Below are 133,651 nucleotides of genomic sequence, written 5' to 3' on the forward strand. Positions count from 1 at the left end.
GCGAGAAGAGGCCATCCAGCCCAACAAAGCTCGCCAGTCCTGTCCACTCAGTTCTAAGATGACATCAAGTCGAGTTTTGAAAGTCCTCCACACTTCTTGGCCACTTACTCCAAGTGTCTATCGCTCTTTGTGTAAAGAAACACTTCCTAATGTTTGTGCGGAGTTTCCAGCCGTGTTCTTGATGAACTCGTTTTAAAGTCGCCGTCTCGATCCACTGCACAGTCAGGTCTCCTCTTCATCGCTATAAACGCTCGGCTCTTTTCATCTTTCCTCCTAACTCGTCCCCAGTAGCCCCCCATAATCAGCCTCGTCGCTCTTCTCCGGACCTCCTCCTGTGCTGCTGTGTCCTTATGGAGGCCCAAACTGCCCCCAGGACTCCAGATGAGGCCTCACCAGTGAGTTATAGAGCAGGGGTCACCAAGTCCGGTCCTGGAGGACCACCATGGCTGCAGGTTTTCATTCGGACCCTTTTTCTTAATTAGTGACCTGATTTTTCTGCTACGTAACTTCTTTTGAATTCATTTTAATGGATTTGTTTTTTAAGATGTGTTCCCCAGAATTGATTCATCGTTCCTCTCAGTTGCTTCGCAAACAGAAATGAAATGTGAAGTGAGGGAGCCAAGAGAAGACCACCAAAGTCGGGGCCTCCAACTCCAACCAGCTGCTCAATTAGTCGCCGAGTCCCGTCGTTCATGAAACCCGTTCTCTAATTCCATGGCTTGTTGCTGCTCTCGTTGTGCAATGGCAGACATTTCAGAAATTGTGGATTTGCTCGTTTCTAAGAGCACTGGGGACCTGAGCAGATCGACACTCCTGAGACCTTCACCTTTCTGTATTTTCAGATCTTGTGTGATGGACGCCAGTTGTTTTGGCTCATTTTGTATCTCTTTATTGTTTGGCTGCTAATTAAGGGGTTTGAGTCTTCAAGAGCAAGTCAATGAAAACGAATCCAGAAGAAGTGAATTAGCAGCTAAACCAGGTCACTCATTCAGAAAAAGGGTTGGAGTGAAAACCTGCGGCCCACCAGGACTGGAGTTTGAGACCCCTGTCATAAAGTACACACAGTGGCTTGCACAAGTCGGTGTCCCCTTGCCTAAAATGTCTGCCGCCGTGAGTCGTTCAGCGAGTAGAAGATGACCTGATCACATCGAGTTAAAGAGGACAGCGAATGGACTTCTAGAAACATCTCGAGGAGGACGAAAGCAAGCGGGACGGACCTGAGCCCAGAAGAAGGGGGTCTGAAGGCGTCTATGAAGGAGAGATTTCGGCTTTTGTAAACCTTTCTGAAAACGTGTTGTCATGAGGGGTTATTGAGTGTCAGTCAGTCATCGGTGGTTAAAAAAAAGGCCAATTTACGCATTTCAAGTGAAATCCACAGCCCCGAAAGGGAAGGGGGTCTCGATACTCTGAGGACGGTGGTCTCGTAGAGCCCTTCGGGTCGTCCTGCTTTGCGCTTTTTACGTCCCTGGATTGTAATTTTGTCACAATGAGAGTGGGACAGGAGATGACGTGACGAGGACCGGGCCCACTCGGGATTACTGACCGTTCCGTATGTCATATGGGCTGGCGATGGTGGCACAGGAGACAGAGCTGGAGGTGGCAGAGTTAAAGATGCTAAGATTTGCATGGGGTGTGACGAGGGTGGACAGGATTAGAAATGAGGACATTAGAGGGTCCGCTCAGGTGGGACAGTTGGGAGACAAAGTCAGAGAAGCGAGATTACGTTGGTTTGGAGATGTGGAGAGGAGAGATGAGGGGTATACTGGGAGAAGGATGGCAAGGATAGAGCTGCCAGGGAAGAGGAAGGCCAGAGAGAAGGTTTATGGATGTGGTGAGAGGGGACATGCAGGTGATGGGGGTGACAGAACAAGATGACGAGGACAGGAAGATGATCCGCTGTGTCGATCCCAAACGGGAGCAGCCAAAAGAAGAAGAAGAAGACGACGACGACGTCAGCCAGGCCAGCCGGCCATCCATCAGTCTGAACCGCAGAACAGTGAGACCCGACACTCGGCTGCCTTCCCGTTCAAGTGAGCCTCCCGTGGCGTGTGACGTGGCCGGCTGCCATTCTGCTCGCTTCACTGCCCACACACTTGGATATGCAGATCCTGTCTTGCCCACTGACTGTTGGCGCTAATTAAAATCACACCCACCCGCCATGGAAAGGAAAATCAGAAATGTACGGCCAGGATGTTCTCCATTGTCATGTGGCACTGAGCAACCATCTTGTGAAGTCAGACCCCCTTACAGTACTGTGCAATCGGCCTAAATAAGACCCCAAACCGGACTCTACTTCTACATCTCCTTATAGAACACGCTAGCGTTGCTGTCTGTTTGTCTGTCCAGGATTTTAAATCCCCTGTCGCTCACAAACCGATTGACCTAAAATTTGGTGCTCATGCGCTACGTGACGTCTACTGTCCGCTTTCGGGGTGACGATGGACCTCCAAGGTTATTTGATTTTATACTCTGGGCAGTGGCCAGCAGGGTGGCGCATGCATACGGGCACCGTTCTCATTCTGTACCACCTTTGCCGTCACTTCCCCTACCTCTTCACATCTTAACTCATTCTTGAGGCAGATTGAAGACTTAAATGCCAGCTTCAGTGAAAAATTCAAGAAAACGTACTCGGTAATTCCAACACAAACACGGACTTAATCAGTTTTAACGCGAAAAGCTGCCAACGAAAAAGAGAAGAAGCAGCCGCTAGGGTGGAGAGAAGAAGAGCTGCTCAGGAAGGAAGAAGGGCGTCAAACGAATGGTAAGCGGACACAGGATGAGGAGGATGAGGATGAGGAGGAGAACAAGGAAGGGTCAAGTCAAGTGGATTAGAGTATTAGTGTTGTCAGGGATGCCTTGGAGGAGGGCCACATGGGGGCCGCCACCCTGCCTTCCCACGATGCCTTGGGAACCCTGGACCTCAGCACTTCCGCCACACCAGGAAGTGCTGGGGGGAAGAGAAGCAGAAACACCCGGAGTGCTTCCTGGAGTACGGGGGGGCGTGTCGGTGGGAGATTGCCAGGAAGCGCCTGGAGCACATCCGGGTGTGGATAAAAGGGGGCCGCCTCCCTTCATTCGAGGCCGGAGTCGGGAGAGGAGGAAGGACTGAGCTTGCTGGAGGAGGCAAGGAGGCGACCCGAAGAGCATGAGGCGTTGTGTGGCCAGGACTTTGTGTGCACTTTAATGACTTGTAGATATTAGAACCAAACGTGTGGTGTCTGTGCCCGGGTCCCGTTGACAATGTGTTTGAGTATTATCGGTGATTAGATAACGTATCAGCACGTCATCGCTCAGTGCGACGCTACTGGTTATTAAAAATGACCAGCCCAACTTTTATTCCTGACTTGACAGACGTCTTTAAGTTACAGAAATGGATATACAGGGTCGCGGTGGGCTGGGGTTTGTTTCCTGCCTTGCACCCTGTGTTGGCTGGGATTGGCTCCAGCAGACCCCCGTGACCCTGTGTTCGGGTTCAACGGGTTGGATAATGGATGGATGGATCTACAGGGTGGTCCTGATCTAATTCTGCAGACCCAGATCGTCAGGATGACTTTGATTGATGCAGGGACGATTCCAGTTCGGCGCGAAGGCGATTCTTCATGTCGTCAGTTCGCACACTTCTCGATGGTCCGGGTGATTTTCTATGTAAGAAACCTAAGTTATAATAGATTATAAGCTAGAATTAGATCTGGACCACCCCGTACAAGACAGAGGAAAAGTTCAACAGCACAACATGGAGATGCGTTTGCGGACCTCGCTGTTTAATCCGTCGTGTTTGCTTATCAGACGTTGGCAGCGATGAGTCGGAGTGATGATCGGCGTTTTTGATGATCTCTGCACAGTCCCAGCTGTGGTGCGGCGGCTCAAGTAGAATCCGCCATCTGTGACGAGGGACTCGAGGGACACAGAAATGACACCCAGGTGTGGCTGGCGGGTTGGTGGCTAATTGCAGTGCTGCATATTGCGTAGCGATTAAGGGGTCCGAGTCTTAAACGGCAAGACAATTCAAAATGGAGGTCAACGAGTTCATTAGCAGTGAAAACTGCAGCGGGTACCAGAGTTGGAGACCCCCGGCCTAAATGCTCCTGAGCTTACTCGCCTTGTCCCCGACTAGAGAGCTGAAGCCCACCCGCCCACACAAGCAAGCAGCTAAGGCGCTTCAGTAACTTGTAATGGAGGTCTGTTTTGCAGTCGGGTTCAGCTCTCAGAGGTATAAGAAACGCACGTTGAAGCCCCCTTTGTGAAGGTAAGCCAGCCGGAGTGAATTAAGGAGTGACGGGGGGGTCACACAACACGTTTCTCTGCCCTCTCAAGAAAGTTTGGAAATTGGAGATGCAGCAACCTCAATAAAAATGAGGCTTCCTTAAGAAATAATCCTCGAAGAATAAGCATAGCAAACGTCGGCCCACCGGGGGCCAAGTGGTCTCGTGCGGACGGACAGCTGAGGCAACGACAATGGGTGCTTTCACAATCGCCATTTTAGCCTCCTAAGGGTCTTCTGTGTTGGTGGAGATCGTCTGGGGGGTCCCGCTCCGGTCCTGGGGGGCCGCTGGTTTCACTCTAACCCTTCTCCTTATTCCGTGCTGCTAATTCTCTTCTTTTCCCTCCATTTGAATGGACTTCTTTATTAAGATGACGTCCTCCGAGTTCTTTTGAGTCACTGAGCCAACAGATGACCACCTGAGTTGCAGCCCCCCAACTCAATCCGTTTCCTGATCAGAGTTCAGTAAGTTTTAGGGCTTTCGTTTTTCCACTGGTGCTTCCTGCTCTGTTACTTCTAACGTTAAACGCCAGTGCAGGCAACAAAAACAATAGAAAATGCTGGACTTTGGAGCACAATTGTTTGTAGCAAATGCATAGAATGCCATGTTTGTGAAGAAATAACTGACTGGAAAAACACCAAACGTCTCCTTTAGTGATCTGAGGAGCTGCCTGCTCGATTACACGACGTCGGCTTTCTCGTTTGAGCTCTGGGACCGCAGGCTCGGTGCCATTGTCTAAATAATCCTAACATGAAGCACACAAATTCAATATTGCGAGTCGTATTTAGCACGCGAGTGACACTGCGACAGTGACACTGGGACTCGTACTGTGACAGCATCCACGTGTTATTCTGGAGAAATCAGGTGAGCAGGATAGGCGAGCTCCCTGGGCTGAAGGGCCAAAACTGCTGCAAACGGCGCAAAGAATATGGGAGTAGTTACTGGGAGTTCACGGAGGGGCACTGGGAGGCAGTAAGGCCAACATTACGGTCATCAAAATAATTTCTCAACTGAGACCCTCCACCTGCGTCCTTGACCCGATACCGACAAGGCTTTTCAAGGAAGTATCAGGCGTGCTAATTGATAATATTCTTGACATAGTTAATTCATCATTAGATACGGGGGTCTTCCCAGACTGTCTTAAGACTGCTGTAGTTAAACCCCTACTTAAGAAACATAATCTCGACCCCTCAGCTCTTGAAAATTTTAGACCCATCTCAAGTAAAATTCTAGAGAAGGCCGTCATTATGCAGTTAAATGACCACCTCAATAAACCTGCTATTCTTGATAAATTTCAGTCGGGTTTTAGAACAAATCACAGCACAGAAACTGCACTCGTTAAAGTAGTAAATGACTTGTGGGTAAATGAAGACAGAGGCCATTTATCTGTTCTCATCCTCCTCGATCTGAGTGCTGCATTTGACACCATTGATCACAACATTCTTAGAAATCGCCTCGGTCAATGGGTGGGCCTCTCTGGCAGGGTCTTAAATTGGTTTGAATCCTACCTGACAGGGAGAAAATTCTTTGTTAGTTGTGGTGATTATACTTCAAAGACACGTGATATCCTATATGGTGGTCCACAAGGCTCTATCCTGGGTCCGCTGCTCTTCTCAATCTACATGCTTCCGTTAGGTCAGATTATCTCAGGTTACAACGTGAGCTACCACAGCTATGCTGACGACACACAGCTGTACTTATCAATAGCACCTGATGACCCCGACTCTCTCGATTCACTAACACAATGTCTGACTGGTATTTCTGAATGGATGAATAGTAATTTTCTCAAGTTAAATAAAGAGAAAACTGAAATTTTAGTGATTGGCAATAATGGATACAATGAGGTTATCAGAAATAAACTGGATACATTAGGATTAAAAGTCAAGGTGGAAGTAAAAAACTTAGGGGTGATTGTTGACTGTAATCCGAATTTTAAATCGCATATTCATCAGATCATTAGGACAGCATTTTTTCACTTAAGAAACATAAGTAAAGTTAGACCTCTTATATCACTGAAAGATGCTGAGAAATTAATTCACGCTTTTGTTTTCAGTCGACTAGATTACTGTAACGCACTCCTCTCAGGACCACCAAGAAAAGACATAAATCACTTGCAACGAGTGCAGAATGCAGCTGCTAGAATCCTAACTAGGAAAAGAAAATCTGAACACATCTCTCCAGTTTTGATGTCACTACACTGGTCACCTGTGTCTTTCAGGATTGACTTTAAAATTCTGCTTATGGTTTATAAAGCCTTAAATAATCTGCTCCATCTTATATATCGGAATGTCTGACATCTTATATTCCAAATCGTAACCTCAGATCCTCAAATGAGTGTCTCCTTAGAATTCCAAGAACAAAACTTAAAAGAAGTGGTGAGGCGGCCTTCTGCTGTTATGCACCTAAAATCTGGAATAGCCTGCCAATAGGAATCCACCAGGCTGATACAGTAGAGCACTTTAAAACACGGCTGAAAACACATTACTTTAACATGGCCTTCTCATAACTTAATCCGATACTCTATATATTCAATTCATTATCATAACTATTCATGGTGGCTCTAAAATCCGTACTGACCCCTGCTCTCTCTTCTGTTTCTTTTTCCGTTTTTTTTGTGGTGGTGGCCTGTGCCACCATCACCTACTCAAAGCATCATGATACTCCAACAATGATGGACTAAAAGCCAGAAGTCTACGTGACCATCATCATCAAGTCCTTCTGTGAGAACCCTAAATCCAAAGAGGACTGTTTCATTTATGTGAGGTAGAGGGGACTGGGTGGTCTCATGTTCTGGAATCCCTACAGATTTTATTTTTTCTGGAGTTTTATTTTATTTTTATTTTTTTTCTGTCCCCCCTGGCCATCAGACCTTACTCTTATTCGATGTTAATTAATGTTGACTTATTTTATTTTCTTACTGTGTCTTTTATTTTTCTGATCTTCATCATGTAAAGCACTTTAAGCTCCATTTTTTTGTATGAAAATGTGCTATAGAAATAAATGTTGTTGTTGTTATCAATGCGAACAGAACTCAGTGCCGCTGCATCCTGCTTATTGCGAGATACAAATCCTCATCAGGCTTTCTTAAAACCTTAATTGACGGAGCACCAAGATTACCGTATTTACTCGCAGACAAGTTGGGCCTTGATTTTACCGTATGATGTCCGGTATTTTAAAATGTCACTCGTATAAGGCTGCATAGACATATATAGACAGACGCCGCATTCACTGTGTTGTCCGATACGATACGTCAGCGCGTCCGCCATATTGCGAAAGGCAAAAGTGCCATTTAAGTTTTCTGATGAATAAACAATAACGTTTAAAACAGTATCGCTTACATATAACAGGTGTTGGCGATTTGTTTAAATGCAATTATTTATATCCATTTATACACTAATAATGGCAATTATTAATTAAGAATAATAATTATCTGTTAAATATGCCTTTCACGTCTATCTATCTATTGTGACAGATAGGGGGCGCTGTCGGCCCCTTCATCCCTCTGATCAGACACCAGGTAGAAGTCCAATAGTTGACTTTATTATAATTATCCAGTGCACAAAGCACCCTCCTCTCCACAATACTCATAAACCAATACACTACAATCAATCATCAATAAATCCTCCATTCCCAGATGCGTTGCCACCCAGCTCAGCTCATCGTCTGGTATCTTTCCCAGTCTTTTATAGTCCATGACCCAGAAGTGCTTCTGAACCCCTGTCCATGTGACTTCCTAGCACTTCCGGCTCCGATAAAAACTCTTCTTCTTTAACCCAGAAGCACGTCATTCCCTTTGTCATGTGACTAGGACACGCACTGCTGGGATGTATGCAAAATACTCGTTGCTCCTCCCTGCAGCGCCTTCTAGTGGCTCCTGTGGTATCCAGCAGGGCTGTGGATGAAAACTCCATTGTCCATAATTCCCTGCTAGCATTCGGGGCTCCACCTGGCAGCCTGGGGGGTATTGGCTGGGATGACTGGCCGGCCATAGTTCGTTCATTCGTTCTATCTATCTATCTATGACAGCTGGGAGTCTCTCACCTAAAAGCTAGAAGTGTCTGAATTTCTGCTGTACTTGGCCTTGTACCAACCCTAACCCTCTTCAGGGTCCACCAGTGGTCCACAAGCACCTTAGGACTCCACTTCTCATGGTATCGCTGCTCAATTTCAGAAATGCCCTGATGAAACCGTTCATCGTGCTTGTCTCTAGTCACTCGGAGAAATCCAGGGAAAAGTCTGGGAAGTTAGCAAATGTTCACAAACAACAATAAAAACACGATGGCGCAGTGGGTAACAGATATTTATTTATCCTTGGCATGTTTCCAACAATCACCTTTCCAAAGACCATTCACAATATACAAAAATAAATATTTGTTCCTCCTTCCATCCTCTGTTGAGTGTTGCCCACTGCCCCCCAACTCTGACTCACTGATATGAGGCAGCAGGCTACCTTTTAAGCCGGACCTGGGAATGTTTCCAGTGCTATGCTGTGTCTTTCCAGAAACAATTCCGGGGCATAAAGAAAGTATGGAGGTCCTCCCCCAATAGCGCCCTCTATTGGAACCCAGGTCCCCTGACAGGGCCGCACTTCCGGACTCCAACTCCCAAGCACCCCTGTGGGTGTCCCGATTGGCTTGCCATATAAGGATCACTGCCACCTGACATATGGGGGATGAGAGAGCTCCTGACTCTTGATCCATCCATTATATCATGTTGGCTGGACACAGTTATTTTTCCATCCCACACGGCACTCCATCTGTTGTTTGACTCTGGCCGCCCGTCTAGATAGTAAGCCATCGTCCCTCCTGGCTGGGACACCCATTCTCCTCCTACAGTGTGTGTGTGTGTGTATGTATGTATGTGTATATATATATATATATATATAAATAGATAGATAGATAGATAGTGTGTTTTATTGTCCGAGGTTCGATCCCCGCGAGGGGATGCCGTGGAGTGTGTACACCTGATGAGCAAAAAATTAGGGCGTACTCTTTGCATTATTTGACAGTAAAACTATTAAACATTCTATGATCTGCTTCGGGCGGCACGGTGGCACAGTGGGTAGTGTTTCTGCCTCGCAGTTAGGAGACCCGGGTTCGCTTCCCAGGTCCTCCCTGTGTGGAGTTTGCATGTTCTCCCCATGTCTGCGTGGGTTTCCTCCCACAGTCCAAAGACATGCAGGTCGGGTGCATTGGCGGTCCTAAATTGTCCCTGGTGTGTGGGTGGGTGGGTGTGTGTGTGTGTGCACGCCCTGCGGTGGGAGGGCTGGCGCCCTGCCCAGGGTTTGTTTCCTGCCTTGCACCCTGTGCTGGCTGGTATTGGCTCCAGCAGACCCCCGTGACCCTGTAGTTAGGATATAGCAGGTTGGACAATGACTGACTGATAACAATAGAAACAGTGTAATCCTGAATTTAACTTGCAAAGATCTGTACATCTTAGATAGAGATAGATATGAAAGGCACTATATAATAGATAGATAGATGTGAAAGGCACTATATAATATAATAGATAGATAGATGTGAAAGGCACTATATAATAGATAGATAGATAGATGTGAAAGGCACTATATACAGTACAGGCCAAACGTTTGGACACACCTCCTCCTCATTCAATGTGTTTTCTTGATTTTCATTGGTAGATTCTCACTGAAGGCATCAAAACTATGAATGACCACATGTGGAGTTCTGTACTTAACAAAAAAAGGTGAAAGAACTGAAAACATGTTTTATATTCTAGTTTCTTCAAAACTCTGATTACTGCTTTGCACACTCTTGGCATTCTCTCGATGAGCTTCAACAGGTAGTCACCTGAAATGGTTTTCACTTCACAGGTGTGCCTTATCAGGTTATTTAGTGGAATTTCTTGCTTTATCAATGGGGTTGTGTTGTGCAGAAGTCAGGTTAGTTGGACGATCATTTATTTTTCAACAGGACAATGACACCAAACACACCTCCAGGCTGTGTAAGGGCTATTTGACCAAGAAGGAGAGTGATGGAGTGCTGGAAATGGTCATGAAAATCAAGAACACACCTTGAATGAGGAGGAGGTGTCCCCAAACTTTTGGCCTGTACTGTAATAGATAGATAGACAGATAAGATATGAAAGATGCTATAATAGATAGATGTGAAAGGCACTATATAATAGATAGATACTTTATTAATCCCAAGGGGAAATTCCCATACTGCAGCAGCAGCATACTGATAACAAACAATATTAACTTAAAGAGTGATAACAATGCAGGTATAACAGACAATAACTTTATAGAATGTTAACGTTTACCCCCCCCGGTGGAACTGAAGAGTCGCATAGTGTGGGGTCTCCTCAGTCTGTCAGCGGAGCAGGACGGTGACCGCCGTATCTTAATCTTAATAAGGCTTTGAATGCTATTTTAGATCCTAAAGAAAGACATAACATAAAAACCATGGATGATCGAACAATTCCAAGTGCGTTTCTGAAGTCAGCATGAAAACGTGCTCTTCAAACACACCAAGGAGCCGGGTGACAAAAGGCGTTTACAGCTCAGTACTGCGTTTCGGTTCTGCCACCTGGTGGACTAAATGTGCACTTCCATCTCTAGCAATAGTAAAGCTCAGAAGGAAAACAGTGACACGTCGTCACATAGGATACTCCGTAAGAAGTAACGACATTTTAAAAATTAAAATTTTGACCCGGTGTTCTAACGAAACATCCTACCCATCGAACTGATCTACTCATTGATACTACGCATGCGCTCACCAAAATTACGCAACTTAGCTTTACTACATTAATGCATTTATTACAGTTTACTGCATATGTATTTGTTGTCAACATTTTATAAGTTGTATATTTTGCATGTGTGACTTTTAATCTTGTACAGGCCATTGTATCCATGCACGAGTAATGGCCGTCTAGTGAAATCTTTGCATCAGGCTGTGTCTCTTTCGGGCATTAAATGATGCATATAGAATAAATTGAGAAATGTTAACAGTTCCATAAATTTGATAGACGACTTCTAAATACAACATGTTAAATGATGACATGGTATAACGTTATAAGTTTATTGTTACGACTTACAATAAACTACGGTAGGATACTTCGACAACGTAGGACAAATCGTCAGAACACCGGGTCCAGGTCAAAATGGTAAGGGGGCTTTTGAAATGCTGAGGGTGGGCATGGTGTGATAAAGTGCAAAAAATCCAACGTGTAAACCATAAAGCCGACAGCAAGGTTAACAAGTTAAATAATCCGAGAGTGAAACTAACAACAGTCAGCAACAGTAAAGGAGCGCAATGAGTAAATCTGCGAGAATTTAATAAAAATAATGTTAATTAACATACTGTACACCGGATTTTCTCATTGCAGTATTCAGCTTCAGACTTTATGAAAATATGATGATGTAATCTATTAAAAAAGACCATCCATCCATTATCCAACCCGCTATATCCTAACACAGGGTCACAGGGTACGCTGGAGCCAGTCCCAGCCAGCACAGGGCGCAAGGCAGGAAACAAACCCCGGGGCAGGGCGCCAGCCCACAGCAGCAATTCAAAAAGTGCAATTCATAATTCATGACAGTACCACGACAGTGCGAAATGCAATGCGGAAATTAGCTGAGCCTCTTCTTGAAATGTTTCCCAAATTGCAAGTATACTCTGAGTCTCGATATGCAGGATGTCCCAGTCATAACTCACGTTGATGTCATGTCAGCCGGTTATCTTGTTTCTGTGTATTAATATTCGGGCTATGGAATGTTTTCAAAGACGGACATGTCCGGAATTTGAGCTTGAAGATGGATTTTAAAAGGGTTCCTCTTAGAAGCATCTCCAATATACATTTGTGTACTAGCCATCCGCCGCGGCTTTGCCCGCGTATTAGTAAAACAGGACAGTGAGGAGGGCCCCGCCCCCGCACTTCTGACGTCACTCTTCCCCCTCCCTCCGTCTCTGATCGACGTGAATATCTCGCTCCTGTAAGCGAACTCTGATTCTTAGCGCAATGAGAGGAGTCACAAAAAATCAACAGGAATGTTCAAGCAAATTCTAGAAAAAAAAAAGATCTAAATCCGTGAAGTAATTCTCTCGTTCGCTAGCTAAACAGAGTTAAGGTTACGCCCTCAGGCAGACACGTGAGTGAGGAGGGCCCGCCCCCGATGAGTCTTTCTCTGGATTCGCGCTAATAAATCGGCACCGCAAGCGAACTCTGATACTTAGCGTGATGAGAGAAGTCGCAAAAATCAACGGAATGTTCAAGCAAATTGTAGAAGAAAAAACCCGATCTAATCTGTTAAGTAGTTCTCTAGTGAAAGGCGGACAGACATACAAACGGGTCCACAAAAACTATAGGAAGTTTTGCGCTTGGACCACGAAATTTTTAAAACCGTTTTTTAGCGAGCACCTATGGACCAACGGTAACCTACACTCCAAATTTCAAGTCCCAAGTCCTCATTGTTCGGAAGATTTTGCGATGAGTGAGTCAGTGGTATTTGGCTTTGATAGACAGATCGATACTTTATTAATCCCAAGGGGAAATTCACATAACCGAGCAGCAGCATACTGATAAAAAACAATATTAAATTAATGAGTGAGAACAATGCAGGTATAACAGACAATAACTTTGTATAATGTTAACGTTTACCAAAGGGTGGAATTGAAGAGTCGCATAGTGTGGGGTCTCCTCATCTGTCAGTGGAGCAGGACGGTGACTGCAGTCGGTCGCTGAAGCTGCTCCTCTGTCTGGAGATGATCCTGTTTTATAATAATAATAATACATTTTATTTATTTGTAGGCACCTTTCTAAACACTCAAGGACACCGAACAACAGACAAAACACAGATTATAACCAAAAGTAAAAAAGAGAAGTTAAAATCAGACAGAGCAATTGTAATCAAAGAGAAACAGCCGTCTTAAACAAACGAGTTTTAAGTTTAGATTTGAAAAGTGAAAATGATTCAATATTTCTAAGCTCAGGGGGGTAGTGAGTTCCAAAGCTGGGAAGCAGAGCAACTGAATTCTGTGCCCCCCATAGTGGTAAGGCGGACGAAGGGGACAGTCAAGTGGATGGAGGAAGAGGATCTGAGGGTGCGGGGGGGAATGGCAACATGGAGGAGGTCAGACAGAGATGGAGGAGCGAGGGTGTGGAGAGCCTTCAAAGTTAGTTGGAGACTGAACTGGAAGCCAATGAAGCTGCTGCAAGACGGGAGTGAAATGGTGAATAGAGGGGTTCGAGTAATGATGAGGGCGGGCAGCTGAATTCTGGACCAGTTGAAGCTTAGAAAGAGATTTGCGAGAAAGACCAAAGAAAAGGGAATCGCAATAATGGAGACGAGAAGTGACGAGGCTGTGAACAAGGAAAGCAGCGAATACGATGAACGTTACGCAAGTGGAAATACGCAGACCGGGAGATGTCATTGATGAGGGACTGAAAGGATAAATTACTGCCAAGGGTGACACCTGTGGGGAAGGGGAGACCGAGGAATTATCAATAACAGAGGAAAAACGATCAGTTTTGGATAATGTGGATATTGTACCAATGAGGAGAACCTCAGTTTTGTCACTTGGTATTTAATTTAAGAAAGTTTGAAGAAAACCAGGATTTGGTTTCTGCTATGCAATCGGTAAGGAAGGAGGGTGGAAAGGAAGCAGTAGGTTTGCTAGTGAGATAGAGCTGGGGATCAGCATACGTAACAGTGGAAGCTAATGTTAGATTTACAAAAGATATTACTGAGGGGAAGGAGGTAAATAATGAAAAGGAGGAGCCCCAGGACCGAGCCCACCTGAAGTGACAGCGGTGGGATGGGATGGGAAAGTTTTAAGCTGAACAAACTGAGTGCGGCCTGAGAGGTAGGATCTGATAGATAGATAGAAATGAAAGGCACCATATAGACAGATTGATAGATAGATAGATGTAAAGGCACTACATAATTGATAGATAAATATTAAAGGCACTATATAATAGATATATAGATAAAGGCGCTATATAATAGACAGATAGATAAGAAAGGCACTATATAATAGACAGATTGATAGATAGATGTAAAGGTACTATATAATAGATAGATAGAAATGAAAGGCATTATATAATAGATAGATAGATGTAAAGGAACTATATAATAGACAGATTGATAGATACTAGAGAATATAACTTGACAAATCTGCTCAAACAGGACACGCCAACCTCAAAAGCGGGCCCCCTTAGGCACGGGGATTGGGGCGGTCGCCCCCCTTGCCACCCCCAAATGCCACTCCTGTACTGGAGTATTGAGTGTTGGAAGAATTGAATCCAAAATCTCCGAGCACAAGGCTGCAGCATTGCAAGTGTGAAGAGTAAACGGTTCCTGAATATTTTCTGTATCCACTGTATATAAAAAAACGATTTAAAAAAACTTCATCAACCACACACAGCTCTAAGTTTCACCTGACAGGTCGACTGTTCAATCGATAGACTCTGAGCGCACTGAAAACGAGGATTACACCCGCTGCCAATGAAAGCGTGAGGCCTCCACAGACCATCAGAGGTGGAGAGGGGACCACTGGAACATTAAACCTTTAAAAAAACAAAAAAAAAAAACTAAATGCATTGCCTTTAATTACCTTTTATAAGCCCACAGTTTACGTATATTGATAAGAAAGAGGGTGGTTATAATAATAATGACGATGACGATGCGTAAACAGATTTCCATACGTTATCCTTTCGGGCATTCGGGGCGGGAAGCAAGAAACGAGTGTCCGCCCACGTCGAATTGTGCGCGCACTGACGCCTGGCGCGTCATCAGCCCCGCTAGGAACCTTTGTTAGCGCGGCCGTGCTGCCGGCGGGATCACGAAGGGAGACGGACTGTATACAGATCCCGGGAGCTGCAGCTCGGCGGCGTTTGCTTAGCTAGTTTGTTTTCGTCATGGCTTCTCGGTCACCGTCATCATCCCCAGATTCGGCCACAGGGTCTGGTACCGATCCGGCGCGACCTGACACCGGAGAACCGCTGGGCGGTTCGGATTCGGACTCGGACCCGAGCTGTGCAGCAGCGAACGAGGGAGCCCGACGGGAAAGCGCAGAACTGGAGGCGGAATTCGAAGCCGCGGCGGAACGGCTGCCCACACTTCTACAGAGCGCTAGCAGGGAGCAGCTGCTTTACTTGTACGCCAGGTACAAACAGGTGAGAGCCGCGGGCATGTGGGAGGTAGGGGGCTGGCCGAAGGAGGTGCAGGCGGCGACGGGAGCCAAGAGAAAGGGAGACTGTGTGTGTGACGATGAACTGCGAGGCATTAGTGCGGGGTGAGAGATGAGCAAAGCTGGGCAAAAATGAGCAGGCGGCGTGTAAGAATGACCAGGGTCCCTGTGTGGGGAAGCGGGCATTACATTTCTTTTAACCGACCTATTCGGTTGGCGGTGGTCGTTTGGCAATAACGGCGGCTGCCCACCTCAATTATCGTCTAGGGTAGTGCATATAAAACTGTGTGTTTTGTGTACCTTCTAGCAGTTCCGCGAGTCCTTATGCCCTGTGGCAGCTGGTAAAATAAGCGGCGATCTACGAAGATCCTGAATTAGACGCCCACCTGATTGCTTCTCTTGCCGCACTGATCTGAGCTCCCCAGCCCACAAAGCAGAGGTTCCGCTGTGTGTCAGATTAGGATAAACCGCTCTTGATCAGCCAGTGTCGGGACTGAAAAAATCTGAATTTTTTTTTTCATTGGTACATCAGATTATAAAATAAATTGTAATATTAAAATATATACAGCAGGGCGAAGCTACACGGGGTTTGTACCCCCAACCGAGGGCTTCAGTGTGATTTTTGTAAATCCGAAGGGTCCACTCAACCAAACCTTAGATGACTACTGGGCTGGATTAACCATTAAGCAAAATAATTGTGTGCTTAGGGCATCGTGGGAAAAGGGGGCACCTAAGTTTTCTGAAAAGCACACAAAGCTAAGACTTCCCACAGAAATAAACATCTGCCAGGTGGCAGCGCTGGCCACAGTCACAGTGCATCAGTCTGGTTTGTACTTCTTGCCAGGTGACCGTTGCCATAGTCGTGCCAGCTGCACGAGCCCATTCAGCACCATGATGAGCTGGGGACTGATGCTAGTGCTACAACGTTCAACCACTTGTGTCAAAACTGGAGTCCAATTCAGGAACAATATGCAAAATGCCGTCCACAGAGTATTTTGCTTTATGCATTCGTTTCAACCTCTCGCCATTTCTAGCATTGTTTGCTCCTTTCTGTTCACGTGAGCGCCGGGAATCTCAGTCTGACCAGTGAAGCTGACTTCCCTTCCAGCAGAGCGAGTCCTGTTTAGAGTTCATTACTACCGTCGGCCCTTACTTTTGAAAAAAGTCGACATCCACCCTAAAAGAGTTAAGGAAAAAAGAAACAATTAAGGGGTCGGAGTCATAATTAGCAAGTCAATTAAAATGAAGGCAAAAGAGTTATTTAGCAAAAAAATAAAAAAACGAATTAATGAAGGAAAGCTTTATCATGAAATCTTTGTCCAGGATTGGAAGTTGGAGACCCCTGCACTAGTGGAACATACAGCATTGATACAGTGCATCCTGAAAGTATTCACAGCACATCACTTTTTCCACATTTTGTTATCTTACAGCCTTATTCCACAATGGATTAAATTCATTTTTTTCCTCAGAATTCTACACACAACACCCCATAATGACAACGTGAAAAAAAGTTTACTTGAAGTTTTTGCAAATTTATTAAAAATAAAAAAACTGAGAAATCCCATGCACATAAGTATTCACAGCCTTTGCTCAATACTTTGTCGATGCCCCTTTGGCAGCAATTCCAGCCTCAAGTCTTTTTGAATCTGATGCCACAAGCTTGGCACACCTACAGTATCCTTGGCCAGTTTCGCCCATTCCTCTTTGCAGCACCTCTCAAGCTCCATCAGGTTGGATGGGAAGCGTCGGTGCACAGCCATTTTAAGATCTCCAGAGATGTTCAATCAGATTCAAGTCTGGTCTCTGGCTGGGCCACTCAAGGACATTCACAGAGTTGTCCTGAAGCCACTCCTTTGATATCTTGGCTGTGTGCTTAGGGTCGTTGTCCTGCTGAAAGATGAACCGTCGCCCCAGTCTGAGGTCAAGAGCTCTGGAGCAGGTTTTCATCCAGGATGTCTCTGTACATTGCTGCAGTCATCTTTCCCTTTATCCTGACTAGTCTCCCAGTTCCTGATGCTGCCACCACCATGCTTCACTGTAGGGATGGTATTGGCCTGGTGATGAGCGGTGCCTGGTTTCCTCCAAACGTGACGCCTGGCATTCACACCAAAGAGTTCAAACTTTGTCTCATCAGACCAGAGAATTTTGTTTCTCATGGTCTGAGAGTCCTTCAGGTGTCTTTTGGCAAACTGCAGGCGGGCTGCCATGTGCCTTTTACTAAGGAGTGGCTTCCGTCTGGCCACTCTACCATACAGGCCTGATTGGTGGATTGCTGCAGAGATGGTTGTCCTTCTGGAAGGTTCTCCTCTCTCCACAGAAGACCTCTGGAGCTCTGACAGAGAGACCATCGGGTTCTTGATTACCTCCCTGACTAAGGCCCTTCTCCCCCAATCGCTCAGTTTAGATGGCCGGCCAGCTCTAGGAAGAGTCCTGGTGATCTTGAACTTCTTCAACTTACGGATGATGGAGGCCACTGTGCCAATTGGGTCCTTCAAAGCACCAGCAATTTTTCTGTAACCTTCTCCAGATTTGTGCCTCGAGACAATCCTGTCCTGGAGGTCTACAGACAATTCCTTTGACTCCATGCTTGGTTTGTGCTCTGACATGAACTGTCAACTGTGGGACCTTCTATAGACAGGTGTGTGCCTTTCAAATCAGGTCCAGTCAACTGAATTTACCACAGGTGGACTCCAATGAAGCTGCAGAAACATCTCAAGGATGATCAGAGGACACAGGATGCACCGGAGCTCAGTTTGGAGCTTCATGGCAAAGCTGTGAATACTTATGGACATGTGCTTTCTCAGTGTTTTTATTTTTAATAAATTTGCAAAAACCTCAAGTAAACTTTTTTCATGTTGTCATTATGGGGTGTTGTGTGTAAAATTGTGAGGAAAAAAAATGAATTTAATCCATTTTGGAATAAGGCTGTGACACAACAAAATGTGGAAGAAGTGATGAAGCGCTGGGAATACTTTCTGGATGCACTGTAGATAGATATGAAAGGCACTATATAATAGATAGATATATAGATATGAAAGGCACTATATAACAGATACTGTAGATATAGATATAGTTCTAGATTAGATATGATATAAAATATTGGGCCCTGCAGTCACAAGAGTTTGAAAACCAAACCACTGGTCTGGGGGGTGTTCAGGTCTGGTGGTCCGGGTGGAATGTGGTGCAGTTCACAGACTGACTATGTCAAGTAGTTCACTGATTATTGGAGTCGATAAGAATGCGTTCAGCTTTGTCACTGGACACTGCACAAGTGACATGGCAACAAAATGCAGGTTTGCATTTAACCAGAAGTGCAAATGGAAGTTAATTGCAAGTAATCCGATAAGGATGAACGAATACAGCAGTGAGGGGCTGTAGAGACGAGTAAATCAAGCGTGTATGCTGAATAATTCCGTTATGAACATAGATGTATAGATTATGTTCAGAATGGATAGAATGATAAGAGTACCGTGTCGAAACCGTAACATGTAGACAGTTGTGTAGGCACAAGTACAGCAAAGCCCAGGGAGTTGTGGGGTATTCTTAGTTCAAGGCTGTAATGCCGGGGTTCTTAAACGGCGTAATAATAGTATCCAAAATTAGCAGATTGGTGCCACCCCTGGACTCAAGAAGAGAACTGTTATCATAATGGCAGCGGAGTCTGAAAGAGACAAATGACAATTAACATTTATCACAGTACGTGTCTCTGTTTCCTTTCAAGTGTATATCTCACATGAGAGAAACGTAAGGAGCCAACCAGTTGTTAAAACGATCCTCCTTCTGTCCATTTTCCAAACCTGCTTGTCCAGAACAGGCTGATGGCCGCAGGATAAAAGCTGTTCCAGAGCCTGCTGGTGCTGCCTGGATGTTAAAGGGTCAACCGACAATGGCTGGGGCGAGAGGGGTCCCTGACAATGCTGTGTGCCCGTGATCGTGATTACTTTCTTTCTTTTTTTTTTTCTTCAGGTCAAAGTTGGAAAATGCAACACAACAAAGCCGGGCTTCTTTGACTTTGAGGGGAAACAGAAGTGGTAGGTAAAGGTAATGTTTTTATATTGATCAGTCTCGAGGACTCAGGCAGCATTTCTGTAACATACAAAGACATTTTTAAAGTCTCCCCCTTTGAAAGATCCCAGAGTGCAGTGTAAAAAAAGCGAATATTGGAGAAACCGAGTCGGACTTTCTTGCCCCAACCAGAAAGCGAGCGGCAGATGATGGCTCTGACTTGCGCCATCCGGAGATCTGAGAGACTTCAATGCTTTGGCTTTGCTGCTCAACCCAAACTGAAACCTTTAAACAAAAACGTAGAAGAATTTCTTTATATCTTGTTCTCTTGGCTTTTCACCATGTGCTGCATGTGGCATTGAAATGTCAAGCCCTCCAGGAATCGCTTCATCAGCCAGCTCTAAACAGAGTGTATTTAAATAACGTGGAATCGTTTTGTCCGAATGCTCTGCAGGAATCTGTGGGTGAGAATAACTGCACCCTAATTTGCAGCTCATTCACGCTCACATAGTTTCAGGAGGGATCGGCCTGAGCTTTAGACATTCTTAACCGAACAAGAGCTCGATTGATTATACAGAGCACAGAGTCCTTCAGGTATGACGGAGTGCAAAATTCCATTTTTTTTTTTTATAAACGTACTCCATTTAAAGTGAAATGTTTTCATCTTGGCCCATTACTGGATGTGCCGCTGAGGTAATCCTGTCCGTTTTTTTGTTTCTTTCAGGGAGGCATGGAAGCAGCTGGGAGACATGAGCCCAAGGCAGGCCATGCAGGAATACGTGGCCACTGTGCAGCTGTTGGACCCCGACTGGAACCCCAAGGTAGGAATGGAAATGAAAAGCTTCTCGCATACACCTGTTAAGGGGGGCATCTCGGTCTGGTTAGGCTGAGGGTGTGCTGGCAAGACTGATGGAGGCTAACACTGCGAGAACGGCAGATTTGCTCTTTTTTTTTTTTAATTTTAAATTTTATTTAACCCTTTAACCACCACATACCTGGGGGGTTCGATAAATGCACCCTTGGACGCCAAATACATTTTTGCTGCACTTTTTAAGGAAATGCAACTAAGAAAAAGTAGTAGTAGGATGTTGTACCGTGTTGGCCATTATGAATGTAGAGAAAAGCCAAGCAAACTGCCCCCTTTTATTAGGTAACTAAAAAGATTACAATATGCAGGCTTTTGAGGCAACTCAGACTCCTTTTTCAGGCTAAATGGAATACAGAAGGGGCCCGAGTTGCCTCAAAAGCCTGCATATTGTAATCTTTTTAGTTAGCCAAGAAAAAGTGAAATTTTAATGGAACACACTTTTTTAATGCAAAGAGCATCACAAGTACTGCACCAATGATCATCAATGATGTATGTAAAAACTATAAAAAAAACAAACTACTGCAACAATCTATTGTTTTGTGTACGAGGGGCAACTGACACCACGGATGAAATCGAGCAAATCACCGAGCCAACTGCGCTTGAACTGGCTGCACGTGAGCACACCGAGGCCAACGCTGGCACTGGCTGGCAGGCTAGTCTGGTACAGTGGCTGAATCCCAGATGCTGATTCGCTAGGGGGCGCCAGTGGTCATGAGCTGGCTGCTTAACGAATGTACGGCACGGACTGATCGGCTTTGGCATGCTGGGAAACGACTCTAGCCGGCTGTGGCAGTTTAAGGGTTAAGATCATAGGGCTTGTAGCTGCGTTGGTTTTTCCCAAAGTTCAGCAACTCTGTCATAAAAAAAAATGGGATTCAGCAAAAGCCTGACGTGCTGAAATGATTCCACAGACAAAGTTCAAAATTCAAAGTAAAAAAGTTCACACAAAAAAGAGAAAATTGAAATGGCAAAAAAAAAAAAAAAAAGTTCTGTTCAAAGCTTAAATCTTGTTACATTTCAAATCGTTACAAGTCACTTCAAAACGGTCAGAAAACTGTATGCCTATCCCATTTCTAAGCTGAAAGTGGGCCTTTGGCGTCCCTGTGTACTGGGACCAGTTCTAAACAGCAACTGACTTAATGAACTCGCTGTATCTTAGTATCTCAGGTTCGAATCCCGTAAATGCCAAAAGTGACTGTGCTCTGTTGGGCCCTTGAGCAAGGCCCTTAACCTACAATTGCTCCATCCTGGGTATGACGTCAATCTGCATCCATCCCTGCATGTCGACCCTCCAACCTGCAGGGAAAAACCTGGGGGTTCGTAGCAGAACTGGCACTCGGACCACCATCAAAATGTCTCCCTCTGTTTGACTCCATCTGAAGTGGTGTGGTGCTGAGGTGTCACCCGTTACACGGCTGCACTCGGGTCCTAATCTGGGATCGTGAGTTGGTTTGTCGTGTGGTGGGTGCAGCAATGCGATCAATCAGCGTGTGCTCTTAACCTCTGCCTCTCTCTGTATCTTGGTTATAGCAGGAAAGTTCCATCTCATACTAACTTACAGGGAGAAGAGACTATACCATTGTCTAGGACTATGAAAGAGATGTATTCGACTGAAATTAAGCAAACACTAGTCCAAAAACATGGAGATTAGGAGGATTGGCGATTCTAAATTGTCCCTAGTGTTTGCTTTACAATACAATACAATGCAGTTTATTTTTGTATAGCCCAAAATCACACAGGAAGTGCCGCAATGGGCTTTAACAGGCCCTGCCTTTTGACAGCCCCCCAGCCTTGACTCTCTGAGAAGACAAGGAAAAACTCCCAATAAAAACCTTGTAGGGAAAAATGGAAGAAACCTCGGGAAAGGCAGTTCAAAGAGAGACCCCTTTCCAGGTAGGTTGGGCGTGCAGTGGGTGTCAAAAGTAGGGGGTCAATACAATACAATACACAGAACAGAACAATTCCTTAATACAGCATAATAATAAAAATTTTAGAAGTACGGTTTAACAGTAGATGATCTGACATAATTAGGTTTGGATTTTTTTAGAGTCCTGGAGACCTCATCCATCTAGCTGCCTCCCCATTTGGCCATGCCACGGCTGAAACGTTGCTCCGATGAAAGGACCCCTCTTTCCCATGATTCCTGTGATCCTCCATCAGGGATGACTTTACCATAGGCAGGCAAACAACTTGGCAGGTGGGCCGTGGCACCAAGTGCCACATTTGGGTACCGAGAAAAGAAACAGAATAGGTGAGGGTTAGTATTCAAATATAATTATCATGTTGCTTATGTTATGCTTTGTGTGTGGGGGTGTGTGTGCGCTCCCTGCAGTAGGCTGGCGCCCTGCCCAGGGTTTGTTTCCTGCCTTGCGCCCTGTGCTGGCTGGGATTGGCTCCAGCAGACCCATTAGTTAGGATATAGCGGGTTGGATACTGGATGGATGGATAATACGAGTTTAACTTTCTAAGACTGACTGTTAGAGGGCTTATTGCCAATTTCTGGTTTGTTCTTACCAAATGGAGAAGAAGCTGCACCCTTATTTATTTCATGGCATATCTGACTGTGTGGCTTTGGGTCTTTTTAAGAAATTGCAGATGGTACCCAATCATGGAGTCTCTAGATTTTCCCTCTCTTTCCGTCGGTAACATTGAATAGTTTAGTATAGTAGTGTTTACATTTTAATGCACACCTTGTTTTTTAATGGTAGGGTCCTAAGGTGACCATATTTTCCCCTTTAAATTCTTTGACGTAGACCTCAAATCTCATACCTTGACCACACTATCAGAACTGACTGCTATTGTAGTTCAGTACCCCCCTTTTTACATCTGTTACCTTCGCCAATTAGACTGAATAGCAGCACAGCCAACAGAGAAAGCTGCACGTTTATTTGTGCGTCACAGATAATACACCCAAAATAGCAATGAGTGTGGCAAAAATACCAATCCAACCTGGGACATAATTAACATCCATCATGTTCAGATTACCAGGTTGCTCGATGTCTTATGATGATTGGTCTTCAGTCTGCTGTCCTCTTATCTCCAGCATGCTGTCTGGATGGACCGAGGGAGAGAGACTGCAACGTAGTCTCTGGACAGATGGTACAGCAGAGAGACAGAGAGAGTGTCTTTGTCAGCCTGTGTACTTTTGGTCTCCATGATGTTCCTCCTGGACCTGTGGGATGTCACAGTGCGCGGCTGACTCCCGTGTTTTTTTTTAACATTCCTGTTTCAGCATAACTGAACTATCCTTTCAGGCCATATTTTCGTCCTGATGGAGAAATTGGTGCTTATACAGGGAGTCCCCAGGTTACGGACATCCGACCTCCGACATACGAACTGGGCCGCAGCTGCGACGCATGTGCCTCAGTAACTGCCGCTCTGTCATCTTCTGCCTGGGGACGCTGCAAGCGGTGTCTGGAGCGTGGTGATTTTTCTGCAAGCGGATTCACTGCCCGCCTACCACACGTGGCTGCCTGTTCATTCTAGGTGGGCGGCTGGTAATGCTGCAAGCGGTGACCTGGTGGTGGCGGGGGGTAGCATTCTAGTGTACCTCGGATGGCTGCGTGTTGAATGGGGCGGTGGGACGGCGGACATTGCAGGCAGCATACTGTAGTGGAGGTGACTGTGAGGTGGGCTGGTGAAGCGCCCCTCGCTTCCCCCATTCATTCACAATAGCGAGCCTGCTTGTACTGTTACGCGAATAGCTGGAAATCGTCTCTTGTCAGTACAGGGTGGTGCAGGTCTAATTATGCAGATCCAGATCGTCTGGATGACTTTGATTGGACAGCTTGGATTGCAGTTCGGCGCAAAGACGATTCTTCATGTCGTCAGTTCGCACACTTCTCGATGGTCTGGGATGTTTTGGGTGATTTTCTATGTAATAAACTGAATAAGTTATAGCGTAATGAAAATTGCATAATTAGATCTGGACCACCCTATACATCAGACGTGCTGACGACGGGTGCCTTCCTGCTGTGATAGCGTGGACAGTGCCGTGCAGAAGAGCTCATCTTAACCTTTAACAATGTCTCTGAAACACAAATCTGATGCAAGTGCTGGTGATACAGTAAAGAAGAGAAAAAACATCACCATTGAAAATAAAGTAGAAATAATAAGAAGGTCAGAGAGACGTGAAACTCCATCATTCATGCTTGGTTACAGTTGGTCAACGATAGCATTTATTAAAATAATGTACCTGTTCAGACTTGCATACAAATTCAACTTAAGTACAAACCTACAGTCCCTATCTCGTACCTAACCCGGGGGCTGCCTGTATTTCAAAATGCCACCCCAATTCCACAGGCTCATAAGCTCATCCAGCCCCTTCCACTCCAGGCTTTCTTCCTGTGGTAAGGACTCGTAAGGTCTAAATTGTTCCTGATATTGGAGCTTTTTAAATGAAAACCATTCTTCTGGCGTGTCCACGTAGGGTTATGGCCAAGCACCTTTGTGAAACTGGTTACAGTAATCCATGTAAAACGTTCAGACACACCGTCCATCTTGTGGCCTGTTAATATCAGCTGCCTGTTTTTCCCCAGGCTAGCTCGGAGGAATATAGCTTGGGGCTACATTCACATACAAGTTTTATCTGATAAATTACCTGATTTAAACATTACTAAAAAAAAATATATAAAATGAAATTAAAAATCAGCAGTGGTCTCCTCTCGACTTTCTCGTATACTCAGATATGAGGATGGATATTTGAGGAGTAAACCGCAAGACAAGAATTATATTTTTATATCATGTACATTTAAAGAGCTATCAACAACAAACCAAATTAATAATATACTGAAAAACTATTAGAAAAGTAAAGTTGAATAAATCGGACTCTGCAGCGGCATGAGTAAAAGGTAAAGTACCACTTCTGGTTAGCGGAAATACCCCAAAAGTTGATAGTAATCTACGTTTTGTACCTAATACTTGTGTGCAAAATTTGGTTGACCGAGGTGAAAGCGTACTCGGGTTATCGTGTTTATACACACACACACACACAATTCCAAAAGTGGTATTTTTGGACTCGGGGAGGTCTAAAATGGAAATCAAATCTTGAAATCAAATTTTAGCACGATTACAATACTTTCCTAATGAGAAAGTAAATTGGACTCAGGGATGACTAAAACGCTGAGATTCATCAAACTCTTGAGGTTGAATTTTTGGGCATTTACAATGCTTTACCTATACTTCGTATACAAGAAAGTAAAAATAAAAAAATGAAAAGATTAAAGACAATTTTACAAATAAAGATAATTTACAAAATTATTAATAAAGATATTAAGCTTTTTTTTACCTCTACAGCAACAAACACATTGAAGGAGGCGTGCTTAATAGTTTGACTGTTCTAGAGATTGCTGCCTCACGCTCATCATATTGAGGACTTTGATCTCCATGAATTCTGTTGTCCTGTAACTCTTTTTCTGAAAGTAGCCGTTCAGGCAGTGTGTTTCATACACAGCAGTGGTGGCTTCTTTTCATTTTGTTTACCTCAAGTCTAACATTCATGAAAGTCGTCGTCATCATCATCGTCAGAGAGCAGACCCCACTTTGATCCTGTTGTTCCTTGTTAACTCCACACCAATACCAGGCTTCTAACACACAGGTCAGTTTGCTTTACATATGGAGCCTATATTCCCCAAAACAAACCCATCGATGCTACATGGTCTATTGAGCAAAAACATTGTGTCGATCTGCCCTTCCTGTCGATCTTTTCTTATATGTTCAGTTTCCAAATTATTTGGAACTGCTGATCTGTTCTGCATGTTCATGTTGAGAGTCGCTGATTGCACCGTGTCGGCAGTCCTGCTTTGTTGTTGTCGTCGTCTTCATGTTTCGTTAGACGCTAACTCTGTAGCCTCTTTAATTTCTGCCTCCTCATGGGTATAGAAAAGTATATTCTCAGAATTGATGATTTGCATATATTTAAAGAGAATCATGAGCTTATATGAAAATAAGCATTGTGTCTTAGTGCACCCTAGTATAGTAAGAGTTAAATCATAAAAAAGCCTGTGCCTGCATATTTTATTTTTTTTCTCTGTGCAGCTGCAAACCACCAGTATCTTTCTGCAAAGTTTAAATTTTCACTTCAGGACACCTTGTACTTTGAGAGAGCTAAACAGGCCATTGTTTTAAGCAATGCAGCTACTGAGACTTTAACCATGAGAGAAAGCCAAAGAGGCCACTTGCTTTCACATACAGCAGCTCGGCCTCTGCCTCCCTGTCTGCCTGCTTGGACACAAACATGAGGCGATGATAAGCCAAGGAAAGGGTGTCCTATAAGAAACCGCGCCATTGTCTTAGAGATGCAGCTGCCTAGAGCTTTAGCCTTGAGGAATGTTTGTGCAACAAGAAACTATTCATTTGAGTGGCCCAGTATCTTATGTGAGGGACCGCCTGATTCCGACTTACAGGTGGGAATCGATCGATCGATAAACAGGTCTGAGGAATTTGCTAATTGCTCAAGTCATCTGAACTGAGGCCGTGTGTGCCTCCTGTAATAAAGCTTGATTCTGCCTGCCTGTCCTGAGACTCCGAGTGCCTTCTGTGGGGCTGAGGGGGCCCTAATAAAGAAGACCACCATGATCTCAAGAAGGATACATATGTTGGTCCAGTGGGTTGGTGCAGAGGAGAGGAGCCTTCATTAACTTAAAGGCTGAGAAGAAGTAAATAAAATACATTGTTGCTCTTAATTGTTTTCTTTTTCTACAAATATGTATATATAATACTAGCCAACCCGCGGTGTACCATACGCCGCATAATCAGGCCGATTTTTTTTTTTTTATGATTTTTAAGCACAGGGAGAAAATTAACATTTGAAAAATCGGTAATGTAATAAATCAGCCAGAAAAGCAACATTGTAACAATGCACAGAACGAACCAACACACAATCGTCCGTGACTGAAAACTGGCGGACCCTCATCGCGCCTTCTCCTGCCAAACGGAGGGATGCGAGTGCACTGCGCTCAGGTGCGGCGTGTGGAACGGCAGGAGAGGAGAAGGACGTCCACTCCGTTCCCTCCGTCATGCTAGTCTGCTGATTTCTTGTTCAGTATGCACTGCCCGCTCATGTGCCCACCTCCAACTCGTCACTGGAGTCGCTGTCGTCTTTACACAGTCCAGATGCATCTGTGACTCACGTAGACATTTCATTGCTCTGTGCGGTTTTGGCTGCTTTTCTATATATAATCCACCAAGACACCTGACCACGGTAGTAGCGAGGTGGGTATGTATAAAGGGTAGGGACGAAACCAGTGGGAGCGTATGAGTCGCACTTAGTGGGAATTCCATGGTTTGCAGCCCGAATGGGGTTCAACGGCTTACCCACACCTCTCTGCGCCGGGTAGACACACACTCAATCTCTTACATAATTATTAATTGAATGCTAAACACTTCTGGAGAGACATGGTTGTCTAAAACGGGTTGGTGTGAGAATACAACAGTAAATGAATGAAAAGATGGAACTCTGGAGAGAGCAAAATACAACACAATAGTGAAGCTGCGGCATAACAAACACTGCATAATTATTTATTGATGGTTGAACACTTCTGGAAAGACACAGTTGTCTAAAAAGGGAGGTTTTGAGGATACAACAGAAAGTGAATGAAAAGATGGAACTCTGGAGAGAGCAACATAGAATTGTCCGTGAGTGAATAAGACGCATGTTTGTCACGGATGCGAATAGCTGTATGTAGCGTGTAAAACCGTTGGCTATGGTGCACGCGGTCGTGCGTCGTAACCGAAAACTCATTTTTTAAAGACTGCTTACTTCATTGTGTTTTAACCTCAATTGTAAATTGGATTTTCTCTGAAATATTTTGATAGAGTGCCATCAAGACCTGCATGCCAAAAAACACCATTGTGCATAATATCGATGATTTCAGTCTTACTTTTTCTTAAGTCCTTTTTTACATGGAGCTTTTCTTCATTCTGCCTTTTAAGCTTCAGTTTATGTTCTACATTTATATTTCTCTCTCTTAGCCCTTCTTTAATTTAGGACGCTCATTTGTGCCTTTCATTTCTATCTCTCTATCAGTCTTAGTTATTTAGTGCTTTTCATATTTCTCTTGGCTCTTGTTTTTGTCTCAATTTTAATTTTATAAACAATTTTTTATGTATAGTCATTCCTGTTTCCTAATGGCCGTATGTTGCTTTCCATCCCTAAACCACACAGGATTCACTCAAGGCCTCCTTTAGTAGCTGGTACCCTTTATAGCAGGGGTCTTCAACTCCACTCCAGGGGCCTCCTGCATAACGTTGTGCGTAGAATTCACATTGTAACATGGCGTGCGGACAAAAGCGGAAATGTGCTTACGCACAAAATAATCCAGATACATAAATCTGTGCATTCGCCAACTTCCACGTTCTTCTGCTACATAAATCCCGGTCAGCGTGAAAAGTAACATGCGTGCACGCGCCTGCTGTCCCGCCCCGTCTCCTCCCAGAATTACGCCTCTTTGAATATGCAAATCAATATAAATATCCCTTAAGCTCCGTGTTCTGTGAAAAGGCAATGGTAAAAGCACCTGGGTAATAGAAGAATTTCAGCGAATACCAAGTGGAGACATGGAAAAAACATATTATTTGTTGGTTTAAACAGTGGTATAAAGAACAAAAGGAAGTTAATCGAGTGACATAAAGTGTCAGAGAAACTCGAAAGCTCAAATTCACAAAGTCGCACAGTGCCCGAAATAAAAAAAGACGACGTCACAAATTTCAAAGTCTCCAGGAAAAGGCGAGTCATAGCCCACCGTCTGAGTGTCATATGAAAGCTTATTAGGGTACAAAGAATAAAAAAATAGGCACACAGTGGGGAAAAAAGCAGGAAATGTCAACTTCAATCTCTAAATTTCCACTTTAATCATGTAGTTTATTTTGTCATTAAAGTAGAACATCATAAACTTCATCTTAAAATCGTTTAATTAACCAGTTTCTCAAATCTCATCGTAACTAAAGTAGCACGTTAAATGCTTTGTTTTGTATTTAATCTTCTATGTGCTCTATGTTTGTGAATCACTACGTGCTTCTTAAACGGGTTTTCTCTTCCTCCGACAGGACACAGAATCCATTATATTTGTGATATTACAGCTCTCTGAATAATTAAAATACTGAGATGCATCTGTGATATCATTTTTATGATGACAGGAGTTAAAGCACGTTATTAAACATGGGAACACGGTGGTGCAGTGATTGTTCATGTCTCACGCAAAATGCTTGCTTCGCTGTGCGTGACCTTCGATGAAATACTTTATTGTAGCAGTACTTTCTCTTTGAAATGTACTAACCCCCAATTCCTGTCCTTCCTTTTCTTTCTCCAAATACCCAATCGCCACACAATCAACTCTGAAATAGACGTTAAGCCATCTGTAAGCTTAGCGCCGATTCTTCAAAACTTTTAAGGAACAGTGAAATATCTTCGTAGTACATGTTTAACTACTCCATCTATCTGTCCTTCCAGTGTCGCGCCAGCCCCAGCAAGAATAGAGCGCGAGGCAGGAACAATCCATGAACGGAGCGCCAGCTCCTCGCTACCGCTGCGGCACCATGTCCTCACATGTTTAATTATTAACAATATATATTATTTAAATGAAGTTAAAGTTTTATCTGTATAATAAACATATTTTGCTGCATTTCATCTTATAAATGATATCGTCATCATATGTAAATACGCACTGTATAAAATGGCTCAGGTTGTGCAGTATTATAACTGTAGTTTCCAGTGAGGTGATTGCACTTAAAAGTCCAGATAGTTCTGCAAGGAGCACTTGATGGACTGATGGAGTGCGTTTAGCGTTCTTGGGATGAAACTGTTTCTGGACCGCGAGTTCTGTATAGGAAAGGCTTTGAAGCGTTTGTCATATGAGAGCAGTTCAATAGACAGCGTGGCTGAGGCAGCGTGTGCTTGATGCTGTATCCCGATAATTCTCTTTCTGATCAGCTGCTGCTGTGATTCCCCACTCAGATACAGTTATATAAAGACTCCGAGTGGTGCAGTGAGAGTAATATGGATGAAGATGATCCGCTGTGGCAACCCCTAACGGGAGGAGCTTGAAAAGAAGAATAAGAAGGTGCAGTGAGAGTAACAACGCTAAAGCAGCTGTGGTGTTTAGAATAGTTTGGCCATTCTGTGGACCATTATATTGTTACAGGTTAATCACAATCAATTGCGTTAAACTAATAAACAATATGCGGTTAATTTCAGTGTATTTATAAAGCTGCGTCAGGGATGTGGATCTAAAAAAGAAAGAAAAGGTAACCACACTGGAACAGTAGCACTGCTTTGATGCTGGGTGCCACCAGTCTGCAAAACCGAGTGGAGAACTTGCTTACGACAAGGTATGAGGTACTGTGGAAATGTGCGTGGCTTTACGCCAAGTTTAGGTTTTATACATCGCGATTTGAGACTCGGGCCCCATAATTATTTCTTTTTTCCTTAATTAGCAACCAAACAATATTCATCCATCCATTTTCTAACCTGCTGAATCTGAATACAGGGTCACGGGGGTCTGCTGGAGCCAATCCCAGTCAACACAGGGCACAAGGCAGGAACCAATCCTGGGCAGGGTGCCAACCCACCGCAGGACACACACAAACACACCCACACACCAAGCACACACTAGGGCCAATTTAGAATCACCAATCCACCTAACCTGCATGTCTTTGGATTGTGGGAGGAAACCGAGCACCGGAGGAAACCCACGCAGACACGGGAGAACATGCAAACTCCACGCAGGGAGGACCCGGGAAGCGAACCCGGGTCTCCTAACTGCGAGGCAGCAGCTCTACCACTGTGCCACCGTGCCGCCCCCAAACAATATTAAGACACAAAATATACCAACACATCAACAACAACAACCTGCGTCCATCACACAAAAACTAAAAATAAAGAGAGGTGAAGGTAATGTTGATGTGCTCAGGTTCACAAGACGTTTTGACAGCACTCTTGAAAAAGAAAAGCAACAGATTTGGAAATGCCTGCCTGCCAGATAATGGGTTTAATTAGCAACGAGAATTGGCTTCAAGTTAAGAAACTGAATGAAGGTTGGAGTTTGAGGCCCCAACATAGTTGCTCATCTGTTGGCTCACTTCACATCGAATTTATGTTTAGGTGCCGTTTAAGGAAAAAAGAAACAATTCAGCGGTCAGAGTCTCAGGAAAAGTCAATTAAAACAAAGGGAAATAGTTAAATAGCAGCAAAAACTGGTCACTAATTAAGAAAAGAGTTAGAATGGAAACTTGCAGGCACAGTAGCTCTCCAGGACTGGAGAAGGAGACCCCTGCATTATAGCTACTGGTGTTCTGTTATAATGCACTGCTGCTTTCTGACAGTAGGTGTCAGTGTGCTACAGGATATATTTGTTTGAACGATGACAGTTTGAATGGCACTCCCTCTGTGCCTGTGGATTTATTGTGTGTCTCTACTTCGAAGGATATTTTCACTATGCAGTTTATTTAGGGAGAAAATTCTTCGCTTTCATATTTTTAATTGCCATAATAGGTTTCACAGAGTTCAATTTGGTGAATCTCATGCACACAAAACAACACAAACAAGAAACATAAAGACGGGCAGTCGCCATCATCTTTCAGTAGCTTGTTGACATTCGGTTTAACACAGACACACTTGGACATACTGATGTAAGCTACTCCTGATTCAAAGATGTTAAGTCCATGCACCTCACAGCTTATAGACCTGGTCTTGATGGACGGTAAGCAGTTTATCAGATAGTTGGAGAGTGAACAGGGACTGGGCACAGTGTGATGGGTCTGCAGAGCTCATAATGGCTTTGTGTTTCAGCATGGAAAAGTACAAAGCATCCATAATGATCAGCCAGTGGTTTTAGAACCGCCACACACACACCACTCACTGTAGCTGCTTATTGTCATCCTGCTTACGTGAAGATTACAAGTTCACAGCCTGAACAAGACACTTGTGTCATGACACAGACAGCGAAGGAGGCAGTGAAATGGAGGGTTACTGTATTTGTATGGAAAAGTTAACTTTCTTGTTGCTTGGATGATCCGAGTTCCGACTTCTTGAGCCCGTAGCTTTTTTCCCGATTAATCTTCTGCAAAGCCAGGCGACGGCAAGTGCTTGGCACCAGGAAAGGCCCCTTTCCATTTTGAGAGCTGCTCTTTTTAACTAGGCAGGCATCAATTAGCAGCCCTCTCATCTCCAGTCATGCGGGTAATTGTGCATGTCAAATAAAATTAGTGTGTGCATGTGGCACCCTCCCTTGGGGAGACCTCTGCGCAGTGTACATGTGGGAGTCCGCCATTCAACAAAAGGCAGGGTTTTAGCTTGCGAGAAATCGTTACCACGTTCCTAGTTTTTGTGTGTTTAATTGAATTGTTGTAATAAACCCTTCTTACTGTCCAAAACTGGAAGGAACAAATAGGTGTCGTATAAAATGGCAGCTGTTTGACCAATCCTTGTTGGTGTAACGCTCCATTGCAGGGCACACTCACTCGCTCACGAGTCCGTGCTCACTTCTAATGGGTGAATTTGGAGACCCCCGGTTACCCTAACCTACAAGATTATAGAATGTGGGTAGAAAAAGTAGACACGTGTGAGCTCATCTCAACAAAGATGGTGGACAATGGCCCTGTCTGGTCGTAGTACAACTTGTTCTGCTACACCCTAAACCACCCCAAAAAAAAAATGAATATGGAAAAGGGTAAAAAAAAAAAGAAAAATGAAGAGTCATTTTGCAGAGTTAATCTTTGTCTTCCGTCTCTCCCCTCATCCCCCTGTCGGAGTTTGTTTCCTTCTGACACCCGGAGTCTCGCCGCCATGCATGCCTGGACTTGCTAAAGTCTGCAGAGGAGCTGTGGATTCGCTCATCTGGTAAATGATACCTCATTCTAATGAGGGCACCAGTCACCTGAGGCCATGAGATACAGTAGCATCTGACATTTTATACAGTTGCAGGTAAAGTGGTCCGTGGGGATTCTCTTATTCTTTGTCTTCATATGTGAGTGAAAGCTTTTGTAATCGTTTGGTGCTTTCTCTAAAGCGCTCGATTAGAGCACTAATGTTGGTGAAATATCAGTTTGGAAAATTTCTTTCTCATCCCCCTTGGGGTTAATAGTAATGTTTTGTCCGTATTAAGCATCTCTCTGGTTGGGTTTTGTAATTTTCATTTGTCTCTTGAGAAATATTTGTTAATATAACGTTTATTTGCCGCTTCACCATTCTGTGTTTCTTTCACTTATGCTGCTCCCAGTTGCAGGGTGGTGCTGCCCTACACTGCTCAATGATTGACGTCATTAGTCCATAAATACTAAAAGCTTCCGGTATCCATGATTCAATTCAGGTCTTTTAAATTGCTTCCGTTTTTTTCCTTCTGCTATTCTGAATCTTTGCGCGTTGCTATCGACTATGAGTTTGTTTTGCGTTTTGGTTCAGTCGTTCGGCTCCTCTTGTATTCCTGGTTACAAATCCCGTGACACTGATTCATTTCCCAATCCTGTTAAAGTGTCTGTTTCTCACCGTTCGCCTCAATTCTGTACTGCTAACAAGGACTGATTGGTGAATCAAACTGGGATCCATTAAGCTGTTTGCTCCAGAACTCCTGACCTCCGTCACGCTATGCCACATGTCCCTCTTTCCGCTTAAGGAGCCGTCAGTAGTTTCCCTTTTATTTTGCACCCTGTGAAACACTATCTCTATTTTGACTCAACCTTTACTCTCTCTGCAGCAGAGAGATGGGTCTTAGCTTTAGTGTTATTTGCGTTTATCTTATTTCCTTTCTTTTTGTGTTTTTCTTTCTTATTACTATTGTCTTGATTGTGTATTATGCTGTGTTAATTCTGTTTTCTGTTATCCTTGTCTTTTGAATGTTGAATCCAAGAGGGTAAGGTCCCCAAGCCGCAAGTTAGCTGCTGACACATTAGCTCCTGCTTATGTTTGCTTGACTTCCTTCTTTGTATTCTGTTTCAGATTTTTTTTTTTCCATTTTGATTTACTCTGCGTTTCGGACATCTTGCTGTTATTTAAAGTTTTACCGGTTTATATTTTAGGTTTTGGTTGTTTTTTCTGTTGCCTAGTTCTTGAAGCTTTTTTTTTTAGTGTGTATAGTGTGAAAAGCACCTATTGCCAATGGCATGTCTGTCTGTTCACATTTAACAACCTTGCTCCCAGTGGACTGATTTTGTTAACGCTTGGAACACGTAACCTTCAAGGAAATATTGTCAGAAAAACTCAACTTTTGTCGAGGGATCTCCAGTACTGTACAGCGGGCCACACAAAGTTTTGAAATTTCAAAAACATCTTTTGAAGGATAATGGCGAATTTTCATATTTGTGCTGAAACAGAAATATTCTGTGTGACTCAAATGACAGACTCATTTTACTGGTTCGGGTTTCTTTTGAGAAAGGTCACTTCTGCTTTTGTATTTTGCATATTTCTTCACTTTTTCGTCTCTTACTTTCGTCAGCAAATCCTGACAACAAATAGTGAAACCCCTCACTGAGTTGTCCACACTGATTTCTGTAGAAGCAGCTCCTGTGGTTGCACAAACTTCAGTCATACTTCAGTTCTTGAAATCGTTAAACAGTATGTTACAGTACATGATGCCTGTGAGCGTAAAAAACAAGAAACATAGAAAACAAGCCCCCCATGCCGTGGCTCAGAAACATGTTATACATATCTGCTATGTAATAAACTAAGTTCTTTGTGTCTGTGGTTGGTCAGTTTTGGCTTTCGTGATGCAACAAAAGAGGAAGTGCGAGTGTGCGACGCATGAGGAGGAGTAAAGGCGCATACTGAGAGAGTCGCCTTCAAGTATAAAACCAGACAGCTGGCTTTACAGGAACAGTCTCGAGAAAGGGAGCGCCAGCGAAGAAATATTCACACACGCAAATTCATACCAAAGACGCACGTATGGCAAGTCATAGCAAATATTTTTTTTTAATCACCTGTCTTTGATAGATACGGTGGGGTCCTAGTATATGAACATGTATTCGAGAGTAGGGTTGCGTGGTATGGTGAAAACCCAATTTTTAAAATAGTTCAGTACCAGAATTTGGATATTTTCAGTACCGGAATTAAGTAGTTTTCTACCCCAGCGCCCCATCATCAACTCAAGGCAGATTACACGGGGAAATGAGTTCTTCAGCACGCTTGTGCACCAACTCTCCCAGCTTCAACCCCCTTCAAACTTCCTGGCCTCCATGCTTCAGAGTGATGAAGACTTTATAAGGGACTGTTGTCATCCCTTCTTGTTTCCATGCTCCGTTGAAGCTCCAAGAGTGAAGTGGTGCAGTAGTACAGCACACCAGGGAGGCGCGTGATTGTTACAAAAGAAGATTAGAAGGAGAGTTTAAAATTTTAAAGGGGATCAGTCCAGTGGATCGAGACAGTTATTTTAAAATGAGCTCATCAAGAACACGGGGGCACAGCTGGAAACTTGCTAAGGGTAAATTTCACACAAACATTAGGGAGTTTTTCTTTACACCGAGAACCACAGACACATGGAATAAGCGAACAAGTAGCATGGTAGATGGTAGGACTTTAGGGACCTTGAAAACTCAACTTGATGTTATTTTTGGAAGAATTAAGAGGGTAGGAATGGCGAATGGCCTGTTCTTTTTGTTTGCTCTAATGATTTAACTGCAAATGTAGACAAAGTATATAATGTGTGAAGCCTGAATTCCAAACATCAACGAAACACTTTTACAAAAGGTACAAATATAACAGAACAAATGCGCTTTTATTCAAAAATATAACTGCAGAAAAACAACCTGCGTTTCCTGCGACATTGACATGCATTCGTTATCACAGCTTCGGTGGTGCAACGGTATCAGCCATTGACTGGTAATCGAAGCTTCACGGGTTTGATCCCGGACAAGTCCGTTTTGAGAACTGAGCTGTTCGTATTCTTACTATTTTAGAATAAAAACATACATTTGATTCCAGTCTGTAACAGCTGGTGTAATTTATGATACTTGTTAAGGTTTTAAAAATGTATTTATACAGATTACTGTAGAAACAAAACACACATGAAATGCGTGTGTTCCAAATAACAATCTATTATTTCCACTCTAAAACTCCACTTCACTCCCAGATAATCAATCAATTCATGAGCTGGGAGAAGTTTGTGCACGTTCTAAGTCAGTGGGGATGGAATAGCCGGCTGCTTGCAGCTTGTCTTTATCGGCACATTTACAGGACAAAAGATGCTGGCGGAGAGGTGCGAACGGATTTAAGAAACGATTTAAGGTGGGACGGATCTAAGAGTTTTTTCGTAGGCTCTGGTAATTCTAGTGTTAAGGGTTAAGACGTGTTGCATTTTGTTCAGCACAAAATTTCCATGAACTCTATACACATGACCCTAGAAAGCTACTGCCGTATAAAACCGTCCCAATTTCAAACTTCTCTTTTTGTTTTGCAATTTAACGCTTCTGTTTCCTGCTTGAACGCTTTACTGACCTGTTAGCTGTGGGCTTTGAGTGGAACTTAACGTTAAACTTCCTTTTAAGAAAAATGAGAATGTCTGACGTGTTCCTGAAACCCCTGCACTGTTACAAAGCACCCAGCAGTTGAAAACACTTACTGGGTACAGAGTGTCTTGGATAGCCAGGGACCCTTGCCTGGCCGGGCCGCCTCTTCCTTTGAAGGACCGGGAGAACAAATGTGGACAGAGAATTACCTCCCCCGGAGCTCTAGATGGCAACAGTGCCTCGGACTCCCACAAGGCCTCATGGGTGATGGAGTTGGATACAGCCCTGTTGAGATCCGGTGGGTGCTGCTGCTGTTCCTGAGCCCATGTGGGCTGTTCTTCTGCCACACCCGGAAGTGGGGCAACGAGCACCTGAAGCACTTCCGGGTGCCTCATATAAGACATTACTCGGTGAGGAGGGAGAGAAAGCTTGCCATGGAGGATAAAGAGAGAGAGAGAAGTAAAAGGATTGACTGCTATGCATTGTGTGATCTTGAGACTGTGTTGTGCCTGTGGGAAATGAGGAAGGCGTTTCCCACAAGATGAAGAAAAATAAAAGTTGTGCTTTAATAAGTGTTCCTCCTGCATCGGTCTGTGTCGGGTTGGGTGGCTGGCACGCCTCCGTAGAGTTGTCACAAGACATAGCAGGGTCAGACATCTGATTTGACCACAAAGGCAAGCATTTTCCCATTTTGGCTTCTTTCTTTTTCTGCCATGCCAAAGATGTCTGCTGTTGAGAAGAGCGCCTGATCCACTGCTTTAGAATTCCTTCTTGCTGTCATCTAGCCACCATTTCTGAGTTGGTAGCAGTGAATGGAGTGTCAATGTCACAGGATGATGACACTGTCACTTCTGCAGCTTGTGAGAGGTGCATAAACTGGCACCATTTGAGTGTGTCATGAGAACTGCTCACTGCAGTGTGATGATCCATTTAAAATGAGCCTGCGAATGCAGCGGTGCATCTGTGAAGCTATGTTTCGATATGCGATACTCGTCTGAGGATGCGACTTATTAAATAAAAATTGTTCTGCAAACGCTTGGCATCCCGTCCCAGCCCACTTTCACATTTAGTGGTCGTCTGCATTGTGCGCTGAAAACTTTCACCTATGCGTCATTAGACAGATGGCAAATAGCGAACCTGCCAAAGTGTACTCGGTTTGTCGTATTATACCTTAGTTTTAGTTTTAGTAAATTGCCTGCTTTAGATGAAAGGCGTTTTCCTTTGCCTGTATGTTTCATTGCAGTCACGATACAGGGCCACGTTTCCAATTGGCAGTATTTTTTATCACGAAATTTGACACGATGAGATTTTGCCTCATGCCTGCTTTTGGTGGAACATCTGTCCAGCCCACGGTGGGTTTATAGAGAGACATCTTGTGGAATTTGTGTTGTAACTGACGGCGGGGTTCAGTGCTTTTCACAAAAAGCAGAAGGTGTGCTGAGGCGAACGGGGTTTATTGCTAATTATTAGCACAATCCCAAAAGATGAGCATGGAGACCACGTTTACTGCTTCAAAAGCCGGACAATAGTACAGGGTGGTCCAGATCTAATTATGAAAAGGCGAACACATCGCACCCGCTGTTCGACTGACAACCCGCCATTTTAGAATGCAGGGCAGGTGCTGCCATCTGTCGGCAACAAAAATAATTTTTTGTGAATTCTCCATGTAATAGTCATAGCGTAATGAAAATTGCATAATTAGATCTGGACCACCCTATAGAAGGATCCCCACCACCACATGTACTGTATGTGAAGAACATCTTCTACCTCGTTTAGGCCCCAAGCCATAAGGCCTGATGGGCTGCTGAAAATAGAAAACAATTTTGCGAAGGTGGATGCTACAAAACACAGCATCAGAGAAGGGAGCCCCATTTGGGGCGAGGGATGTTCTTGGAAACTCTGAAGGACTTATTTAATTTCAAAGGGAAGCGATTCTTTGAGAGTTATTACAAATTATATGAAGCCCACCCCTTTTAACTCTGTAATATTGATGTTTAATTTAATCACACAAAATATAGCTAATGTACCCTGAGAGCCACGTAAGCAAATATTTTTTACATGACAACTGGGTCCTTTGTCTGCTCTGAAGACCCCAGAAAAGGGTGACACTTTAGGACACGACTCCAGCCTGCCGGATGAGTCTCCCCCGGATGCTAGATGTCAAGCTATTGAGCAGCAAGCCAAATTAAATCATTTTGGCCCTCGATTGGTGCCATGAGGCATTAACTGCAGCAGCCCACTAGCACTGGGGCGGGATGTGCTTAATTGTATTAGCGTTCACCTTAAAACGTCTCCTTTTTGTTTGTGTCTGACAAAGCGAGTTCGGAACGTGAAGCCTGTCGAGCGATCTCGGGGCAGCTCCACAATGTGTCTGTCATGGCACATTAATGGCGTGTGGGAACAGGTGGCGCCCAGTGTATTTTCTGCTGACGAGCGCTTCTGCTTTTAGAGCTGCATGTACAGTGACACAGCTGAAACGGCACAAAATACAAATAGGAGGCGGACAAAAGAGGGTTTTTATTCTTTTTCTTTCTTTCTTTAAGGTGATTGCGTTAGCGCATACAAAAGCCAGCGACTCCATTAGTGTCAGGGTCCTGTCCTGCCACTTTATTCTTCTGGACGAGTAATGACAGAGTTTGAACTTGAAATCCGTTTGGGTCACCAGCATTTAAAGATAGGAAACGTGGAAAGCTGGCCACACTGAGTTGTACAGGGAAGAGAAATCATAAGAGGGTGCCCTGGGCAGAAAGTAACCTCAGGCGCCAAGTGCTTGGGATCTCGATGGGTTGGATAGCACGGCCCATGGCACGTACAGTGCCTATTAAAAAGTATTCGCCTCCTTGGAAGTTTTCACATTTTGTTGTTATTCCACACTGACTCATAGTGGATTGCAATTTGCTTTTTTGGACGGTACTCAATAGAAAAAGACTCTTTAATGTCAAAGTGAAAGCAGTTTTCTGCAAAGTGGTCAAAAATGCTTACAATATAAAGCACAGAATCTCGTATTTACCCCCTTTATTGTGTCGCACCTAAATCGCCACTCAGGCAGCCAATTGGTTTTAGAAGTCCCATCATTAGTTCATTAGAGATCACCTGTCTGGGGTTTCAACTACCGTATATACTCGCGTATAAGTCTGGTCCTGAAACCTGAAAAATCGATCATAAGATCAGACCCCGACTTATATGAGGGGGGGACCCAAAAATAACCGGAAATATTTTTAAAATGTGTTTAATTTAATTTTCTTTACAAACTACAATTAGTCTCCTTCAAAGTACTGTCCATTGGCGGAAATACACTTATCTAACCGTTTGTTCCATTGTTTGAAACGTTTTTTAAATTCGTCTGACGTCAGCAAAACGCCTTCCTTTCAAGTCTTTTTTCATCCGAGGGAACATAAGAATCACACGGAGCTAAATCCGGTGAGTAGGATGGGTGGTCCAGGGTTGTCGTACCGTTTCAATAACGGTAGTTTCTGCAACACTTTTTTCAAGAAGAAAACAAAATTTCACTGCCGCACGTTGCTCATGATAATCGGCCATCGTAAAAAAACGACACTTGCACAAAACTACTTTTACAAAATTCACTGAACACAAGCACAACCTTCCAGACTGATGGCACTTGGCAGACTGACTTGTGAGGAGTGTAACTAGATTGCCCTAGCGGCCCAACCACGTACTACAAGTACCAACCTAACAACAACAAAATTCCGGTTATTTTTATGCTCATTCAAAAATATGACACTTAAATTTATTTATTTTAAATTTTTTTTTTTTACATCTTCTTGCCGCCTCTAATCTCGTACCAGTTTCTCAGACACATCGAATTTTGTTGCAGCAGTGTAGTTACCAATTTCTTTCGCCACTTTAACAACGTTTAATTTAAAACCAGCTTCATATTTTCTTCCAATCAAATGCTCCATCGTTGATAAGGGATGCTGTTTACGATAAATGTGTATGAGGGTGTGAGATACAAAAAACACAAAACGGTGCAAACGTCGCTTCGGAATAGTCCGGGTATTACGAGAGAGAGAGAGAGAGAGAGAGAGGTTAGGAGTGCACACTGATACACAAAAAAGCAGTGCGCTCCGTGGTTACTCTCTCAGGTGGCTGTTAGCATATCATAATCTCTTGGACAAATAGCGTGAGTTTTCCACATTCGACTTACACGACCGACATTATAAAATACCAGAAATTATACAGTAAAATCAAGCCCCGACTTATTCACGGGAGAACTTATCTGCAAGTATATATGGTAATTGTATCTGGAAAGTCCAGTTTATGGTGGCCTAACTTACAAAATAAAGACAATCACTCTAAACAACTATGAAAATGTAGCAGAAAAGCACAAGTCATGGGACAGAGAAAAGGAAATAACCAGCATATCCAGTTAAATCAGTCATGCAGAAATGCAAAGAGTGTGGCGCAGCTGTAAATCTGATAGAACAAGCCGTACACAAAAACCGAAGACGACCAGCTCTGTAGGCCAACAGGAGACCTTCAAGAGCTCTGATGCAATCACAAGTTACGGTGGATGAGACTGGAGAGACGGTACGGACATCATCTGTTCCAGGAGGCTTTACCAGTCGCACCTTTATGGGATGAGTGGCAAAGAGAACAGACCACTTGGCCCAACAAAGCCCACCAGTCCTATCCACTTACCTATTCTAAAATAGCATCAAGTCTAGATTTGAAAGTCGCTAATGTGCAACTGTAGACCACATCACTTGCTAGCTTATTCCATGTCTCTCTGGTTTTCTGTGTACAGTGGCTTGAAAGCAACAATGTTAATGTTTTGGAGTGGCTGATTCGGAGTCCCGTGGAGGACGTGTGGCCAAACCTGATAAAGACCGTTTAGTCACAGTGTGGCCTGAGAGATCTTTGAGCAGTTTTACAAAGAAGAATCGTAGGGAAAGATGGCAGAGCTGATAGAGCAAGACCTGCGCATATGTAGACTCCAGGCTGTCGTGACTTCCATCTAGTAAATACTGACTTAAGGGAGCTGAATACTTGTGTGATCAATTATTGTGTTCTATATTTGTAATTCATTCAGACTACTTGCAGAGATCTCGTTTCACTCTGACATTCAAAAGTCTTTTTAGATAAATTAGAATGGGGGATTTTTCCACAGTGGATCATCTTCTTCCATATCTTTCTGTCCTCATCATCTTGCTCTGTCATACCCATCGCCTGCATGTCTTCTCTCACCACATCCATAAACCTTCTCTTAGGCCTTCCTCCTCTCCCCTTCCCTGGCAGCTCTGTCCAGTATCCTTCTCTCAATATACTCGTCGTCTCTCCTCTGCATATCTCTAAACCAACGCAATCTCGCCTCGCTGACTTTGTCTCCCAATCGTCCATCCTGAGCTGACCCTCTAATGTCCTCATTTCTAATCCTGTCCATCCTCGTCACGCCTAATACAAATCTTAGCATCTTTAACTCTTTCACCTCCAGCTCTGCCTCCTGTGCCACCATCTCCTGCCCGTATAACATAGCTGGTCTCACTACCGTCCTGTAGACCTTCCCTTTCACTTTTGCTGATACCCGTCTGTCATAAATCACTCCTGATACTCTTCTCCACCCACTCCACCCTACCTGCACTCTCTTCTTCACCTTCTCTTCCACACTCCCCATTACTCTGTACTGTTGATCCCAAGTATTTAAACTCATCCATCTTCGCCAACTCTCCTCCCTTCACCCTCACTATTCCACTGACCTCCCTCTCATTCACACACTTGGATTCTGTCTTGGTGGTCCTACTGACCTTCATTCCTCTCCTCTCTAGAGCAGATCTCCACCTCTCCAGGGCCTCCTCAACCTGCTCACTACTTGATTTAGTGTTGTATATCAATACAATTGTGAAAACTTCCCAAGGGTGAATACTTTTTAATGGCAGAATGTAGAGGCTGTGAAGGAATTCAGTGCTGTTTGGACTTTTTCATGTGAGGGATGTTCAAATAGTTTCCACACTTTTCTATATTTTTGTTGGAAACGGTGAAGGTGGGAGGGAGGCATAGTAATTGGGTGTTAAAAATTTGGTACGTCGCTGGGAAAATTGTGGAGAAGGTCAAACAAATTGTGATTGCTTTTACTACACTATTGGCACGCAGACTTATCTTGCTCAGCTGAATGAATCCTAACTCTCCCCTCTTAAGTCAGTGGGTGACTGATGTTATATACTCGTTGAAACTGGAAAAAAATCTAATTCTCACTTAGAGGATCTGTGCAGACATTTTTCAAAACCTGGCGGGATCTGATCAATAACATTTTAGAATAAGCATTTAAAGCACTGAGGAAGCAGATTCCCTCCCTATTCCTTTTTTTATTTTTTCCTTCTTTCTTTTTCTTCTCCATTCATCTATATTCACTTATTAATTCATCAATTTATTTATTTTTACTAGGTTTAAGTTTTATTCTGCTGCCCATGCTCTCTTTCTCAAGGGTGTGGGTTGATTTGTTTACAATCGTATTCTTGTAAAATTAATCTATTTGTATGGAATGTTGTGTGATTTCAATAAAATTAAAAAAAAAAAAAAATTGATACGTCTCTGGGAAAATTGCATCGCAAATGAAGGTGACCATGTAGAAAAGTGATGTCCTTTGTTTTTGAAATTCTTAATCGAGTTAAAGTGCGGAAACATTTTGAACGTCCCTCGTATTATTCAGTGTTATAGTAACAACAACATTTATTTATATAGCACATTTTCTTACAAACGATGTAGCTCAAAGTGCTTATGGAATTTTAAATAACTGATCATTGCCTCATTGGTAAAACATACACACAAAAAATAAATTAATATCAAATTAAAAAACATTGTCTTTTGTTGCAAAATATCAAATTGTGTGTGATGCTCATAAAACGAACTCCATCTCCATAGTCACAGTGTTCCCCCTTACATTCAAATCCTAAACTTGGTTATTGCAGCCACCAGCAATCATAATGAAAAATAAAATTCAGAACAGATCTGGGTACGATAATTGAAAAACACCAATCAAATGAAGGGAGACCACCATTTATAGAAAGTTAAAAAAAAAAAAATCCCCATTTAGACCAGTGAAGTCCGTCATTAAGATGTAAAGAAAATATTGCACATGTACAAAACTTAATAATCTTGGCTAGTCACAAGGCCATTTTAATAATAATGCATTTTATTTATATAGCATCTTTCCCATACTTCAGGAACTTTTAAGACACCACTGAAGGACTAACAGGTGTCACAGACGGCTGGGACGCCGATTCACTGAGGGGACCGGGGGGGAGCAAGCATGGACAGAACAGTACCTTCCCCGGGACGCTAGATGGCAGCCCCCATGGAATTTCAGGGCTCCATGGGTTATGGAGTTCTCTACAACCCTGTTGGGATCCGGGGGTGCTGCCAGGGGGTGGTGCAGTTGTTCCTGAGCCTATGTGGGCAGTTCTTCTGCCACACTCGGAAGTGCAGCTGGAAATTGGTCATCAAACACCTGGAGCACTGAAAGCAGCCACCAATCTGGGATGCCATTGTGGAAAACCACCCGGAACACAGAGAGACAGACTCGGAATGTCCACAACACACAAGTTTATTATGTTCTGCTCCTTTACATTACAACGCAGCCACAATAAACTCACAAGGCTCAGTCCTTCTGTGCTTCTCTTTGACTTCACTGCCACTTCCACTCCTCTCTCGCAAGCTCCATCCTCTGCCACCTGAGTCCGGCTCTTTGAGTGGAGTGAAGTGACCCCTTTTATAGTCCCCTCGGATGTGCTCCAGGTGCTCCCTGTTGACCTTCCTGCAGCACCTCCTGGTGTGGCGGAAGTGCTGCAGTCCATGGCTCTGGTCCCCGGCTGTCTATCACACAAGTTACCATAGCTGATATGGCAACCTGTTCTTAAAGATGACAGTTTCCTTCATGCCAGACTGGCAAAATAAAAGCCATTGTTACAAAATGCTTGTATGGCATCTTTGGTACAGTTTGGCAAAACGTATCTGGGATTCTTTGGGAGCAGATGGGCAGGACGTCCTATAGTCTGATTAAATTAACATTGACCCTGGGTTAAGCACTAAAACCACACACCATTACTGGGGGTGATGATGGCAGCAGCATGCCCTGGTAATGCTTTTCTGTGGCTCATTTAAAAATTTAACAGCAAATTAAGGAAAAGCAATGCAGCTTTGTAGTTTGAATGGGACCCGGCACTGGTTGAGAAGGTTCCCCAATCAACAGGACAGTGACCCAAAGTATACACCTAAAGATTGCAGACCATGAAGTGTTTTGTTACAAAATGCAATGATTTGGCCACACATCTCCAGTCAGTGGAGAATAAGTGTCAGGATTTGCAAAGAGCTCATGATCAATGACCTCTGCGCGAAGGGAGCATCTGCATGCGCAGTGGGAATAAAAGATTCAGTTGACTTAAAGAAGAGACTCGCACCACAATGAGAACTTAAATAAAAGGATAGATAGGGTTTTCTTTCTCCTCAGAGGGAAATTTGCCTTTTACAGAAGCTCATTAAATAATATATATATTCAGAAATGGAAGAAATATAAAATGACCATCAATCCCCTCGGTCTGGAGCTCCATTCAAAATCTTGCCTCATGGGGTGAGAGGATGATCGTGAGAAAGGTAAGGTATCAGCCCAAAACTACACAGGAGGAGCTTGTTAATAATCTGAAGGCAGTTGCGAGACCAGCACAGTCACCAAGAACACCACTGGTAACACACTGCGCTGTAATGGATTGAAACCTTGTGGTACCCGCAAGTTCCTCCTGCTCAAGAAGGCACATGTACAGGCACGAATGTTCACTGGCAAACTTAAGAGGGCAAGCTGATTCCTCATCTTTCTCATGGTTATCCTCACCCCATGAGGCAAGATCTTGCATGGAGCTCCAGACCGAGGGCGATTGATGGTCATTTTCTATTTCTTCTAATTATGAATAATCACACCAACAACAGTTGTCACCTTCTCACCAAGCCTCTTGCCGATGGTCTGGTAGCCCATTCCAGCCATGTCCCTGACATCCTTTGACAGCTCTTTGGTGATGGAGAGGCTCGGAATGGAAGAAATTAATTCTGTGGATAGGTGGGCTTTATACCCATCATGAGTTGAGATCAGGAGTATCTGGAATTGAGTGATTGATTGATGGGCACACAGCCAATCTGTGGGAGCCAGAATTCTGGCTGGGTTGTAGGGGATCAAATCCTTATTTCACTCAACGACACGCAAATCAATTTATAACTTTGATGTGATGTGTTTTTTCTGGATTTTTAGTTGATATTCTGTCTCCCTCCATTAAAATGAAACTACCATAAAAATGAGAGACTGTTCATTTCTTTGTAAAGGAGCAAACTTACAAATTCAGCAGGGGATCAAATACTTATTTCCCCCACTGTATGTGTGTATATAACTATATATAGTGCTTTATTTGTCCTGGGGGAAAGAAATGCATGATAGGATTTGTTAGAAATGGAGTGTAACACCTGAAGATCCAGCTGAAAGATCCCAGAAAAAAATGAACCCATGTAGACGGAGAAGCTTCTGGTCTAGTTGACCTAAGCGGCTCTCCGCCTCCCTGGCTGTACACAGTGTGACATGGGGCTGGCTATTGTCTGTGATTGTGGTGCCATTATGTGTCTGTCTGACATTAGACCTATTGTCTCCTATTCTAATGTGTGGGGGGCCAACCTGGTCAGTTTAGGAATGGCTTCAAACAATACAGCTGAGTGCTAAGAAGAAGAGGAGAAGCAGAAGCAGGGTTAGTAATTTCAGTTTAGACCTGTAAATGTTAAGACTGTGTACACCATGAACTGCTGTATTAACAGAGGTCTGCTTTGGTATCGAGATGTGTCTGTACTCGTGGTCTGATGCTAAGCCTGATGGGACAGCCTTTCTGCTGGCTGAACGTTCATGTGAGAGTTTTGGTTTCTGCCTCCTTTGACAGTTTTATTTAAGCGTGTAATTGTAAGCAGACAGGGGTGTTGTGATCGTAGTGCAGGCAGAATGTTTTATAAGATATGGGGTAGGGGGGCTGAGCTATTTTTGACTATTTATTCTGCTACAAGAATTTCATGTTGCGTGATCCTGGTAAGAGCAGGCTTGGCACAGGACACCGACTAGGAGTATCGACCCAGACATTTCACGCATGTGCACTCCTGTTAAAAGCAGCGCTGAGCTGGTTTTCTGTCATATTTGGATTTCTGTTGCCTGTCATCCATGCAAAACATGTAAGTCTATTGAATGTATTATCTTCTTTATAAAAATACGGATTTTTAAATAAAGCTATACTTTGTATTATACACAGTATGTGGGAAGTGAACATCAATGTGTCAGACTTTTCTGTTTATTATTAAAAGAAAAAAAATCTTGGAAGGAGGCGAGACGGGATTGTCTTGGAGAAACATTAATTCGTCCCACAAGACAAGTCTACGCGCAGGACCAGAAATAAAGGACAAAGAGTAGATGACAAAGTAGAACGTTGTAAAGAATTCAAAAGTGTGGTACACATGCAGAGCAGGTTAGAGATAATTGAAATAGGACAGTTTGAAAATCCCAAAAAAAGGATAGGAAAGATTGCATTAGCGCTAACAAACGGAAATGATTACTCGGTGAAATAACAGAACAGCCAAAAGAGATCGAATATATTGTTCAGATTTAAACTTTATAAGTCGGAGAAATGCAGATCATCCAATTCGTGTTGCCTGAGAGAATTTAAAAGATTCCAAAAACGCTGGCGTGGTATGAAGTCCCGTGAGACGGTGACTTTTAACATGAGATTCTTTCAAGTCACGCCCTCCTTACAACTATTTTCAAACAAGACCACGGTCATCTAACCTCAGTCGTGTGAATGCTTTTGTCAGACACACTTCCTGCACTCTCAGCTCTTATAAATTTTATCAGGACAATAATTTTATATGTTGTAGATGACATGTCAACGACAAAGCGAAGAAGAAAGAGCATGGGCAAACATTTGAAACAGTCTTTTTTTTTTTTTATTTTTTTTAGAGAAAGAAACGATATTCACTCCCGGGCAGTTATACGTTGCATTGTCACGATGCAAGTCCAGACACGGAATCAAAATTCAATGCGATCTTGAAGAAAAGTTAATTCCAAATATTGTTTTTACGAAAGTTTTAAAGTAAAAGTGAAAATAATGGGTATGTAACAATTCCCATGAAAATAACAGTCTCCTAAAATTGTATATCTGGTAAACCAAACCTGGGGGTGGGCGAGCAGCGGGCAGAGCCCCCTAGTATTCTAAAAGGAGAACTATATAACTGGTATATCTAGAAGTCAGTGTAGCAGTATAGAAACTGGAGTCATATGGTCGTACCTCCAAGTTCTAGTTTTGATTTGAGAAGAAGCCCTTTGAATTGGGCGTATGCTGGAAATTCAATGATTTGACGCTAGCAACAGAAGTTAGCCAGTACACAAAAACAGCCTTACTGGAGCATCCAGCATTCCATAGCTCCTGTACTAGAGGTTAGAGGTCACGCATGAGTAGGTGTAGTAGGTATTGTAGGAAATGAAAAATTTGATACGTGTTGTGATCGTGTGTTCTCAGTGCCGGTGCTAATTTTTGGGTTTCAGTTTGCACTTTGCTACTTACTAGACCATGCTATGACGTCAAGTTGTAGACTAACAAAAATATGGTGCAAAGCAATGTATGGATCTATAGAAAGTGCAAGAGCAAGTTATATTAGAAGTAAACTTTTAATTGCTCGCATTATGTTATTGTACACCCAAGTACATTTAATCGTCTGCAAAGTGCTGACATTTCAAAACTCTGATTGAGGTGATTCACCTTCCCACTTTGTTGGTTAGATATTATGGAGAAACGTGAGGTCACTGTTGATTTGTTACTTGGTCTGTGAAATAAGGCATAAAGGAGTGAAGCTTGGCGGGGGTATTCCTGACCTGTCAGCCACTTCCCTCTTGAAAGGAAACTAAAACACAGTCTGTTACATTTATACTTATCACTTCTGAGGTGTGCTTTCAAGTCTACACACATTCTAGGAACAGCTCAGTGATTTGATTTATTATCGCGCGATGCATCCTTTGTCTGGTTTGCCTGCAGTTTCCAACTTGGCCCAAGGGTGTCGTCATTTCCCAGTTTCTCAGTAATGTCGCGTATGGATGTTCAGAGCTGAAGGAAGTATTCACCAGTTCTCCCATCAAGTTTTCTTTTATAAATCCCAGCATTTGCGTGGAAGGCTGCGTACACACATTTTGAGAATCTCTTTGTGCATATGCAAGTTGTTTAAATATGGCTGGAGGAAATATTTATTTTATACAGTTGACTAATACTTTATAAATAAAGGTCAGAGTTACATCACAACTCTGAGAATTCTGGTAGATTTGCTTTGTCGCAGCTCTGACTTTCACATGGGATTCCTGACTTGCATCTGTCCGATAGCTCGTGAACGCAGCACTAACATAACAATGTCATTTGTAATGACAGGCAGTTTAACACAACATCCCTGTCCTACTTACTTATGCACTAACCGTGTAGTCCAGGGTTTTATCATTATTTTTTTTTTTTTTTCTCGCAGCCAAATCTTGCACTTCTTAGAGTCTTTGGGTGCTTTCACACCTATAGTTCGATTGCTTTAGTCCGCACCAGTCAGAAAAATGTTACAATGTAGTAAACAGACGTGGGTACGGTTTTCTTTCACATATGCCAAGTTCTAAACGAACCAAAATAGACCGTGAAGCCCATCTGCACCAGGGAAACTTGTCTTTCTCTTTTCCAGAACTTCTCGTCTTGCTAAGTGCATCACGCACTTCTATATACTTTGCCCGAAGTTTTTTTTGTGTTAATACGGCATTGTTCAACTGTCCGAGGATAGCCTTTCTCCCTTAGCTGCTTACTGAACAGCGTTCAAATGCAGCTGTTTTTATGTGTCATGGACAGTTGCTTTTGGATATGCTCATCCGACCATATATCTATGAGGCACTTAATTTCTTCGGCACTCCACGTTTCTCCGCGGTTTGATTTCATCGCGAGTCGATAGCTTGGAAAATTTAATGGAGTCAACAGAAAGTGAAAAGAATTTTACCCACAACCCCGTATCTCTTATACCCAAAGTGCATTAAACTATACCATTTCGTCAGATTTGGTTTTGGTTGCTTTCACACCAGACGAACCGTACCAAAGTAGAGCGGATAAAGCGGTCCGAGACCACCCCTTCAGGCAGGTCTCGGATCGATTGATTTGGTGAGCACCAAAGTACCGAGATTGCATTCACATCAACGCAAACGAGCAAACGAACCAAGGGACCAAACACGTTTGGTGCGCACCAAATGCTGTAGGTGTGAAAGCACCCTTTGAGACCCAGAATTGCCATCACCAGTACAGACGACCCCCGAAGTTTGTGGGGGTTATGTTCCTAGAGCACCCGCAAAATTTGGATGTGGTCAAAAAACGCCTATAAATGCCTATTTGTATAGTTTAAACCCTAAATACGCCCCCAAAACACTTTAATTTTATTTCAAACTCAGCTTAATACATTACCCAACAAAAAAGAATGTAAAGGTAAACCCGTACACTGTACAGTACTGTACTGCTATGTCTCCCGCAGTGCTAGAATGTAAAATACCGATGTTACTCCTAGATATGCTGTCATTCATGCAAGCTCGTTTTCTTTGGTATGCGCAGTCGTTTTCTTTGGTATAAGTAGGGTAAATATGTAATAACTTAATAAAAATACTGTAAAGTGTACGGGTACCCACCAATAATGAATGATATTAATTGAAGATGATGGTGATGATGAATTAGCTGTCCAGAACGATGAAGGTATGTAATGAAGATAATGGCTGCACAGCAAAGCAGAGGATTTACACCTCCTCGGGTGGCTACTTGCGGTATAACTTTTTTTAGTTCCAGGAGCAAATCCAGTAGTTCCACCTTCTCTTGGAGTGTCTTAAACTTTTTCTGGCGCTTCGGTTCATTGCCTGAAGACTTAGAAGGTGCAGGGTGTTTGGGCGACATCTTAGGGCTTTAAGAAGAACAAAACGAAAAACACGAGAACGCTCCGCAAAACACGAGAGACAAACGCGGTAAACTGTTATGATGCGAGGATGCTGGGCTGCTTCTGCCAGAGGTGCGTCACAGAGCAGCAGCCAATCAGCAGCCAGGAGAAATGAATAACGCTCTTGGATTGGCTACTTTCACCATAACAAGCCGCCTTTTCCTCTACGGTTGCTTTGTGTCCTCTCTACAGTACAGCCTTGCCACGATATTTTTGGTTTTCCTTAACAATTATTAGTTAGGTTGTAAGGAAAAAAATCCGTGAACGACCAAGGCCGTGAACTCTGAACCGCGTCTTCGCGGGGGTCTACTGTAATCCCATTTCCCCCCCTTTGAAGAGTCGCCAGTGACAGTCATCCCGGGTCCCCTTGGAGAATCATTGGTGAGCTTCATAGCAAAGCAGTGTTGATTGGTCAAGCGACCTCATCGTAAGACTCTTTCCAAACCGTACGCGACTCTTTCCCATTGAATACAGTGGTAAGTTGCAACTCAAAAGCAGGCAACACCCAACTCAAAATGGGTCAAAACCCATAGTTTTTACTAAAAGTTATACCCTCTACTGGTGTTTGTCTGTGTGAAGAAATCCTTTCTAACATTTGTACGGTTATTCACCCTTGACGACCCCACATTCTGTATCTTGTTGGAAGAGCTGGGCCTTTAAGTAATGGCTGTCAGTTGTGTCACCTCTTAAATTCTGTTTACTTAATGAAACGCTTTCTCAAACACGGACTCTTTTAAAGCCTTTATGGTACTGAAAATGCAGACACAACCGTTATTGAAAACTAGCAAAATACCCGCGCTTCGCAACAGAGAAGTAGTGTGTTAAAGAAGTTATGAAAAGGAAAAGGGAACATTTTAAAAATAACGTAACATGATTGTCAATGTAATTGTTTTGTGAGTGTTATGAGTGTTGCTGTCATCAAGGATTTGATTATCATCATTTCTTTCAATCAGGTTCGTATTTGGAGGACGTGTTGTGTTACATTCCGTGTTTGTCAACCGTTGTAAAGATATCAGCTTTCATTCATTGATTCCTTTCTTACTACATCAATAAACAGCTCGTCTTCCTCTTTATTTAAGACATCACACACTGCATGCACGGGTTTTTTTTACACTGTCTTCCTTTAGCTGGACATTGACTTTTTCCACCATGTGCTTTGTTTCGGCAGCAGCTGCACTTATGAATATGCTTGTATGCGTCACTCGCTTCATATTCTTTTGCTGCTTTCTCAATTGTGTAATGCGTGTTTTCTTCAGCGCTCTTTGGAGCTCTTGCTTTTTGTCTGCGTACTGCGTTCACAGTCAGTTCATGTGAGCCGCTCGGTGTACATGCATCAAAGGTTCTCAGCTGTGCTTGTGCCATGTCATGCGATGTCCACGGCTTTATTTAATGTTAGCTAAGACCCGGCACTTAAGTTTCTCTCGCAGTTTCGTTGACCATCTATCTCATCTTTGTCAGCATAAGCACAGTTCTTCACCCGCAAATATTTAGAGGCAGACTGTGTCTATTGGATTGCCGCTGACGGATGGCCTTATATGGGCAGGCACTCAATTACGTGGGAGGTGTGACGATGAGGGACGCAACTCCGCCTCACACGGCGACCAAGCTGCAGGCTATGGCCGGTATATATGTACATAAGTAGGATTCAGTTATGAACGTCACGTGTAGAATTTCAAAATGAAACCTGCCTAACTTTTGTAAGTAAGCTGTAAGGAATGAGCCTGACAAATTTCAGCCTTCTACCTACACGGGAAGTTGGAGAATTAGTGATGAGTCAGTGAGTGAGTGAGTCAGTCAGTGAGGGCTTTGACTTTTATTAGTATAGATGAGCTCACAAGTTAAACTCCACTACTGCTAATATAGGATTCCTTTAGTTTAGCTGTTTGAAGTCACAGTACTTGTAGCCGTTCGCTGGGCAATATGCTTTGCTGTGACTTCACTCCCCCAGGAACAGAAAATAGTCTGCTTGAAAAAAGACCTGCGCCAGGTGTTCAAAGGTAGTACTTAGCCAAACCGGCAAGGACAGGATACTGAATCTGTCCAGCAGCTCCTTAGAGAGTGCTTCCCTCTATTGCTTTACCAATTTCAACTTCTCTTCTGTGGCTTCCTCTTCAAGCAATGTATGGTTTGTGTTTAAGCCCCTTCCTACCTTACTGACCTCCGTCACGCATGCGGGTCACATTCCAGGTTCATCTAAAGTAAGTAGTACCACCCCAGGATGAGAGGTGGACTCTGTTGTGAATGATCATGTCTCCTTTCCCCCTACGCTGCCTCAAGGATTCACCCCTTGAGGCCACTGAAGCCGTGGATGCCCCGCCTCTTATGATCTGCCCAGTATAAAAGCTGAATGCTTTCAGAGTCACATTTCAGTGTGGACCGAAGTCAAAGCTTGCTATCACATCATTCTAAGAGAAGGACTGTTCATTTCAAATGGTGCATTAAGGTGCATATTTTTTTTTCTTTTGTTGATTTTCTTGATCAAACAGGGATTTGACCAGTTGGCACCCCAAGCATTTGGTTTTGTCCTGCCTCTTCATTTGCCACCCCGGACACCTTTTAAACCCTTACTCTCCCTCACAATCACTTAGGTCCTCTGACCAGACGTTACTGGTCATGCTGAGGTCTCAGCTTAAGCTCAGAGTGGACCGTGCCATTGAAGTAGCTGCCTGCCCCTAAGCTTTGGCATGGCGTACCCTTTTATTTTGGGTCTGCACCAACCTTGGTCACTTTTAAATCTAGTCTAAAAAGTCATTGCCTTAGCTTTTTAAACTTGCCCAAGGGTAGTTTTTTAAAATTTATTTATACAATGTGGTGTTTTTATTTTTATATATATATATATATATATATATATATATATATACACACACACACACACACACACAGGGTGGGCTATTTATATGGATACACCTTAATAAAATGGGAATGGTTGGTGATATTAACTTCCTGTTTGTGGCACATTAGTATATGTGAGGGGAAAAACTTTTCAAGATGGGTGGTGACCATGGTGGCCATTTGGAAGTCGGCCATTTTGGATCCAACTTTTGTTTTTTCAATAGGAAGAGGGTCATGTGACACATCAAACTTATTGGGAATTTCACAAGAAAAACAATGGTGTGCTTGGTTTTAACGTAACTTTATTCTTTCATGAGTTGTTTACAAGTTTCTGACCATTTATAAAATGTGTTCAATGTGCTGCCCATTGTGTTGGATTGTCAATGCAACCCTCTTCTCCCACTCTTCACACACTGATAGCAACACCGCAGGAGAAATGCTAGCACAGGCTTCCAGTATCTGTAGTTTCAGGTGCTGCACATCTCGTATCTTCACAGCATAGACAATTGCCTTCAGATGACCCCAAAGATGAAAGTCTAAGGGGGTCAGATCGGGAGACCTTGGGGGCCATTCAACTGGCCCATGACAACCAATCTACTTTCCAGGAAACTGTTCATCTAGGAATGCTCGGACCTGACACCCATAATGTGGTGGTGCACCATCTTGCTGGAAAACCTCAGGGAACGTGCCAGCTTCAGTGCATAAAGAGGGAAACACATCATCATGTAGCAATTTCGCATATCCAGTGGCCTTGAGGTTTCCATTGATGAAGAATGGACCCACTATCTTTGTACCCCATGTACCACACCATACCATCATTTTTTTTCACCAGCTCAGCGCTGCTTTTAACAGGAGTGCACATGCGTGAAATGTCTGGGTCGATACTCCTAGTTGGTGTCCTGTGCCAAGCCTGCTCTTACCAGGATCACGCGACATGACATTCTTGTAGCAGCTAAAGTCAGTTCAGAGTCAGGAGGACTAGAGTTTATTGGACATAAATAAGGCCAGAACCCAACTGGTGCAGGCCACAATTGTGCAGCCCTACTGGTAAATTTTATTTTAATAATTAATTTTTCCTATGAATACAGATGAAACGCATCAAGCAACCAAAAGAAGGGATTGTCACCAACATGGACATTTTTAAAGCTTGTATAGAGGCATTATTGTCATAATGAGAAGTACTTTTGATTTACTAATGGAGTCGCAGGGAGGTAGGACAGGGACGTCTACCCCTCTCTCTCTGTCTCTGTCTCTGTCTCTCTGTGTTTTACTTGGGATTTATTCATCCATTTCTCCTCCTATCTTTATTTTTCTTTTAGTTTATTCTTTTGTGTTTTTCAGCTGTTGGACAGAAAACCAAAAGAGAAGAAAAGTGGATTTGGCGGCCCAGTGCTCAGTTCTCTGTATCAAGAAGAAATGATCCGGTAATTGTCTTGCACATTAGTCCTGATTGACGGTAGGGCAGAATTAAGGCTGTATGGTGTGCCATCACGATGCCCCTCTCTGGTAGCTTACCTTTGCTCAGTTTGGTACCAGAGGGAACTCCACACTAGGCCTCTCCTGCAGGTGCTGCTGTTCCATCTCCCATTCCCAAAGATGTCTGGAGTAGGTGACCCTGCAGTGACATGGGGCGTGTGCTGCACTCCTGCTGTATTGAGATGCCCGTCATGTTTCCCAGAATACTTCAGAGTTCACCGTTTCCAGCCTGTCTTCAGTAACATGGTGAATGTGGAACAGAATGTTATACTTTGCGTCTTGGGACTGGCACTTTTTCATAACAGATTCGCTCCAGAAAGTTTAGGGTTTAATTACTTAATGCAGCAAGAGCCCTGAGCTGTGGTGAGCCGATCTGAGCAGCCAATGTGTGACTGGCTTTTGTGAATTTGGGGAACCTTTGGCTGATTAGCAATCTCTGCCATTAGTGGGAGATGATGGGCCAGCTACCAATTAGGGGTTTCACTGGTTCACTGGCTTCCAATTTCCTCTAACATTCCTGAGCTCTCTTGGCATTCAAACTCTGCTAATAAATCTTAGTTTTTCTTAATTTAAAGCAGGCAGAAAAAAAGTTATTGTGGCTAAAAACATTTTTAAGTCGTAATTAATTCTGTTGGCACACGTGTGTTTTCAGTCACTTCAGACTATTTCACTTTTTAAGAGATCAATGGCTGCCCATTAGTGTTCCAGCAGAGCTGGATGTTATTGTTTGCCCCCGAACCTTTCTTCAGATTCGGCTTCCTAGTGTGCAGGGTCCTCCCCAGTATCGTGTGTGTGTGTGTGTTTTAAACTAATAACATCTCATCCTAAAGAGCTTTTAACTTGTGAGTCCCTTCCACCTTCATGATGGAGGCCGTCTTGACTCTGAGCCCTAACCCACCACCCTTTCCACCCCCCTCCACCTTTTAAAATGGTTGTCATTTACTTTATGGGTTGTGAGTGGGATGCAGAAATGTTTATCCTGCCCAGCAGGACAGCATGCGTTTTGAAATCTAATTAATTTAAGACATTTTAAAAATCCATACAGATGGCTCAAATGCTGCAATGTGTAGCAGGGTTTGACTAAAAGCCTATAATTTTTTTTTTTCCTTCAACATTATTTTCTCCAGTGAGGTCCTGAAATCAAGACCGGGAATTGGAGAAGTTTTCACTCCCATAATTTAGCCTAGAAAAGGTGTGTGTATTTATTCTAATATAAAAAATTGTTTTGGAGGAGAGCGGAGATATACAGTGGGTATAGAAAAGAATCCCCCGTCCTTTGAAATATTCCCATTTTTTTTGCTTTACAGTCTTAAATGAAAACACACAAACCGATATCTTTTTCCAGCTTTACTTACTCAATGCAATCTATAACATCCAAGTGAAAGATACCACAGCTACAGTTCAGAAGAATTAAAAAAAATAAAAAACAAGAAATACTGAGATTAATAAAGGACCCCCAAACTCAATCAGGTGTCAGTGCCCACCACTTCCATTGGGGTTGCTGTCCTCCTTCCACCTGTGCTCAGTTGTAATGAGTTTGATTAGTGAAGCTGTCCCTGGAGCCTTCATTCCCTTGCTTGGTAGAGCAACTGACTATGGGTGGCAGGCCACTTTCAGAAGAGCTCAGGGATACAGTTGTGGACAGACATAAGGCAGGAGATGGAGACAAAAACGTCTCAAAGGCTTTATCAACCCCAAGGAGCTCAGTAAAGTCCAAAATAAAGAGTGTCAAGTGTTTGGTACTACTAGGACCCTCCCTGCATCCGGCCGTCCCTCCAGACTGGATGAAAGAGCAAGGAGGAAACTGGTAGGAGAGGCTAATGGCCACTTTGAAGGAGTTACAGGATTTGATGGCACAGAGTGGTCATTAATGGTGTGCAGGTGACAACAATTTCACAAGTGCTCCACCATAATTGTGGCTTGTTCAAGAGGGTCGCACTTCTCAAGAAAGGCCACATTAAGGCTCGTTTCAGCTTTCCCAGAATGCACCTTGAAGATTCTGACGCCAAGTGGAAAAAAGGACCATTGGTCAGATGAGACGAAAATCAAACTATTTGTCCTCAACGCCAAACGGTATACCAATACAGCTCACCATCCACAACACACCATACCTATGGTAAAGCATGCAGGGGGCAGCATCCTGTTGTGGGGGGCCTGGGGCTCTCATTAGGATAGAAGGAAAAATGGATGGGACAAAATACCGTCAGATGCTGGAGGAAAACCTGCTACCATCTGCCAGAAAGTTGAAGATGGGCAGAATGTTCACCTTTCAACACGACGACGACCCGAAGCACACAGCAAAATGGACCACACAGTGGCTGTAGGAGAAGAAAGTGACTGTCCTGGTGTGGCCAATCAGAGCATTGACATAAATCACAGTGAAAATCTGTGGAAAGATTTGAAGATAGCAGACCACCAACGCTCACCAGCCAATGTGACCGAACTTGAACAGTTCTGTAAAGAAGAGTAGGCACTCAGCCATGGTGTGCAAAGCTGATAGAGAAGAATCCCAACAGACTCAAGGCTGTCATTAAAGCAAAAGGTGGGTCAACAAATTGACTGACTATGTGATCCTTAATACATCTAAAAATACATCTATGGAAACCAAAAAAAATTAACTTAAACTACATTCTGATACTAGAAAAATAAATATAGAGTTAGATAAATGTCGATAAAAGTTAAGTAGGTATAATAAAATATGCATTTGATATATCATTAATTAAAAAAGAACAAATTGGTATTGGTGGGCTCCTTTCAAAAAAATGTTAGGGGGCGCGATTAAAACTGCTACGAAAACTCGGGCCACAAATATGTAAAGGTTGGGAAACGCTGTTCTAGCCCATGATAACCATTTACTTAGGTCTGTTTTTATTCTACTTTCAAAGGCTTCCTAGAAGACGAGCACACCTGCAAGTGTCATCCCTGGACTTTAACATCTCTACCTGTGCCTGGAAGTGGAGTGTTTAATTTGCCTGCTGAAGTACTCGGTAGCCTTGCGTGTCTTGCTCATTGTCCCAGTGGCGCAGCATAGTGGGGGCAGCAGGGGCGGCCCGCCCCGGGCGGCAAAGAATTACTGTATATTTTAGTCTTTTAAATTGAAATACCTAAAAAAGGGGGCGGCTGACACCCACGCTACGCCACTGCACTGTCCTCCGCAAATATCGTTCTTTCTGAAGCCAACTTGCAGACTTGTACTTTTCAAAGTCACTCCCAATAATCCACTCTTCTGCTTTTTTGATGGCCAGTTTTATCAGCAACCAATATAATTCTTGCTGTAAGCACCCCCCAAACAGCTAACTCTATCTGGATATTTTTGCTGGTTTATGACAGGCATCCATACTGAGTACATTGGGCTGGACTGTGCCAAAAGGAATGGCCCTCCTGTTTGACTGTCATGATTTTAAAGTCCTGCACATTACTGTTTTGTAGAAATATGGCTTTTAATAAACAATCACGTCCCACCCCCACCCTGCAAAACGTTGAGAGCCCACAGTTAGCGCACTGTCAAGTGATCGATTGGCCAAACCCTGCCCATTTTTGACTAAGCTGTTGAAGGGGAACCCCTGACAGTAGAGCTTTGGAAACTGATCGATTAGCTGTTCCCGGCCCAGTTTGACCGTAAAAGGTCAGGTAGCGATCTGCCCTGTGATGCTGCCTTTTGCTCACAGCACACAGCAAATATTCTACTTGCTGCAGTCTTAGCCAAACATCCAGTTAGTTGTGGTGGAGGAATTGGGCCTCGTGTAAGCTGTTAGCACAGCCTATCCCAGTTTTTGTGTTTTTACTAGTCCTTAAGCTGTAAATTAAAAGGCTTGACTTTGACCACATTATATGTGTGTGTGTGTGTGTATACACGTACACTAGCTGTCCCCTGCGGCTTCACCCACGTAATACTGAAACAGGACAGTGAAAGGCCCTAACTGGCTCTCTACTCCTGACGTCACGCTCCCCCTTCCCCTCGGCCCACAGCCTCTGTCTCAAATTAGCACAAATATATCGCTCCCGCAAGTTAACTTTGATACTTAGTACAATGAGAGAAGTCACAAAATCAACTGGAATGTTCAAACAAATTATAGAAAAAAATCCTGGTCTAAATCCATTAAGTAGTTCTCTTGTTCGTTAGCTAAGGCTGGCATGTGAGTTAGGAGACCCCCCACCCCCTCCTCGGCCCGCTGCATGTCTCTCAGATTTGAGCAAACAATCGGTACCAAAAGCGAACTTTGATACTTAGCACAATGAAACAGGTCACAAAATCAACCGGAATGTTCAAGCAAATTATAGAAAAAAAAAACAATCTAAGTAGTTCTGTCCTGAAAAGAGGATGGACATACAGACTGACAAATGTTGGATTTTATATATATAGATATATATATAGATATAGATAGATAGATACATAGATATAGAGAGAGAGATGTAGAGATATATAGATAGATATATTGATATATATATTGATAGATAGGTATATAGACTTATTGATATAGATAGATATATATACACATATATACATATATATATGTATGTGTGTGTGTGTGTGTGTGTGTATGTATGTATGTATATATATATATATCTTCCTATCTCTCTCTATAAATATATATATATATACACACACACACTCAAAATAGAGGTATTGTACTACAGAGGTAGATTTAGAGGTACACTTATCTCTATAGACTAAAGTCTTCTGGAGTGATTTTGCTCCAAACCAACAGGGATCTCTAATTTATAATGCCACTAATCACATTTTAATGAAACAGAGCTATTTGTTTATGAGTTGTCATGTTCACAGAGAAAGAGAGGGACACCTCACTGCTAATGTGGTCAAAGATTGTTCAGGAGTGACTAAGATAATTAAGTAATCCTATGAAAACTTTGGGTTGAAATTTTGACCCTATGTTGTAAGCAGACAAAGTTAAAAGTTATTCTGATATAAAATGGTTAAAATCTGAACTGAAGGCAGAATGGCTTTCCCACAATTCTTTGCTACCCTGCTGATGTCATGTCATTTGTCAGACTGTCATTAATCCCTCCGACTTTGTCAGCCCGCTGGCCTCTTGAACCCACATCCATGTTGCACTGGGCTGCACTGATTGATGAACCATAGGATTGATTGGTTGGCCGAGTGGACAAATGAAGTTGCTTATGAGGTAACAACGAGGGTCAGTGGGTGATGCTCGGGGCGCAGAGGGTTTTGTGCCAGGCATATATAATGAAGCCAAAATCTCCGTCCTAAAATTAAGCTGCTGTTTTGCTGTCTCGGTCCGTATTGGTTCTGCCTTATTTATTTATTTATTTATTTATTTTTGCACATGATGTTAAAAGTTGTGCAGTGAAAATTTTTGTCCAGTGTTTCTACCTCGGAGATTTTCAAATGTTTCAAGTTTTTGAGAGCCCCACTCTTTTCCTCCTCAGCAACCTGACGCGTTTACAGTTTTAGATAATGCGGTCACAAAGCAATTAAAGCTTTCTGCTGGCTAGGGAGCGGTGAGAATGGATTCACAAATGAGGTTCCTCCTGCTGTCTCTGGCAGCCAAGCCGCTGAGGCAGCACAGTGATTAGTAGAAGAAATTAATTACACATAATGTGCAAATGATTCCCAGAGGGTAATCGCAGCACAAACAGCCTGCCCATCCTCTGCATCGCCACACCTAGCGAAGCCAGCACAGGTGTAAGGGGGATGAGGTTGGGGGCTTAAATGATTCTTGACTGTAAGCCCACTCAGACCAGAATTGATAACCAAGCCCTCTTTGGCATGGAGTAAGTGTTCCGTTAAACATAGTTGCCATGCTTGCCAGTCCTTGTCCCAAAGCTGAAACATCAAGTTAAAAGCAGCGTACACTCCGGGAATGATATTTGCCTAATTGCTATGACAGACAACTCCCTAGGTGTACCCATCCTCCTCCTCTTTTTTTAATTTATTTCCTTGTCTGTCATTTAAGAAGAATTTTACTTGATTTGTCTAGTTTTACTCATTTGTCTTTGCTGTATACACTCCAGGGCCATATATTAAAATATCTACCTGGCTGCTATCTCCAGAACAGCCTGAATAAGTCACGCTATGGATTCAAAAAGACGCTGGGAGCACACCTTACAGATTTAGGGCCATGCTGACCTGATAGCATCAGTCGGTTCCCGCATGTTATTTGATCAAGAACCTCCTGTCCCGCCTGGTTCTTAAGATGCTCTATAATTGATTGAGGCTTGGAGACAATGAACTGAAGGGGCTGTCTTGTTCGTGGGTCAAGCTTGAAATGAGGTGTGCTTTCTGTCATGGCGCATTGTCCTTTTTCAAAGACGTTTTCACTATAGCCATAAGGGAAGACACTTGGTCAACAACAATGTTGTGGCGTTAAAATGACATTCAATCGGTGTTGAAACAACCAATGTGTGCCAAATAAGCATTCCCCACTTCCACCAGCACGTGCCATTGATACAAGATGGGACCGAATGATGGATTCATGCTCTTTATGCCAAATTCTGACCTCAAATTCAGATTAGGTTAGTCTGAGCATGTGAAATGTTTTCCATTCTTCTATGATCTACTTTTCATGGTTACATGCCTACTGTGAATGATGTTGAACTACGCCTGGTCTTCTGTTGCTGCTGCTTCAAGGTCCATCACAGTATATATTCAGAGACCCCCTTCTGCACATCATAATTATGATAAGGTTCTCATTTGGCGATCTGTGGGCTTTTTTTAGTTAACATTGCCGTTCTCCTCTGACCTGTCGGTGTACCAGAACTGCCCCTCATGGGATGTTGTTCACAGAAAATGTGGTGATAAACAAGAGAACTCCACAGACTTCACTGTGTGAAAAATCCCTTGAGGACAGCTGGCACCATCATGTCTGATACCAACAATCCCATTACAATTAAATCACACGTCCTGCCCATACCGATGTTTGGTTGAACAACAGCTAAACTTCTTCACCTTGTAGTCTGTATACATGGAGTTTGGGGGAACAGGCGATGTGTGTTAACCTGCAGATGGAGCTAATTAAATGGGCCTATCTAGTGTTACGCCGAGCAAAGAAGATTTCAAGACCCCTCAGACATCGACCCATTCCCTCTCAATGCTTTTTTTTTCTTATCTTAAAGTAAAGGTGACAGCACAAGGCAAGAACCAATCCTTAGCAAGGCAGACCTGCATTCATTTGTACCTGAACAATTTAGAGTTGCTAGGAAATGATGTCAATTTCCCGAAAGCTATTGGCTGTTTCTCCATTCGTTCATTGCTGGTTTCTTGTGTGCTAAATGTAGAGGTCACACTGGACAATCCTGTCCTCCAGGAGAATTCTGACAGTTATGCAGCTAAGGAGTTCTAAGAAACCGTCTGAAGATCCTGTCAGCCAGTGTCGTGTTCTCTGAAATGGCTGCCATGTTACTGCTGCTTTACAATATGTTCTTTTCAGGCAGCCATGACTGTGTTTTTGCTTTTGGCCATATTGTCCCTGATTTTGATATAGTAAATCGTCTTAGGGTTCATCAGAACGTGTACACGAATCCATCATGGCTGCCACGCGTTCATTTGGAGTGTGAGGCCTGTTATAAACCTTTATGGTTTCCTTGTTTTTTTCCCACATGTTAGACCCCCACAATACCCCTCTGTGAGTCCACACTGTATGCTTACCCCTTTTTATGACCATCTCTGACTCTTGATTACCATTTTTCTTATTTATTCATCAGTCACACTTTTCAGCCATCGTATTCCTGTAGTTTCCCTGTTCTGCTGTTGGGTCCTTTACCTCCCTGTGTCACTTGCCCATTTTGTGTCTCTTTCTCTCGACTCTGCGGTTGCTCTTTTCATCTTCCCCTCTTTTCCTCAGTACGCGCCTTCCGTTCTCCTATTCTCTTTTCCTTGACATGGCTTCTGGTACCTAGGTGACCTTTATCTGTACGCTGCCCCGTACTTTGCAGGACTTTTCCCTGCACTTTTCCTAATGCACTGGAATGAAAATTGTGAGCACACCTCCCCCTACAGCCTGCCGCCTCAAAGCAAGTCATTTTCTTAAAGAACAAATGTGTCTGTGGTTGGTGCTATTCATCATGTCTTCCCCTTGGACGTTTCCAATGCACCCTCTTGTCATTTTTTTTTTTTTTTTCCTTTAACGCAGGCTTTTTTTTCTCCCCCTCTTTCAGGGAAGAAGACAAGAATATATTTGATTACTGCCGGGAAAATAACATTGAATATGTCACCAGGGCCATCAATTCAAAGAAGGTGGATGTTAATCTTAAAGACGAGGAGGTGAGTAGCACTGCACGGCACAGCAGCAGGAGGCTGCTGTTTAAGAATGTGTTTCAGGGGGCAGGACAGTTTAAAATCTCAAGGCTGTGTTTCTGTGACAGTTTAGTGGGCTGTTCTGCTTCACCTATGCACCGGCAAAATTTTGAGGCCTTCCTAAAAGCTTTGGTTGTGGCTTGTAAAATGAGCTTAAATGCAAGAGACTTGTGTGGTTTCCTAGTGGATCACATGAGGCTACCAGCAGAGGGCACTGAGGATTCTCTTTCACATGCTGCCGGTGGTCACCTTTGCCTGCGGTGGCATCTTCTTCCTGCCATTCATCATTTCCTCCATTTGTGCGCAGGAGCAGGTACAGCTGGTTGGTAATTTATTGAATTATTTTGCTTTACTTCATATTATCACCTGGCATCAAGTCTAGTAATAAATAAAAGAATACCCGCGAAGGGCCCATGGAAATCAAAGTCTCCTGCAGAGGGTGTCCTTAAAAAGTGAGCAGGTGAGAATAATGCAAGATATACAGTACAGTACGACTCCAGCTCCCTACTGCCCATTCTTTTGCATTTACCGCATATCACAGGCCTGCACACTCCACCTGCACTTCAGAAGAAGCCAAGCATGTTTGGGCCCAGCCAGTACTTGGGTGGTGGACCATCTAGGAAAGCTTGGGTTGCTACTGGAGGAGGTTTTGGTGAGACCAGCAGGGTGTGCTCACTCTGTGGCCTGAATGTGGATCCCAATGCAGCGACAGGGACACAGTGCTATAAAACATGGCACCGTCCTTTAGGTGAGATGGAAAATCAAGACCCTGGTCTCTATCTGGTCATAAAAGATCCCTGGGTGTCTTTTTGTAAAGAGTAGGGGGTATCCCGATATCCTGGCAAAGTTGTCCACCTCAGCCTAGTTATTCTGGCCCCCTAATCATCTCCTGTTCCTAATTGGCTGTCTCTCACCATCTCATAGCTAATGTGTGGTCAGCATACTGGTGCAAAAATGGCTGCCGTGGCATCACCCTGGTGGATGGTTCACATTAGTGATGGTAGAAGTGGCTCCCCATTCACTAAAAAAGCAATTTGAACACTCAGTAAATCTACTATATGTATGTATGTATCTATATATGTGTGTGTGTGTGTGTGTGTGTGTGTGTGTGTATATATATATAAACAAACTAGGGTGCTTTGCCCCCCCTGCTTGTTTTGCTTGCCCACCCCATACCCCAAGGGGCGTGCTACACGCCAGTAACTTCGCGTCTCTGCCGCTCGTGTTGTGAAGAGGAGGGCTGAACGCATGCTAAGGCGATGCGGTTGCTCCTCTGAAACCCCCTGTTAAACGTTGACAAAATGGGAGACAAATACCTCCCATTTTTTTTTTTAACCTCCTCTTTGTTCGATCAGCTGCTGGCCTGTTGCTGCTGCCATGCTGCGTGAACTTTGAACATTTAAAAGCCTGTACAGCAGCTGTCCTTTTGTCTCACTGCCTTGTCTCGCAGGACGTTAAAGTGTCTCAGAGAAAATCACGTCTCGTCTCCTTCCAAGCCTTCCAAGATTTTTTTTTTATAATAGCGAGAAATCCTAAGCCTAAAAGTGCAACAATTTTATGTGACTTTTTTGTCATGCTTCAAATCGGACTTATTTTTAAACCTACATATATATGTTTAGTGTCATTCTTTTCAGAATTTATTGAACTTTAATGTGATGTTATTAGATTTTCAGATTCCTATTCCGTTTTTAAATTATAAACAAAAAAATATCAAGAACTCGCATCCCGCAAGACAAGACTTTGTGCCAAGACTTTTCCGCCTGGGGCCGGAAATAAAAAGACAAAGAGTAGGACAGCTGCTTTACAGGCTTTTAAATGTTCAAAGAGCTGTGCGAGATGCAGATCATGCGGCACGGCAGCACCAGCAGCTGATCGAGCAAAGAGGAGGTAAAAAAACCTGTATTTGTTTCCCCATTGTATCACCGTTTAAGGAGGGGTTTGGGAGGAGCGACCGCATCTCCTTGGGGTGCATTCAGCCCCCCTCTTCACAACAGGAGCAACAGAGAAGTGAAATGACTGGCATGGAGCGAGGGCTGGGGGGGAACCCCCTAGTTGTTATATAAATGTAAAGTCTTATTATTATTATTATTATTATTTCATTTTATCTTGCACCTTTTTTCTTACTTGGAAGCCAGCATTGTAGTTCTTGTGCTTCAGGTGCACCTCCTCCATGTCTAGCATCCTGTTTCACACAACCACCTTGCCTTTGTCGTTCTGCCCAGTTCTTCTCATTCAGCACTCTCTAACTTCTTCACGATGGTCCTTCCTTGTTTAGGCCCCCCATCTGCATGCTTCCCCTTTGTACTCTGCATAAGCCCACTTCTTCAGGTGCTCCACCATGCATGTTCTCACCTTTGGCTCTTTGCCCTCCAGCTCCATTTTCCTCACATAGCATTCCCAGTGGCCATCAGCAAACATGTATTTTCGGGCAAGTGCATGGAAATGTTATCTACATAACAAGAGAACAATGATCTGCAAAAGTCAGAGACAAGGTGGGGTTGACGCAGATTTTCTTTTGCTGGGCAGTACTTGGCACTTTAGTCATGTGTTGGGCACGGACTTGGGTAACCAGCTGCCTTGATTGATAAGCCCTACTAGCTGAAGCTCAGTAAATATTCATTTCAGAAGTGTTCCTTTTTTTTCCTAACGTTGTTATGGTTTACAACCAGCTAGACTTGGGCTGCTTTCCAGAAACATTTCAATAGAAAATAGAAAGCCATGCGTTTGTGCCAGAAAGTAATTTTAGGTTTAACTTTATTTTGATTTGAGCTGATGTGCTGATCCCTCATAATGCAGGAGCACTTTGGTGTGATCCATCACAAAAATAGAACATCATTAAAAGCAGCCTCCTCGTTAATACTCTTCTGCTTTTGTTTGATTAAAAGTCGCATGCCATCAGCACATAGTTTCATGTGGAATACGGGGAGCGGTTTCAGGCAGGTTACCGACCTGAGCATTCACTAGTCAAGCGGCTCCTGTCTTTTGTGGCAATCGGTGCCTACAGGTGCATCTGAATACATTAGAATATCATTGAAAAGTTAAATTATTTCAGTAATTCAGTTCAAAAAGTGAAACTTGTATATTACATAGATTCATTACACATGGAGTGACATATTTCAAGCGTTTATTTCTTTTCATTTTGCTGATTATGGCCTACAGGTAATATAAACTCAAAATTCAGAATCTCAGAAAATTAGAATATTACACAAGACCAATAAGAAAAAATGATTTTTAATACAGAAATGTTGGCCTACTGAAAAGTATGTCCATGTACGTATGCACTCAATACTTGGTCGGGACTCCTGTTGCATGGATTACTGCATCAATTTGGCATGGCATGGAGGCGATCGGCCTGTGGCACTGCTGAGGTGTTATGGAAGCCCAGGATGCTTTGATGGCGGCCTTTAGCTCGTCTGCATTGTTGGGTCTACTTAAAGCGCTCAGGTGGTTTAGTAAGAAAATAAGAATACAGTACACACTAAAGCAGAATAGACAAAAACTGTCATTCACTTCATCTTTATTTCATAGTATAGACCAAGAGTTCCCAAACTTTTTTCGGCCGCAGACCCCTTTACCAAAAACCTTTAATACCGTCGACCCCCTAGTCATTTATTTTACTTACTCAAAGTAATAGATTTGTACAGTACTCAATATTAAATATTTCACTAGATATCAAACTTTTCATTTTAATCACTTGTAATTAATGATTGAAAAAGATAAAAAGACTACGGAATATGGCATTATCTTGTGCAACATTTAATATCGAATCCTGCGCTAACGAAAATTAAAGCAAAAAAATACGAGCAGAGTTTTTTTTTACGTTTTTGACATTTATGAAATAAATATGTAAATTAAAAATAAGTACAAATAGTCCAAGCTGTACTGTCTGCATTTCTTTTTTTGGTTCAGTCATATTTATTATCTGAAGAAATAAAAACTTTTATTAACAAACAATTTCGACAGCCCTGTGATAAAAAAAAAAAAAGAAACCAATAAAGTATGTACTTGGAACAGAAGATTTTTGTTCAAACTTGAATAAACAAACTGTGTCATCCTGAATTTCTTTTTCGTAGTACTGGTCCTCAATAAATATATTCAAAGTTCAAATCACAAATAAGTGTCACATGAAACAAAAGTATTTTATGAAAGCATGACCGTACAGTATAGATTCTGTTAATATCGAATATCCGTCGTCTCGTCCCACCGCGAGCAAGTGCGGACATGCAGCGGTTTTTCATGTCCGCACTTGCTTTGATACGTTTGTAGCAGTCAGGGGCCGCTAAGATTCACACCGTCAAAATGACGGTGACTTATTTATTTTTGTAGTGGATACCAAGGACGTTCCTAGCCTTGGCTCGACCCGCACACACTCACAAACACAGAGAGAATACAGCACACTGGGAACTAATGGAAATTTAAAGAATATAATGAAATGAAATATAAATGAAAACAAAAATACCACCCCTGACCCCTTCGGCGATATTACATTTAACATATAAACACAAACGCCACACTGCAAAGTCCATGGAAAAACCAAACCGGATGAAATGAGAGGTGACGAGATTAAGTCCAGCGATCTGTATGTTGAAAGGGAAGGGAAAACACAGTCCTACCTGTAGTTGCTGAATAGGTAACGATGGATGGATGGTTCAGGAGTGCTCCTTTTCTTGTGGGAAAGCAAATGAATCCAAACACAGTCCTCAGTACACAGGTAGACAGACGATCCAAACGGACACAATGATGAAATATGGCAGAATTCTCAGCAGGCAGGCAGTCCGACAGATAAATGCAACAAACACACAACGAACAACAACAAAAACGGCTCTCCATTTTTTTCCTGACATCTGCCCTCTTTTTAAACCCCTCTGGCCACCTTTGACCCCAACAGCCCACGCAAGGACTGCTGGGAGATGCAGTTCTAACTACCAGTAGCGTTGCTACACATTCGATAAGACAATGCACAGACATGTTTGTGATACGTGTATTTTCATGCATCCTTACGTGTGACTCTCTTAATGACACATTTTATCCTTTTCGTTCGCAAGTTTGGTATGTAATGTGTTTTTATCAAAAAAGTTTTTTTGAATTATTTTACTTCTTAATTAGGTACCTACTGAAATCATAGATATTTTGAAGTAACAAACAAATAGCAGTAGTAAGGGGTCTATTTTTGCTGTCGTCGACCCCTAAATTCTTTTTATTGAAACTATCGACCCCTAGATAGTTCAGATCGACCCCAGAGGGTCGATATTGACCAATTTGGGAACTCTTGGTATAGACCCTTTCACTCTGTGTGACATAATAATGAACTTTACCCCATAAACTGGCGTACAGGTCAATTTAGTCCATTACTTTCCATAAACGGGGTCAGTCACTCGGGGACTGAGGTGATTTTCCTCCTGTATGACTTTAGTTTTGTGACTGACTTGTGTTTTCATCCACAGGGTAGAGCACTCCTCCACTGGGCTTGTGATCGAGGGCACATTGACCTTGTGTCCATGCTTCTCCAGAATAACGCGGACATTAACAGCCAGGTAAGGAGCCTCGTATGTGCCGTCATATGCTGTTGTCACACACATTCTACTCAGTACCACTGTAGCATTTGTGCGTCTCCAAGCATATGTCCGTACAGTATCAAAAAGAAATGTGGAACTCTGTGCAGCCTGACCTAAATGGGTGACCATTCCGTGCCGTCTCCTGATTAAAGACGCCTTTTACACGGACTGGCAGCTCCGCAAAAGCAGTCTGTCTGCTGGTCATTTCTCTTCTGCTCTTGCTTCGCTTAACGCATCTTAGAAAGAGTGCATGACACGGGAGCCTGGCTATATGGCAGTCATTGCCTAGATGAAAGCTTAAGAAAAGATGCTTCAAAACATTATTAGGAAAAGTAGAGGAGTGCGGACAGACAGATCTGAAACTTTCCATGAATTTGTTAAAAATGCACAAGACGTTGTGCCCTCCACAGTATAGCAGCTGATAATGCCACGACTGGGAAACAAGAAACGAAGTGAGGGCAAAAGGTTGTCCAAAGGGAGTCGAACATCTTTCTGGTAAAAATTGAGTTATGAAAGCCACACAGGGGAATGAATAAAGGTGGCAGATGACAGATTCTGAGCAAGATATTCTTTAAGGTAGGAAAGGGCATGGATGCCAGACAAGGCTTGGTTTGAATGTGCTGGTTGGGTGACATGAAGATTTGATTGGGATTCACCTGTTAAAGGCAGCAACGCATGTGACAGAAAGGCAAAGGTCCCACACTAACAGCCAATGTATGAATCTGTTGTTTAAAGTGGACATTCAGTAATGTCTTGTAATGTTCTCCAGTGGAGAGATTAGTATTAATGAGAGCTGGCACAGCGTACGTAGCTCAGATTGCCTCAAAGCCGGCAAACCTGCCGTAATGCAGTGGTGACAATGTTTTTGATGCTACTGGAGACCTCCCTTGTGCTGTCTGCTAATAAACACATCAGGAAAGGCGGTTGGCCATGTCTGCGCTGCTGCTGGGATGGCAGCACAAAATGGTGCTGGTGTGAGGTGGGGTAACGGAGCCACCAGAATTGGTATTGACAGGTTGTAAATTCTGCCTTGGGATGAATAATCTCTCAAGAACCTTTCCTTGTCCGCTGCCGCTGGCTCTTTATTTATTATTAAAACAACATGATCCATGAGGCGCGTGGGGGCGACTCCCAGGTCCGCTAATTCTAATTAATCCAGTCAGAGTGAGCGGCCAGGGTAAGCGCTGCAGTCTATCGGATTGAAATTCATAACTTAATTGAGGTCAAAGTCCCAAGCCGAGAGAACAAAAGTCTTTGGCGGGGACCAGAGGGATCAATAGTAATAAATATCCGGCCAGGCTGTGAGCGGCGCTTCATTGTGACAGATTATGGAAGACAGTAGGAAGACGGCGACCATGACAGCCGAGTTCTGAGATCTGCTGCTGCTGCGCAACTGTTGAGCAAGTAAACTCCAGCAGCCGCGTGAAGTCAATGGGGGGGGGGGGTGATTTGTCTGTTATTTTAGGGAGCCTCTGAACGTCACAGGCAGACAAACATACATTAACAAATATATGACTCCATCTTTCGTGTGTGTGTGTGGGGGGGGGGAGGTCTTAAGGAATTGGAACAATAGGCAAAATGCTACTTAATAAAATGTAAAAATAATACAGTGCAACTTAAACGAATGAAAATTGCTGATTGGATGGCAGACTATTCTTATGGGTCTCCTCACACACTCCAGTAACATGCACGGTAGCAGGAATGATTTGCTTTGGTGCGAGTTTGTAAACATGAGCATATACTGTACTGCTCCTCACAGGTTTCTGGTTGCACCGCTTTCTGATGGTGTAGATTCTGCCTCCCTGAAACAGTCAAATGGCAATGTGTGTTAAAACATAGTAAGAGATCCTGGGAAGAGGCTGAAAATAAAATGAAAAACATAAGACAAGAAGAAATGTGGACAAGGACTGGATGGAGCCCACACACACCCTGGTAACAACTAGCAAGATAAGATGGCGCACTGAATAAGAATCAACAGGTTAACACATCTCACACAGACTGTAGGGTACAGTTCACATCCTGGCATTCAGCATTGTAACTGCAACACTAGTGGTCTGCATGACCTTTTCAACTACAAGGTTCCAGTTGCCCTCAAGACCCCCATTACTACAGGTTTCTAGTAATCCTCATGTTCCTAATTCCTAGGTGCAAGTCACTTCATGATATCATCCTCATTACCATGGACTGATGGTCACTCTCATGGTCCCCATTACTAATGGGAGTTGGGCACCCTGTTGGTCCGTATGACTAATGGGAGTTGGGTGCCCTCATGCCCTGCATTACTAATGGGAGTTGGGTGCCCTGATGGTCTGCATTACTAATGGGAGTTGGGTACCCTCATGCCCTACAATACTAATGGGAGTTGGGTGCCCTCATGGCCTGCATTACTAATGGGAGTTGGTTGCCCTCATGCCCTACATTACTAATGGGAGTTGGGCACCTGATGGTCTGCATTACTAATGGGAGTTGGGTGCCCTCATGCCCTACCTACATTACTAATGGGAGTTGGGTGCCCTCATGCCCTACATTACTAATGGGAGTTGGGCGCCCTCATGCCCTACATTACTAATTGGTACTGGGCACCATTGTGCTCTACATTATTAATGGGGGTTGGGTACCTTCATGGTCCACATTACTAATGGGTGTTGGTCTGCCTTGAGATCCCCATCACTAATGGATACCAGTCACCCTTGTGATCCACGTTAATGCAGTAATTCTATTGATCCTTATTAATACAGGGTGCCAGTTTCCCATATTGTGTACCTGTTAACCCATCAGTACATTAATTATTACAATTATCCCATGTCGTGTCAGTTGCCCTCATAGTCCACTTTACTACAGAGCCCTCAGGATTCTCATTACTGTCGGGTTGGTCACCCTTGTGTTCCTTATTAGCGGAGGTTTCACTAACCCTGTTGGTTCCCATTAATACCGGTTTGCCAGTTACTGTTCTTGCCATCAGTACATTTAGCATTGTGATTATAGCAGCCTTCTCTTAGTGCCCATCGAGGGAACAAAGACATGGGTCACAATGCTGAATTATGCTTTCTATATTGTTTGCAATCATTTGGTTTAGTCAGAAGTCTTTGACACTGAGCTTATCAGTATTGGCAGGGAAAAAAAATGAAGCTGTTGAGTTCACCAAAAAAAAAAAAATGGAGTCAGGACTAAAGAACAGTAAGCACCAACACCCCTGCCCTTCTTGCCCCTAGATGTACACACTGGCATCCCAAACTTGCCAACTCCAGTGGCTGTGCTGCATATCACATTGGCTTCCTTCCAGTGCTGCAGCAGGTGTTGAGCAATCGTGCCCACGCTTGGCACCATGACTGCAATTTCAAAACAAGAAGCTCACTCTGTTATTTTCTCGATACAAGCTGAAACATTTTTTTCCCCCTCTATTCCACAATCAAGACCCCTGAATCTTATCCCCCACCCTCGCCAACAAGCAAGAAAAGGCTGATTGGAATTCCTGTGAAGGAGTGTCACTACGGCAGCTCTACAACCCATAACAAATGGTTCAGTCATAAAAAATCTCCCTGAGAATTCGTCATAACTCTGCTGCTCGTACTTTCCAATAACAAAGCCCCAGCTCAGCCGCCTTGCGCATAATAATGGACGCGTCCAAGGTTCCAAGCGAATAAATCTACAGCGTGCCGAGCTGCGAGGTCAGAAAACTGTTCTTTATTGCTCTCATTAATACGGATATTAAAGGAGCCATAGGCAGGGCCTCTGTTATCCTCAGCCAAGGGATGCATCAGTCGGTAAAGCACAAAAGCAGCCCTTCACATTCGGACACCTCATCCTCTGAGGGCATTGTGTAACAACTGAAGCGTCTTCACACACGTGAATAATGGGTAGGATTCTGCCTCGTTACCTGTGGTGTCGGCACTCGATGTGAAAGAAAGGCACGTTATCAAAAAGAAGGGCAGCCTTTCACATTCTCCATTCTTCTCTCCACTGCCGTAGCACACACTCAGACATGAGACCTTCTGTACTGTTCTGTGGCAAAACAAAGGCATGAAAAGTGGTCTTTACTGAGACCCCTCACTCAACAAACCCAAGCTCCACTCTCCCCGTTACTTGCTGTTATGCTGCTGCCTGCTAACTTTCTGTGTCTTTTGAATTGAAGATTTCTCATTTTAATGCTGAAAGATGGCTGTGAAATGTCATATGCCAAGGGTCGCTTTGGAAGTGGAGTCTGCTGCAGTCCATATTTATTGCTGTTGGCTTAAAATGACTGCAAGATGGACTTTTGCGTGGGCACCATAGGAAAACAGCATTTGAAGTACTTTCAAAACATGGGCACCATCAGGCCCCCATCTTTACTCGCACAGACTGCATCATGGCCAAAGAAAAGGAACTTTGGTCTGTGTGTCGCGCCAAGGCTTTAATAAATGTTGATGTAGTTACACTTCTACATCTGAACGCATCTGCTGCCTGCGCTCTGTGCGCATATCACCACCTCAGCAGGTAGGCTGTGAAAGGCACTATACGTAAACGGAACGAACGAATGAGTGAGTGTATGGCAGGGATCCCCAACTCCGGTCCTGGTGGGCCGCAGTGGCTGCAGGTTTTCACTCTGTTAACCCTTTTTCTTAATTAGTGACCTGTTTTTGCTACTAATTAACTTTTCCCAGGGGATCAGCTGTTCCAGGAATATTCAAACCAGCCTGTTTGGTACCAACAATATTTCTTCCTCAGCTGAAATCTCAGAGATTGCATTTTTTTTTCCTCATTCTGGTGTTTGATGTGAACATGAGCTGAAGATTCTGACCTGCCTCTGCAGGACTGCATGCATTGCGCTGTTGCCACCTGATTGTCTGATTAGATAATTGCATTTATAATCGGGTGTTCCGAATAATTTTCTCAGTGAGTGTATATTAATGCAGCAGCAATTTGGAATCTACCGGCACATCATTGCTGATATGTGAGACAATATGAAATACCCCCACGGGCACAAGGGCATTAAGCAAAATCTACACAGGCCGCCATTGGGTACAGGATTCACACTCCCATCAGTAGGAAGTTGGAGGAAAACCATGCAGACTTCACACAGTCGGGTATGAACCCAGACTTCTGGAGTTATGAGGCAGCACTGCTGGGCACAGTGCCACCTGGTTATCACGGCACAACTGTTGTGAATTTCTGTAGAAGCATTGTATAAAGTCAAATGTCCTCATCCTTTCTGTCAGTTCTCTAAGTGCCAGAATCTGTTCTCATTGTCCTCGCTGCCATAGGCTGCTAACTGGATAAAAGATTTAACACTCAAAATAATTTATTCTCTTTAATTTATATCAATTGCTGAAAAATAAACTTGTCGGCAGACCCAAGGTTTTCCTCCTTCGAATGTGTGGGCACTATATCAGCACAAGCATTGTGATTGATTTTTTTTTTTTTTTTTTTTTTTTTTCTTTTGAAAATCCATGAGCTTTTGAGTCCCTTAGCCCGGTGGATGTTAATTTTCTGCTACTTTTGCCCTTGCTAGATTACTTAATGGAATGTGAGGCGTCCCCCGGGAGGTATAAAAGGAAAAGCAGCTCTTTCCACGGGGGCACAGAGGATGCCTGCTGTGTCTCGAGGTCAGTCAGACAAGGTCCTCCTCCCAAATTTATGGAGATGAACACCGAAAGTCTGGATTGTGGGATTTGGTGGCGATTTTACCTTTTGGTGTCGGAGCCCCACACCTCACCAGGTCTACTGTATTGTCAGAAAGTCATCTCCAGGCTCCTGCAACTTTTGTGCCCCCTTTACCCAAAGTCCTTTTACACTCCTGTCTCACTCGCCATCTCACTTGGGTCTGGCGTCTTTGTTAGTTGTACTGAACCTCCAGTTCTTACAAGATCCGCTCAGAGTAGCAGACTGGGCCTCAGCCACTTTGCCAGTGGTGGCGCTGCTGAGGAGACAGGAGGCCAGACAGCATAAGGGAAGATTTCCTGTTTTTTTTTCTTTCCCCCGCAGATGAGTGGCGCCCCCTGCCTTTGTTCAGGGCACACACAGTGCTGAGTCCTGCCCAGAAAAGCACTACTCAACCTGTCAGTCCGTCATGCATAGCTTTAATCCAATGAGCTTCCCTTTGATTCGTGAAAAGGATATTGGCTCCTGTCAGGCCTGCCACTTGATGCCCGCCTTGTCCTCCAGAGTCCTCCTAATTGAATTAAGGGCTGCCGGTGCAGGGGATCAGGGAGCAGAGAGAGGCGACACGCTCCGCCGGTTCAAGGACACGCGAGGCGCTAATGCGTGCCGACACGCTGCCGCTCACACTCTGATTGGCAAGGTTAACACTTAGCGCTAGGCCGAGGGGGCTCTGATTCGATTAGATGCGCCCAGCCTTCTGATCCTTTTAACGCCAGTCAGCCATTCCAGCAATGGCATGGACCTCTTAACGCTGCCTTTTTAGCGTGTCTGTGCAGGAAGAAATTAATGCTAAGGATGGTAAGAGGTGGGAGGAGCCGGGATGCTGATGCCCACTGTCGAGAGTACTGCCTGGTGCCTCCTGTGCCAGGATATCTCTCTCTTTCTCTCTCTCTCTCTCTCTCTCTCTCACTTTCATGACGGGAGTCTGCACGTCACGTTACTTTACTTTGAAAGTGCCAGGGGTATGCTACATTTTCGGGGTGGATTCTCCAGCAGGTTGGTTTTTAATTGGCACCAAGATAAGGGGTTTCTTTTCCAAATCTTTAACATTGCAGTCGTTTTCAATAGTCCGTGCTATGTGAGCCAAGTTCTTTGGCGAGTGAGTGATGTCACCTATGGTCATTGAACTGTCTATAGTGATTACAAGGGACAGCTGCTAGTTACATACAGCGTCTTCAGAAAGCGTTCGGATGTCTTCACTTTTATACATTTGTTGCAGCCTTGTGCTTAACTTGTCCTTCACCAAACAACATTCAGTACCCCCAGAATGACAAAGTGACAGCAGGATGTTAGGAATTTTTGCTAAATCATTAAAAATAAAAATTGAAATATCATTTTGGCAAAAGTGTTCAGAGTCTTTGGTATGACACTCGAAATCTGGCTTAGGTGCGTCCCATTCTCTTGGTCATCGTTGAGAAGTTTTTACACCTTGTTTGGAGTCCACCTGTGGTCAGTTCAGTTGTTTGGACATGATTAGGAAAGAGACACACACGCCTTCCTCTAGAAGGTCCACGACGTGAGCAACAAACCAACCATGAGTTCAAAGGAACTGCCTGCAGACCTTAGAAACAGGATTGTGTTGAAGCACAGATCTCAGGAAGACGACATCAACACAACAAAAACACTTCTGCTGCGTTGAAAGATCCCAAGAGCACCGGTCAGGTCAGGTCAGGTAAGGTTGGGGAGCATGCACTGCATTGCCACACCTACCACATGACGAAACAGCTTGGGGTCCAGGTTGGCAACCCCCCAGGTAGACACGCGGTCCAGTCCCACCCTTCGGAAATGATCCTCTATCTGCCATAGCCACATGTTATGCGGGTGTCCCCTTGGCCTGGTCCAGCCATTCAGGTCCTCAACAATGAGGGTCCAATGAGTTGATCGCCCTCGGGGAATCACGCCACATGCGCTGTAGTGCCGTAACTGACGGTCCCTCACAATGCAGGTAATGAGCCTCATTCAGGACTCTGGAGAATCGTTGGGTACCGCTGCTCTGATTCTCACAAAGAGACACAAATGAAGGAATCCAGTCTTGGTCTCAGGTCATTGGATAGATTCCATGTCTCGCAACCATATAGCAAAACAGGAAACCTCAGGATTTGGACCTTCGTCCTTTTGCAGATATCAGGAGTGCCACACACCCCTTTCCAGTGACCTCATGCTCTCCCCATCCGTCTACTGACTTCATAGGAAGAGTCACCAGAGACACGAATGTCACTGCCGAAGTAAGTAAACTTCTCGAAGAGATCGACACTCTCTCCGCAGACAGACACTGCTGATGGCCGTGCCCAAGAGATCATTAAAGAACACAGTGAGCTCCATGATTGTTAAATGGATTATGTTTGGAATAACCGCGATTCTTCATAAAGCTGGTTGCCCAGGCAGACTGAGCATTCTGGTGAGAAGGGCATTGGTAAGAGCAGTGACCAAAAACCTGCTGGTCTCTTTGGCTGAGCTCCTGAGAATCTGTGTTGAGATGGGAGAAACTTCAAGAAGGACAAACATCATTGCAACACTCCACTAATATGGGCTTTGTGGCAGAGCGGCCAGACAACACATGAGAGCCCGCTTGGAGTTTATAGACAGGTGCCTAAAGAACACTCCGACTGTGAGAAACAAGATTGTCTGGTCTGATGAAACCAGGGTTGAACCATCTGGCATCACTCGTTAACTGTGCTTTACCACTCCATGATGGTGGCAGCATCAGGGACTGGGAGAATAGTCAGGAGTGAGAGAAAGCTGAATGGAGAAAAGTGCAGTGTGGTGGATCGAAGACGTGAGAAGTCCAAACGTTGTTAGTGTGCCAGTTGGGTTTCCCCTTTTAATTCAGTGTCTTTGACAGAGAAAGAAAACCCAAATGAGCGATGGTGCAAAAGGAAATCAAAACAGAAGGCTGTGGTGGCCTGGTAACAGATCACAGCTGCTCAGTAGAGCAGGTCTAGCATGGCAGAGCTCCATCCTGCAGTCAGCTCTGGTCCAAATGCTGCCCCGTCAGCTTTTTATAGAAATCCAAATGGAAGGGGCGGAGTCAATTGCCCTCATTATGGGGGATCTTCTCAGTGCAGAAAAGAGACGATACTTGGCGACAGTGCCCCCTCCTGGAGTGTGATGAGCCTGGAAGGTGATCCTGCGACGCACATGTTAGGTAAGAGATATCCTTAATGAAAACCTTCTCCAAAGTGCTCTGGATCTCAGACTGGGCCAAACTTTGGCCCTAAGCACACACAAAGACATCACAGGAAGGGGCTTAGGGTTATCTCTGTGAATGTTCTTGAGTTCCCCAGCCAGAGCCTGGACATGAACCCAGTCTGGAGAGACCTGAAAATAGCCGTCCACCAACAGCCACAATCCAGCCTGGCAGAGTTTGAGGGGATCTGCAGAGGAGAACGGCCCAAACTCGGGTGTGTAAAGCTTATCATGTCAGACTCCCAGCTGCTTTTGTTGTCAAAAGGCCTTCAACTGCGTAGTAAATGAAGGGGCTGAATACTTGTGGCAATGTACTATTTCAGTGTTTTTATTTTTAATTCCTAAAATTTCTGTTTTACTTTGTCGTTCTGGGGTATTGAGATTTTGTTTGGGGAAAAATGAATGTAAACGAGTTTAGGTCAGGCTGCAACAAAATGTGCAAATGGGACACGGGGCTCAACATACACAACACCAATGCTACGGCTAACGTTTCACCAGGCGTATACAGTATATTTTTTTCTGAGGTTCAACACACTTTGTTTAGGGATTCTAAACATTTAGAAATGTTGTATTTGGGACAAAGGTGGTTCTTTATTAATGTTATATTTGGATTTTTTTTCCGTGACACCATTTTATGGCTGGTTACCACGACTCACCAAGCTGTAGTTAGGAATGGGACTTCTAGAAGTGGCATATCGTGACGTCATTTACTTTGAAATCGGGCAGCACCAGTTATGTGACATTAAATATTGTGGATACAGTGGGGTGCAAAAGCATTCAATCCCGTTGAAAGTCATCCTAAGTTTATAAATGACAAATGATTTGTACACACATATATACATTCAGTGTTTTTAATATGAACTCACATTAAAATCACTCTCCCATGGTCCAAATAAACCATTTTATGTAGATATTTAACTGAAGAAGAAAAACTCCAAAGCGATTGTTTGCGTAAGTACTGATACCCCTGTGCTTTGGAAGCTCCAGGTTTACACAAATGGAAGTAAATGTTAGTTTTCAAGCAACTCATTCGCTGATTAGCATGATTGGAACTCCAAGTGGGACAAACCCCGCGACCCTACCCCGCTCTTCAGTTATTCAGTAGAGAATACGTGCGACTTCTAGCGCTTCAAACGTATATTTAGCATCAATGTGACGTGCTGTTGATGATTGGTGGTGTTCAGCAGGGCAGGGTGGCACACGTGTTTCCATGCTGATGGGACAGAAAGGGGCGAATAATCAAATGTTGGCTTCTGAACCGTTTTGTAACTGGTACTGAGACCCAAAAGCTGGCATCGAAACCGAAGTCCGTATTCTAGTATCACTCCAACTCCATGGAAACACCCATTGCTTTTGCTCTGACCTGGCAGCACCCATAGCGAAACAATAATGCCGTTGGGCCATTAACATTACATATTTTAGATTTTTCCAAATCATCATATACTGAAAAACAAACATTATTTTCAACATCATTGAGTTGCAAAACCCATCTAAATAAGATGCATACATCTTGAAATATTAATTCAAAGGAACCCACCATACATTTGTACAAAAACCGCCGATTATATTAAGTAGAGAGTCAGACTTTGGACACCCTGACTCAATGTTATTCTGGACAATCTAAGATTGGCGAACTAACAGGTGACGTCCTGCGTCCCTCTACAGTGGACACGTAACTAGTGGGCCGATCTGTCCCTTTAACAGAAGACGGCTGTCAACAGTTACAGGTGCCCCTAGGGTCACTGGGTGGTGTTCAAGCAGGACAGTCCCATGAAGCCACAGCCGAGCTCCCTTTAAATGGGGAATACAAGCTCCTTCCAAACACCAGACCATTAGCTCAGGGGAAGCAGAAAGACCAGACGATAGACAGAAGGAGAAGGGAGGTGATGGAAGGTAACAGCTTGGTGGCAAAGTGGAGCAAGTACTCCACGTGTCGCTGTTTAGTTAGGCCGACTGTGGCTGCCAATGGCTTATTTTCTCTTATCGCTACTCCAGTCTCCTATGCCCTTCTGTTTTTATTATTTTTTTGTAATAATTTTTGGCCTTTTTAGTGTTATTTGGGTCCATGTCCAGCTCAGGAGCCTGCCCTACAGACAAAACCCCATTTCCCAAATGTACACGTGGCACAGTATATGTAAATTGTTCTGCACCCAGAAGGTCAGGTGTTTCTGGAAGCCTGAGGTTTGAAGCTGTGCCACCACTCTCTGTGCTCACTCTCACTCTCCTGCTTGGCATAAAACCCATACCCCCCACCCCCACCCCCTAGCACAGCCATAGGTCACTTCCTCAGAGTGGAAATGCAGCAATTTGAGTGCTTTCAATAGAAAGGTGGCAGCGAGCATTATTTCATAAATCATAAGTGACTATGCGTGTTTTATAAGCAGCTGCTGGTGATGGGAGAAAGAGATCTTTAGGAGATTGTGAATGGCGCGAAGGGATAAAAGCTCGGTTTTACGCAGACCATATGTCCTAAGCGGTCACCGGATTGAAATAGTTTGTAAACAGAATGCTTTTAGTTGATGCAAAATGAGAGGGGGGGGGTTGGTGTGTGCCTGCTGGTGAGTGTCATGCAGTTTGAGATGGCACTGCTGTTGGGCAGAAGCGGTGTCCTAACAGTGTGTGCCATTGTTCCACTGCTGTGCCAACGAGGCTCGGCATCATGTTGAATTCCCATTGCAGGGGTGCCCCACACGGGCTTGAAAGGAGATGGCTTAGTCACGGGTGCCCGCAGTGGCTGCAGGTTTTCATTCTGACCCTTTTCTTAATTAGTGACCAGTTTTTGCTGTTAATTAACTCCTTTTGAATTCGTTTTAACTGACTCATACCCCTTAATTGTTTCTTTTTCCTTAATTAGCAGCCAAACAATAACGAGATACAAAATGAGCCAAAACAACTTTTGCCCATCATACAAGATCTGAAAATACAGAAAGGTGAAGGTCTCAGGAATGTCGATCTGCTCAGGTCCCCGGTGCTCTTAGAAAAGAGGAAATCCACAATTTCAGAAATGTCTGCCATTGCACAACGAGAGCAGCATCAAGACACAGAATTAAAGAACGGGTTTAATTAAAGACAAAACTCACCGCCTAATTAAGCAACTGGTTGGAGTTTGACTTAGTTGGTCTTCCGTTGGCTCCCTCACTTCTCATTTCATTTTTGTTTGGCTGCCATTGAAGGAAAGAAATGAAGCAATTCAAAGGAACAAATTTTAAAAAACAAGCCCATTAAAATGAATTCAAAAGAAGTTAATTAGCAGCAAAAAAAAAAGTCACTGATTAAGAAAAGGGTGAGAATGAAAACCTGCAGCCACGGTGGTCCTCCAGGACTGGAGTTTGAGATCCCTGGCTCAGGCGGTGAAGGACAGGAACAACTCTATGGCTCAGGGGTCACCCAGTCCGGTCCTAGAGGACCACCATAGCTGCAGGTTTTCACTCTAACCCTTTTTGTAATGAGTGCCCTGTTTGTGCTGCTAATTAACTTCTTGTGAATTCATTTTAATTGAATTGCTTTTTTAAGATTTGCTCCCCTGAATTTCTTCATCGTTCCTCTGAGTTGCTTCATTTCTTTCCTTAAACAGAAATGAAATGTGAAGTGAGTGAGCCAACAGAAGACCAACTAAGTCAGGGCCTCAAACTCCAACCAATTTCACTCCAACCAGTTACTTAATGAGGTGCTGATTCTTGTCAATAATTAAACCCGTTCTTTAATTCTGTGTCTTGATGCTGCTCTCGTGGTGCAATGACAGACATTTCTGAAATTGAGAATTTCCTCTTTTCTAAGCGCACTGGGGACCTGAGACCTTCATCTTTCTTTATTTTCTGATATTGTATGATGGACACCAGTTGTTTTGGCTCATTTTGTGTATCATTATTGTTTGGCTGCTAATTAAGGAAAAGGAAATAATTAAGGGGTCTGAGTCTATTACAATGAGTTCAAAAGAAGTTAATTGGCAGCTAAAACAGGTCACTCATTAAGAAAAGGGTTAGAATGAAAACCACGGTGGCCTTCCAGGACTGGACTTGGCGACCCCAGCTATGGCTTACAACACAGGTGTCAAACTCCAGGCCTGGAGGGCCGCAGTGGGTGCAGGTTTTCACTCTCGCCCTTTTCCTAATCAGTGCCCAGTATTCACTGCTAATTAACTTCCTTTCCCTCTATTTTTTCAAGTCTTCTGAATTGAGTCTTTTCTTCATTAAATGACAGCCAGAAATGAGACCTGAAACGAGCCAACAGATGACCAGCTAAATTGGGGCTTCAAACTCCAACCAGTTCCTTAATGAGAAGCTGATTCTTGCTGTTAATTAAACTCGTTATTCAATTCCATGGCTTGTTTCTGCCATGTTTTTTTGCCACAGCAGACATTTCCAAAAATAACTGTTGATATTCTGTTTTTTTTTCTAAGAACTCCTAAAATGTTTTGGTAACCCGAGGGATCGACCTTACTGAGACCTTCATCATTATTGTCAGATGTTGTTTGATGGGTACAGGTGAGCTGGTCATGTCCTGCTTGTTTTATGTCTCATTACTGTCCGGCTGCTGATTAAGGAAAAAACAACTAAGGGGCCGGAGTCGAGCTAATTAAAGCTGAGGATAAAGAAGTTAATTAGCATCAAAAACTGGTCACTAATTAGGAAGATGGTTAGAATGAAAACCTGCAGCCACTGCGGCCCTCCAGGACTGGACTTGGCGACCCCTGCTACGGCTTACAAGGAATAATTCTGCCTTCCCCTTTACAAAGTTAAAGTGCAAGAGAAAGAGTCTGCTATTCCACATTTTATATTTGTGTCTGCCTACTCCTACAAAAGAGTAGGAACCCGTTGTTTTAACTGCCTCGTCCAGTACAGGGTCTTCACTGCATTGGGCACAAGGTAGGAACCAGCCCTGGCAGGGGCAACAGTCCATAAACAGACCCGCTGACACCCACACACACACTCATGCTGAGCCAATTTGGAGTCGCCAGTTAACCAAACCTGGGTGGGCGTGCAGCCTCTTGTAGCAGTAAGATGAAGCCACATTCAAAAACAGATATCATGCGCTGGCTGGCTTGTTTTGGGTGGGTTTTGGCCCTTACAAGTGATTGGTAAATAAGCCCCCCTCACTTTCAGCTTCTTTTGTGTTCCTTTCATTATTCAGTCTAATTCTCCTTGTCTGCTTTCTCCCCCCACCGTCTTTTCTTTCTGCCAAGCAAGGAAAACTTTGGTGACATTTTAAAGAGGTCTGTCCTGAGCATCCATAATGGGATGAATAAAAAATGCAGCCTTTTTTTTTTTTTTTCCCTGAGTCAAATGGGGGGACAATCCAATTTCCTTGATTCCATCAAGCTGCTCTCAAAGCATTAGCCACTGTTACGCGCAAAAAAAAAAACACAAGCACTGACCCCCTCGGCCCCCATGGCTTCCGAGGGAAGCTTCACGTTAAAGCTTTTTAATGAACGTGTGAAACTTGTTGGGTGTCGGAAGCTCATGGAGGACACAGAGCAGAGCAGAACTGGCCAGCCCAAGTGTCCACACATCTCCCTCACTGGTGTGTTTGTGTCCTTCGGTGGCATATTTTCACCTTTTTTTTTTTTAGTAATAATAATAATTTCTTTGCATTTATATTGCACTTTTCTCACTACTCAAAGCATTTCAGTGAGTGGGGAGCCACTTCAATCACCTCTAGCATGTTGACTTATTTTAAAATAAGGAAACTTGTGAAGGGGATATTTCTCACAAACGTTAGGAAGTTTTTCTTTACACAAAGAACAACAGACACTTTGAATAAATGAGCAAGTAGTGTGGTAGACCGTAAGACGTTAGCGACTTTCAAAACTCGACTTGATGTTTTTTTAGAAGAAATAAGTGGAGAGGACTGGCAAGCTTTGTTGGGCTGAATGGCCTGTTCTCGTCCAGATTGTTCTAATGCATCCACCTGGATGATGCAATGGCAGCCATTTTTGCGCCAGTACGCTCACCATACATTACCTGTTTTGTGGTTAAGGGGGTGAGAGAACTATAGAGAAGGCCAGAAGGAGTTGCACTACGTCTTTGTGGACCTGGAAAAAGCATATGACAGGGGGCCTTGAGAGGAGCTGTGGTATTGTATGAGGAAGTCGGGAGTGGCAGAGAAGTATGTAAGAGTGGCACAGGATATGTACAAGAGAAGTGTGGCCTTGGTGAGGTCTGTGGTAGGAGCGACGGAGGTGGGATTACATCAGGGATCGGCTCTGAGCCCTTTCTTATTTGCAATGGTGATGGACAGGCTGACAGACGAGATTAGACAGGAGTCCCCGTGGACTGTGATGTCTTCTGATGACATTGTGATCTGTAGTGATAGTAGGGAGCAGGTTGAGGAGATCACGGAGAGGTGGAGATATGAGAGGAGAGGAATGAAGGTCAGTAGGACCACCAAGACAGAATACATGTGTGTAAATGAGAGGGAGGTCAGTGGAGTGGTGAGGATAGAAGGAGTAGAGTTGTCGAAGGTGGATGAGTTTAAATACTTGGGATCAACAGTACAGAGTAATGGGGATTGTGGAAGAGAAGTGAAGAAGAGAGTGCAGGCAGGGTGGAATGAGTGGAGAAGAGTGTCAGGAATGATTTGTGACAGGCGGGTATCGGCAAGAGTGAAAGGGAAGGTCTACAGGACGGTAGTGAGACCAGCTGTTATATGGGCTGGAGACGGTGGCACAGGAGGCAGAGCTGGAGGTGACAGAGTTAAAGATGCTAAGATTTGCATTGGGTGTGACGAGGATGGACAGGATTAGAAATGAGGACATTAGAGGGTCCGCTCAGGATGGACGGGTGGGAGACAAAGTCAGAGAGGCGAGATTGCATTGGTTTGGACATGAGTAGAGGAGAGATGCTGGGTATATTGGGAGAAGGGTGCTAAGGATAGAGCTGCCAGGGGAGAGGAGAAGAGGAAGGCCAAAGAGAAGGTTTATGGATGTGGTGAGAGAGGACATGCAGGTGATGAATGTGACAGAGCAAGATGACAAGGACAGGACGAGATGTAACAGGATTTGCATGAGCCTCTTTGAAATGTTAGGGTACCAATTCGGTGCCCCCGTTTAACTAATACAAAATAACAACCAAAAACTGTGCTTGATTAGCAGCGAATGACGACGTGTTGGCCGGCTCAACAAAAGGTAAGGGTTGCTCTTATGAAGGGTCACATTTCTCGAAGGAGCTTGCTCCAGGTCCAGAAAACAGACGACCTCCACCCAGTGGAATGTCGGGCTTTTATAGAGCGGGACCGGCTCTGGGCACTGTGATCGGATCAGTTGCCCACTCCTGTCGGCGTTTTGGGTGGTAAGGGGGACACCGTTGGCGTGAGCGCCTCCTCTTGTCCCGTTTTGGTACCAGTTACCTCAGCAGAGCCTGGAAGTTGATCCCCGCGTGCACAAAACCTCACAACGCATTTGTCATATGAGCATACAACATTAATAACAGGTAAATTCTGAGGAGGAGGAGGAGAAAGCTGGGCGGGGCTAAATGTTTGAGTGGCGGCAGGTTGGGTGGAGCTAGGGAGGTGTGTGCCTGCTGGTGAGTGTCATGCAGTTTGAGATGGCACTACTGTTGGGCAGAAGCGGTGTCCTAACGGTGTGTGTCATTGTTCCACTGCTGTGCCTACGAGGCTCGGCATCATGTTGAATGCCCACTGCAGGGATGCCCCACACGTGCTTGAAAGGAGATGGCTTAGTCCTGGGACCCCTGGTGGGGTCAATGTTGTCACGTGTACAGAATATAATCAGGATCTTGTGGTAAATCAACAAGCCCCACTGCACTTGAGTGACTCTCTGTCACAAATAGGAGGCACATAGGGACCAGAGCAGTTTCGCTGGTGGCCATTTGGGCAGTCACTTGGGGTCACATTACAAACGTCCATGGTCACTGACAATTGAGGGAGCTTGCAGGAACTAATCTGTGTTTGCCAGCCGTGAGTGAGCTGTACTATGAAGTGTCTTCACCGATGCTCTGCTGCTTTCATTAAATGTCAATTCCAATTCCGTCGGTGACGTTTTTCCAATTCCACTTCTAAACTCTCTCCAAGAACTGAATTAGAATTGACCAGTCAGCATGGAATTGACCGTCATTCCCTGGTGGCTGCAGCCTTCTGGCTGCCTACTTTTGCTTTTGCTTATTTTCATATTTGTGCATTTATTCATTTTTTTTTATACACAGACATTCTCAAACCCTGTTTAGGGACGTGGAGGATGGAGCCTGTCGTGGCGGTCTATTGGCGGGCACTCTCACACTGGAGCCAGTTTAGAGTCGCCAGTTAACTTAAACCTGTGTTCTTTTGGGGTACGTGGGAGGAAAATTCACAGAGCAGCACGAGCAGACCGTGTGAGGATTTGTAAGCCAGCGCTCTGGATCTTTGAGCCACCAGTTCTTACGAGGGTCTCTCCATTTCGCCCTTTATTTATTTATGTATTTACGTTTTAGTGCCTTGGGCTTGAGAAGTGCAGTCTTTCTAGCCTGCTGAGGCCCATGTTTGCACCACAAGGGGTCACCCAGGAGAGACCAGTTTCAAAGCTGGCAGCAGCTGTTCCTCGATCCCCATACGCAAATTAGGTTGCTGATGACCCAGAGCAGGGCTCTTCCCCTGCAGACCATTGTAGTGTGGCCACTCTCCAGGAGATGACCTCATCTTTTGAACACAGAGAGGTTTTCAGTTGATGTGCAAAACAAGCAAATTTGTCTGGTGGGGGGAGTCGGGGTCCCTTTTAAAAGTATTATTCAGCCTTTCCGCAGCTCCGGGAGTGTGTTCAGATGGCATCCGGCATATAGGCCAGGCTTGGGGTGCGACAGCGTATAACATCATCTCAGCATTTGAACCTAAACATCATCCCTCTTAGTGATGCTCAGTCCTGAAGTCACCCATTTTTGAACACTCGGCACTCTTTTTATGCCTCGTCCCATTTCTGAGTATATCCTGAGCTGGGAAACCCCCAGTGTTAACATTGAAACCTGAGGTTGGTGTTAAGGGTCCACTGGGTTTTCTAGCCCAGTCAAGTCCCTGTCGCCCTATACAACGTTTCCAGCAATTTTTTTTAGTTAATTTGTTTTTAACTAGCTGTGCTACTCACCTAAGATGTGTTGAGATCTCGGTAATCAAGTTAGACCTCCGTGTTATGCTATTGGCGGTGCCATTTGGTATGGCATTTGTAAAAGCCGTGCTGATGTTTGTAATGTGTCGGCTGTCAGAATGAAACATGCAATGCATACATGTCCGTTTATATGCCATTGGGTGTGGGATTCATAAAAGCAATCTTAATATTTGTGATGTGCCATCTATTGGAATGACAACAACATAGCAATAAGATGGATACACAGATAGGCAGACAGACTGACGGGCTCTTATCCTTTTCTTAAGGTAGGTAATCTTGGTGAGTTGGCGCAGCTGAAATTGCCACTGGTATAATCTGACCTCCCCAGATACTCGGACTGCGACTCGCTCTGTCGTACAAGTGGGCTCGTGTAAAGGGGCACCGTCATACGTGTGAGGATATGGGACAGAACTGTTCTAATAAGCTCCTCATCAGCCTCACGGCATGTCGGTCGTTTATCGGAGCCAAAATAAACGGTGCGTCATATTTCACCCGGTGAAATGTGGCGTTTTTATAGAGCAGGACTGGCTCTGGGCAATGTGATCTGATCAGTTGCCCACTCCTGTTGGCATTTTGGGTGGTAAGAGAGACACCGTTGGCGAGAGCGCCTCCTCTTGGCTCGTTCTGGTACCAGTTACCTCAGCAGAGCCTGGAAAGTGATCCCCGTGTGCACAGGCGTGACTCGCAGAAAACCTCACAACGTGTTTGTCATATGTGCATACGACATTAAATTCTGAGGAGGAGGAGGAGGAGGAGAAAGCTGTTCTGATCAGCTCCTCATCAGCTTCATGGCATGTCGGTCGTTTATCGGAGCCAAAATGAATGGTGCGTCACATTTCCGATTTTATTCCAATTGCAAAACATTACCAACAATTTTTTTTCGACCTTTCAAGCCAAATAGTAAAAATTCAAATGCATATTTTTGTATCTCTGCAAGCCAAATGCAACAAAATATCCTCTGAACCTTCCATAAAGCAAATACAGTAAAGAACTGGCCCTGTCTTGCTGCACTCATTTTTACAGCATCGACCTGTGAGCTTTAGTGATTGTGCAGTCATTAATAACGTCCATAAAATTTGCTTGACGCTCCGCTCCCATTCGATGGGGCCAGACCACTAGACTGCTCGGTCTTTCTTGGGTACACCATGGAGCGCAAGTCATTTTTAATCAATACCAGTCTGCTAAAACAATGCTCTGCCAGAGTGTGCCAGCATGCAAGCAAAATAAGCGGGGCAGCGCACAGAGCTGGGTAAATTCTCCGAAGCTTCCTTCTGTGTGTGGCATGAAGCAACTCAAAAAATGTCAGTTCATTTTTACAAACTGGCACAGCATCTCTTCTACAGGAGCTTCGTTTGACATGAAAGGCGATTGTCAAATCACTGGATATTGTTACTAGTGGCAGGCGTCGTAAAACAATCTACAGTCCTGGGCCCCACAAAACGCCAAGCAGCAGCAGCCAACACAACCAATGAGCGCCCACCCAGAAGTGCAATACACACAATGGGGCTGCAACAAGAGACTGGAGGAGGCAGGAATTGTGGACTGCGTAAGCAGAAGAGGGGCTTACAGTGGTGCGTGAAAGTTTGGGAACCCTTTAGAATTTTCTGTATTTCTGCATAAATACGACCTCAAACATCATCAGATTTTCACTCAAGTCCTAAAAGTAGATAAAGAGAAACCAGTTAAACAAATGAGACACAAATATTATACTTGGTCATTTATTTATTGAGGAAAATGATTGAATATTACATATTAGTGAGTGGCAGAAGTATGTGACCCTTTGCTTTTAGTATCTGCTGTGACCCCCTAAACGTTTCAGGTAACTTCTGATCATTCCTGCACACCAATTTTCGCCCATTCCTCCGTACAGAACAGCTTCAACTCTGAGACGTTGGTGGGTTTCCTCACATGAACTCCTCTCTTCAGGTCCTTCCACAACATTTCCATTGGATTAAGGTCAGGACTTTCCAGAACATTCACTTTATTCTTCTTTAAACTTCTTTGGTAGAACGACTTGTGTGCTTAGGGTCGTTGTCTTGCTGCATGACCCACCTTCTCTTGAGAGTCAGTTCATGGTCAGATGTCCTGACATTGTCCTTTAGAATTCTCTGATATAATTCAGAATTCATTGTTCCATCAATGAAGACAAGCCGTCTTGGCCCAGATGCAGCACAACAGGCCCAAACCCTGACACTACCACCACCATGTTTCACAGATGGCATAAGGTTCTCATGCTGGAATGCAGTGTTCTCCTTTCTCCAAACATAACGCTTTTCATTTAAACCAAAAAGTTCTATTTTGGTCTCATCCGTCCACAAAACATTCTTCCAATAGCCTTCTGGTTTGTCCACGTGATCTTTAGCAAACTGCAGATGAGCAGCAATGTTTTTTTTGGAGAGCAGTGGCTTTCTCCTTGCAACCCTGCCATGTACACCATTGTTGTTCAGTGTTCTCCTGATGGTGGACTCATGAACGTGAACATTAGCCAATGTGAGAGAGGCCTTCAGGTGCTTAGAAGTTACCCTGGGGTCCTTTGTGACCTCACCGACTATTACACGTGTGCCTTGCTCTTGGAGTGATCTTTGTTGGTCGACTACTCCTGGGGAGGGTAACAATGGTCTTGAATGTCCTCCATTTGTACACAATCTGTCTGACTGTGGATTGGTGGAGTCCAAACTCTTTTTACAGATGGTTTGGTAACCTTTAACAGCCTGATGAGCATCAACAACTCTTTTTGTGAGGTCCTCAGAAGTCTCCTTTGTTCATGCCATGATACACTTCCACAAACACGTGTTGTGAAGAGCAGACTTTGATAGATCCTGTTCTTTAAATCACGCAGGGTGCCCACTCACACCTGATTGGCATCCCATTGATTGACAACACCTGACACCTGACCTTCAAACTAACTGCTAATCCGTGAGGTTCACATACTTTTGCCCCTCACAAATATGTAATATTCAATCATTTTCCTCAATAAATAAATGACCAAGTATAATATTTGTGTCTCATTTGTTTAACCGGTTTCTCTTTATCTACTTTTAGGACTTCAGTGGAAATCTGATGATGTTTGAGGTCATATTTATGCAGAAATATAGAAAATTCTAAAGGGTTCCCAAACTTTCAAGCACAACTGTATCTGACTGATTTGCTGTGATTGACACACCACAACAGAATTCAAATAAAAAGAAAGACACTAAGGCCGAAGTTGCCATAGTTGAGTGATTTGAAACTGCACTGAAATGTCCTCACAGAGTCGTGTAGCTTATTACCCCCTGCTGCTTGTGTAATCCGACGTCCACAAGGCGATGAGATTGAGCAGCTGCAGCGGTAAGCTGTTGGCGGTGTATCCCCACAATCCTAAAGTCTAAAATAACATGTGAGGAGTCCCTAAAGTCCTGCTCTCCTCTCCACCAGACTACTTGCTCATTTATTCCATGCGTCTGTGGTTCTTCATGTGAAGAAGTCGTTTAACATGCCACTGGCTTTAGAGAGCTCCACTCTCCCTTTTGATGGCGTACACTGGGTGGTCAGTTAATGCCACTGGTATATTTTTGGAGGGGTAGAGCAGAACATCGGCTGTGGTTGTCATCAGTACAATTGACAAATCCTTCAGTGCCCTTTATAAACATCATGGAGGACTGAAAAGTGGAATAATTTAATAATCTCATCCGCTTTTGCAGAACCTGTGTGTCCAGTCTTTTTAGGGTCAAAGATGAAACGAACATTAGGTGGGACGCCAGTCCATCACAATATAATGAGGCAGCCAAGTATCATTTCTGTGTGGGGACAGCCTGGTTATCGTGTGCTTATTTATTTATTTAGCTGATCTACCTGACATTACCAGGGTGAGAAAGCTGAAAAGTAACTACATAAAGTGTATATCCAAAGCGATTTACAAAACAAGACAACATAATCGAGTTAGGATCAGTCTGGGAGGGCTGTTTGGAGACAAAAGTGACCGGACAAGGTAACAGAATGGAGTGGAGAGCTCAAACCGGAATGCACGCTAGTTACATTTCCTTGGCCACAAGAACCTAACACAGCCGTTATGAGCTACGCCGAAATTCACAGAGCCAGAGAGACTCCAAACGCTTCTTAAAACACGTTGAGGGAGACCGCAGTTTGAAGGGAGATTCCACTGTCTGGATTGAGATTTGAGGCCACGCCGGTCATCAGAAGGAGCAGAGAACCTCACGTGTATCTCCATTTTCCTTGGTGCTCACCCATTACGACCCTGTAATCAAGTGTCAAGGGTTTGACCTTCACATGTGCTGCTATAGGAAGCCATTTATAGGAATCTGAAATGATGGGTGACGTGTACCCTCCTCAGCTGGCTGCATTTTGAATCATTTTGTCGTGGCTCGGTGAGTGACACATGCCTGCCAATAAAGAGTTACAGTAGAGCAGACGTGACCGGACCAAAGCTTGGGGTCAGGTATTGTGCTGCGAGCTCCAGGTGATGTGGTCTGATCTTGTGGATTTTGGAGAAGGTGAATCTTCAAGACCAAGAGACACCTGCAATATCAGCCGGCCATCAATTGATCACATTGATCATTGATTTTATTTTTTTTGCGTTACTCCTTAATACCTCCAGCCTTTGGTCTCTCCATATGCCCCTTCCAGAAGTCTCCATTCTGCCTCTGGTCATCCCTCCTCTTGCCAGACATGCAAAGACTGGACAGTTCTGCTCCATTCTTGGCTCCAAACCTGTCGATTTATCTCCCTTTGGCTCTTCAAACTGCGCCACATGTCCTCCTGTTTCAGAGTCTCCAGTTGAATATTTTGGAACTGCTTAGCTCCTTGACTACAAGATGGCGGCCATTGGGCTGACAGAGAGTTGAGGATGCTGATGCGTGTCTAAGGTCTAGTTGCAGGAGTTTGGCTCCCTCTCGCTCTCCGTTGCCTTTAATGGCTGCATCTTCTAATCATTCTTGTACTCTACTGATCAAACATTTTAGAACACCTCACTTTTTCTTAAAATTCAATCGAGTTGAAATGCAATGAATGAGCTAAAATGGAGAAAAGGTAAGCCGTAAACGTCCAGAGGTCTAAATTTAAAGTTTGGGTTAGCAAAACTGAAAAGAAAGGAAATATCAGAATATAACAAACGGGGAACAACTAATAGAAGTTGTGCCACAACTCAAGTAAATGAAGCCTTGCAGGTTGAAGCAAACAATTTGCACAGGTGTCCCAACCTCGGTCGATTACTTAAAAACTCCTCTGTGTATCTTAAAGCAGAGTTGGAATAGACTGTTACTACTACACCCTCACAAGTCCTACTTGGACGATATTCCAGAGATAATGGCAAGAAAACGGCAATTCACAAATGAGTTAGAAGTGTAGGCCTTTCATTTGGAGAGATTGCAAAAAGTGTCAGTGGTGTCCTACACAATCCAAAGGCAATTGGAAGAAACTCTGATATGAAGAGATCTGGCAGAGCCAAAGTCACCAGCCAATCAGAAGACACGTTTCTGATGGTCACCAGCTTGTGTCACCACAGGCACCTCACTGCCCAACAGTGCAGGTCCAGAAACACCGAGTGTCAGTTTATCCTGTGAAGAGGAGGTTTGACAGGCCGAGTGGCAGGAAGAAAGCCGTTCATTAAAGGACACAATAGGGCCTCGAAATACCAGCTGTGGACCACTGCAGACTGGACGAAAGTCTCATGAACTGATGAATCCATTTTTGAAACCTTCGGTTCATCACACAGGGTGTTTGTATGCCGTCAAGTTGGTGACAGCAACTGTCAAACATGAAGGAGGAAGTGTGATGGTCTGGGGGTCTTTTGTCGGTGACTGGCATTCTGGATCCTAAGGACTGGCTGTTATATCAACAAAAGGTGCAGACTACATTTATAAATCACATTTTGTACATTTAATGATTCCTTGACTTATTTTTTACTAGCCATCGCCCGCGGTTTCACCCGCGTATTAGTGAAACAGGACAGTGAGGAGGGCACCGCCCGGCCCCCCACTCCTGACATCAGTCTTCCCTCTCCCCTCGGCCCGCAGTCTCTGTCTCGGATTAACGCGAATATATCACTCCTGCAAGCGAACTCTGATTCTTAGCGCAATGAGCGAAGTCACAGAATCATCCAGAATGTTCAAGCAAATTATGGAAAAAAAAAAGATCTAAATCCGTGAAGTAGTTCTCTCGTGAAAATCGGACAGACATACAAACCGGTCTAAAAAAACTATAAGAAATTTTGCGCTTGGACCACAAAATTTTGAAAACTGTTTCTTAGTGAGCACCTATGGGTTGAGGTTACGCCCCGAGGCAGACGCGTGAGTGAGGAGGGTAAGTAGCCCGATGAGTCTCTCTCTCGGATCCGTGCTCATAAATCGGTACTGCGAGCGAACTCTGATTTGAGAGAAGTCGCAAAATCAACGGAATGTTCAAGCAAATTATAGAAAAAAACCCCGATCTAAATCCGTTAAGTAGTACTCTTGTGAAAATCGGACAGACATACAAACGGGTCTAAAACACTACAACCCAATTCCAATAAAGTTGGGACGTAAATAAAAACAGAATACAATGATTTGCAAATCCTTTTCCACCTCTGTTCAGTTGAATACACTACAAAGACAAGATATCGAAAGTTCAAACCTGATAAACTTTATTGTTTTGCAAATCTTCACTCATTTTGAATTTGATGCCTGCAGCACGTTCCAAAAAAGCTGGGACGGGGGCAGCAAAAGCCTGGGAAAGTCAAGGAATGTTCAAAAAACACCTGTTGTGAACGTTCCACGGGTTAATTGGAAACAGGTGTTTGTCATGATTGGGTAGAAAAGGAGCATCCCCAAAAGGCTCAGCCGTTCACAAGCAAGGATGGGGCGAGGTTCACCACTTTGTGAACAACTGCGTGGGCAAATAGTCCAGCAGTTTAAGGACAATGCTTCTCAACGTCCAATTGCAAGGAATCTGGGGATTTCATCATCTACTGTCCATAATATCATCAAAAGATTCAGAGAATCTGGAGAAATCTCTGCACGTAAGCTGCAAGGCCGAATACCAACACTGGATGCCCGTGACCTTCGATCCCTCAGGCGGCACCACATTAAAAACTGACATCATTCTGTAAAGGATATTACCACGTGGGCGCAGGAATACTTCAGAAAACCATCGTCAGTTAACACAGTCCGTCGGTACATCTACAAGTGCAAGTTCAAACTCTACCATGCAAAGCGAAAGCCATACATCAACAACACCCAAAAACGCCGCCGGCTTCTCTGGGCCCGAGCTCATCTGAGATGGACTGACGCAAAGTGGAAAAGTGTGCTGTGGTCTGACGAGTCCACATTTCAAATTGTTCTTGGAAATCATGGACGTCGCGTCCTCCTGGCCAAAGAGGAAAAGGACCATCCGGGTTGTTATCAGCGCAAAGTTCAACAGCCAGCATCTGTGATGGTATGGGGGTGTGTTGGTGCCCATGGCATGGGTAACTTGCACATCTGTGAAGGGCACCATTAATGCTGAAAGGTACATACAGGTCTTGGAGCAACATATGCTGCCCTCCAGACGACGTCTTTTTCAGGGACGTCTCTGCTTATTTCAGCAGGACAATGCGAAGCCACATTCTGCATTTGTTACAACAGTGTGGCTTCGTAGTAAAAGAGTGCGGGCACAAGACTGGCCTGCCTGCAGTCCACACCTGTCTCCCATTGAAAATGTGTGGCACATTATGAAACGCAAAATACGACAACGGAGACCCCGGACTGTTGAGCAACTGAAGTTGTACATCAAGCAAGAATGGGAGAGAATTCCACCTCCGCAGCTTCAACAATTAGTGTCCTCAGTTCCCAAACGCTTATTGAGTGTTGTTAAAAGGAAAGGCGATATAACACCGTGATAAACGTGCCCCTGTGCCAGCGTTTTTGGAACGTGCTGCAGGCATCAAATTCAAGATGAGTGAAGATTTGCAAAACGGCAGTAAAGTTTATCAGTCTAAACATTCGATATCTTGTCTTTGTAGTGTATTCAATTGAATATCGGTGGAAAAGGAATTTTTATTTCCGTTTTACACAACGTCCCAACTTCATTGGAATTGGGGTTGTAAGAAATTTTGTGCTTGGACCACAAACTTTTTAAAACTGTTTCTTAGCGAGCACCTATGGGCCAAGGGTGACCTACATTCCAAAGTTCAAGTCCTCAGGATTCTGGAGATTTCGTGATGAGCGAGTCAGCGTTATTTGGCTTTTTTTATATACTGTATAGAGTTGCCGCTTTGTATTTGTTACGTTAAGACATTAAACTGCATGCATTTCCATGAAAACTGAAAAAACTGAGGAGTTCTAAAGCTTTGGGCCGGTAATGTATGTATTGTAACTTACTTTGTAAGTTGCCTTGGATTAAGGAATTGGCTAAATAATAAGAAATCTGTTACTTAAAAAGGAACAGCTTTGCATGAAAGAACAATCGGAAATCTGGAGATTTGTACCCCGCCGCTGCTTTTATTACCTTTTCATTTTCTAAACCTTTGTGACTAAAGGCACATCCTCGTCTGTGGCCATGTGTGCCAGCTAAAGGGTTAAACGGTTTGGGGGGCTGTGGGCACTCGTCGTGCGCCTGTGGCTGCGCTCCCTCACAAGACATCAGTATTCCTCTCATCTGCTGGGAATTAAGCTGTTAATCCAATCAGTGGCTCTGGAGTGAGCCTCGGGGCCGTCTTTCCACTGGGGAACAATCGGATCAGCCTCTGGATTGCTTAAGAGCTCTCCACTGAAAGCACATCAGGCTCGGCCGCCTGGCCGCCCACCCGCTTCCCCTGCATGCCTGGTATCTCCAGAGGATTATTTACTTTGCAGCTACTAACTCGAATGATTCCTCTTTTTTTTTTTTTTTTCCTGGTAACTGTAACAATCGTGCGTGCGATGCGGGCCCACCGGGCCCATGTCTGCCTCGCCCACTAGCTCCGTTCACGCTGGCAGAGCTGGAAGCCTTGTGTGAGCGAGTGCGCCATGCCCCTGTCACCAGCAGTTCTTGACTATTGTGTTATCGATTGTCAGTAAATTTATATGGCGCCTTTCAGGTCATAAAACGTTTCACAGAGCAATTGGCTGACAGTTTTATGGAGTGCCTCTCATAGGAAGAACGCTGTCGTCTCTTCATATTGTACCGCATGTTTCATGTTGCTTACGTCCTAGAAGGCACACTCAAGAAACCGAGCTTACGAGTTTAGAAGCAGCTGGCAGGGGTACCCAGTGCTGCCCAGGGTGGAGTAAAGCGCCAGTGCCGTCACAAAGTGAACTCCCTGGTTCCCTCAAAATCAAATCTTCACTGATCTTAAAGGCTTGTGCCAAAAAGGCCCCCTTAAGGGCGCATAAAAGTGCAGGTGTGGTCAAACTTGAGAACGGAACGTAGCCAAAGGCTGCAAATCCCGACCCAGGTTGGATGTCTGGCCGGCCGGGTGTTTCTCTTGGTTTCATATAGCGCCTTTCCTAGTGGATTGTTTGCACAGTGTGAGTAGTAAGTAGCACCGTCCACCGCATGATCCCAGATTAGGATCCCCGAGGGCAGCCATGCCCAAGAAGAATTGCAGCCATGCCAGATTCCTAGCCCGACACAGCTTGACGGACGTAGAGCCCCATACGGTGTGACAGGCAGCCAGTCTTTTTGTCTTTTGTCCGGAATAAAAAATGACTTGCGTGTGAGTTATTGATCGGCAAGCTGATTTATTAGGAGACGGACGGGCTGCGGCCGCTCATTTGCATTGTAATCCCCGCACAAGTGTTATTAATATTTGACGTGCTGAGAGTCTCTCGTGAAAGCCTTGTCTTGCTAATTAGTCACTCAGAAGTGAAGCCGGAGTTGCATCACTAGCAGAATTTCAGGTGAGTCCTGGCGAAACGTGGAAAGGGGGCCGCGAGGTTCTGTCTACATGTTTGTGGGCCGCTCCTTCAAGGTGTTTGTAATTTCAGATATTACAGATATTGTATGAACCTGGACTCTTAATAAATAGAACGTCCCAAATAAACACCTAAGACCCGTATGGTGGATTCAGAAAGTACTGAAACCCCTTCACGGTCTGCCCACTTTATTGTGTTGTCGATTTCATTCAAATTGTATGATTTTGCCCCTTTGGACCGTCCGTCTGCACTCAAATACCCACAAAGTGACAACATGTTTTCAGAAATGTTGGCAAATTTATTAAAAATCAAAAAGTGAAATCTCTTATTCCTAGGAGTATTCAGGCCCTTTGCTGTGGCCTCCTGTTTGCTTTAATTCTCCTTGAGATGTTTCTAGAACTTGCCTGGGATCCACCTGTGGTTAATGGGATTGATTGGACATCATTTAGAAGGAGAAGGTCCCACAATTCACACCGCCTCTCAGGACGTAAGCCCAAGGAACTCTCTGTAGACCTCCGCACAGATCAGATTGTGAAATGCCAAAGCCATTTTTAAAGCATGGAGCGTTCCCAGTAGCACGATGACCTCAATAATTGTGGAACGGAAGACGCGTGGAATCACCAGGACACTTTGTTCAGTTGGCTGTGTGGCCAAGCTGAGTTACCGGGCATGAAGGACTTTTGTTCAGGGAGGTGACCGTGAAACCCAGTGTGGGATTCAGAGGACAACCAACTCAGCAGCAGCACTCCCTCAGTCAGGCATTCCTGGTAGGGTGGCGAGATGGAAGCCACCTTCAAGTAAAAGGCATATGAGAAAGATACGGGAGCCTGTTGAGGCAAAATGTGAACTTAATGAATCGCCAGAACTCTTTCTAGAGTTGGTCATCTGGCCAAACTGAGTAACCAGGCAAGAACCCAGCGGTCACTCTCCAGGAGCTTCAGAAGTTCTGTGCTGAGGTGGGAGTTAGAAGGCCACCCATCTCAGCAGCACTCCAACAGTCAGGCGTTTTACTCGAGAGCGGATAGATGGAAGCCACTCTTGAGTGAAAAGCTTAAGAGAGATCCCGCGTAGAGTTTGCTAAATGGCATTGAAAAGACTCAAAAATTGAACTCTTTGGGCCGAACTTCAAGCACTCTGTCTGAGGAAGACCTGGAACTGCTCATCATCAGTAAGGTGAAGAATGGCTGGTGGCAGCATCATGCCGTCTGTGTGCTTCTGTGACAGGACAGAACTAAAGGAAGGATGAATGCAGTCAAATACAGGGTGGTCCTTGCGGAAAACCTTCCCCAGAATGCACTGCAACTTAGACCGGGGTGATGGATAACGCTGGAGTGGCTTCAGGACAAGTCTCCTGGACCATCTTGGAGTGGGCCAGCCAAAGCCTAGACTTAAACCCCATGTGTGGAGAGACTGCAGACGCTGACCATCCAAACTACTGGAGCCTGGGAAAGGGTCTGCCAGTAAAGTGGGATCCACTGGCCAAATCCAGGCGTACAAAGCTTGTAGAGACTTACCCACAAAGACTCTGAGCTTCTACAAAATATCGAATTAAGGGTCTGAGTACTTAGAGCACGGGTGTCCAACTCCAGGCCTGGAGGGCCGCAGTGGCTGCAGGTTTTCTTTCTGATCCTTTTTCCTAATCAGTGTCCAGTTTTCACTGCTAATTAACTTCTTTTCCCTCTATTTTAACAGCCCTGTTTTTAAGGATTAAGTCTTCTGAGTTGATTCTTTTCATTAAATGACAGCCAAACAGAAATGAGACCTGAAACGAGCCAGCAGATGACCAGCTAAATTGGGGCTTCAAACTCCAACCAATTCCTTAATGAGAAGCCGATTCTTGCTGTTAATTAAACCCGTTATTCAATTCCATGGCTTGTTGCTGCTCTCTTTTTGCCACAGCAGACGTTTTCCAAAACTGCTAATATATTTCTAAGAACTCCTAAAATGTTTTGGTAACCCGAGGGATGGACCTTACTGAGGCCTTCATCTTTATTGTCAGATGTTGTTTGATGGGTACAGGTGAGCTGGTCATGTCCTGCTTGTTTTATGTCTCATTACTGATCGGCTGATGATTAAGGAAAAAAACAACTAAGGGAGGGTGGCACAGTGGCGCAGTGGGTAGCACTGCTGCCTCGCAGTTAGGAGACCCGGGTTTGCTTCCCAGGTCCTTCCTGCGTGGAGTTTGCATGTTCTCCTAGTGTCTGCGTGGGTTTCCTCCCACAATCCAAAGACATGCCGGTTAGGTGGACTGGACTAGCATGTGCTTGGTGTGTGTGTGTGCCCTGTGGTGGGTTGGCACCCTGCCCAGGATTGGTTCCTGCCTTGTGCCCTGTGTTGGCTGGGATTGGCTCCAGCAGACCCCCCTGACCCTGTGTTCGGATTCCGCGGGTTGGAAAATGGATGGATGGACAACTAAGGGGCCTGAGTCAAGCTAATTAAAGCTAAGACTAAAGAAGTTAATTAGCATTAAAAACTGGTCACTAATTAAGAAGATGGTTAGAATGAAAACCTGCAGCCACTGCGGCCCTCCAGGACTGGAGTTGGACACCCTTGACTTAGAGGAATGAGAGATTCAGATTTTTAATAAGTTTGCAAACCTTTCTGAAAACATGTTGTCACTTTGTCATTATTGGTTATTTATTGTATGTTGAATTTATCTCTTTAAAATAACGTTGTGAGTCCATAGTGCAGCATATTCAACAGACATTTAAGCGTACGAGTTACATGTACTGTATGCACACTGTGGAGGTGTGAACATATATGAGTTATCTATCCTCCTTTTGTGCTTCGAGCCGTACGCACTGTGCACCTGTCCAGTATTGCAGCCTTTTTTCCCCCCCATGGATGACAAGACTTGCCGTTATTGGTAACAAGGCCCACCGATGCTTTTCCTTCCTCCGATGTCTCCATCTGTGCTCATAAACCTCACAGTTTTTTGTCCATTCTCTTGAGACACATGATGTGCTGCCATGGCTCCTGCTCAGCCCAGGGCCTCCGGACACTGTGGAGAGATGTAACATCATGCTGTACGGCTCCCTTCTGTCTGGGACACACACATATAGACAGACCACAGCCGTCCCGCACGCCTTATATATTTAGCAACAACAACAGCCACTGCTACCTGTGTGTCCCTTTATATGACGTTGTGCACGCGTGTTTAGTGTATCGTGTTGTTGGCACTACTGCTACTAGTTTGTGACAGACATGTCTCATTGTACAGTGACTCGGCCAAAGGAGACACTGCCCCGCCACCACACGTCCTCCCTGAGACGCTAGCGATGCCCGTGACTGAATTTGGGCCATTGGATCCAGTAGCCGTCTTTTCTGTTTTCAGTAGAACTCCATTAGCCCATTGGCCACTTGGGTTTCCAGACCCTTTTCCTCTGAGCTGGCCACCCACCCTGAGACAGCAGGACATAAATTTGGGACCTTTGGATTACTTTTGTAATCCAGCGATTCAAGTTCAGTCCTTGTCGCTGTCTCAGGGAGGACGTGTGGCTGATAGTTTGGGGGTCCCTCCCTGATCAGAGACAAAAAGGGTGCCATGTCCCAGATTCCAACAGGGCAAAGGTGAAGTGCAGCAGAGGCTGAGAGAAAGACCATGCTGTTACCTAAGAGCCCCCCACCCTAACCCGACGGCGGCGGAAAAAGAATCCCGTCGGTCCGAGTTCAGTCGCTGCCACTGCTGCTGTCGTTGGGTGGCGACCCCCTGAGCACTGGCACACAGTGGGACTTCCATTCAGACCACAAGCAAGTGACAGGACAGGAGAACTGAACTGGCAACCTAGTGACGCCAAGCCCAGTTTGCCCAGTTTGGCTTTGTGCCGGCGCAGTGAAAGACGCTTCCTAAAACGCAGCGGCCATCGGAGTCTTCGAATCTCCTTTGAGTGTGACGGTTTAGGATAGCCGAGCAGGTTTTGTTGTGTAAATCCCACATTTTCCACGCTTTCCTGGCCTGCGATGCTCTGATGTTCCACGGGTTATGCAAGTGTCTCTCGCTGAACATGGATTAATTGTTCTCGCAAAGAATCAATATTTAATCTTTTTCATATAATCCCAGTTTTAAGAGAAAGCCGCTTGCTTTGGAATTAGGCAGTGGGGGGGTTGGTGCTCACCTGGTTTATGAGGCCACCGTGAAGTGGAGCTAAATGGGCTTTAGTGTGAAGCAGATTGAGAGCCCACCCTCCATTGAAGCTGCAGTGGTCTGCTGCATCGCCCGCTCCGTCTCGTGCAACTCCAGGCTCGTCTCGGGCCGTCGTTCTCTTCAGCTGATCCTGGGGGTTCGTATGTCTCGGTGTCTTAGGAGAAGAGTGAAGTTCTTACAACGTACAACACCTCGCCACTCCCTGGTGACACAGTAAGGCAGACGGTGTTCAAATACCGAACGTCACTTATTTAATTTAATAGCAAAGTACCTGTGGGACCCTCCACGCGGTGGGGACGCGCATTCAGACCCAGAGCTGTGACGCCGCCGGTCCCTACAGACTGCGTCTTCCCACCAGTCTGTTGAACCAGCACTGGTGACAGTTATGACCGAGATGAGCTGACCGATGAGGACGAATCTTATGGACGCCAGGCGAAGATGGAAAGTACTCGGGTAAAACCAAAAGTGCCCATTGTGCAGCGTTCAGAAAAATGTAAAAAACAAATCCATAAAATCAGGGAAATGCGGAGATAAAATCATGATACAGTCAAATGAAAAAGTTTGGGAAGCCCTCGTAATTCTTTGGATTTTTGTTTCAAAGTAGTAACTTCCTTTTAATATCCGACATGCCTTATGGACACAGTAGGATTTCAGCAGTGACATTAAGTTTATTGGATTAACAGAAAATATGCATCATAACAAAATTAGACAGGTGCATAAATGTGGGACCCCCGACAGAGATATGACATCAATACTTAGTTGAGCCTCCTTTTGCTCCTTTGATCCTCCAGACGCTGTCCTCCTGTAGCCTGTGATGAGGGTCTGGACTCTGATGTTGGTATTTCTCACCGTTCTTCATACAAAATCTCTCCAGTTCAGTTCAATTTGATGGACAGCCTGCTTCAGATCATCCCAGAGATTTTCGATGATATTCAAGTCAGGGGACTGTGACGGCCATTCCAGAACGTTATACTTCTCCCTCTGCATGAATGCTTTTGTGTTTTGGCTCATTGTCTTGTTGGAATATCCAACCCCTGCGTAACTTCAACTTTGTGACTGATGCTTGAACATTATCCTGAAGAACTGGTTGACATTGGGTTGAATTCATCCGACCATCGACTTTAACAAGGGCCCCAGAGCCCCACAGCATGATGGGACCTCCACCACATTTGACAGGAGGTAGCAGGTGTTTTTCTTGGACTGCAGTGGTTTTCCTCCGCCATGCAAATCACTTTTTGTTCTGACCAAATAACTCAATTTCTGTCTCATCAGTCCAAAGCACTTTGTTCCAACATGAATCTGGTTTGTCTAAATGAGCATTTGATACAACAAGCAACTCTGTTTGTGACGTGAGTGCAGAAAGGGCTTCTTTCTAGTCACCCTGCCATACAGATGTGCTGAATTGTAGAGCGATGTCCAGATACACCATCTGCAGCGAGATGTTCTTGCAGGTCTTTGGAGGTGATCTGTGGTTGTCTGTCTCCATTCTCACAATCCTGCTCATATGCCACTCCTGTATTTTTCTTGGCCTGCCAGACCTGAGTTGGTTTAACATCAACTGTGCCTGTGGCCTTCCATTTCCTGATCCCATTCCTCACAGTTGAAGCTGACAGTTTAAACCTCTCAGATGGCTTTTGTAGCCTTCACCTAAACCAGGAGACTCAACAATCTTAGTTTTCAGATCTTTGGAGAGTTGCTTTGAGGATCCCATGCTGTCTGTCACTCTTCAGAGGAGAGTCAAAGGGAAGGAAGCACAACTTGTGATTGACCACCTTAAATACCTTTGACCACTCATGACTGAACACTCCTGTCTGTGAAGTTCAAGGCTTAATGAGCTCATCATGCCAAGTAATCAGCACTGAGCAGTGACAGCCATTCAAATCGGCACAATGACAAGGGGACCCACATTTGTGCACAGCCAGTTTTTCACATTTGATTTCATTTCATAAAACTAAATACTGCGTCACTAAAAATCTTAGTTCGGAAAACACCGCAGTGCTCAGATGTTCCTAGGAAATGAAAGACAAGCCACTGTTATCTTTATTGTTGAAAGGAGAGTCGATTATTATCAGGCTGAGAGGGGGTCACTAACTTCTTCATACGACTGTAACTAAATCTGTTCAAATTGAGTTGAAATGCAGCCCCTCTTCACCCGATCGCAGCCCACCACCTCCTGTCTCCCCGGCGGAGCCTCTGCAGCACAAACTCCATTCTGCTGACTGCCATCTTGGCTTCCTCTCAGTTGCTTCATTTCTTTCCTTAAATGGCACCCAAACAGAAGTGAGGGAGCCAAGAGAAGACCACCAAAGTCGGGGCCTCCGACTCCAACCAGCTGCTCAATTAGTCGCCGAGTCCCGTCGTTCATGAAACGCGTTCTCTAATTCCATGGCTTGTTGCTGCTCTCGTTGTGCAATGGCAGACATTTCAGAAATTGTGGATTTGCTCGTTTCCAAGAGCACTGGGGACCTGAGCAGATCGACACTCCTGAGACCTTCACCTTTCTGTATTTTCAGATCTTGTGTGATGGACGCCAGTTGTTTTGGCTCATTTTGTATCTCGTTATTGTTTGGCTGCTAATTAAGGGGGTCCGAGTCTTCAAGAGCAAGTTAATGAAAATGAATTCAGAAGAAGTGAATTAGCGGCTAAACCAGGTCACTAATTAAGAAAAAGGGTTTGAATGAAAACCTGCAGCCACGGTGGTCCTCCAGGACCGCCATTGCCCACCCCTGGTCTCGAATGTCCGCTTTGCGGTTTAACTTTCTGCTCTTCTGTGATTTCTTGAAGTCCCCTCAGCATATAAGACATGACACTGAGCGCCATGTGTTTGTTGTCTCGTTTCTTTCAGGATGACGAAGGACAGACGGCGCTGCACTACGGTAAGAGAAGACGGCCTTTCACGGGGGGTGCGTTGATCAGCTGCGCCCTGCCACCTCTGGCACAGGGCCCTTTTGTTTTAGACCCTTAAATGAAGGCTTGTTGGGATGCTCATGGTCAGGCAAACTGTGCAAATCAGGTCAGCGTGCCATGGAGGAGGCCATCTCGTCATCGTCTGCTCGGGGTCCTGTAAAGTGGGCCGAGATAAGTGGCACGGAGACTGGCTTTCCCGAGTGTGCCCAGCTCGCTCCCCTAAAGGAGAGATCTTCACGTCCAGGTGAGCTTCACTCTAACCCTTTCTGTCTCTCGTATTTCCCCAGCATCGGCGTGCGAGTTCGCCGACATCGTGGAGCTGCTGCTGAAGGCCGGGGCCGACCCGCTAATCAAAGACCAGGAAGGCAGCCTGCCAGAGGAGGTGACCGAGTCCAAGGACATCTCGTCTCTGCTACGCCAGTACGCCGCGCCCAAAGGCTGAAGGCCCACAGTGACGTCTCTCTGTAAATATGAAGCAGCAAATACAGGCAATGTGCTATTTAACAGCCCCCTTGAGCCCCTCGTGTGTGTGTGTGGGGGTCCTTTACTCAGTACGGGGGCAAATGGGTGGGCATCACCAGTACCACATAGCGGGAAGAATTTAATAAACTGGGTATGAATGCATCAGGCTTGGGGGATGATTATGGTGAGATGAGGGGCCAATGAGGTGCCACCTTTCATGGGCAGACCCTCTTTTCACTGGTCATGGCAGAGCAAGAGGAGATACCAGGAGCAGATGGAAGGCACAAGGTTAGTGACAAATCAGTAGGTGCACCTCGGGCACCCACTTGTCACAATAAGGATCATGGAGCAGTCACTTGGTAACTGGTGCTGTGAGGGCAGAGTGTGTGTGGGAGGGAAGGCTGCTGCCCACCGGTGTGTCGTACGATACACTCTCAGGTGCCCACCTATGTGTCGTGCGGTACACTCTCAGGTGCCCACCTATGTGTTGTACGATACACTCCCAGGTGCCCACCAGTGTGTTATGTGGTACACTCATGCCGATGTGCCGAACGATACACTCCCAGGTGCCCACATATGTGTTATGTGGTACACTCCCAGGTGCCCGCTGATGTGTCAAATGATACACTCCCAGGTGCCCACATATGTGTCTTACGATACACTCTCAGGTGCCCACCAGTGTGTTAGGTGGTACACTCCTGCCGATGTGTCGAACGGTACACTCCCAGGTGCCCGCCGATGTGTTACGTGATGCACTCCCAGGCTCTGTAGAAGTTGAGCTCTGTGTGAGGATGAGAAATCGAGAGGGGTGCCACCTTGAGTGTGCCAGGATCACATTGGGGGTCTGGACAGAGGAGGTGTGCAGTAAGCTGCAAAAGTGAGAAAGGACAGGGCAGAGTGCTAAGAGAAATGATGTGCCCGCTCCCTGATGCGGTGCCCTCTGTTTTTTGGCCTCACACCTTTATGCTTACTGCAGTATTAAAGAACCTGAATGGGCACACCGCCCAGTTTTTTAAATCGTCCATCCATGAATTTATTTTTTTTTTTTTGCCTGCTCATTTTGGGCAGTGGCACAGGGAAGATGGGTAACACCTGGACAGGACGCCAGCCCACCACACACACACACCCACTCTCTCATATGTGCCAGTTTAGCATCACCAGTTGGATTGTGGGAGAAAAACCATGCAGACACGGAGAGAACATGCCAAGGGATGCAAACGGCAGTCTGATTATTGTGAGTTGGCAACGCTGCCACCGTGCCAACCATTTTTAAATCGTGACTTTCCTTTACTCGGCGCAGAGTTAGCCAGCCCCCCTTTCCCAGCTGCATTTCTTTCCCAGTGTCCTCTCCTCCAGGCCTGCTGGGGTGGTACAAACATTCTGGTGACGACTTCGCTGTCACCGCCGGGGTAAACCTAAAGTGAGCTTTCGAGCCGACAGAGCTGGCAGTGTTTAGTCAGCCGAGTCTAATTGGCAGTTACCTTTGGTCAGCTGTTGGCGCAAGTACTTACGGGGGCACTGACCTTTTCACACGGGCAGTACTGGTGTTGGGTGACTTCATGACTTGAATAGGTCAAGCTGCGATTTAGAGATGGCACTCGTGTCTCCTTAATCTAATGTTACATTTCGTCCAAAAATCTGAAGCCATTCATTGTGAGAATATCAGAGGGGGGCAAATACTTTTTCACGACATTGTGCCAGCACTTCTACTAGGAATTGGCCCACATAGGAGCTCCGCACACACTTCCTAAAATGGGCAGCTATGCCCGAGGACGTGCATAGGAAAGGCGCTATATAAATCAAATGTGTTATTCTCGTGGTTTGGTGGCAGAGATTTACGTAGACACGTCCAGGCCTGGTCACACTGCGGACCCTTGTGCCGGCCGTTTGGTCTCTTAAGCCTTCAGTTGCCTGCTTTGTCTCGTTCGGTGGGTCGGTGGGGGTCACTGCTGGCTTTCAGTGAAAGGGGTGGAAGACGAGTGCCCAGAAGTGCAGCTGGTGATCCAAGAGGCGTGCAGAAGAACGGTGGGCTGTATGTGGCTGTCAGCGGGTAGAGGGAGTGTCACCTAAGGGTGCGGCCACATACGCCAGAGTGTCACCTATGTGAGGCCGTGCCAGCCTCCTCCTGCCCACTCCCATGTAGCCTCATTATGGCACTTTAGCTTCAGCTGGACCTTCTCCAAATAACCAACCCATGGGGGTCTCCAAATCTGCTTTATTCTCCAAAGTCCAGCCACCCGCCGAGGTTGGCGTAGGCGGCACTTAAATCTGATGCTGCCCGTAACTACAGACTGCTAAAATAGCCAGCAGCCGCCTGCCTCTAATCCCTCGGGCTTGTGGGTGAGGTGCAGTGTGCCAGCTTTAATTACATGATTTTTATAGCACCCTTGTGACGGCGGGCAACGCGGGACGGACGGTAGAATGTGGTGTTGTGGTGTTGGATGTGGTGCCATGCTGTACAGGGTGGTATGCAGTGTGCTGTGACATTCTGTATAGCGCCTTGTAGGCTTTGCATTCCAGTATTTCTACAGTTTTTGTCACATTTTATTTTACTGCCGTGTGTGCCACTCAAGTGCTTTTTAAGGGCGTCGTGTGGGCAGCGTGGTGGCCGAGTGGTTAGTGTCACCTCTCACACTTCTGGCATCTTGTCGTCCCACTCATCCTCTCATGTCTGTAGGGGTTCACCAGTTTTTCACCCCATTTTATGGGGTCTCTAATGACACGTGTAGAGCGGGCACTGAAACCCTTACTTAGCCACACACACTGCCACCTCATCTACTTCTCAAACAGTTCTGAGGACAAGTGGGACAAACTTGCTGTTTTGGATGAAGCGGACCCCCCAAAGACTGGCAAGTCTATTTAGTGACCCCCTTGTGAGTGGGCCCTGCGAAGGCCCGGCTAGGCTGGAATCCTGCTCTGCCCCTGATGCTGCGGGGACTGGCACACACTTTACAAACTCTTGTACTCCTCACATGTGGCACCTCATTGCCCCTTTCAACACTTGGGTGCCCCTTCTTTTCTATAGTGCCATGTGTGTGACATTCTAAAGATAGGCGGGTCACTTAAACTGGGTGGGCAGTTTAGGAATGTTAATTTAGCAGAGCCTCCTTGCCATGGCCTCTCTCTTTTTAAATTTGTATATCGTGCCATGCGGTGTCTGTTAGCTTTTTATAGCGCCTTGCAGTGTCACCTCAGTAGATTCCTCGTTAATTGTTCCTTTATAGCGCCTTGCGGAGGGTCTACTATGATTTTTTTTTTTTTCCCCTCCTTATGCAGAATCCACTCGTCGTGCCCTCTAGATTTTCTACTTGCATATAGCGCCTTGCACCAAACCTTCCACTTCATTTTTAGGCAGCGCAGTCGCCCGTCCATTCATCTGCAGCAGTTTCTTTTATTCGTTTATAGCGCCTTGCAGTGCTTGCGTTACTCCCCTCTAGACTACAAACTTGCTCAATCCAAGTGGGGGGTCTCCAGGCCCAGCCCCCCATCAGCCGGTCCGCCCACCTGCCACCACCTGCCACCCGAACAGCTCACTTGTAGTTAGTGCCATGCAGCTGTCACCACCACTGATTATATAGTGCCTTGCAGCACTCCCAGGATGGTGCTATTAAAGAAGGGTAGTTGAGAGCCACAGGGTGGCACTGCCAGTTGGCAGGTTAAAAAAAAAAAAGTGTCGGGCCGCGCAAACGAAATGACTGCTGGGAAAATCCCTCCGTGCTCCTTGGTGGGCCGCAGCTGCATCCTCGTTTTATAAAGCGGCTTACAATTAGTTAACGGAGACGGGATCAGGAAAGATTTGCTTTTTGTAATTACATCTGGCACAGCTGTGCAGTGGCAGAGCCAGCAGGGCATGAGCTGCAGAATCTGCAGGGGGCCAAGGACCTGCTGGCTGGGCACCCTCACTGCCCTTCTGTGATGGCAGTGGTAGACCGGGCACTAGCCCTTTGATACATCTGGAGCAATAGGCACAGAGTTGATACCCAGGGCGGCCATTGTGGGAGGTCCCAGTTTAATGAATTATGAGCAGTCAATGCTGTGCCCACCACTGCAGGCCAAGGAGCTGCCCTATCAGGTGCCACTCGTCCCTCCTCGACTACCTGCTTTAAACTGGCACCCGTACCTCTCACTGCCGTCTGAACACTCGCCTTCTTCTCAAGGGTGGGCACGCCGACTGGCACCTGTGGATCCTCCCACCCCTTCTGTGAAAAAGTATGTGCCCCCTTTGTAAGAGTAGAGAATGGTAGGCAGAGATTTGAAAATCAGGTCTTTTTTTTTTTTTTAATTCAAGGAATTCACCCTCCTGTCAGCCGTGTGAAAAAGTAATTGCCCCCATCGTTTCAGCACCTATCGGAGCAAATTGTCACAACTCAAGTCTTCCTCTGCCGTAGTTCGATGTTCGTCTTTCCCATCGCCGCCGGTGAGCTTCAAGTCTGGACTTTGAGGGGGCCGCTGCTCCCCCCCACCTGAGCTGCTGACCTTCTTTGGTCGCATCACCCAGTGAGGCTTCAGTGAGTCTGATCACATGACCAGTGAGTGGGTGTGGGCTGGTCAGACGCTGAGAACATTCCAGTTAAGTGCAGTCACTGGGGGTCTTCCCAAGCATCCCCAGCACATCACAGCGGCACCCCCTGGTCTGCTAGTAGGTCTGATGGTGAGTGGGCTGCCTGTCTTCCAGAGTTTGTCTTTTGGCCTCATCTCCCAAAGAGGCCTGGGGTTGTTGGGGGTCTTTGGAATTTGACAGATCAGTCGAGGAATTTTAGGACCAAATTGGATAACGGAGAACCACAGTCAACACGGAAGGCCATTTCTGCTGCGTTACCCAATGCCCTCTGTGCCCCCTTAGTCACTCATGCAACATGGCTGACCAGAGTTCATCGTTAGTTCAACTCGGGTTACCACCGCTCAGGATTTGTAAACGAGGAAGATCGCGTCCCACACTGGCGTCTTCATAACAAAACACACAGGATGGTGCCGCTCGCCCACACTGGACATGGGCACATCGGTGGGCGCGGGATGAGGACGTGACCTCCACCTCAGACTGGCGTTTACACACAGAGGAGACGGCGGATTGTTTTGTTTGGGCTGCTGAGGGGTAACACACGAGACTAAGGGGGCACACTGGGAGTCACGGCTGTGCAGGTACAGGGACACAAGGCGTGTGACTGGGCAGTGGGGGAAGACCACCCGCTCGGGACGGATGAAACGTCAAACCTGTAAGCGTCGTCCCCTTTCGTTTTGTGAATGTCGGTGGTCTTTCCTGAAGACGTTCCTTGTAATGTCCAGTAAGTACGTTTGGGATCCAAGGCCTTAAGGTGCCAGGATATCCAGTGTTTGCTCAGTCAGCCACCATAGACGCCATATGCTCGGCTGCGACTCCATTTTGTTTCCTCTCTCCGCGTCACTATGGTATTTGCCGTTTCCTTGGTAACAGTTCCCAGAATTCACTGCTGCACACTCATATGAGAGGTCATCCTCGGCGAGGGTGGGTATGCGAGTTTGACGCCTAAACTCTCGTCCTGCTGTGGGAATCGACTGTGCTTGGTGCTTTACAATCAAATATGAGGGGGGTGGGGGGCTAATGTGGTGGGATTCTTGGAAGAGTTGCCGTTTTTGAAGGGACTGGGAATTGTACACTTCACCAGAATATTCTTAAGGAGAAGCTGGGGTGTCATTGGGCTGTGTGCCACCTAAACGCCCAAAGCAGCTCTGCAGCAGAGTGGGGGGCTTGGAAGATTTGGGGGCGGCCCCCTCAATGTCCTGACCTGACTGACAGCCCCCCCAGTAAGGCGGCCGGCACTCACTGAATGTGAAGAAATTCATCAACGGCTCGGTGAGATCAAAGCAGAGAGCGCTGAGTCGAGTTTCTGGCTGCTGCGACCGGGCACTGAAACAAAGGGGGGCAATTACTTTTTCACAGGGGGTCGAGAGTGCTGGTCAGACTTCTTCCTTGGATTAAAGAGATTCAGAAACTGCGTCGAGTTCCCCCTCACTCGAGGACATCACAAAGGGGCACCTACTCTTTCACAGCAGGACCGGTAGGTGCCAGCCTGTGCCGCTGTAGTTCTTGGTGCCAATGCAGGGTGGCACAAGCGCGCGCAGTAAAGAAAGCAGACGTGCAGCGGCTCCCGACTGTGAACTCAGCTTTTATTGGGAATAGAAGTGTCACTGTACACGCGCCATGCTGACACACATTAGGCATCATAGAGACCACACGTCACAAGGCCATCGAGGAAGAGCCCGCGCGGGGGGTGGCGATCACGTAAAACGACAGGGCGACCTCGCCCACCGTGCTACACGCTCGGCCCAGCAGGTTCAGGGTTTGCCTCCTTTTCATCCTACGAGCTGACTTGGGGGGCTCCAGTGAGAGGGTCCAGTGTCGGGTGGGTCCTTGCAGGCTTTGCCCCCTTGACTGAGTACACGTGGAGCGACCGAGAGGGGAGGCGATGACGTTTAAGGCCACAGGCAGCACAGAGTGGGAACTTCGTGAATGAGACTGGGGGGTCTCACCTGGAAATATCTAGAAATTCCGACAATAAATCATTATGGATGAGTGAAACTGTACATGTGTCAATTTATTAGGACTATAAACAAGATGGCGCCCACGGCACAGATGAACTGGCCTCCTTGCCCCCTTCATTCTGGGGTCAAGCAGCATTGGCATAGTGCAGCAAGAGAAGCGCAGTGCCAGCCCGTCCTGGCGCCGTGTGCCACTGTCCTGGCGCCTCGCGTTTGGCAGTCTGTACCAGTAGGAGTCTAAAATTGAGAATGGTCCATCTCGTCGAGCCAGGAGGCCGGGCTGGTGGGAAAGTCCGGGTAGCCCGTGCTGCTGCCCGTCGACAGGTCAGAGGTCGGGCCCCCCGCCATGGCCCGCAGAGCCTGGCTCACCCCCTGACCGCCTTGTGCAATGATGCTGTCCATGGAGAAGCCCAGGCTGTTAAGAAGCGGGGTGTGGGCCGGGAGGGAGCCGATGGAGGAGGGCGACTGGGGACACCCCCCATACGGGCTGCCAGCTCGCAGGTCGTGGTAGGGCTGCCCTGAAGCGTCCATTGGAAAGCTGCCATTCAGTAGGCCGCCGGCGCCCACGTCTCCGCTGTTCCCGTAGATGCTGTTGGCGTGGCTCAGGTCAGACAGGATTTGGTCTTCTGTGGGAAACAGGAGAGAAAGAAGAAAGCAGTGAGTAGGCGGGCGTTTGGTGCCCACTAATTATTGTGGCACGACGGGACCATGTTGGCGAGGTTAACTCAGAGGCTTAGGGGGTCAAAGCCCTGGGCACAGGGCAGGGTGCCATCACATACACAGCCCACTTGTGTGTGAAGATGGGGGGAGGGGCACATGAAGATGCAAACTCCTCATGATGGACGTGACTAAGCAGGGGAATCAAATCAAATATGATGGCAGTGCCAGTGCTGCCCAATACATCACATCCTTAAAACGACTTGGGCCATAGGGGGGGCAGCAGTGAGCACGAGACACAGCAGCCCCACACAGAAGGAGCTCAGAGTTGGCAGACGGGCACCTAAGCTGCACACCTTTGGAGTGCGAGGGCATGAGGAGAACATGCAAAAGCAGGAACCGGGCACAGACCTGACCCCCTGAGGCAGCAATGCTGACCATTGTGCCACCCACAAGCCAAACAGGGCAATGCAGGGTGAAACACTCTCCTCCAGGGCTAAACCCACTTTGGGCCAATCAGCTTACAGCATTAGGAATGAGCGAAAGCGCCGGGTGGGCACACACCCTCTCCCTGTTCACACATGCAGACCCCCCACCAAGTGCCCCCTGGCATCAACGAACCTCTGAAGCTGAGCTCGCTGTCACTCAGCCCCCCATCCTCGGCTGAGCTCTCTTTCTCATGCTTGTTCCCGCCGCGGTTCCTCTTGACGTTCTTGTAAAACTGACCCCAGCGGTGACGTCCCGCGTCCTTTTTCAGACGCTTCTCTTTGGCCCGCCGATTTTGAAACCAAACCTGAATGGCGGGAGGAGGAAGAGGAAGAATCGTGAGAGTTGGAGTCACAGGTGGCACTTCAAGGGTGACGCATTTCATTTAGACAGAAATTTGTCCCCCAGGAGGACATTTGTGCCAAGACCATTGGGGGGGCTTACCTGCACGACCCTCATGTCCAAGCCCGTTTCCGAGGACAGCTGCTCCCGAACGTGCCGCGCTGGCTTGGGCGAGTTCTTGTAGGCGTTCTTCAGGGTCTCCAGCTGCTTGGCGGTGATTGTCGTCCGAGGCCTCTTGGCGCCAGCCTCTGAATCGTCTGAAAGAGAAAGTGGGCTTCTTACTGGGGTCTTTACACCCCACGCTGGTGTCCCGTCCAGACAAGGTGGTCCTTCAGTATCTCGTATATCTCCGACTATCTAAGGCGTAAGGTGGGCAGCCGAGTGTCTGAGCTGTAGGGGCATTCATGTTGTAGTGCTTCACATTGGTGTTGGGAGAGAGACCCCCGAAAATTAAATCTGCTGGTGTCACCCTGGTGGGCTCTGAACTCTCAAATTGTGTGTCGTTACGGGGAGTGTGGAGCTCAGACTTGGGGGCACCCCCACGTGCAAGTGACTTGTAACTACAACTACAAGGGGGTCCCGTTACCTAGGGGGCACTCTGTCCGTCTTGCTACCTTTCAGTAACAGGTGATAAGGGTCATTCTGATCATTGGGTGCGGCCCCTCATTACCCATCTGGCTTATCCAAACCACATGCCCACCACAGGGTCTCTGGAGGGTGGCATTCAAGCCCGTTCCCCACATGAGGACGTCTCTATGTTTACGACCGGTCACTTGAGATGGACCACCTTCTGCCACCCTGCTAGGTTGCCTTTCTGCCAGGATGCCCCCCATCCCCCCCAAACTCGACTCCTTGTTTTTTATTGGTGGGCACGACAGGAAATGTCAGAAGGACATACCGTTCTGTTTAGCCGTCTCGTAGTCTTCTTTGCACACCAGCCGCCCGTCCTCCATGAGATAAAACTCGTCACCCGTGGCCAGCTGGCGGCTGCACATGACGCATGCGAAGCAGTGCAGATGGTAGACAAAGTCCTGGGCTTTCCGGACCACCTGTGTGGGGGGGATGCCCTGCTGACAGGAGGCACACTTGGTGCCAAAGCGTCTGAAAGAAAGAGAAGAGGAGGTCCGTCATGGAGGGCACACAAAGCCGAGAAAACCCCCACCCTTTGAGCAGGTGGCACTACCTCAGTTAAAGGTCTTCAGTGGTCCTCGGAGCCCCGTGACACCTCACCTCGTGTCCACTGTAATGTTCTCATTTTTTTTTTACTCTATGGCAAATAAAACATGGCGGGCAGCATCAGCTGACTAGCAGACCAGGAAAAGCTCCCTGCCCAACAATTCAGGGTCCTGGGTGGGCACCCGACATGATGCCAGGCCAATGTAGGGTGCACACACCCCCACATGTCAAAGATGTAGGAAGAGAAACCCACAGAGACCTTAATGCTGGAGCACCATGGGAGCTAAAGTTCAGTTGACCGTGCTGTGAAAAAGTATTTGCCCCCCTTCCTAATCTCCTTTGTGTTTCTACACAATGAGGGGCCTCAAGGCCTTTAAACACAATGCAAAAAAAAACCCACGAGAACAGGGGCGAGCCCACAGTACACAATATTTACATTTCGGAAGTTATCCGACGCTTTTACCACACGAGTGAAAAAGTAATTGCCCCCCAGTTTCAACCCTTGGCTGCAGCCCCTTTAGCATTGGTAACAAGTGCTCCCTCCAGTTGGATCGCCCGCCCTTCTTTACTCCGGTCGGGACACACTGGTATGGTGGGGAGCGTCCGCTGCTCGTCTCTTTGGGGTTGCAGATTTGCCTGTCTGTTTTGGCTCCTTGTCCTGCTCTATAACCCAATGGCGCTTCAGCTTCAGGTCACATGACAGATGCTCCTTAAGAATATTCTGGTAAGGCCCACAACTCTTTCAAAGCACCCCCACCACCATGTTTTATAGTAGGTGGGACGCGTCATGGTGGGCTGCGTGTTTTCTACTTTTGACTCGCTGGTCTTTACTCCCAAAACCCACGGACACCAGCCGGGTGTTAGTCTTGGATGGCAGCTTTCTGCCTTTGCTGCTCTTCCATCATCCCTCTTGGAACATTCTGGAAAAATACACAAGTCCTGGTTCGCTTCCATCAGGGCAAGACCTCCAAAGCGGCCACAGCTCATCACGTCAGAACCCCCCAACCCCCCGAGTGACGCAGAGAAGGGTTTGGGGATCACCCAGGGGGACGTCACCCCCGGACTGGGGGGCTTCTGCCTTTCTAGTCTCCCGTTTTTCCTCATCATGGAGTCTTCAACACTCACTGACCTTAGCCGAGGCTGGAGGGGCCTGCAGGCTCTTTGGATGTTCTTCTGGGGTCCTCTTGAGTGAATTGTCACTGTGCCCCCGGGGGACATTTTAGGCAGATTCTCTGCAGTGCCCGATGTCCTCCATTTTGTGACAGTGGCCGTCACCATGGTGTGCTGGCATCCCACAGCCTTTGACTTGGGTTTGTCACCCTGACTGGCGTGTTTGTTCCTCTGACCTCCAGCCTGGTGTCTTGTAGTGACCACCTCACTGTCACCGAGAGGGTCAGTATGGTGTCATTATTTACTCATCTGGTTGATGCTAAGCCCCCTTAATCCCAAGCTGGGTGGTGAACACAGAAAGACTTTGCTGTCACCACACGCGGCTCTGTAATCCTGTGAAGCTCCAAAGACCACCAAAGGCACCAGGGAGTTACTTGACACAATAAGATGAGCACAGCAAGCAGAACCCAATTGCAACGTCAAAGAACGGAGCAGAAGGGCGAAAGTCCGGAAATCACAGAACAACAGTAAAGACCACCTGATCAAAGGTCCTCACAGCACACAGTCAGGGGTCTCAGGGGCCACAAGACTCCCAAGCCATGGGAGACACCGCGGATTTAAAGGGAGGAGGGCGGAGACTGGCAGGTGGCTCCGCCTCATGAGGGGGGACCACCCACAAGAAGACACGGACCATCACACAGGCACAGAAAATACACAAAAGTAACACAACATAAAAAAATTAAAAAGGACATAAAAACAGCCCGGGGGGACACTCAGTGACCAGATTAGCGTCGCCAGCCCACCTGACCTGCAGGTCTTTGGATGGAAACCCAAGTTCACAGGTGCCCCCCGACTCGTATCTCAACAGTCTCTGCAGGTGACGTGACTTGCTTGGGGGTCACACGTTGGTGTCAGCAGTGGGATTTGAAGTCCTGTATGGTGAGGTTTACACGCAAATTGTCATTTAACTTTGGTCAGCTGGTTGAGGGAGTAACAAAGGGGGCATTTACCTTTTCACAGGGGATAACTTTACTGCTTAAATGTTTTAAGTGGTGGTCTGGGTTTGGTTCCCGATGTCTAATGTCACGTTTTCTCCAAAGGTCTGAAGCCATTCTTTGTGACAAAGTTGCATAAACACAGGACATCAGGACAAATACTTTTTCACAGCCCCATCTGTAGCTCCTTTCCATTCTCGACTCACTCGGCCCACCTCACCTTGGCAAGCCGGCTGCCATGGCTGTTAGCGCTGCTACTTCACAGAGTCACGGGTTAAAAGGCCACCCCTGCCCTCCTATACTATGAAGTGGGTGACTGTGGGCACCTGTGCCCTACCATGGACTGGCAACCCCACCCCGAGATGACCCCTGAGCGAGTGTGATGAGGGATGGTGGCCTCCCACCGCCATTTCACCTCGCATCTTTCCTCAGACCCAACCAACTCCCCCCCCGCTAACTCCATTTTGTCACCAGGGCAGAGCCTGGTGGTCTGAAGTGACTGGTGGGGGGCAGGGGGTGGTGGCGGTGGTGGTCTCGGATTGAGTAAAGCGCACCGCTCTGCCTTTTCAGTCAGTGACAGGCGAGACGACACCACGAGAGAGCGAGCGGCCCGTCCTCCCCTGGGCCCCCTAACCAGGTTAGCCTCGGCTCTGCCAGTCGCCCGCCTTTTCAAGCTTTTGACATTCAAGTCCCAAACGCGATTTGCCCGCAGCGCGGCCGATGCTGATTGGGATAAAAGTCAAAGCTAATTTGCTTCTTGCGCGCCACCGGAGTCCGATGGAAGTGCAGCTGCAGGTCGGGGAGCCCAGTGGGCCCGCCGGGCGCCACCTTTATCTGGCACATTAGTCGGCCAGCGCTTCAGATGGCGTTTAGCCGAGCGGAGCGGCTCACTAATGGAGATAAATAAGCAGGCGACGGCGGCGTTTAAAAGCCGTTTAGGAATCGATAGAAAGCCAACAGGGAGCCTCGCTGGCGTTGGGGGGTCTGTGCCTGGCATTGGGCTGAGGCCTGCTAACCGGGGGGTGCAGCTCACAGACTGGCACGGCCCTGGTAGACTCGTTGAAGAGGAAGTACTGGCAAGTTGGGCTCACAGAACAAAGCCCGGGCAGGAGGTCATTGTGACGACGGTGAAAGGCGCTATATAATAGAGAAGGAGCCACTAGAAATGACACCCCAGCCTGAGCAGCAGAGCGTTACGCCAATCATTCACTTGTTGCTGATTATGCCGTCATTAAAGGCTCTCCAGCCGAAGCAAACCCGGGTGGCACAGAAACCCAGTGCCAGGGGGCCCACACCGCTGCCTTGGAGCTTCACAGAGTCGAGTCGAGCCTTCAAATTCTTGTCCCTGTCACCCTGCGTGTGTCTGTGTTGTAAGTGACAACTGTAAATTGTCTTGGTGTGAACAAGTGTGCCCTGCATTGGACTGGAAACATGCCCAGTGGTCCAGGGGGCCTCAATTACACTGGCACCTGGCTCCACTCAATGCAGTGCCCGTGTCAGACGTCCACAAAAGCTCATTGTGTTCTCAAACTCCACCAGAGTGCCCCCGGATACTGAAGTGCCAAGATGCCTGGCACCTCCAAATGCATACAAATAAACATTTGAATTTGTTTTGTTGGCAGTAAGGAGACCTGCCCGCCTTCATAAGATGATCTGAGAGACGGCGGGCGCAGATAGATAAGAAAATCAATAGCTTCGATCGCAGCCTAAGAGCTGGCAGGGAATTAGGGAGGGCACCTCTCAGAGTGGGGGGGATGGGGGGATAGAGCGGGCACCTTTACACCGAGGTCCAGGGGGTCCGGGTGGGCTCTGTGAGGGAAAAGAGAAAGAGAGAGAACAGAAAATAATCAGGAAAAGGAGGGAAAGGCAAAGAGAAACGTGAGACAGGAAAAAGAAAAAAGGAGAAGCAAAGGAACTCGAGCTCAAGGGGCGGGGCCAAAAGAGATGGGAAGAAGGGAGGAGGAAGGATCAAAGGGAAATAAAAAATGGAAAACAACAATGGGGCACAGAGAGGAAAACCAAACGTGGAAGTGAAAGGAAAACAAAGCAACTGAGGAGAAAAACAAGAGAGAGAGAGAGAGAGAGAGGACTACAAAATAAAAAAGAAAGGGAAGAGGGGAGGAGTAAAGGGACAAAGGAAATAACATGAGAGCAGAGAGAGGAGAAAAGAAAGGCAAAACAGAAGGGAAGAGGGACGTGACGAAGAAAAATGAGAAATGAATCACAAGGAAAGAGGGAGAGTTAAAGGGACATAAAAGAGAACTGCAGTAGGAATGAAACAAATGAGAGGGGGAAAAACTAAAGAACAGAAGAGGGACGAATAAAAGGACATTAAGGACAATGACCTCAAAGGATCATAAAAATCCTGAAAAAAGAAAATAAAACAAATTGTCAAGGTGGGAATGAGGGAGGAGTAAAGGGAGACGAATAAAAAAAGTGTTTCAACACGTTAAATGGAGGAGGATGAAGAGAAATGTTGGCCGAGTGCTGAGATGGCAGGCCTGGCAGGTTGTTGATCCAGCGTATTTAGTTCGAATGTCCAGCTGGACGTCACCCGCGTGGCGTTTGTGCGGCCATCACATGGCGTTTGCGTGTGGATTGTCCTCTCACATCCTGAAGGCGCACTGCCAGAGTTAACTGGCACTAAGATCGGTCCTTTTGCACAGATGCCAATGCAGAGCTCATCATGCCCAGCGTTGCTTTTACGTCCCTTTGGTTTCCAGCGTTTACACCAAAAATCCCAGCTGGTGTGTAAAAATTGGAATCGGGTCACAAAGTGGGGCGTTGTGCTGGATTAGCGGGCAAGGGAGGTCTGTCTGTCTGCGCTGCCATCTGCTTTGGTTTCCCCTTTTGGTTATTCAGCCCAACTGGTGTGGTCTGGGAATAGTGGGGGTGGGGGCATCTATGGACACCTAGTACCCACCCCAGTTCCCCTGATCTTTGAACTTTTCCATACCAAAGGTTTTTGTTTGATGCTCTGTAGACGGTTTCACCAAATAACCAAATCTGCAAAGCCACTGTGGGCAACATCTGGGCGGGTGATTCAAGCTAAACAGGTCAGGTCTGTGGTGTGCCAGTGCTGCCCACTGCTGCTCGGTCCGTCCAGCCAGCCAGCCATTTTCATTACCCCCTTACCCAGAGGAGGTGTTGGAGCCCACCCCAGCAAACATTGGATCAACAGCTGCTCAGGGTGCCAGTCCCTCATAGGGCAGACACACACACACACACACACACGAGGGCCCCCTTCACCCAACCAGCACATCCCATTTTGAGACCCATATGGCAGTAGTGAGCACAGTGGTCTCCAGAAGACAAGCCGTCAGCGAGGGTTCTAAGAGGGGCTTAAGGTGGTACCCTGCAAGAAGCTGGCAGGCGTGGTGCCTGGCATGACAGGGGTGGCACAGGGGCACCAATGCCAAGAGAGCAGTGAATAAACAGAAAGGAGGAGTGAGCCGTGCCAGCATATGCTCCACTCGGGCAAACTCCTGAACAATCGGAGATAAAATCTGTTTGTGCCCGCGGCGGCGACGACGACAGCTGTGCGCTAAACTGCAGGGGTGATTAAAGATTTAGGGATTTTATTTATTATTATTTTTAGTCCAATTTGGCTTTAAAATGTAATCTTCACTGGATTGGGGTCAACTGCAAGGTTAAATCTTCCCTGAATTTGTGGACTTTATCGTGGGGGGCACTGTGGGGGGGCGGTGACGCTATTAATTCAAAAAAAAAAAAAAAAAGGCCCAATGCCAAATGACTCCAATAAAACTAAGGGGGCTGCAGACAAGGCACTCTGGGGTCCTGGGGAACAACAGAGGATGGAAGAACTGAAGGAGCAAAAAGCAAACTGGAGAAATGAGGAGGGTGAAACAGCAGACCAAGTGGGTTGTGGGGGTCCGGGGGGGGGCAACAGGTGACCCAAGGCAGGGGAAGGTCACAGAAGACAAATAAAAATCACAAGGTCTTTGAGGGGGCACAAACCCACCGGTTACGGGGGACTAAAAGTACTGTTCTCTGTCTTTAGGGGGGCACCAACCCCAATCACAGCGTGCCAAAGAACATCACTGATCGTCAAGGGGGATCGATTGTGGTGGTCCTTAAGTACTTGGCTTCGTCTTCAAGGGGGAAGGTCACTAAAGTAGAGCAGAGCACTTAGTCTTTGCCCCCCGTGCTCCATAGTTAAGAGGGACCCCCACTAACTAGCCTGCCGACTCAGTACATTGCCGTGTGTTCCTTTTATTGCGTTTGTCGTCTCCGTGATGCCCTTTTGTTGTGCCATCATGTTGCTGTTGCCAGCTGCCTGTCACATGATAAACTATCAGGCTGGGGTCTCCTAGGACCCCAGGTACACAGGCTGGTCATCGCACGCACACACACAGAGGCTCCAGCCGTCTCCAGTCCCACTCAATCCACACTTTCAGAGCTCTGTTCATGCACTCAAGGCGCTATATAGTACGTCAGACGTGAGGGTCACACTGGTGGGCTGCTCTGTAATGCGTTGGAATCAACTGTCCATGTTGGGGGCACTCGGACAGCAGCATGATCTGTTCCCCCTAGTGGTCTGCGTGTTCTCCTGTGGTCGGTGTGCCTACACGGTTAGCTGGCACTTTCAAGCTTGGTTTATGATTGAGTGGACTCGCGATGAAGGGTGTGCCACCCTGTCCAAGTTTGGACCCTTACTTGCACCTGAGGCAACCGGGATTATCTCCGCCTTCCTCTAACCCAGAACTGGTTCAAGCTGGTTTGAGAGAGAGAGAGAACTCCACAGGGCTGGGAATGGGCAGAGAGGGTAGTGGCACCCAATGATGAAGGTCAACCAAACTGACAAAAACCACAAAGGAAGCAGGGCAGCAAAAGCGGGGGTGATGGTAGGAGGGCATCTTTAGATGAAGTCCATCAGGAATAATGAGAGGTGGGCACCTTGAACCTGCCAACGTTTCAATAGCATACATGGTGGGAGGCGCTGTATACATTGAGGATTGACCAGCGACGATGAGGAGTGGCACACTTATAAGTCTGTGAAAAACACCTAAACCCCCCCCCCAAATTGCATGCCTAGTGGCTTCTGCCAGTAGAGGAATTATGTGTCACTGGAATGTGACAGATGCAAAGGCTGAAATGAACCACCAATGCATGACCACCTGGGCTTTGATTCGCCGGTCACCACGTGGGCACCTTGGAAGCAAGAGTGGAGTGAAGGGTGAAGCAGTGTGGTCAGTAAGCTGCTCGTATTGTTAGATGTGACCACCTTGGACAGGAGGCTGGCACCTTAGAATCTGTGGACTACCACCATCACCCTAATGGCCCACCAGGGGTGGGCACCCTTCACAGAAAGTCAAAGACCAGACTGTCACGGCGGATGCCAACTGAGGGCGACATGACGGCCGTACTCACTTGAAGAAGTCCTCCTTGCAGTAGACATTGCCCGCCCGGGAGAAGCACTTGTCGGCCAGCAGCACTTGGCAGTCGGCACACTTGAGGCACTTGGTGTGCCAGTGTCGGTCCAGCACCTTCAGAATGAACTTGTCCAGGATGTGCTGACTGCAGCCGGCGCACTGGGGGATTTCTGTGGGAAGAAAACACAGATGGCATCAGATGGCGGGAAAGGCAACCTGATCACTATGCCACTCTACCCATGGGGTAAAACCAGAGGTCTGCTCAGGATCACACCATTCTGTCCCATACTGGTGCCCACATTTGATTACTCGTTGTCACGGTCTCTGCCCGGCAAAAGGGTTCATAGTGTGCTTCAATGACAAAAAGGCTCAAAGCTCTCAGACAGGGCACTGGGCATCAGATGGACACCTCAGACAGTGTAGTGCCATCTGCTGTCCTCTCATGGCAATGAAATGTGCAACACATTTAGGGTAATGCTGGTCTACTTTTATCTCTTACAGAAAGAAAAAAAAAATTCAAGTGGGCAACTGTGCCAGCGATGGCTTTGGCAGCACCAGCACACAACCTGGGCACCTGAGGAGGGAGTGAGCTGCTCACACGCCAGTGCGCCTTTTGCTTTTCAGGTCTCACACAACGATGGCACAAAACAGGAAAAGCAAGAGCGTCAGCAACTCTTTGGTGTCATATAGCGCCTGTCACCGCGAGCCTCGTCAAATGTCGCACCTCAGTCCGTTTTACAGGCCCTGCAGTCTGACCTTTAAAAAGAGCAATAAATCAAAGGTGTATATAGCGCCTTTCACAGTACGCCACAATTAGTTTGTTTTTTTTTTCCATCCTGGACACTGGCACATGATATTCTACAATTACTCTTAGATTTGTAGAGCGCCTTTCACGTTGAATGTCACCCCTTTGAGTATATCACACTCAGGCTTCATATAGCGCCTTGTATCACAATTCAAAATGATTCAATTAACAGTTTCAAAGACTCAGAATGAATCCTGGGTCAGCCGGTTAGTGGTCCTCACAAGGACCACCCCCTAAAGAATAAAGCGAGGTCACCAAACACAAGGGACGGATGGGCGTGTCCGATGACCCCTCCGCCTGTAATGGCATGTCCAGGATGCACGTGTGTCCTCCAGACCAAAATAAGAATGGGGCTTTCAGACGCGTTTAAAGTACTAGGTGGGACTTGCAAAAATCCATCATGTTTAGGGAAGGGGGAGTCAGTCAGAAAACACATCCCACCGTAAAAACCTCGCCGCCTTGTAGCTGCGGCAATTGAATCATCCGACCCCCCTTTAGATTTCATGGCGGGAGCGGAACCCAAGGGTGCGTGTGACCCACCGGCCCCCATAATAATTCAACTCCGCGGGCCGATTGAGTGCTTCGCGTAGCTCGTAACGCGGCGCCGTGTTAATAAGCGATTAACCCTCACGTGACGCCCGATTAGAAAAGACAAAGCCTGAATGTCAGTTAAGAGAATCGCCAGGTAGGACCCTGTAGGACGTCACACTAGGACGTCACACTGGGCCGTCCCCCCTTCATTTCTTCTTGCACCTTTTAGCGGACGTCTTGGAGTTTGTGCTGACCGTTCCGGCTGATCGGCGGCCCTGCTGGCTCTCGCTCGTTGTCCACGTGGAAGTCTTCGTAGCTTTTCTTTCCTTGGACCCCAACAATGGGTCAGGCGTTCTTGTCGTGCCTGCGCAGGGCCTCGCAATATAATGCCGCCCAAGATCATGCACATTGCTGCCACTCTATAACCTTATAGGCTTGAGGTGCTACACTTCAGTCCACATACACTCCATACTGATAAGCGGACTTCACGACAAAATGCAACCTCAGAACATAAATACATTAAAATACAGAACTTTTGAAAAATGACAAGATGGAACACATTACATTGGCAACATACACACAAAACCAGCATTGGAAACACATATGTATACATTTTGAAATCTTCTGTTTGACCGATAAATAAATAAATAAATAAATATTTTTTTTTTATTGTAGGGGCGGTACAGTGACGCAGTGAGTAGCGCTGCTGCCTCACAATTAAGAGATCCGGGTTCGCTTCCCGGGTCCTCCCTGTGTGGAGTTTGTATGTTCTCTCCTTGTCTGCGTGGGTTTCCTCCCACAGTCCAAAGGCATGCAGATTAGGTGCATTGGTGATCCTTAATTGTCCCTAGTGTGTGCTTGGGGTGTGCGTGTGTGTGTGTGTGTGTGCCCTGCGGTGGGCTGGCGGCCTGCCCGGGGTTTGTTTCCTGCCTTGCGCCCTGTGTTGGCTGGGATTGGCTCCGGCGGACCCCTGTGGCCCTGTAGTTGGGATGTAGCGGGTTGGATAATGGATGGATGGATTTTTTATTGTCTCCATAAGAGAGATTACTGAACGCACTGAAGTCACTTCGGGCTTTTTATTTGGCGTCTCCCGACTGACCGACACGAGACAAAATGTAACATACAATTGGGCTCGTTTTGTAGTCTCGCTATGACAGAGGACAAGCTTTTTGCCCCTTTACCCCCTCCTTTTCACAACTGTGCATCGGTATTGTGGGTACGTGAGGGGTCTTTGTATGCGGTTTCAGGGTGGTTGATCGTGAATATGCGCATATGTTTGAAAGAGTGGCGCTTAGAGGGCTGTTTCATGGTCACCGATTACGAGTCTGATGTGATTTTTGACTCTTCACTAGCTCTCTATGGGCCTCCATCAGAGGGGGACAAATGACAGATTTCTCTCTTCCGACTTGAACCCTTCGCACTGCAGCAGCACACATTTTCAGATTACAAATATCTGACGCAGCTCTTCCCGTTTATTGTGCGCTTCTGTACCCTCATGAAGTCAGCAGTGGCTGCGGCGGCTTACGTGATGTCCGACTTTGTCAGTTTTGCGACTGTTAAAAACGCTGCTTCTTCAATGGCTCTTTATGGCTCTTTACTGGGTCGTGTCTTTCCATTGCTTGACAAAGCGCCATTCCATTCTTTGCATATTAAGTTGTTGCTTTGTGCTCTGAAAAACATCCTAAAATATGTAGGAAAACACCGGGAATGTTTAATGGATGGTGGGCATAGCGGGACAATAACAGCTAAAGAAAAGCAGAACCCAGCCCGTGTAGTTAGTTGTAGGCGGCGCTCGAGAGCCCTTTAAAATCAGGAGCCCAGTGGCATTTCACAAATCTGCTGCCATCTCTTCCTGCCTATTTACTGTACGGACCTGCTATGGAACTAAATGAAGAAACGTCCTCTCGGGATCCTGTTTTTGGCACCAAACATGGTTGGTTCCTCTATGGCATCGCTCTGAAGAACCGCCGTCGGCCTGGTGCTCCTCCTGCACGTCAGCAACTCCGCAGTTGTCCGGTAAGTTAAACTCGCGCGCCAAACACAAGCGCCATTGGGTGTCCTTCACGCACGTGACTGAGTCAGACGTTTACGAAATGTCACGAAGTGTCACAATCAGCACAGATGCCATACACTGAAGAAGAAAAAAAAACGCTTTATGAAATTCGTTTTTAAATGTAGGCGACTATGCGACTTCGTCTTGTAATCCCACACATTTGGAATGAATTTGTTTTACTGGTGTCAGTTCAACTATTTTTGAGTCGAGTTTGCTACAAGTAACTCACTCAAAAAAAGAGACTATTAAATCATATTTTTTTTCACTGGTTTACACCTAAATAAAGTTAATTTTACCTGTAGAGAAAAGCCAAGCAAAACGACACCTTTTATTGGCTAACTAAAAAGTTTACAATATGCAATGCTTTTGAGGCAACTCAGGCTCCGTCTTCAGGCAAGATGCAATATGTTAATTCTACCTAAAATAGTTTACTAAATATATTTAAGGTCTTATTTTAACACGATGAAAATACTGAATTCACAAATTCAGTATTACTCTAAAAAAGAGCCTTTTAAAGAAGGGGGTGTAATAAACACTCAAATAACCATTTATAATAACATATCGACATACACTAAGGAATAAGAAACACATATTCAGTTTATTTTGATTGAGTTCACGGATTGTAAAGCAAAGAAAAAAAGGTCTGTTTGGTGCAGAGCGGACGACAAGATCAAAAGAAAAAACAATTATTGTCATAAATCAACTTCATTAAAAACACACAAAACCAACGGCGTTCAGAAAAAAAAAAAATCAATTTTCGGGAAATCCTGAACTTCATTGGACCAGAATGCAACAAAAGGGGCGGAGCATTATGCAAAACAGGACACTTTATGCAAAAATACAGGCTCAATACGAACGGCACACTTTTATCCAAGGCGACTTGCATAATATTTGCTTATATTACTTTAAATCAACTGTTTGTATGTTTTGTTGATTAAAAGAAAGTGTTAATTTTGACTAAGATTAACACGATTAAGCTTAACAGTCACCGAGGTCGATTACGTTTTTGCTATAAAGAAATAATTTAATGGCTTTATTTCAACATCATTGAATTGCGTTACTGCGACATCTGAGAGAAATGTCACATCACCTTAAATTGGACGCATAACGCAGACCCCGTCGGTTAACGTTACCATATCTGAAAGCAGCGTTCTTGAAACCGCCGTCCTGTGGCTTTGAAATGCGCGTGCGCCGTTTTGATTGGCAGCCGCTCGCGTTGAGCTGAGGCTGCGCAGCCTGAGGGGAGAGAAACGCTTAGAATGAAAGGAGAAAATAAATAAGGAACCGAGTTGTGCAAGTGATTCTCAACGTGCATCTAGAACTCTTTTTTGTGTTTGTATTTCATGGTGTTTAAACAAGTATACTGTATATTGCCAGCCAGACCGAAGTGCCACCAAAACCAGCAATCAGAGGGCATAACAACCCCCGGCCAGGGCGCGGACATTGTGAGGTGTAATCATCTTCTTCTTTCGGCTGCTCCTGTTATGGTTCACCACAGTAGATCATCTTCTTCCATATCTTTCTGTCCTCTGCATCCTGTTCCGTTACACCATCATCTGCATGTCCTCTCTCACCACATCCATAAACCTCCTCTTAGGCCTTCCTCTTCTCCTCTTTCCTGGCAGCTCTATCCTTGGCATCTTTCTCTCACTACACCCCTCATCTCTCCTCTGCACGTGTCCAAACCAACACAATCTCACCTCTCTGACTTTGTCTCCCAACTGTCCATCGTGAGCTGACCCTCTAATGTCCTCATTTCTAATCCTGCCCATCCTCATCACCCCCAATGCAAATCTTAGCATCTTTAACTCTGCCACCTCCATCTCCTGTGCCACCGTCTCCAGCCCATATAACATAGTTGGTCTCATTACCGTCCTGTAGACCTTCCCTGTCACTCTAGCTGATACCCGTCTGTCATCAATCACTCCTGACACTCTTCTCCAGCCACTCCACCCTGCCTGCACTCTCTTCTTCACTTCTCTTCCGCACTCCCCATTACTCTGTACTGCTGACCCCAAGTATTTAAACTCCTCCACCTTCGCCAACTCCACTCCCTCATCCTCACCATTCCACTGACCTCCCTCTCATTCACACACATGGATTCTATCTTGGTGGTCCTACTGACCTTCATTCCTCTCCTCTCATATCTCCACCTCTCCAGGGTCTCCTACTATAGCTACAGATCACAATGTCATCAGCAAACATCACAGTCCATGGGGACTCCTGTCCAATCTCATCTGTCAACCAGTCCATCACCATTATAAATAAGGCAGGCCTCAGAGCCATAACTACTATTATTATCACTCCATCCATTTTCTAAACCTCCTGATGCAGCATAATGTGAGGTCACTAAATACAAGGGACTCATGGAGGAGCCCAGTGACACCTCCACCTCTGATGCCATTTTCAGGACACACACACGTGTCCTCCAGACCGAAATGGCAAGGGGTTGGTGCCTCTGAAATACTAGATGGGGACTGGCATGATAAAGTCCCAAAAATCCAACAAGTAACAGTGGAGGAGCGTGACATGGGGGGCTTAGTCCAGCTAAATGACCCCCAGCAACCAGGCCAGAGGTGGTCAGACCGAAGTAAGGAGAGCTCTCTTCCTCCATTGTCCACACCTTTTCTCTCCAATCCTACAAACATCTCATGGAGGTCCATGGCAACTTTAGTGTCTTTTGGACAGGCTGGTCAACTTGACTTGGTGGTGACGGAGGACGCAGAGCTGCAGAAACATTCCAAGGTTATGTTGGACAGGAGATGTGCAGCCCACAAACGCGCTTCTTGATTATTCCCAAAATATTCCGGGTATGAAGATGAGTTGATGCCAGCTCCGAGATCACCTCACACTGTGTGATTAGTGATATTGGAGTTGGCACTATGGGACTGTGCCCACTGATCCATGACAGCCCCAGTGCCATACAGACATCTGAAACACTAGGGAAGGGTTGGAGGCCATCTTTTATTTCTGTGATCACAGTTTTTAATTATAAATTTTATGTTCAATAAGCACAAAAATAAATAAATAAATCATAACGATAGAAGGGAATAACTCCTCCTCCTCCTCACAGCACCTGTTCCCAAAATTGTCCTTTCAAAAGGGTACCACGTAGGACTAAAGATGCCCACGGAGACCAACGAGAGGCGCCAGATAGACACAGAGAGCCCCAGAGGAGAAAAGGAATAAGAAAAGGGGAGCATTAAGGGTTAACATTAGGGGCATAGCGCGGACCCCTCAGCTCCACACCAAGGTCACATCGGCTTGGCACTTCTCTCTATTGGTGCCAGATGATCCACTGATCCGCACTGCCGAAGGTTCAGGTGTGGTCAGGTTAAGAAAGGCGATTTCTAGAAGTTTACGGAGAATTCCAGCAAGAAGCGGAGATGAGCTTAGCAGATATGGCAGCCAAAGAGAAGGACCTCTGCTGGACAGAAGTCAAGGTAAGAGAAGAGAGGGGAGTCCAGGAGGAGAGGCACAAGGGGGACATTAACGGAGAAAATATGGGAAAGGCAATTGGTGCCATTCGTCCAAAAAGCAGAAACTGGGGGACAACACAGGTGGAGAAAAGGGCCGGGGACATTTAAAAGGACACAAGTGACAGATGAGACCGGCAGCCAAATGTATAGCATTTGAGAGGCGAGGGCCAGGCGATGTACACATTTAAATCATGTGTGCCGATAGCTGGGGTCTTTGGAGGATGTCCAGATGTCACAAAAGGCTGTCCTTCCATGAGATGGGAGCAGAAGAAAGGAGGTGACGTTACCACACTGAGGACTGGCACATGCCTCTCTACAGACTTACATATAGTGGTGGCACTGGCTTAAAGTCTGGAGATAAAAGTTATAAAGTGGGCAAAAAGGAGGTGCAGAAGATTTGGGCCCCCCCACCACCATTTACCTTAAGGACTGATCGGGTCTGAAGATACAAAATCAAAGTAATTGGAGCATTCAGAGTCCAAAGTCATCATAAATGTCACCAAGAATCCTAACTGAAAAGAGAGAATGGCTGCCACCAATACAAAGGGTGGGATTCTGGAAGATGGGGGCAGGGCTGGGCCACGTTGGAGTTATGCCGAGGGGTTTCTGCACTTCCCACCAAATCTGCAGAGCAAAGAAGACTAAAGGACTTCAAGTAGGGAGTTCAGACTTTAGCTTCAGGGCAGTAAAAGGGAAGAACGGATTTGGACCTACGGGACACCATGTTGGATTCAATAGGGAACCAGGATGGCAGATTTAACCAGCTCTCTATTGGCCAAAAGGTTAAACACCCAATGATACTTCTTCCACTGAAGGTGGTCCCCACCTGGAGTTGTAGGACTGGTGGTGCATAAAGACTCCACCAGCATTCGCTCTGGCACAGGAGCAGACCCAGGGTGGTCTTCACTCGTGGTCGCCAGGGTCACAATGGAGCTCAGGAGGATGGGGACGGCAGAGCTTGTCAGATGTCATTGGATCTTCTTCTAGGTCAACAGCCATGGCCACATCTCAAAGCTCCTCCTGGCGGGTCTGAAGATACATGTGCGGATATCATTCATGGAAATGGAAAAGTGGGCAAGGCCTTGGACTGTAAACCACAAGGTCACCAGGCCTAATCCCTCCGCTGACACAATGAAAGACTCCAGGCAAGACAGTAACTAAAGACGCCAGGTGGCACATGAGAAGGTAAGCCTGCAGTCACGTGACCTTCATGACACATCGGTCTGGTGGGACAGTCACCACATTGGCTTGCCATACAATCCACAATATCAGAGATAACTTTTTAGGGTGGGTTTCTTGATTTTTGGTCTCTTGCTTCATTTATACCCCCACTTGTTCAGCAATTGCAAGAGTACCTCCGCGTGAAAAGCGGACTAAGCATGGGAAAGGCGCTATAAAAATAAAAGGTATTATTATTATGACTGAATCTGCTGGCGAGTGAAGAAAAGTTTGGGCTCGTCCCACCTTCTGACCACTTTGTCTACTTGAGATTTTCCTGTTTCAAAACTGTAGAAGAGCGGCGACCTGCCGGCAGGGCACCACGACGGCGAGACGTCCCGTTGATGTCAGGGTGGTGGGCTGTTCAGCCTGCTGGCCAGCTATGGTGGACAGTCTAAACTCATGGTGGCCAGACTGAGTTCGAGACAGGAACCATCCCCAGATGGAATGCCAGTCAGTCACACATATGTGCAATGGTCCCATCAATGGAAGGCACTATATAGGCGAGTCATCAATTCACATTATTTAGATTTTAGGGATCACAAATCCAGCGATTGATTGAAATATGGGAGACGTGTAAGCGCCCAATGGCATCGTCATGCTGGGGGTGGCACGGGGAGCCTTAACCAATAAAATATGGAACAGCGATTACAGCCTGAGGCGGTCAATCTATTAGGGGCATCACTTAGGAAAGTTAAGGGGTGCGCATTCCATAAAGGCCGCATGAGGCACACAGAGGGGCGCGAGCTCCGGTCATCGAAGTCCAATGCTGATCACCTACTGTGGACACAGAGGGACGGGCACTGTCCCTATCCGCACACCAAGAGCTCCACATGGGCTCCGACCATCACCGTAAAAATCACTAAGTGGATAAAAATGCAAAAAGTTCATGCCAGTCTGCCACGCAGCAGCAACGTAAATGTGCGAGCGGTCAATTCGGTAACAAGTAAAAGATATCTGAACACAATCCAAGTTCGACATTCACACATGCTTAACGTGAAATCTGAATTAGTGGCATCTGTGTGGGGGAGTTGGTCAGTGTCCTTACAATTCTGTTATACTGGCAAGGGGTGCCACAAATGTTTAAGAATTTGTGCCTCGGGCAGCAGGGTAATTTCAATGAAAAGCAAAGTACTTTAGTCTGCTGAATATACAGACCCTCATTTGACGCACACTCTGCATAGTGGCCTTACACGTAGGAGTGAGCAGAGTGCCTGCGACAGCAAATGTTACAACTGGCACCTGTGGTATCAAAATGCTAAAGTTGTGTACGATTTTCATCAGAAGCTCATATAGCGCCCTGAACGCTATATATAACGGTCATGGAGTCCTGAATGAGGCACAGGACCCACATTGGGGGGGAGCGTCGGTTATGGCACTACAGCCATAAGGCGCGATTTCCCTCATTGTTGGGGACCCAAGTGGCTGGACCAGGCCAAGGGGACGCCCACGTAAACACCTGGCTGTGGCAGATAGAAGTTCATTCCCAGAGGGTGTGACAGGACCACGTGTCAGCCTGGGGGGGTTGCCAACTGGGATCCCGAGCCACTTCATCATGTGGTGGGCGCAATAACCCACTGTACCAGTGCCTGCCCCCCAACCAACCTGACCATGTAACCAAATCTATGTCGCTGGGAATGTGGCAGGAAATTTGAATGTCCTGGGTAACCTGGGGTGGACTTTTGGAGCTGCAACTGAAAAGCCAGCAAGATGGCGGGTTTAAAAATGTTATTTTTGTAACCAGCGAGGAGGTGTCACGCATACACCAGACGCCACCCACGGCCACAAGCGGAGTGAAATTTGCATTCTGTGGATTGGCATGAGGTCCTTTTCAACAGCTGCAAATAATTTAAATAAATTGGTGTCCGAGAATTATTGGTGGTTGCCACATTTGTAATCCTTTAAAGATGATCAGCCGATGTGTCAGTGCTCTGGTCAGGGGCGCAAAAAACTGGTTAGCAGTGGGTATGAAAGAATTTTTTGATTTTTGCCCACTCGGTGATATTTGACTGGATTGGCGGGAGTTGGGTGTGGGGTCCTCTTGAAGCCGGTGCACTTTACTTATGTACTCCAATCTGAGGGACAGTGAGGCTATTTATGAACCCCCATGAAACGCCCCTTCTGGGTCTCGTCGCCATCCATTATCAGAGAACTTGGTGAAGATGTCGGGCCATATTGTGCCTCACCGCGACTGTAGCTGCCAAGTCAGATGTTTTATTTATTTTTTTTTTTTTTGGTCATTTTGGTGTGTAGAGGGCGTGGTTGTTTATTGAGATTCTGTAAAAAGCAAAAATCACACCCCCATCCCATAACATGCTAACTATTCCAATCTCTCTATTAACGAGCAAAAGTCCTTGTTCACCCTTTCTGGCGGGTGGCGGCTGAACTCCCCGGATGGACTTGTCCGAAAGGCCCAGCAAACGGCAGCCCGCGCAGAGGTTTCCGATCTTCCACTCCTCGCTGATAATCACGCACCTCACGGCCCGATGGCGAATGTTTAATTCAGAGCCTGTTGTTCACTCGCGCCGATTTCACGCCACCTGTTCCGGTAATTCGAAGATGTGCGCAGACAAAAGCGAAAAGCGCGACCGAGGGCTCCTCTAACGAGCGTAACGGCCTTTAAACGCCATCGGCGTACCGTTTGTAACACGACGCGCATTCGTCACGGACAAACACACGGCGCGTTGTTAAGGACGGCCGAGCGCCCAATCGGTCACGCTGTCGGCCGGGGGGTGGGGGGTTGTTACCGGCTACCGGCCTGGTCTGAAGACTGTTTAATAATTAGGACAACCACTCACGTTAGCTCTGTTTATTTACGCAGATAGTAAACTAGCTAATCTTAATCCTACGCTCCGTCACAAATAATTACGTAAACGCGCGCAGCAATAAAGGAGGGTCAGGATGTCGTGTTCGAAATCAAAAGGAGACACGAAAAGACTTCGTGATGCCCGACAAGGTGCCACAGCTTCGCAGTTTCGTGCAAGTATCGCCTTCGCGTATACCTTCACTTCTCTAGCAAACCGAAAAATACGGAAATGGAGGCAAGAAAAGGAATGGAAATCACAACTGGCGAGCCTTTGGTGCAAGGAGGGTCTTCAAAAGATGGCGTGCTGGCGGGGACACCGCGAACTCGGGGGTCCGGAGGCTTTGAAAAACTAAGGAGAATGCGCAAGCGCGGACCGATGTGCGGAGGGGCTGGCCGATGAAATGAAGAAGAAAACGGGTGGGATGGCTGAGAGTTCAGACATTAGAGATCAAAATATTGAGCAATGAGAAAGTACATTTAAAATGTAAATGTAATCATAAAGTATATTGCGGGATTCAAATGGCGGGTCTCACCATCTTACCGCCTCATAGACGCCTGTTAAGAGCAGCAGCAGCTCCTCGGTATCCAAGCCAAAGGTTCTTACCGTGTTTGGGTTTTTTGGGTTGTTTGTGTATATAGCACACAAATACACACACATTTTTCCTTCTCTAGAGCTTCTGTAAAAGTTTAAATTTTCCCTTGCGGACAGTAGTACTGGGGCGTTGTACCGCGTTAGCCATTACGGGGTAATGAGGAGTCAAGCAGAATGAGCCCTTTTATTGGCTGACTAGAAAGATTACAATATGCAGGCTATCAAGGAAACACCTCACTACACCAAATATTGTACAGTAAAAAGTACACAACATTAACCGACTATTTTCACAGTAATACAGTAATAGGTTAAAATGATATTAGATAGATACAATGTACACTGTTTAAATAATAGGAAACCTACTTTTAATATGTACTGGCAGAGAGTTCAGACAATATAAATTATATTATTAATAGATGGAGTAAAAGGTACCGATCAATAGATAGATAGATAGATAGATAATGAAAGGCACTATATAATAATGATAGATACACAGGAGGAAATTTGGATTGTTACAAAAGCTCTTTAAATACACGAATAGGTAGATACTGTAAGTACTTAAATACACATACATATTTTAGGGTGAAAAAAAGACTAGTAACTAATAATAATAATTCTCTTTGAATAGTTAGACTTATTGTAGATAATTATAAAATCAGTTGCAAGTTTCTTTCACGTTCACTTCGCAGGTTTTCAGTTCTGTTTATTTCTGTATAAGTTTGTCCAAATGATTAAATACACAAGGAGTGCACATAAAAGGTGCAGATTTGTTTAAAACACACCGTCTGAAATGGATTAACATTGACGGATGCCCACCACACATGTCCACGGATGTTCTCATCGAAGTGTGGAGCCGACAGCAGAGGAGAGGAAAACAAAAACCCCTGGTAGTCAGCATCACCAATGGAGATGATTTCAACGAGGTTTCTGTGTCGATTGGATTTCGAGATTTGCTCCATGATATCGTCTTATATAACATTTGGATTGTGCCACGCAGATTTCAGCTTTTCGTCCTCCTCCTCCTCACTGACATGGCACTCAGTCTTTGCTCAGTGCTCTCACAAACTCCATTTCTTTAAGGGCTTTATTGGGCTGTCTGGCTCCTTGCTATCACTGGACAATGAACCATTTTATTCCATTAAGGGTTCTTTGCGCTTTCAAAAGACTCCTAATAAGTGACCAAAACAGAAATCTCTAATGTGACCTGCGAGATACTCAAAGATCAAGAAAATCCAAGAATGTCCTGTCATTTAAAAATCAGAAGCCCCTTGATAACAGATTTGAGGAACTTCCCTTCGTGGCTACTGAGAGATCTAAAAATAAGAAGTTCTTTCTGGGACCTCCATGTGGATGGGTCTTTCGGGA

The 133,651-nt window shown here is 45.6% G+C and overlaps 3 protein-coding genes across 3 annotated transcripts in view; 1 reads left to right on the forward strand and 2 right to left on the reverse strand.

The window, feature by feature from the left end:
* The first annotated feature begins 15,039 nt into the window (after positions 1–15,039).
* acbd6 (acyl-CoA binding domain containing 6) lies at positions 15,040–104,174 on the forward strand. Its single transcript, XM_039767317.1, has 8 exons — positions 15,040–15,395; positions 19,376–19,440; positions 20,139–20,235; positions 54,894–54,976; positions 63,165–63,270; positions 68,748–68,837; positions 103,604–103,634; positions 103,953–104,174. Exons 1-8 carry the CDS (start codon positions 15,138–15,140, stop codon positions 104,105–104,107), a joined length of 885 nt encoding a protein of 294 aa, XP_039623251.1. The 5' UTR covers positions 15,040–15,137; the 3' UTR covers positions 104,108–104,174.
* Positions 104,175–110,239: 6,065 nt separating this feature from the next.
* On the reverse strand, positions 110,240–120,997 carry lhx4 (LIM homeobox 4; the record flags this gene model as incomplete). The annotated part of the gene is made up of 5 exons (XM_039767318.1): positions 110,240–111,269; positions 111,922–112,093; positions 112,231–112,385; positions 113,027–113,229; positions 120,801–120,997. Coding segments are annotated over 5 exons (1,116 nt in total), but the record flags the coding sequence as incomplete, so codon positions are not given.
* Positions 120,998–127,428: 6,431 nt separating this feature from the next.
* The window catches only part of xpr1a (xenotropic and polytropic retrovirus receptor 1a), a 108,160-nt gene continuing 101,937 nt past the window's right edge, over positions 127,429–133,651 (reverse strand). The window contains exon 11 of the mRNA XM_039767760.1: positions 127,429–127,541. Coding sequence (XP_039623694.1) covers positions 127,429–127,541 — 113 coding nt within the window. The remainder of the gene's footprint in view (positions 127,542–133,651) is intronic.

Source organism: Polypterus senegalus, chromosome 10 (assembly GCF_016835505.1).
Source record: "Polypterus senegalus isolate Bchr_013 chromosome 10, ASM1683550v1, whole genome shotgun sequence".
Classification (NCBI taxonomy): domain Eukaryota; kingdom Metazoa; phylum Chordata; class Cladistia; order Polypteriformes; family Polypteridae; genus Polypterus; species Polypterus senegalus.

What these genes read in the sequence shown, in the direction of transcription:
- acbd6 (XM_039767317.1), top strand. Translation starts at nt 15,138, where the DNA reads ATGGCTTCTCGGTCACCGTCATCATCCCCAGATTCGGCCACAGGGTCT. An exon ending in TGTACGCCAGGTACAAACAG is followed by an intron (nt 15,396 to 19,375) that starts GTGAGAGCCGCG and finishes TTTTTTCTTCAG; the next exon opens with GTCAAAGTTGGAAAATGCAA. An exon ending in TATCAAGAAGAAATGATCCG is followed by an intron (nt 54,977 to 63,164) that starts GTAATTGTCTTG and finishes CCCCTCTTTCAG; the next exon opens with GGAAGAAGACAAGAATATAT.